The 136,690-nt window shown below is 55.0% G+C and overlaps 7 protein-coding genes across 14 annotated transcripts; 1 reads left to right on the top strand and 6 right to left on the bottom strand.

Annotated features, from left to right (window-relative positions):
- Positions 1-17,621: 17,621 nt before the first annotated feature.
- Positions 17,622-26,125, bottom strand: LIF (LIF interleukin 6 family cytokine). Its single transcript, XM_031443056.2, has 4 exons — positions 26,029-26,125; positions 23,632-23,752; positions 21,772-21,950; positions 17,622-21,109 (listed from the first exon to the last, which is right to left on the bottom strand). Exons 2-4 carry the CDS (start codon positions 23,648-23,650, stop codon positions 20,699-20,701), a joined length of 609 nt encoding a protein of 202 aa, XP_031298916.1. The 5' UTR covers positions 23,651-23,752; positions 26,029-26,125; the 3' UTR covers positions 17,622-20,698.
- A 12,262-nt stretch (positions 26,126-38,387) lies between these two features.
- On the bottom strand, positions 38,388-54,409 carry OSM (oncostatin M). Of its 4 annotated transcripts, XM_064481087.1 has the most exons (5): positions 53,528-53,665; positions 48,507-48,649; positions 44,574-48,330; positions 40,606-40,739; positions 38,388-39,973 (listed from the first exon to the last, which is right to left on the bottom strand). In XM_064481087.1, the coding sequence occupies exons 4-5, from the start codon at positions 40,636-40,638 to the stop codon at positions 39,431-39,433; spliced, it is 576 nt and encodes a 191-aa protein (XP_064337157.1). In that variant the 5' UTR covers positions 40,639-40,739; positions 44,574-48,330; positions 48,507-48,649; positions 53,528-53,665; the 3' UTR covers positions 38,388-39,430. The 4 variants fall into 4 exon arrangements, 3 of the variants coding, with proteins under 3 accessions (XP_064337157.1, XP_064337156.1, XP_010990587.3); XR_010378556.1 differs by lacking the exons at positions 38,388-39,973; positions 40,606-40,739 and having other exon boundaries at positions 45,995-46,681; positions 48,092-48,330; XM_064481086.1 differs by lacking the exons at positions 44,574-48,330; positions 48,507-48,649 and having other exon boundaries at positions 53,528-54,409.
- A 103-nt stretch (positions 54,410-54,512) lies between these two features.
- CASTOR1 (cytosolic arginine sensor for mTORC1 subunit 1) lies at positions 54,513-59,000 on the bottom strand. Its single transcript, XM_031443058.2, has 9 exons — positions 58,790-59,000; positions 58,133-58,203; positions 56,742-56,929; positions 56,525-56,657; positions 56,130-56,253; positions 55,637-55,750; positions 55,418-55,500; positions 55,235-55,329; positions 54,513-55,105 (listed from the first exon to the last, which is right to left on the bottom strand). Exons 1-9 carry the CDS (start codon positions 58,900-58,902, stop codon positions 55,037-55,039), a joined length of 990 nt encoding a protein of 329 aa, XP_031298918.1. The 5' UTR covers positions 58,903-59,000; the 3' UTR covers positions 54,513-55,036.
- A 2,381-nt stretch (positions 59,001-61,381) lies between these two features.
- On the bottom strand, positions 61,382-92,277 carry TBC1D10A (TBC1 domain family member 10A). The gene is made up of 9 exons (XM_010992284.3): positions 92,006-92,277; positions 72,349-72,448; positions 68,341-68,448; positions 64,823-64,929; positions 64,037-64,151; positions 63,884-63,949; positions 63,040-63,229; positions 62,768-62,922; positions 61,382-62,242 (listed from the first exon to the last, which is right to left on the bottom strand). Exons 1-9 carry the CDS (start codon positions 92,212-92,214, stop codon positions 61,757-61,759), a joined length of 1,536 nt encoding a protein of 511 aa, XP_010990586.1. The 5' UTR covers positions 92,215-92,277; the 3' UTR covers positions 61,382-61,756.
- Positions 92,278-96,609: 4,332 nt separating this feature from the next.
- Positions 96,610-114,788, bottom strand: SF3A1 (splicing factor 3a subunit 1). The gene is made up of 16 exons (XM_010992283.3): positions 114,648-114,788; positions 112,672-112,793; positions 108,407-108,614; positions 106,987-107,244; positions 104,489-104,563; positions 103,650-103,800; positions 103,111-103,304; positions 102,124-102,241; positions 101,686-101,871; positions 100,856-100,977; positions 100,507-100,752; positions 99,785-99,992; positions 99,146-99,300; positions 98,050-98,151; positions 97,863-97,934; positions 96,610-97,118 (listed from the first exon to the last, which is right to left on the bottom strand). Exons 1-16 carry the CDS (start codon positions 114,708-114,710, stop codon positions 97,017-97,019), a joined length of 2,382 nt encoding a protein of 793 aa, XP_010990585.1. The 5' UTR covers positions 114,711-114,788; the 3' UTR covers positions 96,610-97,016.
- Positions 114,789-114,859: 71 nt separating this feature from the next.
- On the top strand, positions 114,860-129,883 carry CCDC157 (coiled-coil domain containing 157). Of its 4 annotated transcripts, none has more exons than XM_031443061.2 (12): positions 114,860-115,050; positions 117,998-118,129; positions 119,377-119,635; positions 121,351-121,522; positions 122,306-122,948; positions 123,631-123,708; positions 124,077-124,267; positions 125,580-125,756; positions 125,911-126,079; positions 127,165-127,304; positions 127,750-127,838; positions 127,927-129,883. In XM_031443061.2, exons 3-12 carry the CDS (start codon positions 119,388-119,390, stop codon positions 128,171-128,173), a joined length of 2,154 nt encoding a protein of 717 aa, XP_031298921.2. In that variant the 5' UTR covers positions 114,860-115,050; positions 117,998-118,129; positions 119,377-119,387; the 3' UTR covers positions 128,174-129,883. The 4 variants fall into 4 exon arrangements, with proteins under 4 accessions (XP_031298921.2, XP_031298922.2, XP_031298923.2 ...); XM_031443062.2 differs by having other exon boundaries at positions 119,270-119,635; XM_031443063.2 differs by lacking the exon at positions 123,631-123,708.
- RNF215 (ring finger protein 215) lies at positions 129,880-135,375 on the bottom strand. 2 transcript variants are annotated; one of them, XM_064481085.1, is made up of 9 exons: positions 135,010-135,375; positions 134,630-134,788; positions 134,064-134,135; positions 133,898-133,983; positions 133,328-133,484; positions 131,326-131,445; positions 131,099-131,242; positions 130,796-130,898; positions 129,880-130,707 (listed from the first exon to the last, which is right to left on the bottom strand). In XM_064481085.1, the coding sequence occupies exons 1-9, from the start codon at positions 135,286-135,288 to the stop codon at positions 130,685-130,687; spliced, it is 1,143 nt and encodes a 380-aa protein (XP_064337155.1). In that variant the 5' UTR covers positions 135,289-135,375; the 3' UTR covers positions 129,880-130,684. The 2 variants fall into 2 exon arrangements, with proteins under 2 accessions (XP_064337155.1, XP_010990584.3); XM_010992282.3 differs by having other exon boundaries at positions 134,630-134,773.
- Positions 135,376-136,690: the final 1,315 nt, after the last annotated feature.

Genomic DNA, 136,690 nt, shown 5'->3' with positions numbered 1-136,690 from the left:
GGTCCGTCTGGTCCCAAGCAGCTGCTTTATCAGGGCCATGCAGACCTCGACAATCACCACTAGCCATCTGAAGCCAGGGTTCCCAGAGCTGGGCCTGCTGCCCTCGGGGAGATAAGGCCACCCTGGTCATGTGGCTCTAACCATCAGTGACCCAGCAGAAGCCGCCGCAGGGCCAATGGCCGGCTCCAAGGGAGGGCCCTCCAGCTTCCTCTGACCGCCTCTCCTGGGCTCCTCTGGGTGGGAAAGGCGGGAGGGAAGAGGCAGATCCAGACGAGGGAAACTGCAATCAGAAGGCTCCTTAGAACACTTCATAGAGCACTTCTCCCATTCTCAGCACAGGACGGAAACGTGGGTCCTCAGAGCCAGCCTGGGGTCCAGACCCCGGGCCACCATGTGCTGGCTCTGTGGCCCTGGCAGGGGACATCACCTCTCTGAGCCTCAGACCCCCCCATCTGTCCAATGAAAGCAGCAACACCATCTCTCCCTTTTGTGGCTCGTGGCTTGGTGTCCACCAGCCTGTGGAGGCCTCCCTCCGGGCCCTCCTCCCTTCCCTTCCCGCCCCCCACCCCGAGGCACCACCTTTGCGCTGCACCAGACACCAGTCCCTTGCCAGGCTGGGAACTGAGTCAGCCCTCGGTCCACCAGCATGCTGCAGGGGTGGACGGGCCCAGACAGCCAGGGGATTTTGTTCCCACTGCCCTCTGGCAGCCAGCAGCCAGCGTTTGGCAGGCCCGCCGGGGCTGGGTGAGAAAGAGGGAGGGGGGAGGGGAGCCCCCAATGGGAAGGCTCCGATTTTGCCAGCGAAGGCTTTTGTGCTCTGGAATGCCAGGCCAGGGCGGTCAGCTCTGCCAACAAGGAGACTGGCCTCCAACAATAATGTTTTTCCCTGGGTTTCCAGAAGGCATCAGCCGCTTTCTAATTCAAACCATCAGGAGGAGACTAACATGTGCTGAGTCTCAAAATGCCTGAGAAAGAACACGGCTCCCCATGCCAGACAAGAGCCGGCCTGGACGGGGCTGGGCCAAGGGGCCCCTGGATAGGAGACCGTGAGTGCCTCCTGAGGCCCCCTTGCGTCCAGCCCCAGCCCTCAGCTGGCACCTCCCCAGGGCGAGCTTGCTGTAGGTCCCTCCACCCACTTCCACGGGGCCCACCGTTGGCCAGAAACTGCACGGGTGTGGAGTGCTCACTGCAGCTGTTCCTGGAGTTCACACTGACTGAGCTGGTGCTGTAAGCCAGCAGTTATGTCACGTGCTTCCATTCACGATCTCTGGACCACCTACAGACTGAAGGAGGAGGCTCAGCCAGGTGAGGTCCCCCCTGCAGAAGTGAAGACTTCCAGCCCCGTGTCTGCCTCCAGGGCTCCCCTGCCAGTACCAGCACATAAAAGATGTAAGACTCACCACCTGACACCTACAAGCTTGGCTAGAATCGACAGTCAGATAATAACAAGTGATGGCCAAGATGTGGAGAAGTCAGAATCCCCACACGCTGCTGGTGGGGATGGAAAATGGTGCAGCCACTTTGGAAAACAGTCTGGCGTCTTCTCAAACAATTAAACATTGAGTTACCATATGAGCCAACAGTGCCGCTCCTGGGATCTACCCAAGAAAAATGAAAACATACATCCACACCAAGACTTGTACAGGACTGTTCATAGCAGCACTATTCATAATAGCCAAAATGTGGACAGAACCCAAAGGGAGAAAGCAAACATGATCTCTCCACACAATGGAATATTCTTCAGCCATACAAAGGCATGAAGGACCCACATGTGCTAAACATGAATGAGCCCTGAAAACATCCTGCTAAGTGAGAGAAGCCAGTCACAAAAGTCCACATATTGTATGATTCCATTCATACAAAATGTCTAGAATAGGGAAATCCACAGAGACAGAAAGCTTAGTATATGCTCAGGGGTGGGAGTCGGGGTTGGGGGAACATGTTGGGTGGGTGATAATAGTGAAAAGTCTAGGCTTTCTTTTTGAGGTTCTAAATTGGGCTGTGATGATGGTTGGATAACCTGTGAATCCACGAAAAACTATTTAAATGGGTGAATTGAATGGTGTGTTAATTCGATCTCAGTAAAGCTGTTTAAAAAAAGAAAAGATTTCATGTGCAGCCTTTAAGCAGCTCACAAGTGAGGGAGGGCAGAAAAGCCAACGATTTCATTCATGACACCAGAAAGTACAGGCCGGGGTGAGGGTAGTCCTCTGGCCCAGGACAGATGTTTCTTGAGTTGGTGTGAAAGTAACACATTTTCCACATGAGGCCATGCTGGTAGAATGCTCTGGGAAGAGAGGGGAACATCTCTCAGCCCAGGGAGCTGGGCAAAGAGAGAAGGCAATCCAGGGAGACTGCCTGGAGGAGGTGACACTGGGCTGTGTCCTGAAGAATGAGTGGGGCAAGAAAGTGAAGGGTGGAAAAAGATGTCACAGGTGGAGGTGGCAGAGGCACACCCAAAGCATGATCTGAGGGGTGGCAGTGGGGGAGAGGCTGAGAGAGGATTCCTGCCTGGCAGTCGAAAGAGCAGGGGACTCTTGTCTTCCCCTACCCAGCTGTGTTCCCTCAAGCAAGCGTCTGTCCCTCTCTCAGCCTGGATTTCAACCAAAACCCTCCTGCCTGTGGAGCTGTGAGTCTCCGAGGCTGAGATTGGAGTAAGAGAGGAAACCGATGATGGACGGGGAGGGCAGTTGTTGGGTGTCAGGGCCTGGAAACAGAGGGGCCAGGACCCTGTAGACATGAGCTTCCCAGCCTGATGAGTGGCTGCCCACAGGCCCCGACCTCCCCAGGAAACTCGGTGGCCTGAGAAGAAATCGAAACAGAAACACAGGTGTCTTTCCCTGGGCAGATTCCAAGAAAGAAAAGAAAGTGGCTTCTAAGGGAGAGAATGGGGGAGCTTTGAAGTGAGGAAGGAAACGGGCCTGGGGAGGAAGTGGAGGAGGAGGGGGTGTGAGAGAGGGGCAGGTGCCCTGAGTGCAGGTGAACCTAACTCCGGGAAGCGTCAAAGGGGCAACAGAAGTGCGTGACGACGATGCTTCCCACAGAGGGCGCCCCCCCTTCTCACCCCGACTCTCCCCCACCTGCTCACCCACACCGCGCTGGCTCTGGCATTTGTGCTCTTGAATCTGGAGCCAGAGGATCTGGGTTCAGCTTTCAGCCCTGCCATGTTTTGTTTTGTTTAATTGAAATATAGTTGATGAACAATATCGTATCAGTTTCAGGTGTACAACCCACTGATTCACAATTTTTTTAATGTATACTTCATTTATGGTTATTATAAACTATTGGCTATATTCCCAGTGTGTACAATATACCATTGTAACTTATTTGTTTTATACAATTATGTACCTCTTAATCCCTTACCCCTATCTGGTCCCTTACCCCTCCCCTCTCCCCACTGGTAACCACTAATTTGTTCTCTATATCTGTGAGTCTGTTTCACTTTATGTTCACTAGTTTGTTTTATCTTTGAGATTTCACATATAAGTGATACCATTCAGTATTTTTTTCCTCTGTCTGACTTATTTCAGTGAGCATAAAACCCTCCAAGACCATCCATGTTGTTGCAAATGGAAAGTTTTCATTCTTTTTTATGGCTGAGTAGTATTCCATCTTTATCCATTCATCTGTTGATGGACACTTAGGTTCCTGCCACATCTTAATTTCTCTGCCTCTTGGTTTGCTCCTCAGTAAAATGGGATCACCACTGCTCTGCCTCTTCTCTCAGCGAACAGGGAGACAGCCACATATATGAAAATGCCTGGCCCAGGATATTAACCTCTTACACTGTGCAGTGTTTTCTCCTTTCCAAAGCATCTACACATCTGTTACCGCCTCTGAGCATCATGGCACCAAGCAAAGAGGGCCAGGCTGTCCTTCTGCCCATTTGACAGGAGACAAAGCTAAGGCTCAGAGAATCTGTGTGACCAAGAACGTCAGGCAGCAGGAGGAGAACACGGGGACGCGGGGCTCCTCTGGCCCTACCTCTGCTGGCCCTCCTGGCTCCCGAGCAGGAGTGGTGAGATCCTTGTGCTTCTCCTCCAGGCAGGGGATCACCCCACGCCCCAGGTCAAGCTTTCTGATCACATAGAGGGGCCTGGAATAGCAAAGAGTCACAAATATTTGAAGATTCACCAATACTTGAAGGCATTCATGAGAGTTTCAGGGTCAGAACTAGGTCAAATGCTAGGAGGTTAGAGGAACACAGAGAAGAGGGATTTCAGCGCGTTGTGAAAAGGAACACTTTGAATACACTGAACTTATAGGTGAAACAGGCTGCCTGACAGGTAGTGAGCTCCTCGTCACTAGGGGTGCTTAAGGGCAGACATGACAATCAGCTGGTGGAGGTGGCTCAGAGGGTAGTGAATTCTGAGGGAGGTGAGCCTAGAGCCAGCTCCTCAACCTTGGCACGGCTGACATTCTTTGAGGTGGGGTTACCGTCTTTAGCACCTGTACAATTTTCAGCAACATCTCTGGCCTCCATCCTTAATGCCAGCAGCATCACCCTCCCCAACTTTTGCAACAATCAAAACTGTCTCCAGACATTGCCAAGTGTCCCCTGAGGCAAAGTCAGCCGCCAGTTCCTGCTTCCTGGTTGGGAACCACTGGCTTAGATGTCCCTCACTATCCCCTGAGCCCTGATTCCATCGCTCTCAACAAGGAACCACAAGAATCCCTGTCATTTTGTGAGCCCTTGTGGCCTGCATGGCTTTACAGGTTTTACCTGCGTCACCTCATTTAATGTCACAATCTGCCTTTGTCATCTCTCTGTCTTACCATTCCCCCCCTCAAGCTCCTCTGCCTGGTTTCTGCCACATCTTAATTTCTCTGCCTCTTGGTTTCCTCCTCAGTAAAATGGGATCACCACTGCTCTGCCTCTGCTCTCAGCGAACAGGGAGACAGCCACATATATGAAAATGCCTGGCCCAGGATATTAACTTTTACACTGTGCAGAGTTTTCTCCTTTCCAAAGCATCTACACATCTCCCTGGAGTCCCTCCCTGCCCCCATCTCATTCACACATCCCTTTTTATTATATTCCAGCTCCCCACTGCTCCCCTAAATAGCACCATATCTGAGTGCCTCACTTTCTGTCTCCCTGCTACACAGGGACACCTGGAGGGTGGCTGGGTCTTGCTCACCTCTGGGACCCCGCACGGTAGGGACTACAAACACACACACACGCACGCACGCACGCACGCACTGACGGAGTGAGGCTGAGAGGTCCGCTCAGCTCATCACTAAGCTGGCAGGTCAGTGGCGCTGCCTGCATCTGCAGCCTGAGCGACCCACCACCCTGTGCTGCTCGCAGGAGCCCCAAACACCCCCTCAGGAAGCCACCCACTGCCCTGCCACCCCACACCATGCACTGCACCTCTCACCCCGGCTCCTCCAGAGCACAGGTCTCTGACCCAGGCCGGCAGGTGTCCAGATAGGAAGAATAAGGGATGGGCCATGTGGGCAGGACCCTCCCTGCAGGAGGAGATGACCTGCACAGGGACAGTGACCACAGACATGTTCACCAAACCCTGGTCCCTGAGCAGGTCCCTTTCTTCAAAGCTGGAAGGAGGCCAGTCCGGGATATATGAGGGAAGCCCAGACAAGGCCTGGCTGAGGGATGGGCACGTCAGAGAGTACTCAGATTCAGTGGGGGTCAAGGCACGGGATGGCAAGAAGCCCACCGCCCAGTGTGCAGTCGGCCAGGTGACCTCTGCTAAGGCGCTCTGGGCCCTAGAGGTTTCCTTTGTAAAGTGGGGAGATTTGAACTATGTTGGTGGTTTGTGACCTTTGTGGGTGCTTTTATTTTTATTTGTTTTTAGCAAAAGAAGGCCCCTCCTCCAAGGAAGACTCTCACATGATATCCCAGTACATGAACCCTGAGCCCTGTCTTCTCAGCGTGCCCCACCCCCCCAAATAGCCCTGGGTCACCTCCCCACACGCCTCCCCAGGGCTCCTCAGGACCCAGTTTGACACCCACAGGGTTTTCTTTGAGGCCCTTGTAGCTCCAGTGGTCTGCAGGTCTATAACTGGCCCCATCAGATGGTGAAATGCAACCGAACGTAAAGCCTGGGGCGGGGGGACATGTATGTGGTGGCCCCTCAGGGTCCTGCAAGCCCCGGGGGATAGCTGTCACGGGGGTTATCCCTGAACACGCTGAGATGGAAAATTCTGGTCATGCAAGTATTCTATTTACTTCTGTGGGTCTCTGGATAAACAGGAATTCACAGTACCCAGCAAAGATAAACGTATGGAACTCATTACCCCAGAGAGGGTTACAGGACAAGGACGTGCGCACACCCAGGCAGGCCCCGCTGTGTTTGGATGACAGAGCCCAGAGTGGAGACACCCAGGTCTGGTCCCAGCCTGACAGCAGCAGCCACAGCCCCGGGAGAACAGCTGGCAGGAGGCTGTGGCTCTGAAGCGCTGCGTAAGCACTTTCTCATCCCTTTGAGGTTTGCTATACATTCTTCTCCTTTTTTTTTTTTTTTTTAAACTGATTCAGAAACTGAGGCTCCGAGAGGTAGAGTCACTTGTAAGTGGCTGAAGCCAGAGTTCTCAGCACCACTACCAGCGGCCTCCCAGACCGTCCTCTGAGTGGCCCCGAGCAAACCTGGGCTTGGGCTCCAGGCTGGAAACTGGGGGTGTTGGACTGGAGCTTGCCTTCCTATGTGGGCTGAGTGATCACTTGGGGCTGGGGATCGAGTGATAGAGGAATGAACAAAGACATGGCCCCTGCTACCTCAGAGGGCCAAGGGGCCACGGGTTTATTCTACCAGGCAGCTAGTGGGTAAGCGTTTGGAGAAGGGTTCATTGAGAAGGGGATGTCTGAGCCCACTGGGAGGCTGAGTAGCCAAAGGGCAGATGGAGGTGACAGGGAACAGCATTTCCCCCAGATGGAACAGCCTATGCCAAGGTGTAGAGGCATGAGGAAGGATCTCAAAGGATTCCTCCAGCTCTAACCATCTCGGTTACTGGTGGGTTGTTAAGAGATGAAGAGGGAAGAAGGTTAGGTATCTTGGGGAATGAATAAGAGTTTTTCTTCCAGAATGAGATTCTCAGGTTTTGGGGACCCTGGGGCTACACCTAGGTAACGTGTCTGGTAATTGTGAAAATCTCTGAGTCAGTTCTTACTGGAGCTCTTTATGAGTTGTATGGGTTTCCTGTGGTTGCTGTAACAAATTACCACAAACTGGCCAATTTAGAACAGTAGACATCTATTTCCCCACAGTTCTAGAGGTCAGAAGTCTAAAATCAAGGAGTTGGCAGGGCCACACTCCCTCTGAAGGCTCTGGGGGAGAATCCTCTTCCAGGTGGCTTGAAGAAGGCTCCAAGCACTCCTCAGCTTGGGGCTGCATCACGCCAACCTCTGTCTCCATCTTGACACAGCCTTCTCTGCCTTGTCACTGGATTTAGGGCTCACTTGGATAATCTAAGATGATCTCTTCTAGAGATCTTAGGTGCATCTACAAGAACTCTTCTTCCAGATAAGGCCATAGTGACATGTTCTGAAATTTGGATGTACCTTTTTGGGGAGCCACCATTCAACCCACTACAGGGGTCAAGGGAAGCAGGAATAAGCATGGTGTGTCCTGAGGACCACAAGCAGTTTGGCTTTTCTGGAGCATAAAGCAGGAAGTAATGGGGAATGAGGCTCATGGGTGGGCAGAGCACAGACTGAGGCTTTGGACTTGATCCCAAGGGGATTGGGGAGCCCCCAAGGGTTTAAATCAGAAGCTGCATTGGCCGATTGGTGTTTTAAAAAGATGACTCAGGCCCCAGCCTTGACTCAGGCCTGTCTCTGCAGGGACCCCTCCTAAGGATGCAACGTGCCCTGCACCCCGAGTTCAGCCCCAGTCCCTAGCTTGGCAGACGTGAGATGAAGCTGAGATTTGGGGCAGAAGGACCTGTGCCTGGTTGACTCCCCTCCCTCTTCCCTTCTGTTCAGGAAGCCCAGGTGATGCTAGAAGTCCAGGAGTGTGGAAGGGAAAAAGTCTGCAGACAGAATTCATGTGGGTTAGTCAGGCGGTGGCCTCTGGGAAAGATGCCTAACAGGAAGTGGGCAGATCAGCGTTTCCTAGGCCATGTCCACGGAAGGTAGTTCTGGAAGATCTGTGGCCGTGCTGCATGCTCCCCTCCCACCTGACTGTGCTAAAGGCTCTGAGAAGTCCTGCAACTTTTCAATCTTTTCAATTTTGTTTAACCCAGGGTTTCCCCAACTTTTTTTTTTGATGCAGAGTCCTTTCATTCTCTGAATGGCAGTGAACTTCCCCTGAGGGTGGAGAGAGTGGACTCCACTGTGGGCCACGCTAGTGCCGAGGAAGGCGCACCGGACCTGGGGCCAGAAGGCCTGGATAGCGCCGGCCCTTGCAGAGACACCCATCACTTCTCTGAGCCTCCACTTCCTCCTCGCTGCCTCCTTGTAGGCAGTTGTCTCCCATGTTACAGTGACCACGCGGCCTGCCTATAAAAGGGATCTCGGGTTTTCACCCCCCAGGGCTCCAGTCCCTGGCACAGAGCCAGGAACAGAATGAATATGTGAATGAAAGTCTAAAATGAGACCTGCCATTCCAATCAGATTATTATGAAATTAAATGAATGAATGCCTATGAGATGAGTTTTATATTAGTAAACTTTATAGCCCTCACCTGTGAGGAACTATTTTTTCATATACCCTGTAATCCAAGGGCCTTACCCCCCACCGACTTGCCACGTGCCTGAGATTCCAACATTAGTCACTCATTGGCCTTGGGGCACCAAAGACCCCAATTAAAGTGTAAATGTGTGACCCAGTGGTGGCTCCGCTGGGCCACCAGCACCCCTGGCCCGGCATCATATCATCATCGTTGGTAACTAGTTCATCACATTAATCCAGCAGAAAACTGGTCCAGACGGAAGAATTCAGGACCGGGAGGCTCCTCTGTGGAAAAGGGACAGAAAACAATATCACCGGGGGCCCAAGGGGTGCAGGGAGCATGGGTGGGGACACTACGCCAGGTCTGACTGACACACTCAGCCCCCTCAACCACTGCTCCCATCCAGACGGGGCTAGGCCAAGTTCCTCACCCCCCAGGCCATCCAGGTCCGGCACTTGGAGGAGGTTGGGCCAAGGCTGGGAGGGAGCCTCTGGCCCATTCTGCCCAGGGCTGCTGGCTGGCCCAGGGGGTCTGAGCTGCTGTCTGCAGGAAGCCCATGTACCCCAGCCCACCTGGTCCTCCAGCCTGGCCACTGGGGTCAGGCCAGCTCTGCCAGCGGTGGGCTCGGGACAGAACACTCCTGCGAACGGGCACAGGAAAACAGGAAGGGAGGTAGCTGCGGCCACGGTCAGGATTCGGGCCTCCCTCCACTCCCCGAGCCCCACCCCTACCCCACTAGGGGGCAGCCCCTCCTCTTCAGACCAGGTGAGGTGAAAGGCCCCTCTCTTAGGGGTCAGGGGCAAAGGGGTTTAAAATAAAACATTGCCTCTTGGCCAGAGCTGACCCTCTCGGGCCCTGAGCAGTCTGGGCAGGCCTGAGGAGGTAGCTGATGGGAAATCAAGGCTCCTCCTCCCTCAGGGTGTCCACTCAAATGTCCCCTCCCAGTCACCAGCTCTCCCCCGCATCCTTATAATTTTCTGACCCACTGACACCAGCTTGTGGACTACTTCATCTTCTCTCATCAACTTGAATTTGAAGCTACAGGAGAGCGGGGACCCATGTCCACTGGCATCTGGAACATAGTAGGCATTTAATGAATCTGGGTTTAACAAATGAAGTAAGAACTGGGCCCAGAGAGGGGGAAGGCCTTTGCCAAGGTCACTCGAAAGTCAGCAAAGGGCCAGGACTAGAACCCAGCCCCCCACCCCCCAAGGCCAAGGCTCTTTCTAATTTCTTCCAGGGTGCGTCCGCAGGGTAATTGAACGTGCCCACCTTCCTCTGCACATATCTCTCCTATCACTGCCCAGAAAGGGGGCTGTTATTCCTAGGACTCCAGACACACCCCACTGCCCCGAGGCAATCATTTCCCGACAGAGACCAGGGCTCAGCAAACTTTTTCTCTACAGGGTCAGATACTAACTGTTTTAGGTTTTGCATACCATTAAGGTCTCTGTCTCAGATACTGACTCTATTGTAGCAGATAAAGCAGCCCGAGACCATATATCAATGAATGGGTAAGGCTGTGTCCCAATAAATTTTATTTATAAAAGCAGGCAGCGGGCCGGATTAAGCAAATAAAAATACAGGACATCCAGTTAAATTTGAATTGCAATGTCCTGTATTTTACCTGCAGCGCTAGGCTGGTGGGCCACAGTGTGCCGACCCCGGCGGAGACTCTCGGTTGACGTGAACTTCAGAAGCGACAGGAAGCAGAGTGGTCACCGACTGCTTGCCACGTGGTGGCACTGGGCTGGGTGCCTTGAGTGTCCTCTCTCCTTTCGTCTTCCCAGCAGCCCTGGGAGGTAGGACGTGGGGTCCCCACTTCACATAAGAGGAAACGGAGACTCAGGGAAGGAAAGTAAGGAGCCCAGGTTCCCATAACTGGCGAGGGGCAGAGCCAGGGTCCAATCCCAGGGGAGTCTGGCCGAAAGCCTGTGATCTCCGAAACCAATTTCATTTTATGATGTGAAAACTGAGGCTCAGAGAGGTGACATGGCAGGTCCGGGAACACAGTAACAAGGAGTCCTGCCCAGAACCAGACAAAGGCTTCCTGGCTCCACATCCTCTGAGCTTTCCAGGGGCTGCCCAACCCTTCTGTGTGTGAACTTGCGTTACGGTGGATCTCTCAGATTACTTCCTGTGTGTGTACACGCACGAGCACACACAAACAAGGCCTGAAGCTGCGGGTCCAGTGGGAGGGGGTAGCCTCTTGTCTAGAGGCAGATGAGACGCTGAGAGATGATGAGTTGATTGACAGATTCGTTTTGACCAGGAATGAGCCTCCACATTGTCGACACCGGGGTCGATGATTCTTTTTGCAGGGGAGTGAGGGTGGGGGGGTGGGTAGGGGGGCTGTCCTGTGTGTTGTGGCATGTTTAGCGGCATCCATGACCCCTATCCACTAGATGCCAGTAAGGAGCACACCAACCAGTTCTGTGTGACAACAAGCAGGGTCTCCAGACACAGCCAAACGTCCTGGGGCAGGGGGAGGGTGGGTTGGGACGAAATCACCCCAGCTGAGAACTACTGATTCTGATTAACTGCAAGATTTGAACCTCCTCAAAGGCATCCTGGGGATCCTGTACTCATGCACCCTCTGCACCCTCCAGGAGCCATGAACCCTCCCAGGCCTTCAGCAAAAACATTCTGGGCATCCAGACCGGTGTGACTGGGAAATCCTAAAAAGCAGAAGAAAAGCTTTATCTTGGCCCAGCTCTGATAAAGCTATGAGTACAGAATGAAGCTACTCGATGCAGCCTGGGTCCTGGAAGCAAAGGAGAACGCCTGATGCCAGAGGTCCCGGCTCCTGTCTGTGCCCTGAGCTTGTTCCAAGACCCACTCTGGGCCTGTCCTCAGGGCCCCGTGCGGACTCTGGAGGGTGGTTAGGGGGTCTGTCTTCTCCGTGTTTCCTCATGCGCCGCCCAGCTCCATTCCCCCAACAGGTGTTTGGGGGCCAACTCCTGAGGGCCCCCTTGGAGGGAATGAAGTGGAGGGAATGGGGGGCCCAGGCTGCTGTTAGGGGAGACGGTTTGGAAAGGGGACCTGGGGTGCAGGAATCCTGCCACGTGGGTGGCTGACTTCTTTCCATCGGGCTGGTCTGGTGGAGAGAATGACCTCACCTGCTTGGAAGAGCCCTTGGTGGCTGCTTGGAGCTGGGGTCGGGGAGGGGTCCTGAGGGCCAGACAGAGAGGAGCTTGGGGGGCTGAGAACACCTCCCCCTGGCCTGGCAGCAGCCCAGCGTGGCTGCCTGTGGTCTGGCCCTGGAGCGGGGACAGACCTCCCCCAAGGCTGGCACCCGCTCAGCAGCCTCTTCCACAGAAAGTGAGAGGGGCTGACGTTGGGGCTGACCTCACGCCCGGCTCCCCCTCCTCCAGCACCTCCCTCGGGGGTTTACTGCTGCTGGGAAGCAGGACCTCCCGGGGGCTCCTGTGGGGAGGGGAGGTGCCCAGAGGGTGTGGCAGACTGAATTGAGCTGGGGGGTGGTTCTCGGGTCCCCAGCCAGGGCCAGGGTGGGAGTGGGTAAGACGGAAAGGCCTCCTTTCACCCCAATATCTCCTCTGCTGCCTCCAGGAGATCTGGGGATTCCCTTGGAGGGTCACCGTTGTGGGGGGCTTTCAAAAGTTCTAGAAATGAGTCAAGAACAGGTGGCCCCTGTGGGCAGGGGAGGAGGAGGCAGTGGGGACTGGGATGTTCAGATGCTCCCTGACCCGCCCACCCTATGTGCCCAGCCTTGCGGCATCTCCTTCTCTCAAAGGCCACAGGAGAGTCACGTGACAGACGAGGCCAGTAAGGCCCAGAGAGTGGAGTAAACTTGCCTGAACTCCTACAGCTGGAAAGGATTCAAACCTCAGGTGTCAGAGCCCTGGCCCTATAAGGAGTGCAGGTCAGCCCTTCCCAGACTCAAATGAACAGAATCCCCTGAGAATTAACACTGAAATGCAGATTGCAGTTGGGCCTGTCCAAAGCGCAGCCAAGATTCTGCATTTTTTAGCTCTTAGGGCTGTGGACATGTCTGGTCTATGTTCAATTCACTTTACATAGTTTAACATGGTTAAGTCCCTGGCACGGGCCTTCCGTACCTGGAAGCTATTATTTTTATTATCTGTGTGTAAAGTACCTACAACATGCTCTGTGCACAGTAAGTGCACAGTAAACTGCAGGTGATATTATCCTCATGAAACAGGCTCCTATAAAGGAAAAGCTTGGTGAATTCTAGAGCCCTAGGCAAACTTACAATTGAAACTAAAATGGACTTAGGACAGTCAGACTGAAGAAATCAAGGAAGACTTCATGGAAGAGGTGACATGTGAGCCTGGACTTGAAGGACCAGAAAGGATTTTTCAAGGAGCAAAGAGGAAGGGCAATCTAGACAAAGGGAAGAGCCAGAGCAAAGGTGCAGGGCAGTGAAACGATGGAACATTAAACAGACCACCAAGCCACGTGGCCAGAGGAAATGGGGCATCACCAGGGAGGCCAGGTGAGAAGGTAACGTTGGGCAGGGCCAGCTACGTGATTTGCAAAGTGAAAATGCAGGGCTCCTTAGAGGAGACAGATGGGTGTGTTAGTGTCCTCGGGCTGCTGTAACACATTCCCACAAACTGGGTGGCTCAAAACGACAGACGTTTATTCTCTCACGGCTCTGGAGGCTGGAAGTCCTAAATCAAGGGGTTGGCAAGCCTGAGCTCCCTCCGGAGGCTCCAGGGGAGGATCCTTCCCTGCCTCTTCCAGCTTCTGGGGGCCCCAGGCATCCCTTGGAGAGTGGCTGCATCCCTCCGATTTCTGCCTCTGCCTTCACGTGGCCCTCTTCTCTTCTTTCCTCTGTGTCTCTTATGAGGACACTTGTCCTTGGATTTAGGGCTCACTTGAACAATCCAAGCTGATCTTACCTCGAGATCCTTAACTAAATGACATCTGCAAAGATTCCTTTTCCAAATACAGACACCCTCACACAGGTTCCAGGGATTAGGACATGGACATCGGGGGTCGCTGTTCAACCCACTGTAGTGGGTGATGCAGGCGGCGCCCCTCTCCAAGACGGGGGAGCAGAGTAGGCAGGGGAGGATGCCAAGAGTTCTGCCCGTGGGCTACCTACGTCTGGCCTTTGCCTGAGACACACTCTTCTTCGAAGAACCGTCCTTCTGGGGAACTGAGAAGGTTCCAGCTGGCCCGGCCGGGGCCCGAGGGGCGGGGTCTTGGTGAGCAGGGCCAGGAGAAAGCCTGCTGACAGGTAGAGCCCTTCCCGGCTTTGATTCATTGACTGTCTGGGCAGGAGCTGGACCGAGCCCCTTGGAATTACAAAAATGCCTCACACACATTTTCCTCCCAGCCGGTGGTTTTGTTCTCAGCCAGAGGGGAAGGCCTGTCTGCTCAGCCCCCGTCCCCTCTCCAGTCTGCGGCTCCCTCTGCACACCGCCCACCTCTCCCCCCAGAGACACCCTCTCTTCACCACCCATCATTGAGGCTGGAGTGGGCAGGGCTCGACCACGTCTTCATAATTGAAATATTTGGCCCCTGAAGTGAGGCCAAGGCAGGGCGGTGCTTCCCCCAAGTCAAAGGGACAGATTCGAGCTGGGCTCTGCTTGGATGGGGGCGGGGCACCGGAAGTGTCCTGGACACTGAAGCCAGTGGCCAGCAAAAGGCTTTCTGCACCCAAGTGGCCCTGGAGCAAGGCAGGGACAGAAACTCAAGACCCCCAAATCCCTGCCTCTGTCACGATGCATGCTTCCCACCCCTCCCCTCATGCAACCCCTGGCGTCACTCCAGCCTCACAGAAGCTTCCAGGAGGGAAGAAGTCATCTGATGTTCATTTTGTAGGCATACTATATATCAATAAAAAGGTTTTTCAATATTCTGGGGCGGGGAGAACTTCTGAGGAATATTCAGTCCCTGCTGCACCCTCAGGACTCAGAAATCCACTCTTGGGTCAGGCCAAGGCCCCAGGTTGTGCCTGGGCTCCTGTAGAATTCCAGTCATTGGGCTGCATCAGATGCTGAGCACTGGCTTTTGCAAAGACTGCTGCAGAAAGAGCCCCTAGGAATTCACTGGCTGCAGGTAAGGCCCATCACATCACCCACCACCCTCATGGGTTTCAGGAGAGGAATCCCCTTCAAAACCCAATCCCAGGACAGGCTCTGTTTTCTCTGAGGCTCGAGAAAGATCCTCCTTTCTGACTAGGTCACATTTCCCTTTTTCCTTTGGCTACCAGGAATCCCAGAGCCATCTCTGAAGCTCCACCACGATAACCATGTGGACCCTTGTGATCTGAAGCATCTCTTTGCTTTCTCTCTCTGGTCTTGGTTTTCTCACTCTGTTTCTATCTTCTCCCATGTTAATTCTTTCTATTTTATCAGTGCTTTTATTCCATGCCTTCTGTCATAAGATGCTTTGCATGCTGTTTTAGAACAAAGAGGACTATAAGTAAGGAAATAAATACATACTGTATCCATTATGACATTAATTTTACTGCTGAAAGTGTGGTTGTTTAGCCTGAAGATGTAATTCCCCTTCTGCATGGTCTGAATATAGGACAGAGGTGACCAGAGAAATCCTCTTTCTTCTACCTCTAACCCCTGAGCTCCTGGGGTATAAAGCCTGGCTCATAGAGTCCTGACCCGGTGAGTGGACAGATGATGAAGATAGAGATGAGCAAATATAAAGACTCTGTCTCAACAAGCTGAGTGATGGATGTCAGGATAGTCCCTTAGCCTCCTGAAGCCACAGTTTCCTCATCTGTAAAATGGACTAGTAATCTAGTTCCACCTTCAGAATGGTTGGGAGGATCTCTTGAAGGGTGAGTAAATGCTTTGTAAACTATGAAGTGCAGGGCCATTGCAGAGCCTGTGGGGTACCTATCGACAGTCAGCCTCTTGGGAAGGGCAGTGGGGTGGGTCCCTCCTGTCCTGTTGACCTCCAGGGAGTCAGGATGAGTGAAGGCTCAGCTGGGTATCTGGGCTGCCCCTGCCTCCACCAACATCCCTGAGGTTGGGAGAACTCTCTGGGCTGGTCTCCTCTGGGCCTGGGGCTCAGGGTACTGTCAAAGGAGCAATCCACTGCAAGTCTGTCCACCCTGCTCCCTGCCTCCCACATCAGCCTGGACCCTCAGCCTTGGGCTCAGAGCTGACAGCTCCTCCCTTCTGTATTCACTGCAGGGAGGACCCCCTTCTCCTGCAGAGAGGGCACCAGGGTCTGAGACGCATTCTCGTTTCACCATCTCTACCAATGCCCAATTGACACCGCGTTTCTGTCTGCCTGCTCTTGGGTTCCGTTTGGCAGCCCCATGAACTAGATAGGACAGCATTCATCACCGATTCCCCTTGCAATTTCACAGATAAGAGAGCTGAGCTCACCCGGGAGGGTCACAGGACTGCACGTGGCAGGGCGGCGAGGACCCAGGCCTCAAGGGCACAGCCTTCCCAGCAGAGCAGGCGGCCTCCCTTCCTCTCATCCCCTGATTGCTTCACCTCTGACAGGATGGTGACCCCATGACAGTTAACCGTCCCTTGTTCTCTCGGGCCAGGACAGGGCAGAGCACAGAACACCTGCCTTCTCCTTGGGGGGACTGAGAACTCCCCAGACAGAGGCAAGGGAGGAAGCCGAGAGCTGGCCGCCCTGCCGGCCACCCCCTGCCCCTGCACCCCCGGGATGGCATTTGGGACCTGACATCCCTCATGCCTCTGCTTTGGTGTTTGCTTAGTTTTTCTCTGGTTTTCTAGTAAAGGCTTCTTTTCAAACGCTTCAACCTTGTCTCCCGAGAGAGAAGGAGATGTGGGGGACCCTGGGAGGCATGACCTGGGAGGGGATTCAGACAGCCCCCTCCCCCCGGAAGAACTTCAGGAGGGAAAGTCCGAAACAGCCGTGTGTCTGGGGGCTCCTGGAGGCTGCTGGCCTCCCCGCTCCCTCTCCTGCCCCGCCAGCCCCCCAGCAGCCGCCCGCTGGCCCTACGGCTCTTGTCCACTTACAGTTGGGGTCTTGATAGACCCAGGAGGAGAGAGAGGTGGAAGGAGGGCGGGGGGGGGCGACTTCTCAGGTTTTAACGTGCACTAAGATCACCTGGGATCTTATTAAAGGGCAGATTCCAATTTAGCAAGTCTGGGGTGGGGTAGGGGCCAGCGCCTGCCTTCCTGATCACCCCTTGGTGAGGCCAGTGTTGCTGTGAGTTAAGTCTGTTCTTTGCACAGAAAGCAGAGGACCTCGGCCCGAGCACCCCGAGTGACACTTTGGCTTGGCACCTCCTCTGCATTTTCCATCCACACAGCACCCCCCCACCCCCGCCATGTGCTCACTCGCTGTCACACTGGCCTGGGAGCTTCCAGAGGTATGAACTGTATCCTATTCACCTTTGGAACCCAATATGCCACCTGACGCTTAGAAACATTCACGAATTAGCAAGTAGGTGACTCTCAGAAGAACTGCCCACATCCCAAAAGAAAGCTCAGCTGGAAAGGGGGCAGACCCAAACCCCAGAGCAAAGCACAGGGGAGACACTTGAGGCTGCTCCAGAGCCCCTGCATCTGCGGACATCCAGTTCTATCTAACCTCTCCAGTTCCCCAAGGAAGGGGTCTCAGGAGGCCGGGAAGATGGTGGAGTGAAAGGGGGTCCCCAGGTGTGAGGCAGGACGAGGGACAGTGGTTTCTGCTGTGGGGGAGTCACTGAAGTCCAGAAGAGACCTGTGGAGGAGCCCTGGTTCTGGCCCCAACATGCTGCGTGATTCCGGACAGGACTCCTTGGTGGCACCACATGACCTGAAGCCCCACCCACCTCGTCCCGCCTGTGCCAACGTTCCGCCCACCCCACCCTTACCCACGCTGGCACCCTTGCCCAGCAGAAGTACCCCCTATTCCCAGCCGCCTTGGCTGGGCGCCGAGGACAGAGACGGTCCCCGACCCTCCAGCCCCATCTCCCCACATGAATCCAATCTGGAGAGATTGCCAAGAGCAGATTCTTTATTAATTTCTCTTTTTTTTTCTTTTAAAAAAAGTATTCCTTCAGTATAAAAAATAAATATTTTAAATATGACATTGAATAAATAAAAATAATCTATCAGTATGAAACATTCCCACAGGGTACATTCATCAAAGAGGAATTTGTCCCCCAAGGCCAAGTCCTTTCCAGTAGAAAGGAAGGAGGGAAACATGGAAGGATGTCGGAGCTAGCAGTGTGGATGGAGCAATGCCCAGGTACAGGGAGGGGGGCCAGGGGCTGGCTGGGGGCGATCGGAAAGTAAGAACATCTGTACCATCTGAAGGGAAATTAACTTCTCGCTTGATTCTGGCCTCCAACCCCACACGCTATGTCTGTCCTGGAGAGTCAGCCAAGCAGAGCTGGACTGCTTCTATCAGGGGAGACGTTCCCAAGGAGGGGACGAGGAAAGGGGGAGGGAGACAATGAGGAGGAGAGACAAATAAATAGTTGTGCTTTCTCGTTTAAAAATTTTTTAAATAAATTAAGTCCCCAATACTCCTCTTTCCATAAACTGCAAATGACTGTCCTAACCCCTCCTCTGGCTGGGGCTGTGACCCAGGATGCAGGTGTGGGTCAACACCAGCAGATGAAATAAAGGAGGAAGTGGACAGCTTCCTGCCCTGCAAAGCTTTTTCCACACAGAGGCTCCAGAATTCAGAGATGCTGTGCAAAGTGGGTGCCCATCTGCCTGGCTGGCTCTACAAAGAGCACTGAGCATGGGGGTGAGGGGCAGGTCCGGGGCTGTGCTGGGCCTGGGGGAGGAAACTCGCTTGGTCCCCAGGCCTCCGAGGCTGCCCAGGGTGGGGCTGGCACTGGGAGTCTGTGTTCATGGGATGATGAGATGATGAGAGACCAGCTGGCCCCAAACCTTCGGAGCCACGTTCACCGAAGGAGCAGAGCCATGAGGGGACAGCAGGCTGAGATCCTGGGCAAGGCTGAGTGTGACCCACATTAAGACAGTGTCAGAAAACATGTAACCATCATGATCTCCTCCACCACCCGCCACAAGTCTTGCCAATGCGATGGACAACTCCCACCTCCGGCCCCGGACCCCAGGCCTCAGGGCTGCCAGCCGCCTGCCCACCTGCTATCTGATGGACACACGTAAAGTGCTTAGAGAAGACAGAGCAGTGCAGAGTCGAGTGCAAAGTACCGTAATCGCGCTGGCTGAACTGCTAGGACCGCTGCCCGGTCAGGGTTTGAGAAGAAGCCAGACCCTGCTCTTAGCAGCGGCCCCGGCTCCAGGCCCTCCTCCCCTGCTCCCAGACTAGAGGGCGGTTCTCCATCAGCCTGGCCCCAGCACAAAGGGAAGGATCGGGTTCCCCGCCTGGGAGCCCAGACATGGGTGGGGGCGTAGGGGGAGGCGGGGCAGGAGGGACCACAGCTTCCTGGTCTGCATCCCAGGGCCTCCTTGTCCTCCTCTCTGGAGCAGGGCCTCCTCCCTGCACTGGTCCAGCCAGGCCCTCTCGCCCTCTGTGGGTGTTCCCGCTGTGCGCGAGCGCGCTGGGTGCTGGGTCAGGACTGTCCCAGGGCCCCTTGACTGCGAGTCTAGGGGCAGCGTGGGGACAAGGAAACAGCAGCAGGCCACCAGGGCTGCCTTGCCCCCTGCTCCTGGATGCCATCTCCACCACGAATGCCGCCTCTAATGGCCTGATTCCAGGGGGTGCCAGAGGACAGTGTTGAATGAGTCCCTTGGAACCAAGCAACATGGCAGCCCTGGGAAAAGCCCCCCAGCCCCTCCGGCCACTCTGCAAACCGACCCACCATGGTCTGATATCTCCAAAGCAAGTCGTCTGGGGTGGGGGATGGAGCCAGGTCCCCCACCCCCACCCAGACTGACCAGTTCTCTCAGATCTCGACCCTTCTTTGAGTTTCACCCATAAGGCTTATCCCTCTTGTAACATTTTCAACACCTTCGACTTCCAGACCAGGCCCTGCTAAGGCCTGGCCTGGGCTCCCATAGAAGGAGCTGCCTTATTATTTCTGTTGGGGAGGGAGCAGGGAAAGGGGAATTAACTTTGCTATTTAAAGCACCAATAACTTAATATAAATAGGGCATCAAAATAAATAGACAATCATTCTGGGTCAGACACACAGCACTCTTGGATCTCAGGCTTCCTGAGACCCTGACCTCAATTTCTGCTGTCCCCTTGCTCCAGGGACCAGAGATGGCCTCTGGTGCCCCTCAAGTACCTTTGTGTGACTTCACGGGGCCTCCATCGGATGTGAGCTGCCACTCTGAACTACCCCATCCACCCCTCCCCTACAGACCCTTGCCCATGAGGAAGACTTGAGGTTCTCTCAGAACCTTCTCACCTGACACTGCAACCCGCCTGCCTCCACATGCCCCGCCTGCAGGTCCAGCCACCAGACCCTGGCCTTCCTGGGCTGCAGGACAGACTGCAGGGAAGAGGAAGGAGAGCTTGTCAGGACTTTCGGGGTCTCTCTTCCTTCCCAGGCCTGAGGGTGGCCTCTCTGCCTCTCAAGAGCCTGAATGCCAGTGACCTCCTCCTGGAAACTTCCACCCGACAGTCCTAGGCCTGAGCACTCCAATCACACCCAAGACAAGGCAGCATCTCAAACCAGAGCTCCCTTTCTACCTTCCACTCACCATACTTTGTAGGCGCTAAGTATCCTCCAGGATCCTAGTCCCTCTGGGCTGCCTGAGTTCCAACCAGACCTTTTAAGGTCTAAGGGGCAGCGAAGGCACTGATGGTGGTCATTCGGCTGGGGGCCGAGCAAAGCTCCCCGACCCCTGCTGTCTCGCCCTGTGGTCAGGGTTGCCGTAGACAACTTGTGTTGTTTGCTCACGAAGACCCTGGCTGAGGGGACAAGTGAGGGCCGAAGTCCAGCCCAAAACCCTGGTGCCTCGCTGCCAGAAGGGGCGCCTTCCACTAGTGGGCGCCAGATACAGCTTCTGCCTCTGGGAGTGTGGGCTTGGCTTCATCACAGCCCACCCCAGAGGGGAGTAGACCCGCCAGGGACCCCTCGGGGTCTGCCCGCAGCCCCCACTTCGGTTTGGCCATGCTCTGGGTCCCGGCCACAGTTTGGGAGCCACCTAAGTCTAAGATCTCGGGTCACTGTGCACTCCGAGACCTCCCGTCTAGAAGGCCTGGGCCACCATGGCGATGACCTGCTTATACTTCCCCAGGAGCTGACAGCCCAGCTTCTTCTTCTGGAAGACGTCCTTGCCCGAGGTGTCGGGGCCGTAGGCCACGTCCACATGGGCCACGTGGTACTTGCTGCACAGGCGGCAGAGCACGTTGCTGAGGAGGCCACGCATGACGTCCGCGGTGGCGTTCAGCTTGCTGTGGAGGCTGAGCGCGTTGGGATTGAGAACCTTCTGGTCTCGTGTGATGTTGCCTAGGGAAGCGCCAAGGTAGGCGATGATTCGGTACAGCTCCACCAGCCGAGCCTTCTCTGTGCCGTTGGCGTGGAAGGGAGGGAAGTCGGTCACGTTGGGGCTGCACAGCTTGTCCAGGTTGTTGGGGAATGGCTCCCCCTGAGCCGTGTACTGAGGAGCAGAAGGGCAGAGGACAGGTGACGTGGGAGTCAGGGATGGGTGTTCCAGCCCCACCGCTAAGCCTCCAGGTCAGCTCTTGGGCCTTCGCCCCCAGCCCCATGTGAGGGCCCAACCACTTGCCCTGTAGGCATCTCAGGACTGTCTTGAGAGCCAGAAGTCATCGTGTGGGTAAATGCACTTGGTAAAGCATCAAGCCTCTACCAAGCAAGAAATTATCGAACTCATCAGGACCACACCGAGTCTCACCTCCAACACGTACACCACACACACTTGCCCTTTCACCCACCGTACTCGCCTTCTTCCTGGGTGGCTCTGCACCCCAGACACCCACAGCCCGCTGTCTCTCCCATCAGTACCTCCCCGTCCACCTCACTGCCTTCTCTGTCTCTCACTCCATGTGGTGAAGGGATCCCAAGACTAGAAGTGCAAGGCCCTTGCTTCTCTGGGCAACTCTGCCCCTATCTAGCCAGGCACCCTGGGAAAGCGGCCGAGGGTGGGAGGAAGCTGCAGGAGTCTGTGTGTAGTTGGACCAAGCCCCCTCCCTTCCCTTCCCTGACCAGCCCGACCAGCCCCGCCAGCCCAGGTCCCTGCAACAGACCCCAGCCCCTCCCTCCCTCCTTCCTCGGCATGCATCCTTTGGGGGGGTGACTTACGTAAAGAATAAAGAGGGCGTTGGCACTGCTGTTGAGCTGCAACAGCTGGTTCCTGATCTGGTTCATGAGGTTGCTGTGACATGGGTGGCGTGTGGCACAGGTGGCGTTAACAGGGGTGATGGGAAGGGGGCTTCCTGCCCCGTGTTTCCAGTGCAGAACCAGCAGCAGGGGCACGACTCCTGGGAACAGGTGGAAGGAACCATGAGCAGGGAGGTGAGGGAGCAAGCGATGGGGCTCAAGGGAGAGGGTGCACCTGTCTCCCGCCGGGCCACCAGTGTCCCCTCTCAGCCTCCAGCTCTCTTTTAGCCTGGCCTGACTGTTCCTTACTTCCACGAAGTCACTGCATCTGTTTCTCTGTCTCCCTCCCCAGATTTCTAATTATCTCTGCTTCTCTCCAACTTATCACTCCCAGCTCTCTCCTGAGAGGAGCAAGGTGGCAGGACATGAGCTCTTCCTACCGGATGGAAACAGGGTCCAGGGTGACACCGACCATCCATCCTGGTCTCTGGCTGGAAGGCACCACGTCCCAGGCCCAGCGAGTCTCAAGGAAAAGAGCTGCCCCTACCTTCCCACCTCCCAGTATAGTCCAGACTCTTAAGTGTCACTGCATGCTTCAGTCCTCTCAGAGTGGGCCCCCATGGGGACCGCGGGGGTCGGGGGTGTGTCTGCTGGCCCTTATCTCCCAAACCTGTCACATGATTTTGGCTCACTGGACCATCCTATCCTCCTCTGCCCATCTTTTCTGTGGTTCTTCTTCTCCAAAAGTGGCCACTCCCCTATCCAGGACCCTCAGCTCCACCCTAGTTCTGCAGTTCTGCCCCCTCACTCCCAGATCAGCCCCAGAGCTTCCTGCCCCCCAGCTCTGTGCCGCTCTTGCCTTGGTGCCCTCCCACTCCTACTAGTCTTTGCCCCAGGTCATGGGTTAGGACACACGAATCCTGGGGTCCCACAGGCCCCCAGAGCCTTCCGGAGGGAGAGGAAATGGTGCAACCAGGAAAGAAAAAAGGAAAAAGGTCGCACGCAGCCAGGTGGGCGGGGAGGAAAGAAAGTGAAAGGTGACAGGAGACCTGGGAGCTGTTGGGGCCTGTCCTGGATCACCCGTCCCCCCAGCTTCCCACTCCACCCCACCCCCACCATTCACTTTCCTGGTGACCCAGCAGCAAGGGCTGGGGTCGCGGACCTGTGAGGCTGGAGAACTGGTGAGGCAGGGGGAGGGGGAGGCGCGGGAGCCGATTCCTCTGCTGGGACAGAAGCAAGTTCACTTCTGGGTCCCTTGTGCTTCCCAGCATCCCCAGGCAGTGCTGAGGCCCCACGATGGCTGGGGGGGTTCCCCAAACCCCGGGCTCACCTAGCACAGACCACAGCTTTCCAGGCACTCGCATATGGAGGCGGCACCTGCTCCCGTCCCGCGCCGGAGTTTGCAAGCTTCTCAGCTGCCGGCACCGCTCCCAGGGAGCAGCCCGGGACGCGGTTGGAAAAGAGAAAGCAGAAAGACAGAAAGAAAGAAAGAAAGAAAGAAAGAGGGAGGGTGAATCCCGGAGAAAGCAGAGCTGGAAGAGCAGCATAGGAGAGCGGCAGGAGAGAGGAGGAGGAGAAGGAGGAAGGCTACGGCGCCGGGTCCTTTGCCCGCCAACCTGCGGGCCCCGGGGCAGGCTGGACGCGCGGTGCGGGGACCATGTGCCAGCGCTTGCTCCCGGCCGCCACCAGCGCCTCCGGCGGCCCGGCCGGCTGCTGCGCGGGCGCCCCAAGTGTCCGTGTGTCTGCAGCGGGTGGGTGTCCCGCTCGCGGTCGCCAAGTGCCCCAAGTTGCCGCTGCGCCCGCAGAGGGACGCGGAAGCCGGCGCGGGGCGGGTGGATTTACCTGCCGCCAAGACCTTCATTATGGGCTGGACTCCAGAGGGCCTTGGAGGAGACCTTAGATGCCGGCAGTTTTCAGAGGTTCATGCTCAAATGGGGAATTTGCCTGATTTATATACCGGAGCCTGTGTTGTAAGACAGAGAAACAGCTATATTTAGCAGGGATACCCCGTCCAGGAAGTTGTTTGGGTGCATCATAGGAAAATTATGAATGGAAGAAAGTGAGAGTGAAGGGGGGGGGCAGTGAGGGGGAAGGGTGGGGAAAGCAGGCTTTTCCCCTCTTCTAAGAAATTGATTGATAAAATTATAACGAACTCTTCGGCAAAACACCCTGCGGTTTTCCTGAGTGGCTTGCCCTGGGAGTCGTTTGAAGATGGGGAGGGGGAGGAGGGTCCCCAGGCAGAGTCATCGGGGGTCCCCGGGCAGTGCGTGCCCCAGATAGCCCTGACTCACCTGGGTTTGGGGAGGTGGCTTGAAACTAGGCAAGCAGATGGAGGCTGACACCTGTGGCCCCCTTGTCGGGGTTTTGGGGGGGGCAGTGGGGAGGAGGCAGGCTGGGGTTTGGCTGAGAAGGAGGCTCCAGGAAGAGGGGCTGGGGCCCCAGTGTGGACTTTAGACAGTAATAAAGCGAAACTGAACATAGGCCCTGGAAGCCACCGCAGAGGTGGCCTCCTCCCACCTGCCCGCTGCCACTGGGCAAAGTGGGGCTCCAAAGGGGACAGGTTGCCCAGCGTCCCCCCAGGTCAGGCTTCCTGACTGCCATCACCAAGCCTACATTGCTGACCACAGGTACCTGTGGGGCTGAGGAGGGAGCTGGGAAGATGGGGTGCAGGAATTGCATGACTCCCTTCTTTGGGGAGACTGGGGAGGAGCTTCTGGGAGGTGTTGTGTGTCTGGCATTTACTAAACTCTTTGCAACCCCAACTCCCCCATCAGAGGAGAGTGGTCCAGCATTTCCATTCTGAAAGGACATCTGAAGCAGAGACTTAGAAAGTCTTAGCCAATCAGACCTCAGGATGCAGAGGGATATCTGAGGAGAACAGAAATGGCTAGGAAGGACCTTGGGGCTCAGCCTCAGAGAATGATGACCCCCCTAAAGGTGCTTCTAGAGTCTCTTAGGCAGGATCACAAATTCTGGTGTCTCATGGCCAGGTAGATTCATAAACGAGTGAGGAGGGGCAGGAAGGAAGGGTGAGGACTAGGGCAAAATGAGCATAGCCACTCCTCCCCAGCTGAGAAAAAGAGGTGGGGGAGCGCTGGTCAGACACATATCTGGGGCCACACTGTCCCACAAGTTGTCAGGACACCCCCTGTCCCAGGAGATGTCTCATTGCCCTGGGACCCCACCACAGACCTCCCACCTGACCCTGACCAGAGAACAAGGCGGGGAGAGTTGGTTATCCAAGGCCAGGGAGCCCTGCAGCCTTCCCCTAGCCCCTAATTCCCTCTGCCCACCCCCTCAGCCATCCTCTAGTCCCCCAGCTCCCGCCTCTTGCCAGATCCCGGACCTGCCCAGCCATGCTTGTTGGTTCCTCCCTCTTCCTTCGTGCCAGGACGAGCCCTCCTGCCTGCTGCTGGCCCCCTCCCGCCATATGCGCCCTGCCCTCTCCAGGCTGCTTCCTTCACACTCTCCCAGCTGGGCCTGGGCTGTGGGCCGATAAAACTGCCCATCCCCGCGGGCACTTCCCAGCAGGGAGGAGGCCCGTGGAGCTCTCCCTGCCTTTCCTTCCTCCTCCCTGCCCGCCCTCAACACCTCGTATGTCTTCCTTGGAGGCCACAGAAGGCCCCAACTGGCACTGCTCCTCCCGCACAGTACACTTGCTGGGGGGGGGGGGGTCTGTGTACACCTCCAGGAGGCCCATCCACCCTAGTCTGTCTCTGGCAGCCCCATACCCCAAGACATCCCAGGTCACCTCCCTCTCCTCATAATCCCCCCACCCCCAGTCTCCCTGCAAAGGGCCTGACCACCTGCAGCACATGAACCTTGGATCAGCCTCCAGATCAACCCCCACATCTCCGGGACTCCTGTCATCTGACTCAGCCAGATTCTTCTGGTGTGGACCTCAGATCCCTTTGACCAGGGCCCCACTCAGGTCCCATCTCTGGGTCCCCTTGTTTTCCCGCTCAAGCATCTCCCTAGGTGCCCTGATTCCCCTGGAGCGCCAGCATGTCCCACTGCTCCCCTGCACTGTTTCTCCTCTGCATCCTTCTGAGTAACTTCCAGGGCCTTGCGCTGTCCTCTGATTGCCCAGAGCCCACATCAGCCCTATAAAACACCCCCAGACACCAAGTAACCTCAGCCCCACCCCACAGGAAACAGGAAGTGAGAGTAGAGTCTAGAAGGCACTGCACTCCCACCTGACTGGCCCCTCCCCTGCCTCAGTTTCCCCTCTCACGGTACCTGACTTGGTCCGTGCTCCCCAAGTGCTCTGGGCCCCTCGGCACCCCAGGCCCAGCCTCCCTCTCCTCTCCATGTCCAGGCACCACCTGCGCTGGGCCTCTCGGGGGAAGGCCGGGCAGGGTCTTGGAGCTGCGGGCCCGTGAGCTGCCTGCAACGTGGCCTCGGTCCCCGGGAATCGGCTGCCCAGGCCGCGCTCCAGACCAGCTTTGGTCTCCTGGAGTTTGTTTTCTTCCCTCCCTCTCTACGCTGCTGTGTGTGTGTGTGTGTTTTCCCTAGCTTCCTCACGGAAGGCATCCTCCCTTCTTGGCTGCCTGCTCCCGGGGTCGTGACCCCAGGCCCCACCCTGGAGTGGCAGCCCCAGCCCGGCCCCTTCCAGCTGTGACTTCATCCCTAGCCTGTCCTGCTCCTGCACACTGGGCCTGCTGGGGATTCGACCCGCCTCGGGGTGAGGGGGCTGGGCAAGGCCCACATGGGATCCCCCTCAGACTCCGCAGGGGGCTGCAAGGCCAGAGCCCGGGGGTGCTCCTCCAGGTGGCTATGCAGTCCACCTACCCATTGCCCCAGGGCCGGCCTGGGGCCTTCCCAGGGCCCCTCGGGGCTTTCTCTTCCTCTCAATTTGGTGCATGTGGCCATCCAGCCCCTCCTTTTCTACTGACTCTCACCCACCATCCACAAGGCTCTCTTAGAATGTCCTAGATGTTTTATTTTTCAGATGGGGAAACTGAGACTCAGCAAGGTGAAAGCACTTGCCCAGGGCTGCACAGATCGTTAACAAGAGAGTGGGGTCTGGACCCCCAGCCATCCTGCTCAAAGGCCACAGCAATGTCGGCAGCACCTCACACTGAGAGAGGATAGAGGGATGGTGAGCTGCACTCAGGCCGCTTCTTCCAGGAAGCCTCCCCTGCCTCCCACAGCCCAGGCTGGCTGGGTCTGGCCAGTCCTAAGTACTCTCCTTCCAAGTGGGAACAAGTCTCATTCCTCACCCTTTGAGGGCTTGGATGGGGTCTGACCCTCACTTGTACTCTCAACAGCACCTGGCTCAGCGTTACATCAGAGTAGATGCTAAGTATTTTTTAAAAGCATTTTGCAGATTCCAAAAACTGTCTGTGCCTTATCTCTCGTGAAGAGAAGGCATGCAGCCTGGTGGTTGGAAGCCTGGACTTCAGCCTTGGTCAGAGCCAGGTGAGAGGCTTAGCTCTGCCAGTTATGAGCTGGGTGACTTTGAGGAAGTGACCACCTCCTGGCCTCAGTTTTCTTGTCTCTAAAATGGGTATAATGGCAACTATGCTGCGGGTTTGCTGTGAGGGCTCAGGCTTAGCGCAGTTTTGGGCACCCAGCGAGCCGTCTACTCATCAGCACTGAGCCTCCTTACCACCTCCCTGTGAGGGAGAGATTCTTGTCATCATCTTACAGATGAGGACACGTGGGCGAACTTCAGGGCTGAAGGGTGAAAGCTGAGCAGGAGATGGACCTGCTCAGTCTCTCCTCGATAATGGAAGCCAAACACCCTTGAGCCTCGAACTTCAGGGGTGCCCCGGAATGATCAGACGGGTTGAGGGGGCTGGCACTGCAGTAGGCTCTCTCTCCCTATGTCCCACCCTGGCTCCTGAACACCCCCCACCCTGGCCTCAGGCCTGAGCTGAAGACAGTGGCTGACCCGGCCTCCCGCCCCCAGGAGCTGATTCACCCCCAAGCCCCATCTGAGAAGGAAGGAGACATAGCTCAGCTCAGAGGGGCTTGAATCACCAGCCGCCCCCTGGGGAGCCTCGGGAGGAGGGGGGTTGCGGGGGCGGGGGACAGCCCCCTGCCTGTCTGTCTGTCTCCTGGGCCCCGGGGCACTCAGGGGAGAGGGCAACGTGGCAGTGGCCATCGGCAGGGGGGTGGCAGGGAGGTACCCGCGCAGCCAGGCATCCTGTGTGGGCAGCCAGCAGCACTTACTCACCAGGTAAGCAGCTCTCTGGGCATTGGGGAATTCCCCAAGACCAGTGACCCAGAAACTGAGCACGCCGGGGCCACCCCCACTGCCCGGGCAACCCCCCTTACCATCTTTCTTCCCTGTGCCCAGCTGAGCTCTTAGTTCTCTGAAAACCCAGCCAGCAGCGGCTCTCAGCCATCAGCTCACACCCAGCTCCTTGCCTGGATGCTCCCACTTGGGAAGTGAGCACAGGGCAGTCAGATGAGCCCAGGGGAGGAAGGTGGGGGCCAGACAGTATAGCCCAGGACTAGAGCTGGTGAAGGGAGCCAGAGGAGACAGGAGAAGCCCTGGAGTTCCTGGCACAGCCCTGGCAATTGGGTACCCTGTCCCCAAAAGGCAAAAGCACCTCACTATTCAGCACGTGAGAAAGGCAAATGTAACGACACCTGCGGGGCCCCGCCTCCACCCTCTGTACCCTCTCATTACCTTCCTGTGGCCCCTGGCTTGGTTTTGCAAGTCCCCTTTGGGGCTAGGGTGGTGGTAGTGCCTGTGGGTAGGGGTGTGGCTTAGAGCCAGGCAAACCTGGGTTTGAGTCCTGCCCACACCATTTACCAGCTGTGTGACCTGGGGCAACTGGGTTCCTCTCTCTGAGCCTCAATCCTCCCACTGAAAGTTGGAATGCTGTTGTGCCAGGCTCATGGGACTGTCGTGAGGATGTTAAGTGGGAAACACAAAGTGCCTGCCACGTGGCCGTCCTAACCAGAGCTCAGGGTGGCCATGGAAGGGTCTCAAACCCCAGCCTGAATCAGGGTCTTGGGTTGGGCCTGGGTCTTGGGTTGGGCCTGGGTCCAGGAGTCAGGGCACCACCTGTGGTCTGAGCGTTAGGCCGAGGAGGGCTCTTAGTCCTCTCAGGACACAGAGCATGGCGAAGGTCCTGGGGGTCCAGGAAGCCTCTTAGAGCCTCTGCAGGGAAGTAAACATTACTTCCCACCTTGGGGCGCTGGAGACCCCAGCAGTCTTTGAGTCTCTTGAGGTCCAGGTTCTGCCTTTCCTACCCTCACCCCATCAAATCTCTGGCAGGGACCAGCTAGAGGGCCAAGCCAGAGCCAGAAGCCACTTCTGGTCTCCTGCCAACTGCCCCCAACATCACCCTGACACTTCCTGACTGGTTTCTGCGTCAGGAATCACCCGCCTAGAGGTGAATCAGAGTGACCGCATTTTTTCTTCAATTCTGATAGGAATTGCAAGGGAAACAGCAGCCCACAGAGCTCACATCAGTGTCAGCGTCAGAGGCCTGCCTCTGAGGCTCAGGCCAAGTTGCCTGGGGTCCGGTTTCACTCAGGTCTCTGCCCTCAGTGTCTCATGGGTTCCTTCCCTCCCTGACTGTTCATGCATTAGCCCTCAATGGATGTGGCATTTTTAGCCTCTGACCTCCCCTAGGCCCTCCCTGACTCTTGAAATCGCTTGAGACCACCTCAAGCAGATGCAGAGAGTGGTATTTTCACATGGCAGGTCTCAGCCTCTTATTGGGTCACGGATTCAATTTAGAAGGTTGCTGCCAGCACTTTCAAAAGAAAATGGAATGGCGAAGTCGCCAGGTATCTTGGAGTGAGGGCCAGCACCGCTCCTTGAAACCCTTTTTTCTGTTGTCACTACCTGTCTGCACTGGTTGCAAGGTGCAATGTGTTTCTAGCTATGGGTCATGATCAAGAATGTTTACAAATTGCTGGTATAGATGATGAAAGCCAGACCCGGGGGGGCAGAGGAATGACTTGCCCAAGGTCACTCAGCAGCTGCCAGCGTGGAGCTCCTGTCTGGTCCTCAGCCACCATCCCTTGCCGCCCAGGAGTGGGCAGGAGGTGCTGTGGGTAGGGTGGGGCTGGGCAGGTGTTCACGGTGGGGGACGGAGGCCTGGCATCACCTGGTGAGGGACAAAGGCCCTCCCAGGGCCCAGCCTCTCACCGACCAATCCCTTCCTCAGCCTCAGACCCCCGGGGCTCCCCGCCCAGCCCCTCCCTGCCTGGGTGGGGCCCAGGATAGTCTCCAGCTCTCCTCGCTCTGCCACCTGAGCCCTTCATCCTCACTGCGGGCAGCTGGAGGGGGAAGTGGCAGCGGTCCCCACTCCAGGGTAGCCCGCGGCCCGGAGGCCCAGCCTGTGTCTAGGAGCACCCCATTGGGGTCCCTGTGAGTCTGCTGGTTTCTCTGGGCCTGAGCAGGCATTCCCACCTGTGTGCATGTGTGGTGAGGGCCTTTGTGGGCCCGCACGTCTGTGCCAGGCTATGTCTGGCCCTGCGTGTGTGGTCGGGAGAGAACCAGAGCGTGCACGTCTCTGGCTGACTCTGGGAGCCCGGTGTGATTGCGTGAAGGTGTGTGTGACCATGTACGTGGATCCTGTACGAGCGTGTGTGAGTGTGCATGGCAGGGCGTCTCCGAGGGAGGCGTGACCCCGTGCATGTGTGTGTGTGTGTATGCGTGTACCCCTGAGTGTGTCTCCAACGATCCCTGCTGCTCAGTCTCCAGCCCCCGCCCCTGGGAACCATGTGGTGGCCTCACGTCACGGGGGCCACCGGCAGCTGGTTTCCTCCCTGCCCCGCCCCTGCGCCACCCCCCTGCCCTGGCCACCCTGACTCTTGGCTCAGGGACAAAGCTGATGTCAGAGCTGAGCTGACAGCTTCCTTCTCCCACTGGATTTTCCAAAAGAGAGAGACCACAGCTCGGCTCCTATTAAATAATCTCAGGCTGGTGGAGGGGGGAGGAGGATGTTTCACTCAATGATTTCCTGAACTCAGAGGCAATAAGCAGAACAGGAAGCAGCCCCACAGACCCACTCAGCTTGAAACCGGCCGGCCCTGAGGTGGGGCCCGGCCTCCCCTCCCTCAAGCCAAGCTCACTGGGGCCACCCTGACCCGACCCCAGAGATGATGTCAGGGAAGCAGCGAGGCCCTTTCCCCAAACGGTCCCTCTGCGCCTGCACCGACTGAGGAACTGTTCTGAGGATGGTGGGTGGGAGGTGATGTGAGCCCTGGCCTGGTGATAACATGGAAAGAGTAGAGGAGCCAGTCCCAGTGGCGGGGTGGGGGGGTGCAGAATGAGGCCCAGCTGAGACTGAACCCTCCACTTCTGCTTCTGGGGAAGAGGAGAAGAGGTGAGCTCCCTGAAGCCTGGGAGGGTCTGGACCAGGTAGGGGAGCAGCTCGAGGGGAGCCGGAGGAAGAGGGTCAGGCTTCCCCCGGCCCCCTCCAGGCAACCTGGGTATGACACCCAGTCCTGTACCCTTGGGCCACTCCAGCCTTGCTCCCCGCTCTTTATGGAGCACGTGCAAACCCCAGAGACCTCCACGTGCATCTCTCCCACCCATGGCCCCCAGAGCAAACCATTACACGGGGCTCGTGAGAGCCCCTATTCTCTCCGGTCCGAACCCTCATTCCCACAGGAACCATTTTAATCCTGGTTTTACAGACGTGGAAACTGAGGCTCAAAAAGCTAAACAATTTGCCTGAGGTCACACAGGGTGGGATGGAGCCATCTCTCCTCCCACTGCCCCCGCAGCCTCCCTCAAACTGGAGCCAGGAGGCCAAGGGTGGTCCAGGGCTCACTGGCAGCGGGGGGCCGGGGGTCCCCAGGATGAGTCGCCTGGGAGCCCCTCCTTCTGCCTGGGCCGGCTGCTTAGCTGCTTATCAGCCGCAGGACTCCATGACACAATCCCGCTCTGATCTCCTGCCCAGCCGGGCCTCCTCCACCCCCGCCCCACCCCTGGACCCCGTTTCCGCTTCCTCCCTTTCTGGGTGGGACCGTGCCTGCCCCAGGATCACAGTGGGCTGCCCGGAGAGCCGGAATCCCTGCAGACCCCTCAGTGGCTGTGCTCCCCCCTGAGTCCACTCTGGCCAGCAGGCCCGTGGTAGTGGACCCTCACAGAAGGAAGGTGTATAGTTATACACACTTAGGTTCCCCTCCAAGAACCCGTCTACCTCCCGAAACAATATTAGCCTGGAGGAACCTGAAGATCGTCCCGGCCTCCGCTGCCTCAGTGTCCCCACTTGTAAAGGGAAAAGGTTGGAAAGATGGGGCTTCAGGGGGCCAGAGGGGGCCAGGTTGGTGGTCTCTGCAATTAACCAGGCCTCAGGTACATTCCTAGCTCTGCCACTTACAAACTGTGGCCCTCAGACAGGTGACCTCATCGCTCAGACCTCAGTTCCAAGAGTGTGAGGTGGGACACAATGTTGTCAACCTGTGAGGTTAGCCATGCCCTATAGAAACCCCCCAGGCACTGAAGACAAGCCTGAGTTACTAATAATACGACTACCTTAACTGTTAACACTTCAGAGGGCAGCCCAGAGAGTGGAAGTGACTTTTCCAAGGCCACACAGCAAATTAGTGGCGCATCCTCAATAGCATGTGGGCTGCTTGCCTGGCTCAGGCTCTCGGACAAGGAGTCAGGAACCCTGGGTTTCAGCCCTGGTTGGATGTGAGGATTCCAGAAAGAAGCTTTTAGGAGTTCTCAGTTTCCCCATCTGTAAAACCGGCCTAGGGAAGGCCATCAGATTCAAAGGATCTGGAAAAGGCTCTTTGAGGCGTGGACTATGGGCTGGGGTGGTGGAGGACAGAGAAAGCGTCCCAGGCGCCCTGGACAGCTGGGCCCAGAGTAGAGGAGGGCCAGGTCCAGGGCTCACTGCCCGAAACCTCCAACACTCAGCCGCTCAACTCAGCTCCAAGCCGTGGGCTGCAGCGCCCCCCACTGCCCAGTGGGCAGCAGGCACCGGGGCTGAGACTGCCAGCCACCAGCACAGGCCGGCCAGACTGGGTCAGTGCCTCCCCTAGGGCTGAGCAGGGTGGGATTTGGGGATTGAGGAAGTGGGCAGGGATTGCTGGGGCTCGGAATGGAGGGTAGGCAGAGGCAACCGGCCAAGGCAAGGGAAGGAGGCACACTGAGGGGTCCTGGAGGGGCCTCTGCCCCGCCCAGCACCTGGGGTGGGGGCGGTGCCCTAAGGATCGGCCACAAGGGGGCGCCAAGGACCTCATGCAGTGGGCTTGCTTTGGGGTCTCCTGTGCCTCCAACCACCTGCTGATCTAGGAGGAGGGGGAGAGGGAGCAGGGAAACCCCTTCCCCTTCCCACCCATCACAGGCCCCAGGACCACCTAGTCCCCACCTAGAACAGGCCCTGGGGACAGTGTCCCCGCCCTCCCGGAAATCTCTCTCCCATCCTCAGGAACTGCTAACAGCAAGACTGGGGTCCAGCCCCTTCTCGGGTATTTATGCCAAGGTGCCCCCCCCCCCGATGCCAAGCTCTGTGATGACTTTGCTTATATTTTTCTTTCTCCCCACATAGCCCTGTGAGCTGGTGCCTACATAGTTAGGCCCATCTTACAGAGCGAGCAAAGCGCAGAGAGGTCGAGACCTATGCTGGGTCAAGGTCAAAGTCACCAGGGCCATGACCTTGACCAACCCCACACCCCAGAGCCTCCCATGAAGGACTTCACTGTAGCAAAGATTTCTTCTCTTCTCCCCAAAGCAGCAGCAGGCAAGGGCCACCCATGGCCAACCACAGCCCCTTCTTGGGGAACAGGGACCCTCTGCCTGCCAGGTATCCATCTGAGGGAAAGGTAGGCGGCCATGGGCTCAGACCCTCCACTGCTCCAGGGAAAGGGAACTTGAGGATCCCTTTGGAATCCAGGAATCAAGGCCTCTGGAGGGGCAACCCCTTTGGGATGACACAAAGCCAGGATTCCAGCCTCCGCATCCAGGGCTCTCTCCTCTGCCCTTTAACCCTCCCATGATCTTTAATCCCTCGGGTGTCCGCAAGACACTTTCACATCTGGTCTGCACTCTTTACCTCCACAGCCTTAGAGGGATATGCAGGGCACTTCTGACCATGCCCATCATGCAGAAGGGGAGCCCGAGGCCTGGAGAGACAAGGTGGCCACCAGATGCCCCAGACACACGAGGGAAGGGGTGATGTTTCCCTGTGCTGGGGATGAATTCGGGGAAGCCTACCGTGGTCTGCGCTGCACAGGACCTTTCAGTGTCTCTCAGGGTATTTGCTGAGTCTTCAGTGGGACACCATCGACGTGGGGCCAGGCCCCCTCTGCTTCTGTCTCCTGCTGAATCTTCTCTAGAGACGGCTCCTCACCCCGCCCCCGACTTGACTTCCTGTCCAGGGCCGGGTGGCCCTGAGACTCCCCCCACTTCCACCCCCCTACCCCCACTGAAGAGCTGGAGGCAACAGAGGCAGAGTAATCCAGGTTCCTGGCCAGAATGCACCTGACACAGGTGGGCCAGGGGCTTTGGGGTGGCCAAGGGGAGAACCAGGGGCTGGGGGTGGGGAGGGGGCGTCTGTGTGCCCGGCACCCCTGCCCTGTGCTGCGTGGCAAGGCTGCTGGGGCCTGACTCACGGCTGACTGGGCCGCACCCAGCCCGCCTGGGTGACCCAGGCCAGCATAAGGCGATGACTGGGCAGCCCTCCACATGACCGGCCAGGGTCGGCCTTAGGTGTTTTGACTCAGACCTGCCACAGCCCGTGTGCACCAGAGCCATGCCCCCTTGTCCCTGTCCCTAGAGGAGTCACAGGCCTGCAGCCACCCCCCTGGACAAGGGCCCCCAAGCCACCACCAGTACCCACCTCGCAACCCCGGAGCCACCTGACCTGTCTGGTCCCTGGTCCGCCCTCCTCCACCGGCTCCCTGGCCCCACCTGCCCAACCCCCTCCCTCAGAGAACTTGGCCCCTCCCTGAGCCAGCGGAGCCCAGCCCTTGGGGACGCCCCAGGAAGCAGGGAGTGAGGCTGACCGAGCCCAGGGCCTCCCACTCTGGCCGCGGACTGTGACCCTTTCCTCGGCGTGGAAAAGGGGTTCTGTGGGCACTGGGGGTCTCGGGCCTGGCGGGGAGGGTGGGGAGAAGCAGTGGGGGACAGGGACAAAGAGAGAAGAGCTGTGAAGAAAGAAAACCAACTAGGAAAAGGGAAAACGAGGGAGAGGAAGGAAGGAGAAATCTGCTGGTGCATCTGCTCTGGGACAGCAGCGCCGACAGGCCCCGCACTGTCCTGTCTCCCGGGAAGTCTCCCCGGCGGACTGGGAGGTGGGCCAAATTAAGTCAAACTATTGTGGAGAGCGGGATACTGAGACGCAGCCCAGAGGTCACACAGGCCGCGGGGCAGGGGTTGGAACTCATTTTGCTTAACTCTCAAGTACTTCCCCATCCCTTAAGAGAGAGGGAACAAGTCACATCAGCACTGGTGGGCAGTGAAGGCACTGAGGCCCCAGCTCTGCCACTCGCGAGCTGTGAACTTGTTTTGTAGACAGACAGTAAATGCCGGGACCCCACCCCTGCCTTTTTCCTGCAGTTTCCCTGCCCTCCAGACACCCGTCCTAGGTAAATTTCCATCCATGTGTGTTACATGTATTGACTGATGGGCTGTGATTGTCACCCTGAAAAATTTGAAAAAGAAAAGTAGATGAGGTCCCTGCATCTCCCTGAGCCTGTGCCATCTTGCCCGTGGCCCTTGGCCACTTTGTCCCTTCCTATGAGCCACTTCAGGGAGCGTATGCCATTCACAGGTTCCTAGGGCTTCACTGCCCCAGAGAAAACATTCCTGGTTGGGGATCAACTCATACTGTAGCACAAAATCCTTATTAAAACCCCTACCCCCCCGAGCCGTCACAGCAGATGGTCATGGGAACCCCGATCTCAAGGCAGTTGTCGCTGTAGGGGACGGGGGCGATCCAAGGTGACTCGGGGTGCAGACTCCAGAAATGACCCTCTGTGAGCTACCTGCAGTCCCATGGAAGCCCTGCCGCTCAGTCTGGATGGGGAGTCAAGGAGGAGGGGGCTGGGAGGTGGGAGGAGCCTGGAGGGGGAAACACAGGGATCAGGAGGTCAGGGTGCCTGAACGTGTTGGGGGCCAGCTGAGCACAGAGCAAATGCAGAGGAGAGCTGGCAAAGCTGGGTCTGAAAGCAGGGGCCTGGCCGGCTGCGATGAGGAGTTTGGAATTCACGCCACGGGCACTAGGACAGGAAGGAGGCATGGAGGTCTGTGAGCAGCAGGAGGCATGACAGTGAGATTTAGACGTGTTCAGGGAGCCAGGACCAGGCTGGTGGTGGAGAGAGGAGGAGGCACGTGCCGGAGACGGGGTGTTAGAGAAATCACAGGATCGATGGGGAGAGGAGAGGTTGGGAGACAAGAAGGGGGTGCACTGGGGTTCTGGGACTTCAGTGGGGGCAACTAGGAAGCAGAAAGATGAGGGCTTGGGGCTGAGTTTGGCCTTGAGGTGCCCGCAGGGCTCCCGGCAGATGTCCTGGCAGCTGGGACCAGGGTGGAGACGGCAGTTTGGGGGCACCTGCAGCTGTGGTCTTATCAGGAGATGGTGTGGAGGTGACAAGTCTTCACTGGAAGGACTCCCAAGACCCCCACCCCAGAGTCTAGGGCCCCCTGATCTGCTTCCTGCCGGGTGGGTGCAGCTCCAGTTCAAAGCCGGCCCTGGACACCTCTTCGGGGACTTATCCGTGGAGTGGGAGGTGGCCAGGGGGCCGGGGGAGGGGGGGGGAGCAAACACCCTGGGCTTCCCTGCTCTTCCTCCAGACACACCTCTGCGCTCTCTATGGGCAACGACGCACTGCTGCCGCAGCGCCAACCCCCTTCCCCTCCTGGAACATGAGGATGCCTGGCTCTCCTGTCTGCCCCCTCCCACCCACAGCTTCCCAGCAGCCCAGCCGGAGGAAATCCCCCCCCCCCACCCCTTCTGGGCCAGGGCAGAAAAGGGCGAGGCCAGGCTTCCTGCCCTGCTCCTCACTGAGCTCCTGCTGGGTGCCAAGCCCTGTGCTAGGTGCTGGGACAGAGCAGAGCAAAGCAAATGTGGTCCCCATCCTCGGTGGCTCTGGGCTAGTGAGGGAGGCGGCTGACAATGCAAATGATGCACCTGGTGAGCCCCCACCCCTACCCTGTCCCTACAAGTCAGTTTTGAAAAAACAACCAAGTTGCTGGACCCAGAACATGGACAGCGGGGAGGAAAACTGAAGATACACTAACCAAAAAGATGGAGCACAAAGGCTGGGAAGAGAACAGCACAGGCAGAGGCCTTGTGGTAGGAGGGTACCCTACCCTGGGCACATCGGATCCCCAAAGTGGCTGGTGTGGCAGGAGCCCGAAAGCAAGAGAGAGCCCAGTGGCGGGCAGCGGAGAGCTCTTACTAAATACTCAGTAAACAGCCTGGAATACATGGGGCGCTCCCTGGCTGGGAGTCAGAGACCTGGATTTCTAGCCCCAGCCCCGCACTAACTTGCTCTATGACCTTGAGCAAAATACTTCCCATCTCTGGGCCTTTTTGATAAATCGGTGATGCCCTCACTTGCTACACCCTGATCCTTGAATGCTCAAAGACTTTTCCTTAGCTGTTCCTGCCACCTAGAGGCTCCACCCCTTCTCCTGCGTGTCATTCAGGCTGCAGAGTGGATGTCACCTCTTCCAGGCCACCCCGACCACCCACATCGCCTGACTCTCGCTCTCTATTACCTCAGCCTGGTTTGCTTTTCCCGTGCTCAAGCTCGCCCTGCAATCTCAGATGCTCCTATTTCTTTTGCTTGTCTATCGTCTGTCCCCTCCCCTTGCCTGGTCGCTCTGTGCCCCCAAGGACTCGTGAAATCGTCAGCCAAGTTACAGACATTGAAAGGTGACAGGAGGATGCTCCCTCCCTGGCATCCAATGGGCCTGAATTCGAAATGTGTGCCCAGTAAATTTGCTCTGAGGACCTGGGCAGGTCAAACTCTCTGAGCCTCAGTCCTCTCATCTGCAAAGTGGGTCATATCTATTTCAGGGAGTCCCACACAGGACTCTCTTCCACCCCGAAGTTAAGTCCTGCTCCCACCATGACCCCTCATCCCAGGAAGTGGGGGTGACTGGGGACTGATCCAGGTCAAGTTCATCTACTTCTGTGAGCCCTTCCTTTGTAGCTGCTGCCTCAGCATGTCATCGGCCTGTAGGTGCCCCTCCCGAGGCGGGGCCCTGAGCATCAGTGGTGAGCCAGATGGAATCCCTGCCCACGCTGGGGCCCTTCAGGAAGCAGTTTCAAGCACACACCAGGCCATCAGGCCACGTATGAGGCAGGATCTGTTATTATCTTGTTCATTTCACACAACACACATCAGCACATTTACCCTCAGCCGCTCACCCACAAGGGCCAGAGTAACCCGCACGCCATCCTTCCTCCCTCCCCACTAGCTCCCAAAACTCAACATCCTTGGTCCCCAACTTCTCAAGGGAGACCCATTCAGAGACACCCCCACAGTCAGAACCCCCAGTTGAGTGGGGCATGCAACTTCTCTTCTCGGTTACAGCAAAGAACCCCAGCCCAAGCTTCAGTGGTTGATGCTGGTGGCCTTGCCACCTAGGGACTCCCCTCTCCAAGAGACCAGGCTCCCCCAAACTGTCTCCCACGAAGCAACAGAGACACAAGGGCTTTAGAAACCAGGCAAGTTTTAAATATATGTTGGCAAAATATTAACATTAAATACACATCATAAATAAGCCTTATAAATAGGAAAAACAGATAAAAACTAATAAAAATCTATAAATTAGTCATGTCCCTCCAAGGAACTGGCCCAGCAGCTTCTGGGACTCCCTCCCGGAGGGCAATGGTTTCAGCATGAGAAAATACCATAATGCACCACCAGGGGGAGCAGCCAGGACCCAGGATCCAGACTTCCAGGCACTAGGAGGTCTCCTGCAAAGAACTCAGTTTGTACCCAGTGTCCGTTTATATCACATGTCCCCATGTATGGAGAAAATTTGATATCTAACCTATGTCACAGAATCCCAGCAATTGACAGACAGAGATGGATTTACATGTCCCAACCCCCTGAATCACAAAGAGAAAGCTGAGGTCCAGAGAGGTAAAGTGGCCTCACTGAGGCTACACAGCAATTTAGGGGCCAACAAATTGGGGTCTGAGCCTCCTTCCTTGGAACCCCCAGATCAGTGCTCCTTCTGTGTCCTCTGCTCCCATCACAACTGTCTAAAGTGAGGTCACCCAGACACCCAGGTGTCTGGCCTGAGAGCAGTGATGAGGCAGAGGAGGCCAGCTCAGGCCCTGACCTCCCCCTCCGAACCAAGCCACTATGGAAAGGAGGAAGTCTGGGGGCAACAGCCCCACAAGTCATGAGAGGGACAATCCGGTCGGCCTCCGGGGAGCAGAGCAGGGGGGGCAGCCAGTCTGGCCATGAGTCAGCCTGTGTCATCAGACCCCTGAATCAATGGAAAGTTGGCCCCATGTGGACCTGACCCGGCCACCCCACCAGGGCTGGAGAACTCAGGGCTGGACAAGGCTCAGCAGCCTGACCCTGTCTACCCAGCCCAAAGGAGGCAGAGGGGCTACCCAGCCCCCACCCCTTAAAGTGCACTTCTGAGAGGTGGGGAACGGAGAGGAGCAGGTTGGGAGACCCCGGGCAGCACCATGCAGCAGAGTACCTGCTGACCTTTCACCTGGCAGGGGCGCCCCTGAGGCTACCGGGGCAGCTGGCCCCTGGGCATGAGTCTCTCATCCCTCCTGAAGGGTCGCATCCTGCGGGCCCCCCTCTGTAGAGCCCGGGGGGGCCTGTGTCTCCGGCTCCGACTCCGGCTCCGGCTATCCGCCCACTCCTTGAAGACCTGCCCCGCCGAGTGCATGAAGCGGTGGTAGCCGCGCAGGAACCTGCAGCCCTGCAGTTTGTGCTGAAAGGTGTCTGAGGAGGGGGTGGGCGGCAGTGTGGCCTCCGGGCCCGGCTGAGTGGGCTCAGCTGTCTCCACCTCCGAGGAGCCTCGAAGCAGCTGGGACATGCAATGGATGTTACTCCTGAAGCCGCGAATGTTCCGCCCCTGGTCCTGGGCTATGGTGAGATCCTGCTGTAAAGCAGTCAGTCTGTGCAGGACGTGGCCCAGCGTGGCGTTGAGGGTCCGCAAGAAGCCCCGCTGGCTGAGCCCCCGCAGGGTATCTTCGCTGGGAAAGGCTCCAGGGCTCTCCTTGCAGTGCTCCTTCAGTCCAGCCTGATCCAGGCCTTGGAAGTGGATCTAGGGGGAGAAGGACAATCGGGGAGATGAGTGCTGGAGCCCCCACCACACACACACACACACACACACACACACACACGCGTGCACACACACACACACACGTGTCTGCTCTGGTCAGCCTTGAAACGCTTGACCTCATGCACTCCCTATCCAATCCTCCCATTGTCCAGAGCCAGAAACTGAGGCCCCAGAAGGGAGAGGACTCCTGGGTCATGGCAGGCAGGGTCGGAGGGATACTGGGGGTTGGAGGGGGTGACCCCATGGTTGTGGCATGGGGCATTTCGGTGGGGAGGTGACGCGAACTCAGGAGGGCAGGGCTGTTTTGTTCACCACTACGTCCTGGTGCCTAGAACAAGGCGCATGGTAGGTGTGCAATGAGCACACTGGGCAAAGGGATAAATGACGTGATGGAGTTGGGGGGTCACATTCCAGGCCCACTGAGCTGGGGAAGCTGCCTTGTCTCCCAGGCATCTCAGGTTCAGGCCTGGAACGTTCAACATGGTCCTAAAGTAACATGGGGACTTGGTTTCCCCACCAGCCCCATATTGAATGGGGGATGGGCCTGGTTTTCTCCCGGGCTCGCTCCTGCCCTAACCCTCAGTTCTCTGAGACTCAGGGGCCTGAGCACTCACGTAGGGGTCCAGGAGTGTGCTGGTGTCCTGCATGAGGTCCGCCTGACTCTGGAGCTGCTGGAGGAGCTCATGGTACTTGCCCGAGCACTTGCCAGTGGCTGCCGTGCTCAGGAACAGGAGTCCGAGGACCAGACCTGGGGCAGAGAGGGGACATGTCACTTGATTTGGTGAGGAAGCCACAGGTGGGTGGCTTTCGGAGGGGAGGGTGCTCAAGAGGGCCTCAGAGGGTGCAGGCCGTGGTGCCCGGCAGGCCTGCCTGGGAGCACCTCCCGGGGCCACCACCACCTTTCCAGTGAGTCAGCGCCCAGCACCCAACACAGCAGCGGCAATTCACGGAGCAGGCCTTTGAGAAGAGGTGGTGGGGCCCGGCTGGAGCCAAGCCTGCCAACCACAGGGCAGCCCAGCTGGGGCTGCTCCCCTCCAGACCTCTGGGCTAAGGGATGGCCATTGCTGCAGGCCCCTGGGCCGCCCATGCAGGTGGGCTCTGGAGAGCTTTGCAGCCCAGGAGCAGCCTTGTGCCCTGAGCTATGTCTGCAGAACCAAGGGAGGCTGCCTTTCCACCCAGAGGTTCCGTCTGGAAAGGATGTGTGTGGCATCAAGTCCATGCCCCATTTTATTGACAGGAAAACCAAGGCACCGAAGGAGGAGGGCTTGCTCAGGTCACCTAATGCTGGCCTGTCCCCCGACTTCTCACGCCTCTCTCCTCTCCCCATAAGTGGCCACTTCTGTCAGGCCCACCAGGGATGCTGTGAGTCTGACCCTTCTGGGGGTCAGGCGCAGTCACCGCTTGCCGCCTCCCCCCACCACTCACCCACCGGGCACCGGCAGCCACGTGGTCGGAAGGGCCTGTGGCGCAATGGCCCGGAAGGCAGTGACACCACGTTCCCTTCCTAAGAACCATGGCCCCTTGGGGAAGACACCGCTGGGGAAGCCGTGGAGCTGGGCGCGCAAGCACAGTAACCACAAGGCACCCCTCTTTGCCTCCCCAGGTACCGGCTGCTGGGTTTGGGCAGGGCAGGGGTGAGCACAGCGCATGTGGGACTGGGGTGCCTGCAGGGATGTGTGTCTGGGGCTGTGTGAGGCTCGAGGGAAGAGCTGGCTACACACAGCCGTTGTGTCCCATCCACCGCAGGGGCCCCGGGCTGCACGTGGGGGTTCCCAGATTGGTGAGATTGAGGGCTCACGATGACATCACGTGGCTCTGTGTGCATGTCACCCTGTGGGTGTGGCTATGTGTGCTGTGTGATTGTGTGGGCTCCAGAACCCCCGGGCCCAGCTGACTGCATCCAACCATCCCAGAGCCGGCGAATCAGGGCAAGGAGGTCCCGCAACCCCTCCAGACATCACACCATGTTCCCACTCAACTTCTGTGGCTTCCTCCTCTGCCCCAGCACATCTCCTACCCCTTTCCTGCTTCCCTGGCTTCTCCCCAAGAGGATCCCCTTCCCTCACTCCCTTGCTCCCAGAGTGGACCCTTCATCACCTCCCCCTGGAAACCCTCCAGGGATACCCTTCTCCACTCTGTGAAGATGCTGTGTTCTCAGTGGACTCCTGTCTTTGCCTGACCCCCTGGCTCTCTCCCCTGCTCAGCATCCTTCTGCCTGGTGCCCGGCCTCCCCAGTTCCCAGAGGACAGAGGGCGGCCCTGCTCCCCATTGGTGCCTGTGAGCACAGCAAGCAGGTGCTGGTGGGAAGGAAGGAAGTACTTACTGAGCAGTGTCCTCTGCACAAGCTGTGGCCGCATGCTGGGTGACCGAGCTCGGGCCTGCGCCTGCTGGGGGTGATACCTCCCGGCTGGGAGCCCTGCGGGCTGGCAGCCACTTTATGCCCGCTGGGGCGATTGGCCAACACCTCGTGAGGTGGGTGGGGAGGGGGTGGGGGGAGGGCAGGCCTTCTGGGAACATGACCCCAAAAACCAAAGTTTCCACAGGCGGCCAATGGGCGCGGGTTGCGGTGGCATGCCTGCTCCTCCTCCTCTTTTCTTCGAATTCGTTCTTCGAGGTCAGCCCTACGCCCAAGGATGATGCAAACCGCAGCCTCAGCCTTCCTGGGCGAGCAGGGAGCAAGGGGTCCGTGCCTGCTGCAGGGGGCTGTGCCGGGATGGAGGGGAGAGTCCACCAGCTGGGCCCCCAGAGGTCCTGCTGCCCCGGCCTGGCCCAGGAGTCATTGGCCTCACAGGCCACTGTGGTTTGGGGCTGAGGGAGCGAGACATCTTCCTTCTTGAGTGCCCTTCCCGCCCTCCCGCCAGGGCTGTTGGGACATCTGTGAGCGGAAACCACCGGGCTCTGGGCACAGAGCCAGACCCAGGCTGGCAGCCCCAAGATTGTGGTCTGGCCCCAGGACCTGCATCCCCCATCAGGGCTCCCAGCCATCTCCTTTTCCCCATGAGGCAGCCTTCACATAACCAGCCTTCTCCATCCCTGGCCCATCGCCCACAGCTAGGCCCCCTCTCTACAGACAGGATCCTCTAAGGAGAACCAAGCACTTGGGGCAAGAGAAACAGGAGACCAGGGGTCAAGCCCACTGACATGCTGTGTGACCCAAAGCAAGTCGCTTAACCTCTCTGGACTTCAGAGGCCCCCACCTGTAAAATGAGGATTTGAAAAGCATTTCTCAGACACCTCACAGGGCTGCTGCCATCATGGACATAAAAGGCAGGAGCCCTTTGAAGGAAAAAGCAAAGATGAAAGTCTGATTCCACGTACTAGCTGTCGGGGGGCGGGGTGGGAGGCAGAGGAGATGGGGAAGCTGTGAGCTCAGAGGGGAAGCCAGAGAGGGGGAGTCGCCGCGGTGACGGTTGGGGACCAGGTTTCACTTTCTCTGAAAGATAGTGATCTTCGGTCGGTCCTCTGCTGCTCACAGACATCAGAATGAAGGGGCCCTGGAGACAGCGCCTCCCCAGCCAACCTGCTGCTTTCCGTAGGATAAACTGAGGCTCAGGAGAGGGCGGATGAGGAGGCGGAGGCCTGCATGCTGGGCCTGGCAGCCCCAGCACACCCCCCGAGACCTGGACGAGGGTCCTTGGCCTGCACCCTGAGGAGCTCGGGGTGTCAAAGGCTGAGGAGGCAGAGTGGGGCCCCTGGGGGCTGCCGGGGGGGGGGGGCTGAGCTGCTCTGGCCCTGTGGAGGCTCGACGAGTAAAGCCGATGCAGCCAGAAGGAGGACGCCAGCCCCGCTCCCGTCCATCCCCACCCCAGCACCCATCATCACCACCAAGGCCTTCTCACCCCATCTCCCCTCTGCTGTGCCCATATCACTCATGTATTTGATCAACAAACTTATTTGGCCCCGCTCTTTGCCAGCCACTCCCAGGTGCTGAGGATCTAGCAGTGGGCAAACCAGAGGCACCATCATGCCCGGGAGGCTTCTCCTCACCACCCGCCACCCTCCACCAGCATTGTGATCCTGGCAACCAGCATTGTGATCACAGCACCAGCGCCACCCTCAGGGCCCAGTTCTGGATTTTCCTGCTGAGAATGCCGCTTCTGCTCAATTCCTCATCTCGGTGCCCACCCCCGCAAGGCTGCTTCCTGGAGCCTGGGCCAGGCCGGGATCCTTCTTCATTTCACATCCCTGATCTCATCTAGCTACACTCCCAGGAGGAAGAGCGGCCGGGCAGGGATGCCTCGGCTCCTTTGATGAGGAGACAGAAGCTCAGAGAAGCTCGGAGCCGGGCTCCTGGCAGGAGAGCCCGGTCTGGCTGAGAGCTTTGCACCTCTCTCAGGAGCTCCCCTCCTCACTTGGGGGACAGCCCCATGCTTTCACCCCACAGTCCAGGGAGGCCTCATGATCTCCTTGGTTTAAAGAGGCCTCCAAGGCCCAGAGACATTAAGGTCGTCTTCCCCGAGGTTGCCCTTCTTAGGAACATTTAAGAGGAGCCAGGGCATCAAACAGGGGCTGTCAAATCTGAAAGACCTCACTCTGAGCATGTGGCTTTAAACGTGGGCTGCCATAACCAAATACCACAGACCTGGGGGCTTAAATGACAGGTGTTTTCTCACTGTTCTGGAGCAGAAGTTGACAACAAGGTGTTGGCAGGGTTGGTTTCATCCTGAGGCCTCTCTCCTTGGCTGATAGACGGCCACCTTCTCGCTGTCTCCTCGCACGGTCATTCCTCTGTGTGCATCTGTGTCCTAATCTCCTCTTCTTATAAGGACACCAGTCATATTGGACCGGGGCCCACCCAATGGCCTCATTTTACCTTAATCACCCCTTTCAAGGCTCTATCTCCAAATACAGTCACATTCTGAGGGGCAGGGGGTGGTGACTTCAACATATGAATTCAAGGGACACAATTCAGCCCATAACCGCTTGCAAGAGGAGGGAGGGCATGGTCAAGGGCTGCAGGGAGTGGGGTCACTAGGGGACAATCCGGAGCTGGGTGATGCGCAGGAGGACATGGAGTGGCCCAACAGGTGAGGAGGCCCGACAGCCCATCCGAGCAAAGCGTGAGGGAAGATGCGTCAGCGTTTCTGGTGAGGTCAGCGCCCAGTGACGTCCCTCTCGCCAGCAGGAAGAGCTTGCAACACGGCCCAGCCGGTATAAATAGGCTCCCGACCACAGCGCCCAGGCTGTCCCTTCTCGCTGGGCCACGTCAGCCAGGTCCGCGTGATCCAGAGGGGAAGAGAGGGCCAGCTTGGTTCCTCAGAACTACTGCTTCCTCGCCTTTCCGGCCCACCCTCTGGCTGGGGAGCCTTCCCCCTTTCAACTCAAGGGCAGGATTTGGTGCGGCCCAAGGGGCAGGTCAGCACCAGAGGCTGGAGGCCACTGGACCAGGTGGAGAGACCTGCAGAGTGAGACGGGAGACCAGATTCTGGTCTCAGTCTGCCTGAGGGCCCAGTGTTCTTGGCCCAGCCAGTCACACCCCCTTTCTGAGCCTCAGTTTCCCCTCTGTAGACCACAGAGCCACGACTTAACAATTAAGAGACCAACAATCCACTTTCAAATGGGCAATTGATGTGAATATACAGTTCTCCAAACCAGACACAAAGGGCCAATAAGTATATGAAAAGATGATCCATCTCATTAGCCAACTAGGAGACAGGGTTGGGGGGTAGAGCTCAGTGGTAAAGCGTGTGCTTAGCATGCACGAGGTCCTGGGTTCAATACCCAGTAGTGCCACTTAAAAACAAAAATAAAAACTAAAACTATGAGATCCCACTTTATACCCACCAGGGTGGCTATAATCAAAGACCGACAATAACAAGTGTTGGAGAGCACGTGGAGAAGTTGGAGGCCTTATACACTGCTGGTGGGAATGTAAAATGGTGCCGCCGCTTTGGAAAAAAGTATGTCTGTTCCTTAAATGGTGAATATAGAAAGGCCACACAACCAGCGATTCCATTCCCAGGTATAGGTCCAAGAGAACTGAAAACATACTCACGCAAAAGCTTGCATGCAAATGTTCACAGCAGCATTTATTCACAACAGCCAAAGCGTAGACGCAGCCCAAATGTCCATCAACAGGTAATGGGTTAAAACATGTGGTCTATCCATACAGTAGATTATTACTCAGCCATAAAAAGGAATGCGGTCCTGATACACGCTGCAACATGGATGAACCCCAAATCATTACGCTGCGTGAACGAAGCCAATCACAAAAGGCCACGTGGGATTCTGTGTGTATGAAATGTCCAGAATAGGTAAATCCATAGAGACAAAAAGTAGACTTGTGGTTGCCAGGGGGTGGGGGATCTGCGGATGAGTGGGGAGAACTTACAGGTATAGAGCTTGGGGGAGATGAAACTGTTTTTGAATTAGATGGCTGCACAGTCTTGTGAGTACACTAAAAAACATGCTACGCGTGGTAGGGCACATGCTTAGAATGTATGAGGTCCTGGGATCAATCCTCAGTGCCTCCATTAAAATTAATTAATTTTTAAAATTAAATTAAATTAAAAACTACTGAACGTTCCACTTTAATGCATTTGATGGTTTGTGAACTGTATCTCAATTTTTAATAACACAGTGGCAAACACCACCTTCCAGGATGGTCAGCGTAATGCAGTGGATGATGCTGGCCAGCGCCGGCCGCTGCAGCAGACAGCAGTGCACGTCTGCTTATGTCACAGGGTGGCTCTGAGGACAGTTGGGAAACACCATGTTACATAAACCCGGGGTGAGCAAGGAGCTACCAGGGCCCCCATAAGGTCAGCGAGGTCACCCTCGACGGGGGGATCCTGTGACTCAAAACCTACAGCAGCGTCCTTCCCGGGCCTGGTGTGTCCCCAGGGCTGGGACGTCATGCCCCCTTGCACCCAGTGGCTCCTCCAAATTGGGCAACTGATCCCCCTTCCAGGGGCCAGAACACCTATTCAGGGAAGTGCAGAGATGGAAAGAAACTCACGTCTGTGCAGGAACCTCTTACCATCTGCCCCACACCAGCTGTAGGCCCCAGACCAGGCCCCCCAGCAGGGACCCCCCAGGTCGAGGGGAAGGCCGGTGGGGGCTGATTGGTCTACTCTGACCAGCAGACGGGGATGTGGATGACCCCCGCCCCTGGGGCCGCCCTCTCTGAGCCCAGGGTCCCCTCTGTGAGATGCGGGGACAGGCCAGATGACGGGTCCCCTGGCGGCTCTAAGCACTGAGATGTCACGTAAAGAAAAGCAAACCTAAACATTCAATAGCATCAGGAAATCCAGGGGAGCCCTGACTTTTCTCATGATGACAACATTCCAATGCCTATTTTGAAACATCACATTCTTGCCAAAAAAGTTTTGGTGCCCCAGGCACATGCTGTCAGCCCGGTGGGCAGAATTGGGCACATTTCTGCAGCTCTTCTCTGCTCCCAGCCCGCTTCTGAGCTGTTCACAGGGGCTGGATCCCTGCATCCTCAAAACCACCTAATGAGGCAGAAGTCGTTTTCCCCACCCAGTAGATGAAACCAGTGGGGAGACAGGAGGTTAACTCCCGCGGGGGCGGCTGCCCTGGGTGAGGGCGCCACTGGGAGGGCTTAGGGGAGGAGGTCAGCATTTCTGCGGGTCTGGAAAAGACAACTCTGGTCTCACTGGCAGAAATGCAGAAAAGAGATGCTACAGATTCCACGTCCAGAGAACTCATGGGCTGATGTGCAGACAGGCCCTCCTGGGCCCCGTTTAAGAATGGCAGGCATGGCTGGAAGTTGAACAGAGAGGGAGGAGGGCAGGGAGGGATGGAGAAACTGAGCCACCCACAAGACAGCTCTGCAGCCACTGCAACGTCTCTAGAGGGCCTTGCACAGCACAGCCTGGTCCCAACATCTTGCTTAAAACACTCCCCTGGCTTCCTGTTGCCATTTGGTCAAGGCCAAAGTCATTATTACCACAGCCACCAGGCCCTGCCCACCTCCTCAGCCTCACCCAACAGCTCTCTAGCACGCTGCTTTCTCTGACCTTCCTCAGTCCCTCAGAGGAGCCAAGCTCTCACCCCAGGACCTTTGCCCATGCCAGACCCACTTCAGTCCACCTACTGAACTACCATCCAGATATCAAGGTTCAGTCTGAGCCTTACCTCTGCAGGGAAGTCCTCCCTGACTTTCCTCCAGGCTGGTCCCTGCCCCGCTGGCCCTCCCAGAGGACGATGTACCCCTCTTTGTACCATTCTTCAGAGTTGTAAACTTTTACAACTGTGGGGTTTTCTCCCCAGCCAGACAGTAAATTCCAAGAAGGTGTGCACTGTGGTTGTGGCTCCCCATTGCCTGTCTTCAGAGCACAGCAGACCCGGGAACGTAGTAGGTGCTCAACTAATCCCTAGTAAACAGATGGACACATGGTCATATAGACACAGCGATCTGTGGAAGCCCAAGGCTGCAGGACCCTGCACGCCCCCATCCCACATCTAGTGCACCTGCAGCCAGGCCTCTAAAGTGCAGGCCCTGCCCTCTCCTGGGCGCCCCTCCCCAAGGAAATCAAATCACATCACTTACAATAAACCAAGGCATGTGATCTTTTTTTAGGAAGCTTCAATTCTAAAGACGCTGACTTTTTCCTTTATGATGATTTTTCTAAAATGAATCCAAAATCTGTTCTTTCACTCACTGCAGATTTCAACACTTTCCTGGAAAACAAACTGAAAAAGAAAAAGCCAGGGCATTTCTCCTGCTTCCTTTAAAGAATTCACTTCAGAACAAATTCCACATAAGCCACACCTGGTAGCTTCACAGAAAGGGGCCAGATGTCACTGGAGGGGACACTCCTACACTTTGCAAAAAACTTTTCAGTCCCTCATTCAAGCCCTGTTTAATAAGTAACATGTTGTATGTGGGGGCACCAGGCTAGGTGTGAGCAATAAATCAGCAAGAAGGACAGGCTTACAGGTGAGTGAAATTACTATGAATGCCTTTTTAAATCTAGGCTGTAAACGGGGAATAAACACACAGGCCAATTTGCAGGAACACGAATGGACCTGGAGATCGTCATTCTATGTGAAGGAAGTCAGAAGGAGAAAGAAAAATACCATATGATATGTAGAATCTAAAAAAAAAAAAAAAAAAGACACACGTGAACTTATTTACAAAACAGAAACAGACTCTCAGACATAGAGAAAAAACTTGTGGTTACCAGAGGGGGAGAGGGGGTGGGAGAGAGAAATTAGGAGTTCAAGATTTGCAGATACTAACTATTATACATAAAACAGATAAACAAGTTGCTACTGTAGAGCACAGGGAACTACATTTAATATCTTGCAGTAACCTATAATGAAAAAGAATATGAAAAGAAATATATGTATGTGTATGTATGACTGAAACATTGTACTGTACACAAGAAATTGGTGCAACATTATAAACTAACTATATTTCAATAAAAAGGAATGCAAATTTTTTAAATTAATTAAATAAAAAAATATTAAAAAAAAAAAACACAGGCCAAAATCTAGCACATGGAGGAGCCCGGAAGACCCATTTGTCAGGCTGCCCATTTCTTGCCCCAGGAGACCCCTGTGGCCTGGCCTCATGGGCCCTCAGGGTCTAGCAATGCACCTGCGTCCTCAGAAGACCCAATCAGAATCCTTCCCAGGACTGATGTCTGACCCAGGAGACACGCCTCCCTCACGTGGCTGGGGTTTCTGAGCCAGGATGTCATTGGTATGGAAAGCCACCTTCCCCAACCCCACGGGGCAGGGGTGGGGTCCTGCTGAGCAGGCGAGGACAAGGCCGGTGCAGCTCGGGAGGCCGAGTGATTTCCCTGAGCCCCTGGGCCCTGCTTGAAGCCAGAGCCAAACACACAGGTGGCCCCAGCTACACAGGACCTGATGACAGCCCCTTTCCTGCTGGTTGAGCTGGCTTCCCAGCACTCGCTGCAGGGCATCCTTAGTCCTGCATAAGCATGAGGACGGGGACAGGAGGGCGGAGGACCTGGAGGGAGGAAGTAGGATGGGCCAAAGCCTGCTCTTGGCGTCAGCTGCAGCAAAAGCTCAGAAGCTTTGCTCAACAGAGAAGGCAGCTGGAGGAAGACAGAGGAACAGGCTGGGTCCCTGTGGGGCTGTCTACTAATTGGGACACAGAAGCAGGACTCACTTGAAGGGATGCCACTTGCCAGCCTGGAGGAAACGACCTGGGATGGGCGCTGGGAAGACTTGCTTTCTTCCTCCTCTTGCTCTTGGGGACACACCAAGGAAATGCTGAGCATTTATCTTGATATGAAAAAAGAAACAGCCTATGGCTCCAAGGGGAGAAAAGGCCATCAAATCCTGCTCTGTCCAAGGGCTGACTTGTGGCCATTCAATGGGTGATGGGGTGTGACCAGCTGGGGCCAGGTCACCCTGTCCACAAGATGTAAGGAACAGAAGGGGGACAGGATGGCATTGAACACAACTGCTGGGCATCCCCACAGTCAAGACAGCAGAGCTTAACAGGCAAAAGGTAGGAACAACCCAAATGTCCATACAATGGAATATTATGCAGCCATGAAAAGGAATGAAGTACTGATACATGCTCCCTCCTGGATGCACCTGAAAAACATTATGCTGAGTGAAAGAAGCTAGATGCCAAAAGTCACATGTTAGATCATTCCTCTTATATAAAATGTCCAGAATAGGGAAATCCATAGAGAGACTGCAGATTGGGGGTTGCCAGGGGCTGGGGAGGGAGATAAGAAGTGACAACTAATGGGTCTGAGGTTTCCTGTTGGGGTGACAAACATGTATTGGAACCAAATAGAGATGATGGTTGTACAACACTGTGAGTGGCTAAGTGCCACTGAGTTAGCTATTCACTTGAAAATGGTCAACTTTAGATTAGGCAGAGCAGGGGGCTGGAAAGGAAGGAGGGCGGAGACACACTAGGGTTGTGCTGGGGAAAATATGCTTCTGTGGCCAGAGGAGAGGCAGACCTAGGTGGGGAGACCCGTGGGGAGCCTGGGGCAGCCACACAAGTGAGGACCACTGTGGGCTGACTCAGGGTCCTCGGGTGCCGGGCTGTGGTGGGCACTGGGGTTGGGGGTGCTGGAGTAGATCTGTGTGTCACTGCAGGGAGCCCAGGCTGAGGGGTGTAGAGAACCAGGAGGGAGACCAGAGAGGCCAAGTTTGAGGTGGCCAGGGGCAGAGGGCAGAAGGCAAAAAGGTGGGGCTGGTGGGGGAGGGCAGCAGACTCCACCGCTCCCCTGGTAACTGCAGGGAGCCAGGCCTTCTGGCGTCAGGGAGAGGCAGGGAGGCCTGAGGGGAATGTGGGTCCACGGAAGGAAAATGGACAAGAGGGTACCCACAGGTACATGTGTGAAAATGAAAACAAAAAATGCAGACATGTGTGCCCACACCCGGACACAGAAAAACCGTCCCAGCCACACAGCAAAACAGGCCCACAGAAACACGTACCACAAGTGCTCAGACGTGCACACACCGGCACAGATGCACATGCCAGTCGCATACTAACAGGACACATGTAGAGACAGAGCCAAGCGCATACCTGATGTTTATAAGTAACTGGACAAACGTTCAGATACATACACATTCTAACCAAAACAGAGTTGCCTTTAGAGACGTCCACAAAGGCGAGCACACTGTGAGAGCACACACACCCGCACAGCCTGCCCACCCACGAGGTACCATGACCACCTCCCCCTCAGGAAGGAAACTCTGGGCACCCCCCCGGAACTCCAGCACCAGGGCCCACCAGGTAAGTGAGACACAAACCACTGCCATAGCCCAACCCGATCACCCAGCCCTGCCCAGCCAGCGTCAGCGAGGAGCTGGGCCTCATGTGCTGCCCAGGCACCCACTGCCACCAGTGGCAAACAGCTGGGATGGAGAGGGATCTTGCAAAACCATCCTGGTCCCTGTCCCTTCCCCCAGGGAACCTCCCCAGGCCCCTGGGGGCACTATTGACCTTCCTTTTGAATTCTGGTTCTGCCATGCCCAGCTGTGTGACCTTGGGTAAGTCACTTCACCTCTCTGTGTTCCGTTGCCCCTGTGTAAAAAGGGGATGAGAGGGTGTGTTGAATACATGAATCAATGGAGCTCACTCATCCCCTTTCCCCATGTAGGGAAGTGGTTCCCCTGGGCTCAGTCAGCCAGCTGCAGACTGCGCTGCCTCTCCTGTCTTCTGGTGGGTCCTATCAGGCCCGGTGGGGCACTTGGGCCAGGGAGAATATGGAGAGGGCAGGGGTTTATTCTCCCCTCCACACAGGACCAAGAAGCCAGCTTCAAAGCAACTTGGCCAGCAGAGGACCACATGGCCCTGCCTGGCAGGGGTGGGGACGAAGGCCTTAAACCCTGAATTTCTGCTCAAATTGTCCTCCAGGAGGGCTCAAGAGACCGCTTCCTCTGTACACACATGGAGATCAGAAAGGGTGGAAATGAGCCTTGGACTCTTCCCACCTGAGGTTTCCTCATCTCTGTCCCCACCCACCCAAGAGCTCCCCACTCGGATTCACATCCTCCCAGCAGACGCCAGATGGACGTCAGGCAGAGGGACTGTGGGCAGGACTCTCCTCAGGCACTGGCTGCATCTTTCTGGGAAAAAGGACTCAGGCTCTGCAGCCTGGAGCCTGGATCCTCGAACTCAGGAGTGGCTGTGCAGAGGCAGACAGGTGGATGGGGCTCCAGGTGTGCCAGCCAGCACCCCAATCTCAGTTATGAATAACCCAATCCAAGGTCGGGGCTGAGCAGATGGACTTCCTTTGCCCTAGAACTCTCTGGGACCTGGGTGGGATGAGGAGGTGGTCCTGCAAGCCCCTCAACCCCTGGCCTGGGACAGCTCCAGACTCATCTGTCTCACAGCACCTGAGCATCACTGTGGGAGGGGTCCAGGGCCATCTCCCCTTCTCAGAGAAGCTGTGTTCCCCAGGCATCTCCCAAACCCTGTGCCCTAACCCCAGGTAGGTACCGGCCTCCTGGCACACCCAGAGCACATCTCCCCATCCGTAATCTACAGAAGGCCGAGCTGCCCCAGAACCCTGATGCCCTGGGAGCTAACCCCCTCCCCCACACACTTGCACACATGTGGCAGAGACACAGGTGGGTGTGCTGGTCTCTGGGCCTGGGTCTGAGTCAGACCAGCCCACCTGTGTGGCCTGTGGCCTACAACCCAGGGCAGTCCACCCTCAAGAACTAACTGATGCCAAGTTAGGACCCAGTTTGACACACTTGGAAAGCCGGGATGACAGAAACCCCAAATCAGGTAGCGACTCACAAGCAGGCAGACAGACCCCCAAGAGTGGACGTGTGGCCAGGAGGTCTCTACCTGCAGGTCAGGCAGCCCCAAGAATTCTGGTTCTAAAGCCCCTATCTCAGTTTAGGACATCCCTCGAGCCAAGGTCCAGGATGGGCCCTCCAGGGAGAGAAGGGGGACTCCCCCGCCCCAAGACAAACTACAAATGCCCCCTTCCCAGCCTTCCCAGGGCCCAGGGGCACACAGGACCCTGAAGAAGCTGCCTTCTAGGTCTCAATACACTTGGGGAAACTGAGGCCATGAGGAAAGGGCTGGCCCAGGGTCGCTGACCGCTCACTCACCCAGCTGGCCTGTGCTCCTTGCTCCTTTGATCTGCAGTCCCCAGGTTCCCAGGGGCAGGGCGGGCGCACTGCCAGAGGCCTGGCCCCTCGCTGGCTTTTCTAGGGAGCCACCATGGCCTCTGAGTACGCCGAAGTCACACCCTTCTTCCCTTCCCAAGTGCGGGTGGGTCTGGGCTGAGAGCACCTGATAATCTCCCCAGAGCATCTGTGGGGCCCCGTCAGGCCACAGCGGAATCCCAGCTCACTGAGCGGGGAGGTGGCTTCTCTGCAACAGGAAACTCCAGGCCCAGATGCGCTGAGCCTCTGGCCCCAGCATGCAGCCACCGAGGGCAGAGCCGGCTCCAGGTGGCCTCCAGGGCCCTGTCCTGCCCTCCTGGCCAGAGGAAGCCCTGTATACAGACTCCCAGGTCCCCACTCCAGCTGACACCCTCCACCCCTGCTCCAGGAGAGCTCTGGTGGCAGGAACTGACTGATCTCCTATGAGGGACAGCCAGAACTCAGGCATGGCCCAACAGAAAGCAGGCAGCAGCCTGGAGGAAAGGTGCTCTGGGGCCCCCCTTGAAGGGGTCTCACAATAGGCCAGCCACAGCCAAGGTGGCAGGGAGGCCGGGGGACCCCCCAGGCAGGAGGGGCTGGGAGTCTCTGTCCCTGTTCGGAACCTTCTAGACCACTCAGAAGCGGTAAGGAATGAAGAAAGAGCCCGGATCCCAGAGCCAAGCTGCCCTGGACAGGAATCACGTGACCCTGGCTAAGTCACTCCACCTCCCTGGCTAAGTCACTCCACCACTCCAGCGAGAAGGTCCTTCATCTGGAGAATGGTGATGGTTCACCTATGTTCTGGAGGTGAGCCTGAGGGAGAAGAGGCCAGCCCAGGACTGAGCCAGCTACATGGGGAGAGTCCAGGACCTCAGGCACAGGGGCCCAAGGAGCAGCTGAGCAGCTGTGGCCGAGGCTCCTCTGACAACCCCAAGGACCACAGCCTAGCCTGCTCACTACAAGCTCTTTATTAACAAGTTGATTAAAAACAGTAGAGAGAGAGAGAGAGTGAGAGAGAGAGAAGAGGGAGAGAAAGAGAGAAAGATGTAAAAATACTTTTCTTGGAGGCTCCGGAAAGGGAAGGCACTGTCAGAATTCGCCTGGCCAGGGAAGGCAACCCAGCCAGAGGCAGAACGGAGATCAGGGCCCTGTCCAGGCAGCAGCCCTGCCGGCCTGGCCCAGGGTACTGATGGCAGAAAGCTCCAGCCCCAGGCAGGGAATGTGCAAATGCCGAGGCCCCGCAGGGAGTGATGGGTTAAGGGCTTCCTGGAGGAAGTCCCAAGCACCGTGTTCCCCTGCGTTGGGCAGACACGTGTCCACCTGAGGGCTGGTGCCTGTGCACAGCTTACATACACAGAGCAGAAGGAGGGGTCCCCCGGCAGGAACATCCCAGAGTTTAAGGAAATAGCTTAGAGAAGTCTCTGGAAGCCTGAGGGTGAGAGGAGAGCCTGGAGGCTGTTGTGCCCCTGGGACTCAGGAGCCCAGGCCCTCCTGCCGGCGTTGGAGGACCTCAATGACACTGTCGATGCCGTCCTCAGGCACCTGTGGGCAGGTAAGCGGAGGGAGGGGTCAGGGCCACCCAACTCCCTGGCTCAGCTGGACCACCTCCTGCCACCCCACCCCACTCTGGGCCTCAGTGCCCCTCCAGGAGCCCCAGCCCGCGGCACTCACCAGAGCGTGGTCGAAGTTGAAGGTACTGATGTAGTAGGCAGAGATGTCAGCTGCAGCCAGGGGTCCTGCGATCTGGGCCACAATCCCACACTCATCTGAAGGTTGAGAAGGGGTCCATATGGATCACCCCAATCCACCCCCAGGCCCTTCCCAAGCCCCCGACACACAAGGTGCGGCCCTCACCAAAGCCCAGGGGCTGTCCGCCAATGCGCACCATCCTCCACAGCTCCCCGGACGAGCTGGTCAGCAGCAGGTCACTGGGGAACCTGGGGAGGCAGGGGGGCGGTGGGCAGGGCACCCAGGGCAGGTCAGCCTAGAGACCTCAGAGTTTGACACTCTACCTCCTCCCTCCCTGGGGCTGGCTTAGGGTCTCTGGCCCACCTGGGGTCAGGGGTCACATACTTTTTCTGCGTCTCAGCGTCCATGACAATAGAGATGTAGCCCTCAATGAGGGAGAAGGCAAAGAAGGTGATGGAGCTGGATCCAGGACCACCAGAGGCTGCCTCCTTTGGGGCACTGGGGAGGGACAGGAGGCTCAGGCACTCTGCCCACTCCATCTCCTGCCAGTCGGCCTCTAGACATCTGGGAAGGGGCTGGTACAGGTGGCCTTGGGCAGGCTCTCCAGTCCCTGGGCCACTTTCCTCCCCTGTCCGAGAGCTCTGACCTCCTGATGGCGTGGGTAGCGGGTGGCTCTGCCCACACCACAGGGAAGGGCTCCAGTTGCAGCCTCAGACCTTGCCTGAACCTCAGTGAAGGGCACAGGTAGCACAAGCTGTCAGGAGCCCCAGAAACAGAACAGGGCAGAGTTGCAGAACCAAGGGATGGGTGGAAGGTGTTGGGTCAGAGCTCAGGGCATGATGCTGTGAGGACAGAGACAGGTGAAAACAAGGCCCACCTGTGTGAATAGAAGAGGACGTCGATAAGGGTGGTGGCGATGGCTGGCAGCGTCTCAGGGTCCAGAGTGAGGACACAGAAGCGGTTCTGTGGGCTCTGGATGGGATGCACCGTGGGGCTGGGCCCTGCTCAGGAGGGACCAGGCCGTGGCAGGTGAAAGGGCAACTGTGGGCTGGGGCGCCCCCTGGTGGCCAGCCAGAGAAGGGGGGTCTAGGCTGGGTGTATGGTCATGCTCTACAGGAATCTGCCTTGGTTTTCCTGGCCCCATCTCCCCATCTTGTGAAGGGGTCTATGTCAGCTGGTCTCCCCAAGCCCACAGACCCACCTGCACAAGGGAAGGGCCCAAGTGGGAAGAAGAGCCCCGCCCAGGCCTGGGTGTCAGAGTGTGGCCCTCACCATGCTGGGCACGGGGAAAGCCATTGCTGGAATCATCCCTGGCAACAGGCACAGGCTCCCCGCCCACCTCTCGGTAAATATCGAATTCCTGGGCCAGCGTGTGGATCACCACGGACAGGTCCTGCTCCCGCACCTGGGACAAAGGAGGTGGTACAACGCACAGGTCCCCAGGCACCCATGTCCACCTGCCCTGCACCAGCACCTGTGGGAAACTCACCAGGATGAAGTCTGTCTGGTAAGTGGACAGCATCAGCACAGACACGTGGTGCTCGGCTAGTGGTGCGATAACTGAGCGGGCAATCTTGGTGACCCCAGCAGCCTGCACTGCTGCACCGCTGTGGGATGACACATTCAGCACCAGCCACGTAGCCTCAGCCACTTGCAGGAACTCGGATGGGGGCAGCTCTGTGGGGCAGGGGGCACATGCCTGGTCAGGGCCTCCAGGGCTGGCCCCTGCCCTCAGTTTCCCTGTCTGTGACTTGGAGGGCTCTACCAAGGTAAGGTCAGGTCTGAAGCCTGGAGCTGTCTTCCTCCCCCAGGTTCTGCTCCTGAGACCTGCATGTATGCAAGGACTGAGAAGTGCTTCGGGTGTTGGTCTGTCAGGAATTGAAACTTCCCAGTTAAGATAGGATCTCCAAATTCAGACAGACCTGGGCTCAAATCCAGGCTTCACCATTTACTTTCTGTTGACCTGGGGCAAATGATTTTAATGTCTCTGAGCCTCAGTTTCCTCATCTGTAAAATGGGATGACTGAATGTACTTCAAGACAGTATTCTGTGGGTTAACAGAGGCCTTATACCATGCTGCACCACCAGGGGGCGCTAGGAGACCAGGTTGACTGGGGGATGTCCTTCCCCCTTAGGCAACCTAGACTTTTCTGCAGCACAAATAGAGAAACTAAGGCCCAAAGTGCTGCTGTGGGGGATGGACCAAGCCCCAGTTGGCTGGCCTGAGACTCCAGGCCTGTCAGAATGGGTCAAGAAGGCAGCAGTAAGGGCCAGGTGTCTGCTCCAGGGATCAGGGAGGGATCAGGCTGGCGTCCAGTCCAGAGCAGGGGCCACAGCCAGAGTAGTTGCTAATCTCCCAAGCACAGCTAGGAGGCCCCCAGGACCCTGCCCTGGGCTGGCTGCCTGCTCCTGCATTCCTTCCCCAACCCTCAAACTCCTGGAGTTCCCAGACCAGTGGTGGACAGGGTGACCCACACCAGGGAGAGAAGTCCAGGGTGAAATAATGCCGGGAGGGCAGTGAGGGGGAGGAATAGCCACAGGAACCTGAATCTTGCCCCAGAACTGCAACTGAGGCCCTGCTGCTGCCCTGAGGCTGCTGAATGCCTTTCTACACTGCCCCGTTTATAAAGCCCTCATGGGACCCTTGTAGATCAGAACCATAATATACCCATTTAACATAAGAGGAAACAGCTCAGAGAGGGGAAGTGACTTGCTCAAGGGCACACAGCCAGTGAGTAGTGGAAATGGATTGGAACCCAGATCCACCCACCTTCAAGCCTCCAGTTCTTGGAACCTTGCAGCCTAGCAATCGGTGAGAATCCCGCAAAGAGTGGACAGCGGCCTCCTTCCCCTACTCCCCTTCCCCAGCCCAGCCCCCACCTTTGAAGCCCTCCTCGTCCACCATGAGCGTGTAATCCTCAGGAGTCTCCGTTAGGCTGAAGAACTTGCACCTGGTTGGGGGGCAGGGGGCATCTTTAGCCTGCGTGGGGCGGAGGGGGCGGGTAGACACGCACCGGGCGCCTCCCTGCCCCTCAAGCCACAATTTTCGCCCCAGGACAGTGGGGTATGGACCCCATCTCCGGAACTGCGAACTGTTTCCCGCCTCCCCGAACTCCTCAGGAGCCCCCCACCCCTCTATTCCAGGAGAGAGGGGAGGCTCAGCCGCGGCAACAGTCCCGGGGCGTCGGGCCTTGGGCCCTTAGACTAGCCCCTCTGACCCGATGAGAGGCATCTGGAAAAAGCTCCCCGCAGTCGCCAGGAAGGAATGCCCCCATTTGACACCACTGGGAGTTAAGCATTGACCACCCCAGGCTGTTTGCGCCTTAACTGGCCCCGGGAGGGGGCCTCGCCGGGCCGGATAGGCGGCGGTCCCGGGGAGGGTAGGCCCGGGCCGGATGGCGGCCGGGGGTGGGGGTGGGCAGGGAGAGCTCTCCCCGCCTGGTCTCGCTGGTCCCGCGGCGGTCCTAATCTCCCAACCTTGTCCCGGAGCGACAGCGGAGCCCACCCCCATCTGTGCCCTCGAACCCGGGCTCGCACCGGCTTCGGCGGGGCAGGAAGAGCAGCTTGATGAGCGGGTGGGTGTAGAGCCAGAGACCGGGGCGGGCGAGGCTCAGCACCCGCACCCGGTGCTCTAGGATGTGCAGCTCCATAGCGGCCCGCGCGGAGCCGACCCCGCGGCCAACCAGACCCCGGCCGCGCCGGGGGCGGGTCGGTGGGGGCGGTGCTGAAGGTTTAAAGGAGCCGCGGCGCGGCGGAGTCCACGCTGCCAGCTACGCCCGCACTCTGACGGCCACGCCCTGCGGGCTGGGCGGCCTATCCAGGATGGCCACACCTCCTTCTAGCGCCGGAGCTTCACTCCGCTAGGTCCAGCCCGCCAAACTCCGCCCCTGCCAGCTCCGCCCCTTCAGTATTCACCCGCTGACCCCACCCCGTCGAGTCCTCCAAGCCCCGCCCATGTCGCGCCCCTTCTCCGGGCTCGCCCTTTCCGAGGGATGCCAGCGGCGCTGCGGTCAGGAGCAAGCATAGACTTGGGGTCCTTTCTGCCCTTCGGCCGCATATGGGCCTTATGATTAAGTTCACTGAGGTTAGGAGGGCTGCCTCAGGGGCTCGGCTGTGAGCAGAACACTGCCCCCAAATCCCTGGAACCTGGAGTGGTAGGGGTCCACTGCGCCGCCCAGGCGACCCAGTGGTTCTCTCCCAACTAAGTGTCCTGGCACCTTTCCCCTCCTTCCTCTCATGGCTCAGCATGGGGCAGGGCCACCAGAGCTGGCTGGGGAGGCGGTGACAAAAGCCCCCCAGCAAGGCCGCGCAGGATTAGAATTGATACATACCCCTCCATCTCTGTGAGCCCTGCAAGTGGGCTGACAAGGTGAAACCTAGCCTGGACTTAGTGGCCCCCACCTCTGTTCCTCTCACCAGACTTTCAGAGTAGAAGGCCCCCCACCAGAGTCAGAGATATGGAGGACCATAGCCACCTCCAAATAACATACTGCTTGATAGGGGGCTGAAAGTGGCCAGGCCTACCACTCAAGGCGCCTTAAGACTAAGTGCTTGGGCCAGGAATGTCCAAAGCTCAAACTTTGGGGCATCTGGCCATGCAACTGGGACCCACTGGATAGTCAGATCTCAGCAGAGTCTTAAGCCCTCAGCCATTAGCAGTACTTAGGTGTCCTGAGCATGTCTAAACTTGCTTCATGCCTAAAGAGGCCCCCAGCACTGGCAGGCACCCCAGATCTGAGGCTTGTTAGTGCCAGCTTGGGCTCATTTCAACATTAGGGCTGGGCTCTGCTCAGGCCTCTTCAGGTCCACAAAGACCCCAAGGCTGAGCAGGCATCAGCACACCTAGGCTGGCTGCATTGTAGGAGAGAGCATGCTCCCTTGTGGAACCTGAGCATCTTTAGGCCTCAGATCTGTGACCTTGAACCACACAGGTTAAAGCAGGCCTCAGGCCTGATTGCGACCCAGCAGGCCTGAGCAGGCCTCCTGCCTGCTTGGGAGCCTCCGCTGTGGGCGAGTGGATGCGGGACAGCACCTTACCTCCCCGGACTCTCTGGCTTGTTGTGTCCCAGGGAAACTGCAGCCACCACATCCTGGCTGTTCCTCTGGAGGGCCAGGGGGAGGGGACTGTCCTCGAAGGCTGATCCTCTCAGCTCGTTGATGGCAGGTGCAGATGGGGTAGGAAACCACAGGGGTGAGGGGCAGGAGGTGGGAAGTGGGTGGCTTGCCCTAATAGGTTCATGTGACCTATGACCTCCTAAGGCCTAAGCATCCCCAGCTGTACCCAGACAAGAAGTTCTAGGTAGGCTGAGGCCCTGCAATGCCAAAAAGCTCCCAGGGAGGCTCTGTTCCTCCCTACCCCCTCCCCGATGGCCCAGCCCAGCCTGCTGGCCTGCCAGGAACAACCGCTATTGTTTGACTGGAAAAGCTGCTTCCTCAGCAGAAGGGGGGCCTCTCCCAGGGACACCCTGTCCTCACCCCCACCAGTCATCAGGTTGTGACCACAGTGCCTGCCTGGGCCCTCAGTGGCAATCAGGTCACCTCAGTCAGGAGATGTAGCGAGGGGCTCTGGGTACAAATCTGGATCAGCTTCATCTTTGCCACTCAGCTCCTCTGTTTCCTCATATGTAAAATGGGGATAATAATAAAGTCTATCTGACCAGACACATGACACAACCAGCCCAGTCTGGCACATACTAAAACTCGGTAAATGGCAGGCAGCCTTTTGTCAAAGACCCAGGCTTCGCCCTGCACCCACCTGGCTCTGACGGAGGCCTGGGCTGATCATGTGAGGGCATTCATTGTCCCACACCCTTGGCACCAGTACCCACCAGAATGAGCACTCAGTACCTTACTGGGGTCCAAAGTGGCATCCAGGCCAGGCCTTAGAGGAGGAAGACCCTGAAAGGACCTCCTTAAGGAGCCCCTCCCCTTCAGTGATGGGTGGGAATAAGGCCTGGGGAGCAGGCCCTGCTCTACCCCAGCAGTAGTGACCCTCATCCATGGCAGATGGTGGACAAGAGGCTCTGGTCTGGGCTAGGGGCCAGGATGGGGGTGCTCTGTAGAGTGTGGAGAAGAGAAGCTGAGCACCAGGGGTGACACCACCTTCCCAGTCCCCAGCTGCACACCAGCTCTCTACACAAGCCTGTTTAATTTCTGTACAAAACCATGTTTCTATTTTATACAAAGAGCACCCCACCCTTTACCCCTCCCTCTCCCCTCACGTCAGTGCCCTCGTCCTGGGGAGCATCCCCCAGGAGGAGGGGGCTGAGTGAGGCCCCACCCATTGGCCCTCACTTCTGCCTGCCCCATCTGGGCTGGCCCAAGCTCCATTCTGGAGAAAATAAATAAGGAGCCTTAGGCAGAATCTGTGCTGGGCCAGCCAGACTCTCTGCCATGCAGGGGCCAGGCAGCTGGGCCCTCAGTGGGTGGGCAGGCCCTGAAGTGTCAGTCTGTGAACCGTGCAGGTGTGTGGAGACCCCAGCCCAGGAGCCTGGGCTGCCAGGGTTACAAGTAGGTGTCCTCACTCTCCTGGGATGTCAGGCTCTCCCGGGAGCGGTGGTGGGCTGAGTCCTGGGGGGCTGAGTCTTGGGGAGCTGAGTCCTGGTGGTCAGGGTCCTTTGGGGGCATATCCTGTGGGGGACGTGCATCTCCCGCAGCGGCCACCGCCTTGGCTTGACTCAGGGTTGGGGGCTCATCCAGCTGCCCACGCGCCTTCGCCTGCTTCTGCTGCTCCTTCTGCGCCTTCTGGATCTGCTTGGGTGGCTTGACCTTGCCTTTGGAGCCAGGGAGAGGGGCATCTGGGGGCAAGCGGATGGATGGTGAAGGTTGCAGCGTGGGCCAGGGGCACGGCTCTGCCTCCAGGATGGCCTTGGCACCGTGCAGCCTGGGCGGAGAGTGGCACTGCAGCTCACCCCGGGTCTCCTGCCAGCGCCGCAGCTGGATGAGGTGCTCGCGCTCAATCTGGCGCTCCGTCACTGGCAACTCTACCACCTGTGGGGACGGTGACAGGCAGGTGGGCACCAGGAAGAATCTTTCCCTTCTGCCTCCAGCCTGGGCCCCTGCTCTCCCTCAGCTCCCCGACCCTGGTCGCTAAAGGCTGACACAGAAAGGATGAGGGGTCTGGACCCTGTGGTGGTCACAAGATCCAGAGCTGAGTGCCAGGTGAGCCAGGCATGTGAGAGCCACTGCCTCAGAGGAGAAAGCTGCCCACAACTTACAAATCCATTTGCCTAATTATGTGTCACCTCATTACAGTCCCAGAGAGACAAAAATCCACAAAGGAAAGAAAAAAAGGAAAATAAAGCCAAGGCCATGGTTGCGGGGCTGGGGAGGAAGAGGAGGTGACGGGTTGCACCTACTTGTTCCTGGAAACCTAGGCCTCTCTGTGCCCCCTCTTCTCGTTCAGACAGAAGGATGAGGTCTGTCCATACTGGCCTGGGCTGCTGAGCACAAGTCTCCAAAGGGCCCTCCCATCTCCCCCTACCTCCTGGTGACGAGGGGAAATGGGAGCCGCACCTCCTGGACCAAGAAGGCCTCCTGCATGATCTTGGGGCTGAGGCTCCGCAGCTGCTCGATGGTCTCATACTGGCCCTGGCAGGCTTTGAGCTTCTCGGGGGAGCCCAGCGCGTGCTTCAGCAGCACCAAGCCCACCCGGAAGATGATCTTGACTCCTGCATATGGGAGCGAGCAGTGAGTGCAAGGGGGTCTTTGGAGAGTTTCTCAGGAAATAGAGGCCTTCTGTGGTCTGGACTAGGGGCAAGGGTGCTCCCCCAAGCCCAGCCCAGTACCTTCACAGAAGAACATGTCCCAGACACGCAGCACGGAGCTCCAGGGCAAGGTGCGGGCAAAGGCACACATGAACCACTCTGTCATGTAGAGCAGTGGGTCGATCTTCTGCTGGCTGAGATGCTTGTGGGCCACAGGTGACACTTTCTGCAGCAGCGAGAAGAGGATCTCCCCGTCCAGCTGGATGGCCTCCTGGTGGGGACAGCAAGGACACAGAGCGATGACCATGTGCCCACAGCTGCCAGGGCAGGATCCGTGTCCCGGCCCCCAGCCCTCAGTCGGCGAATGCTGCAGGTGCCAACCTCATGCTGGGTGCTAGGATACAAGGATGAGCAAACCAGACACAGCTGGTCTCCCTCCTGGAGTGTGAGGTGCAAAGGGGAAGACGGACATGAATCACAGAAGCAAAGAGGTGGCTGAGTGCCCAGAACACGGCCGGAACAGGAATGCTGGGTGAGCATTCAGGTGAGGTGAGGTCCCACCTGTCAGGGTCAAGAAAATCTCCCAAGGGGTGAAAGCTGAGGGAAAAGAAGAGTTCTCAGAGGAAGGAGAGGGGCAGAGGTTGAGGCCAAATCAGGGAGAAACTCGGTGCACTGGAGGACCCACGATCCTGCCCAACAGCCGCACAGCTGGAGGCAGAGATAGAGGAAGCGTGCAACCAGTGATGCTGGAGCCCAGGAGGCCTGACCTGGCAGGCCTTGGGACTTCAGTCTGAAAGCAACAGAAGGCTGGGAAGGATTTAAGAGGGGGCAGGAATGGCTCAGAGAGTAAGGCCTAGAGAGGCCCCAAAGTGCGTCCAGTCTGGGGCAGGTTCCAGGCCAGGGCCCAGGCCCAGCCAGCACTCACCAGTTTCTCACTGTAGTAGCCGGGCAAGTACTTCTCACAGATCTGCACCAGGCACCAGAAGGCTTGCTGTTGGCAAAAGAGATGTGAGGCCTTGCTGCTAGGTGCTCCCTGCTCGCCCACCCACTCGTCCACCCGCCCAGGGCCTGGTGGTACCTCCGCAGGCATGTGCATGAGCAGGACGGCAGCAATGGGTGCCTGGGCCTGGCAGTAGCCCTCCTCAGGTCGGTACAGCGTGTAGGCCTTCAGCACACGGAATAGGTCCTGCTGGCTGTAGAGGCCAAGCAGGGCAGGGATGACAGGTGTGACCCTGCCACCACTGCCCTCACCTGTGCCCCACCAGACCAGACCTGTCTTAGAAGCTGCACTTCCCTGGAGAGGGGATGTGACCTGATTGTGGTCACCAGGGGGTCAGTCTCCCACTGCAGCACATGGACTCTCACCTCCCCCACTTGACAGGTAGGGGAAAAGGCTCAAAGAGAAAGCAGGGGGCAAGGCCAGGGCAGGATGCCAAATACAGGGTTAGGATGTGTCAGGGCTGGAAGTGTGGGCCCCTCCCTCAGCAGCCATGGTCCCTCGGCCAGGCCAGCTTTGTTCCAGGTGCCTGTCTTGGTCTCCTGGCCTGGCCTGCCATATCTCTCCTCTCCCATGTATCCTCTGCCCACCCAACTCTCTCTTACCTTCTTTCTCCCCACCAGAACCTGTTTCCAGGCCAGGCAAGCCCCAGCACTCTGGGGAGTAAATGAGGAAGCTTCCCCAAAAGTAAAGAGGAGAAACGAAGAGGACTCCTCAGATTCAAACCACGGACGGGAAACTAACAGTGCAGTTTGGGGCCCCCAACTTCTGGGCCCCCAAAATACCCCCAAATTCATTTCACCTCCTCTGTCCCTCTGAGGGAAAGGCCAAGAGCCACCTCCAGCCCACAAGGCCCAGCCTGCTCACCCGTGGCCCCCCCGGGACACAAACATCTCGTGAAAAGGGAACTGCCGGTGCAGGTCACGCTCAATCACATCCAGCCACTTGGGGTCCCCAGGGGACATGTCCAGCTCCTAGAAGCAAGGTCAAGAGCATCTCTTAGAAGTTGGGGATGGCTGGGAGGACACAACTGTCCCAGCTATTGGAGGAGCTCCCACCACCAGGGACGATGTCCACCTGATCCCATCATGGGCTAGGCCTTCCTGAGGACAGGTCAGGAAGCTCAGGTAAGGAAGCCGAGGCAGGAGCAAAGAGACAAGCGGAGCAGGGGTCTGCAAACCCTGAGGGGTGATCCAGGCTCCAGGAAGACCCATGTGGGCGAGTGTCCATCATAGCTGTGGCTAGAAATAACCTCTAGGCACTGCATTCAGGACTCAAATACCTTATGTTACATCCTTAGATGGAAGACTACTGTCAAAGGAATGGCAACCCCATTTGTTAGCACCACTCTCAGCGGCACCCATGGATCTCACTGATTGTTCTCCTCAGCCCCCAAAAGACAGGTCCTGCCATTACACTGTTCACAGATGAGGAAACAGAGGGTCAAAGAAAAGTCAGTTGCCCAGTGTCTCGTGGTTAGAAAAGTGATGGAGCTGGGCCTGGAAGCCAGGTTGGCTCAGAGCTATCAATCCCAACTCCTCTGCTCCCCACTTCCCTGTACAAGTGGCGTCACCTATTCAGGAAGCAGGGTGTGTGTGATCTGCTGCACAGAGCACTGTGATGACATGTGTCAAACCAATAGACTCGGAACCATCGCTGGGTGCTGGGGTTTCAACAAAGTTCTACTCTTTTCTTTGAACTTCTGTGAGCATTTTACTATGAGTACCATTTATAAAAGCAAAGCTACTACACAAAGAAAAATCATTTCTTTGTCATTTGAAATGTTCTATATCTTGTCTTGCTTGGTAACATAGGTACGTATTATTTGTCCAAACTCACTGAACTGCATGCTTAGGATCTCTGCATTTTACTTTATGTAAATTCACACCCCAACTTTAATAAAAGAAAGAAAAAAAATCAATGAAAAGGAAACCTAGAGGGCTGAGCAGGGAAGCAGACAAAGGACACGCTGCCTGCCAGGCAGTGTGAGGGGAGGCCCCCAGGAGGAAGGCTGGGTCCTCAGCAAACACATCAGTGGGCGTAGCCCCTGGCCCTGGTCCTGCCCAGCAGGTGACTTCATACACACCCCTTGTGTCTCCTCCATTGGAGGTGTCCCAGTATTGAAATAAGGACCAGGGTGCCAGGTAACCTGACACGAGAGAGTAAGCTGACGGAGTGTTGGAGGCTGGAAGGTAGAGGGTGCTGGGCACCTCCACAGAGGGCCCGTGAGCAGGCACTAGAGGTGGGTGTGCAACCTCTAGGGCCCACACACCCTCAACACGGGCCCTGCGAGTGTCCAATGCGCCCTGCAGGTCAGGCCCAGGGCTGGATACTGTCCGAGCACAGTGCAGGTTTGCTTTTGTTGGAAAGGAGAGGAGAGTCCCACAGGTTCTCCTGAAGGGCCCAGTGAGGCAGGGACCCAAGAACCCAAAAAGTCAGGTCCTAGGATATGCTCGCCTGGTACCCCAGCAGTGCAGGGCACTCGGCCTCACAGGCGTGAGTGAGAAAGGAAAGGGTGCAGCTGAAGGGCCTGCGGGGAGAAAGTGTGCTGGGAATCGAAGGCCGGTGCAGGCTCTCTCCCAGAGAGCCCGAAAGTGCTGGTGCCACCATGAAGAGAAGCCGGAGAAGAAAACCTCGTAAGAAAAGGACTAGAAGGTCCTTCCCTGCCCAAGGAAGAAGGAAGTAGCAGCAAGTGCTGAGAAGAAGGAGCCACCAGGGGCTGCAGAACCTGCCCTGACAGCTGAGGCTGTGGTCAGCCGCCTGGGTCCACTAGGGAGCACTGGGACATGGACTGCTGCCACCATCTGCCCCATCACTGTAGCCTTGCCCCTGGGCTCTTGTGCCCACAGCAGGCAGAGGGAGCTTGTCATGCCTCCCCATGTCCTCCACCTCATCCACAGGCAAAGTCCTTACCAGTGTGTTCACAAACCACTGCTCTGGCCCCAAAGACTGCTTCCAGGGACCCACTACTCAGTTTCGGAGCATCTTGAAGGCCTTTCTTGGCAAATCTATCTTCTCCCACAAGCAACCTTCGAGACCCCACAGAGGTAGCCAGGTCTTCCCCGGATGCACCACTCTCCAGACATGTAGAGCACACAGCTCCGTGCTCTGGCTGCTCCCAGAGGATGTGCTCACATCTGCTAACTGTGGAACCAGGAGGCTGACTGGGCCACCCGGCGCTCGGTGCTCATGCCTGTGCTCTTGTAGCTGAGGGTAAGCCATGGGCTTAGGGTGAGGCTCCCATCCCTGAACCTCCCACTCTGCCCAAAACTCAGCCCACTGAAATGGAAGAGATGTAGCCACTGGGAGGAAGACTCTGGAGTCAAGACACCACGTGAGTGGGGCATGATATTAGTGCCCTGTGGGGCAGTCCAATCGCCCTGATTCAGGGCTACCCTCAGCCAGACACCACTAACCCCCTGTCCCCTAGGGCCAAGTGCTGCCAGCAAACAGCTCTCACCCCCTCCAAGTCAACAGCAGAAACTCTAGGCTGCCCTGCCTGCTCTTCTCAAGGAACGGGTTTGGCAGGACAGGAATGTTCACTGAAGCATGAAGTATGTCAACAAACAGCTAGTAGCTGGCAGTTCTGTCTCACTGCCTGTCACCAGTCCCAAGAGCCTGGGAGATACCCTGATGCCTGGGACCAAGTCTGGCAGGTGAGCCTGGGCAACCCCAGGGAAGCCAACTGGCTCCCCTAGTTCCCTAGAAGAACAGGCTGGAGGTGCTGCCCAGTCCAGGTGGGCCCCAAGAAGCCCCATGAATAGAGGGGTGTTCCTTACCCTGGCAACTGTGGGGTAGGGGACAGTACATGAGGGTGGGAAGGCATGGTTGCAGGGGGTATCCTCTCTGGCCCCTGACAGGTTTCTAAACTCTAAGGATACTGGTTTGGCTCTGCTACCCCTGGTGCTGGCAACCCCATAAGCAACACAGGTGAGCCATGCTTGGACAAGGCAGGAGAAAGAATAGAGGATAGGAGGCCAAGGGGTGCTAGGGTCCTGTGGCCCCACTGGGCAGGCCCCCAAAGGCCCGGAGCACAAGGCCCAGGGCAGTCAGGGAATGGTCTGAGTGTTCCCTCCCAACAACCAAGAGCTGAAGGGTGGCCTGCTAAATCCAAGAAAGCAAACCTGGTGGTTGTCAAGAGAAACAGCAGGAATAGGGGGTCCAAAATCTGTCCATCCCACTGAGGCCAGCTCAGGGCTGGAGCCTCAGAGGAGCAGAGCCCCCAGGAGTCACAGACTGGCCAGGCCTGGCGGCCGGGCTCTTGAGGGACGATCCCTCAATCACTCACACCACTGAGCTCTGGGTGAGCACACAGAGGATCACTGCCATGCAAAGGATATCAAGAGAGGACGGAGGGAGGGCAGGGTGAAGGAAGGGCAACTCACGTCAAACTTCCCAGGGTTCTGCTGCAGCTTCACCTTGCCCCCTGACAGGTATTGCCAAGCACGGCCCCGCAGAGAAGGTGGGATGCCCTTCTGGCACCGCAGACGGATCTGGAAGTCAAAAAGAGAGCTGTGCCCATGCAGCCACCTGGGCAGCTCCCCCAGAGGCTGTGTGCTAGCCCAGCCCTTCTGCTGGTGCACATCGGGCCTTCAGTGAGCACGTCAGCTAGAGCAGAAAAGGGGAGAAAAGAGGACTTCTCCTCCGTTGGTACAATGCAGATTCTATGACGAGGGGAGGAATATGACTGCAATTAGATACGCTGCCACCAGGTGATGGCAGAGTCCCCACGTTTCCTGGTCCAGTGATAATACAGGCATTCTTAAAGTCTACCACAGGGTTCTAAATCCCCATCACTATTTTCTGAATCAAAATGGAACCATACAAGTTAGAGGAGCCCCAAGGGATATCACCAGGGAGGGATGTGCACCATGTGGAGCACAACTCAGTCACAGGGAGAGTAGCTCACGAGGTGACCCAGAATGTGCCCAGAGACGTGGCCCAGGCACTTTCATGGGAGTATTTGTTTAAGCAGCTGTGTGGCAGGACACAGCCAGCCTAGAGAGGAAAGCTCTTAGGAGAACTCAGAAGGAAAATGGGAGCTGATCAGAATGGCTCCCTCTTTGTTGGGGCAAAGGCAGCTGGCCTGGGTGCAAGTCCTGATCCCAGCCGTTGCTAAAATGGCACAGGTCTTCCCCATCACTCACAGGCTGAGAGAGGTGAGGGAGGAAGTGTTTGGGGTAGCTCGTGACCCAGAACTAGCGCTCAATTCATTTGCTTACTGCCTTTATCAGAAAAAGGCTTCTGCAGCCAAAATCCAGTTTGGAAAACCATCGTGTCTTTTACAAATGGGGAAACTGAGGCATGGAGTGGGAAAATATTATGGTCACACTGTCAGGGACCCTGCCACCTCCCAGCTACACCACCTAGGCTAAAGGATTCAGCCCTGTGCACTTACCACTCCCCTGGCCTCTCGGAGCCAGACAGGAGGCCAGCTCCTCTGGGCTTGTGGGCAGATGAGGCTCTAAGGCAGCTGCCCTGATCATCCTCCTTGACCTCAAGGCCAAGGGTCCAGGAGGATGAGGACAAAGGTAGAGGCACCACTCCTATAGAATGGGGGTGGGGGATTGGCCAATGACACTCCCCTCGGCCCCTGCGCTAAGCAGCCTGGCCTGAGATGGAAATGGGAGCTCAGGGCAGTGGGAAGACAGCACCTGGATATGAGTCTGATTCCAGTGCTGACCTTGGCCAATCACTTCTCATCAACAGTAAGATAGGATAGTAACAACTAGGATTCTATTAGAAGGTGGCAGGGGGTGGGGTAGGGGGCAGAAACATGCTTAGCATGGGGCCTGACACAGTCTGTGTTCAACAAACGATGCTTTCCTCTCTCCGCCTCCAATCCCAGGAAGATGCCTGACATAGAAGCCCAGGGCCTCGGCTCATACCTAACCTCCCCTCACCTGGAAACCCCCTCACAGTCCCATTGGAAGCTCTCAGAGTAGGGAGCACAGAAAGCCCAGGCTTCCTGATGACCAGCACAAACAAGAAAACTTTCCAAGGGTCAGAGAGAGTCAAGAACCAGGAAGGAGACAGACAGACAGGCTGAAGTCAGTGGGGGTAGAGCAGCATGGCTGGTCATAGGAGCCAAGCTTGAGCTTCTGGGACTGCCTGCAAAGTAGGGAGAGGAAGGGAGAAGGGAGCTGCCCCAGACTCCAGGAACAGTTTCCTGCTGCTGTGGGGCAAGGGTCTCCTGAAGGAAGCCACTTGATCTGGGCAGGCTTTGGCAAAGGGATGCAGTATGGCCCAGAACCACAGGCCCTTTAGGCTCTGCTCCCCCAGGGCCGAGCTCAGCTCAAGCCAGCCCCCACATCATCCAGGCCCAGAACACTTGGCCTGCCCCAGAGGAGCCCAGGAATACCTTCAGCCCACTAAGTTCTCAAAGAGGCCCCACCCTCACCCAGGCCCAGGGCCAGGGAAGTGGGGATGGAGAGCCAGAAGGTCAGCCAGCCTTCCCTCTCTGGCCTCTGGTATCCTTCTCAGCACGCAGGTGCTGAAGATGGCAATCTCCTCCTTAGGGAGGAGGCACTGGTGGAGATCAGGAAGGATAAAGCAAGGGAAAGCGCTCAGCAAACAGAAAGCGCAAGGGATTATCATTCTCTGAGCCAAGGCCTTGGGAAAGGGGATCTCTGATGACAATTGAGTGAGGCCACACCCGGCCTGCAGAACTCCAGGGGGGCAGGGCCAAAGTTTGAGCAGAGCCCTACAAAGGAAGACAGCATTCTAGCCAGAGCCCTGCCTCCCTGGAGGGCCTGGCCCCCTCCTGGGGACTAGGATAAATGCAGTGGGTCTGGATCCACTTCCTGATGCAGGTACCGTCCTTCCTGTGCCACAACTTCCTGACTACTGGGAAAGCCCAAGCCTGCGCAGCAAGGCAGTAAGAGCTCCCAGGGCCAGTGAGGCAGGAGAGGAGCAGAGGGCTAGGTCCTCTGTGTAGGGTGGGGTGCAGCCTCCTGCGGTGACCCCTGCTGGGCAGGGGTAGCCCTTGGCCTCTAACCGCAGGGCCAGGGAAGCAAAGAGGAAGAGGAAGTGGTACTGGCTGCTCTGCTGAGAGGAGCTCCCCAAGGCTCCCCTCTGGAATCCCCATTTGCAAGGGAGGCTGGGGCAAGAAGGCGCTAGTCACCACAGCAGACAGTGGAAAGGGAGCCAAAGCTCAGGCTAAAAGCCCATGGGCGGAGGAAGCAGGGAAACAGATCCCAGAGTCAGGCAGGAAGCAGTTGAGAACAGCTGCCTTAAGAAAATATTTTTTAAGTGAAAGTTTTTCTAATAAACAAAAAACGAATGCCCCAAAGCCCACATAGAACAGCAAGAAAGAGCCCAGGGCACAGGGCTTTACAGTAGGAACCTCGATCAGGACTGTCATTCCCACTTGACCAGGAAAACTGAGGCTGAGAGGGTGAAGTGACTCACCCGAAGTTGCACAGCCAGCCGTGGGCACCAAGAGAGGAAGGCAGTGGGGCCGGGCCCAAGCCCTTATATGACCTTCAGTCCCGGGCTTTCTGCTAAGCCCTGCAGCCAGCTGGGCCAGCCTGAACTGGGCCAGCATGTCAGCGGACGACAGCAGGCCAGCGGGTTCACTGAGCACTAGGTACTTATGCAGAAAGACCCCAGCTGTGAGACTGTGGACAGGCCTCCTCTAGGCCAGGGAGTAAGTAGACACTGGACAAGAGTATCAGTGCACACACTGTGGTGAGTAAGGATGTTCTTACAGGATGACAGAGGTGATGCCTAAAGCAAGCCCACTAGAAAAGGACCATTGGGTATTTTCATTTTTATAAGACTATTAAATTGTGAGATTACTTTTCTTTCGTTTTGCTTTGGCCAGGAGGCAAGAGGGAACTCATCAAATTAATCCAGAGGCTGAAGAAGGCCCCTTATTGTGGTGGTGAAGAGTGCAGGCACCAAAGGCAGACTGCCTGGGTTCAAACCTTGATTCTGCAGTCGTCCTAAAGTGGGTAATACTGCCAGCAATCTCCCTGGGTGTTGTAAGGATTATCCAAGTCAAGTGCCCAGCACTCTGCAAATGTTCAACGCACATTAGCTATTATTAGTTTATAAAGTCCTCCCTGATAGGTGGTAAGCAGCAGTAAGGACTTCCCCCAGGAGAGCTGGAGGGAAGCTGCCCAAAGGGCTTTTGGCTAAGAGAGGTTTTAAAGTTTGTCTGCAGGACAAAGTTCTGTGTGGGTCTGAGGCCATCTGGGAGGACCGAGTGAAGCCTGGGCCTTGCCCTCCAGCCAGCTTCTGTTCCCATTTCTGAGATGGCAGATGGGGACACCTAAGGCAGCTGGCAGCTGGAGAAGCTCCTGCTCCTCCAAGCTGGTGCAGCTCATCCCTCTTCACTTCCTCCCCACGCTGTCCACTCCCAGCCGGAGGCCCCAGGCCAGGCCCCTCACCTTTTTGTGCTTCTTGGCCATCCATTTGTCCCAGTTGTTGAGCATGTCCAGCCACTTAGACTCCCTCTGCCTCAGCACCTCCAGCGGGACTTCCTCCAGCCTGTGGAGCAGAGGGCAGGGCCTGTCAGACGTGCCAAGAGAAGCAAAGGCCCTGGCCGAGGCCCTGGCCACCAGTCTGGTCGGTCTCCATTCCTCCCCCTGCTCCCCATCCCTGCCATTCCCTTCGGAGCTGCTAACTCATGAACGCCCTGACACAGATGCGAGGGAACACGGCCCCCTCCCTGGAAGCCATAGGTTGGAGAGATACCAAGTTCAAGTGCCCACTCCCCCAGTGTGTCAAGCGGCCAGGAGTCACCGTGCCCCTCTGGGGCAGAGGCCTGAGTGCCTGCATCTGTGCACCAAAGCAAAGTATTCCCATCCTGGGTCTGTCTCAACAAGTAAGCCTCTTCAGAGGTCTACGTGCAAGGTACAGAGCTGGACGAACAAACTAGTCAAACAAGTACAGAAATCACATGCTCACCTCTTCACTCCACCAAAACTAGTTACTCATAGTTTCCCCAATTACGCACTGGCCCTTTCCCACTTCTCAGCCTTTGCTGGAATAGTCTCTGCCTATCAAAATCCTAAACACGCTTCACAGCCCTAACAAATAGGCATCGAATACCACTTGTATTTATACATCTGCTAACTGAGGAGCTATCACTACTGGCATTGTTCTAGGGCCAGGGCGTCTGGGCCAGCTTCGGGGAAGCACAAGTGTGACTAGAACAAAGTCCCAGCCCTCACAACACTGACATTCTACAGAGCTCTGAATGTCCGCTAGAGCCAGTGAGGAACACACCTCAGCATGAAGACCCACCCCGGGTAGCCCCAAAGAGCTGAGGCAGGCTGGGGCAAGATATCTGGCTTAAAGGGCACTGCAAGTGAGCGAGCTTCCTCCAAGGAGTGAGTCCCTGGGAATTCACGAGTTCACATAACTAAGGGGCAAAGAGAAGAAGGAGACTAGCATTTGTAGGCTGTGTACTCTACATATGCTTCCTTATTTAGTCTACAGAGCAATACTGGTAAGAAAACAACAATGGAAAAAATAAATATATGTGTGCACCTCTCTACCCACACATGCACACTCTCTTCTTAAAATTATTTTTAAAATGGTGGAATATGGATCTTTAAAATTTCTTTTTGTGCCCTTTTTTTTTTTATTAAAAAAGTACTTGACATCATCGAGAAGTAAGATACTCGGGGAGGGCATATTGCTGAGAGTCAAACAGCAAATCAGTGGAAAAACCCAGACTCAGATCCAAGTTAAATCCTAGCCAAGTGCCTCCACTCAGTCCTGCTGACCTCCCAGAAAAGAGGGCAGGGTCAAGGCACTCGGGCAGCTGGGAGGAGGCTCTCAGGAACAGGACACGGTGGGGCTAGGGTTTGGCCCAGGCCTCGATTCTGATTCTTTTTCTGCCGGAAGGAAATGCACTGCGGTAACTTTTACTGGTTGGAAGAGCAGAGGGAGGGGCCCGAGCAGAGCAGAGGCCTCCAGACACAAAAGGGCAAGCCCTCTTCTTCAGTGTGTTTTATCTGGAGAACTGCACAGACCTGAGAGCAGCCTTACTGCTGAACAACCAAGGAGGGACAACAGCCTGGGGCAAACACGGCCCCCTCTACACACTGACATAGGCCACTGCCCTCTGGAACTGCTGCCTCTCTCACCACCTAGAGGCAGAACCAGGGCTCCAGGACACTGTTTCTTATCCTTGTCCATAGGAGAAAAGCAGAGACCACCTCTTTAGATAAGGTAATATACAAAGGAATGGATGCATGTGTCCAGGCAAACCCCAAACACACAGGGAGCAAAAAACAAAGGCCCAGCATCACAGGCTAGGTTGCCTCCCATCACCTACAAAGCACTCACTTACACAAGTCAGAGGATGAGCCTCCCAGCTAACCAAAAGAAAGAGGGTGCCCACACTGAGGCAGCAGGAAATCTCAGCAGTTATGGATGTGGATAATATCTGATCCAATCCTTGCATTGAGTAGATGAGAAAATGGAGGCCCATAATAGGACAAGACTTTCACCTGAGATTACCAGTTTCCAGACAATTCCCATCTGATTAAATACATGCTCATTTGATACCTCAACCCTCCAGTCAGTCTTTGTTGATAAGATCTGACATCAGGGCCTCAGAGATACCCATTCTTCCAACTACAAATATACAGGGGAACACATTCAAGTTCAGTGTTCTTTTAAATGATGCCAGATAACAACTTTGGCAGTTTCAAAGCCGCAGCATAAAACCTCAAACCGGAATTTCAAATGGGTACAGAGCAAACAACCATATTTCCTGGATTCTAAGACACTACTGATTTTAAATTACACTCTTGATTTGGCAAGATCTTTCCAGAAACAAAAAACCCACCACTACTTTACATGTGCACTGAAAGGTTCATACATGTCAACTGAAAGATCCATTCTGATTTTTAAAACCTTAAATTGGGACATTTTTGAGGAAATACAGTCATCTGAGTGACTTCTCCTCCAACAACAGAGTTTAACCCACCTGGAGAGGGTGGGAAGGAAGGCACGGGAGGTCTAGGTGCACCCAGCACTCAGCACTCCACATGCCCCTTAACTGCAGGTCATCTTCTGCTGACGTACAGGATGTGCTCCTGAAAAGCTGCAGGCGATCCCTTTTTTTTTTAAATCATAAGGTTCACACAGCATTCAGTCTAGTCGGTCAGGATCTCAGAAGGCATCTGATCAGACTGCTGTCTGATTCAGGAAACCCTTCTACAATAGTCCCTTTGCCCTCTCTGAACCTGTTTCCCTATTTGATTAGATGGCCTGCACTGTGAATTGACCCTCAAAGGATGCCCAGAAAGGAGCCATGAGATGAAGTTGGAGGCATGATGACACAGAGGCCCTGAGGTGGCTTCCTCCTAACAGTGGGGGGAAGAGCATGAGCAAGTTTCTAGTGACAGGGAAGTTGATCAAAGGGTCAGTTTAGGGGTCAAACTGCCCATGGGGAATGCTTCAGTTCTGAGAGTTTCACTCACCCTGTTAGAGAACCCCTCTTTCCACGGACTTACGGTCAATCATTCTACGACAAAGGAGGCAAGAATATACAATGGAGAAAAGACAGTCTCTTCAATAAGTGGTGTTGGGAAAACTGGACAGCTACATGTAGAAGAATGAAATTAGAACATTCTCTAACACTATATACAAAAATAAACTTAAAATGGATTAAAGACCTAAATGTAAAACCAGGTACTATAAAACTCCTAGAGGAAAACATAGGCAGAACACTCTTTGACATAAATCCTAGCAGTAATTTTTTGGATCTGTCTCCCAAAGTAAAGGAAATAAAAGCAAAAATAAACAAATGGGACCTAATTAAATTTAAAAGCTTTTGCATAGCAAAAGAAACCATCGACAAAACAAAAAGACAAACTATGAATGGGAGAAAATAATTCCAAATGATATGACTGATGAGGGATTAATATCCAACATATATAAACAGCTCATACAACTCAACATCAAAAAAACAAGCAACGCAATTAAAAAATGGGCAGAACTGAACAGATTTTTTTCCAAAAAAGACATACAGATGACTGACAAGAACATGAAAAGATACTCAGCAGTGCTAATCATTAGGGAAATGCACATCAAAACAACAAGATATCACCTCACACCTGTCAGGCTGTCATCAAAAGAACACAAATAACAAATGTTGGTGAGAATGCAGGAAAAAAAAGAACCCTCGTACACTGTAGATAAGAATGTAAATTGGTACAGCCACTATGGAAAACAGCATGGAGGTTTCTCAAAAAACTGAATATAGAACTACCACATGACCCTGCAATTCCACTCCTGGGTATATATCCAAAAAACACAAAAACACCAATTTCAAAAGTTACAGGCACCCCAGCGTTCACAGCAGTATTATTTACAGTTGCCAAGATATGGAAGCAACCTAAGTGTCCATCAACAGATGAATGGATAAAATGTTGTATGTATATGCAAAGGAATACTACTCAGCCATAAAAAAGAACGAAACTTTGCCATTAGCAGCAACGTGAATGGACTTGGAGGGCATTATGCTAAGTGAAATAAGTCAGACAGAGAAAGACAAATATTGTATGATATCACTTATATGTGGAATCTCAAAAATACAACAAACTAGTGACTATACCCCTCCCCCCAAAAAAAGCAGACTCACAGATATAGAAAACAAACTAGTGGGTACCAGGAGGGAAGGGCCAGACAGGGGTCAGGGAGTGAGCGGCACAAATTACTGGGTGGAAAAATAGGCTCAAGGATGTACTGTATAACACAGGGAACATAGCCAGTATTTTGTAATAACTGTAAATGGAAAGTAATCTTTAAAAATTTTTTAAATTAAAAAAAAAATATGGAGAAAAACTTAGGGAAACACATCTTACCAGGGTACCAGGTATTAGAGGAACATATAAAAAATGTCTAGTAGTTTGCAAGTGACTTTAAAATCAATACTAAAATTACTAAAGATTAACCCCGAAATATTTTAATGTGATTTATATTTTAATGTGAACATTCAAATGTATAAAGTTTTATTACTGTTTATTAGCATATTTTAAAATTTTAGACTGTAAGGTTATTTCAATCCATTGCATGTCAATAGCTGACTGGGTTTCTCCTGAAAAAAATAAAATCACATGTGTTTTTAATATCAAAACTAAAGAAATATTTTGAAAATTAAAAAAGAAAAGAAAAGAAAACCCTTCTTTGGCTAATGTGGCCTGAAGGAGTCTTTGTAACCAAAAGAGCCTAATGAAAACACTCTCCAGCGGCCCAGCCTCTGCTGGAACTCCTCCAGGGATGGGGTCTCATTATCTCCAGGAGAAGCCACTCTATTGCTGAAGTTTCTACTGTTAAAACTTTCTTCCCCATGTAATGCCAAAATTTTCCTGGTACCTTCTATCTATAATCTCAACTCCCTCTTCTAAGGCTGAACAATTCTCAGCCAGATCAATCTCATACCAAGCACACACATGCTTACCCCTTGTCACCCACCCATCCCTACCTGGAATGTCCTTTCTTCTTCCCTCTCCAAGTCACAGCAACACTTTCAGGGCCCAACATAACAATAAAACCCACTTCAACCATCACAGCAGAAATGGCAGTTACCATTTGTACATCATTTACTGCTTACCAACATCTTCCTAAATGCTTATATACATTATTCTCATGTACATTTTATAATACCCTACCCTAATATTCTCTCCATTTTCCAGAAGTAGAACCCACACTTAGTAAAGTGTCTTGCTTAAGGCCATGTTGCTGGACTCAAACCCAGGTCTGCCTCACCCCACAGCCCATGCTCTTGACCATGTACTACACTCCTCTGCCCTTAATGGTCAAGCCCTCAGCCTGCACACAGCCTCCATGCCTGCCCAGATCTCATCAGCTGTCCTCCAATCTGAAGACCTTCATCTTGACTTAGAACACCATTTCTCAAAGTTTCTAAACTGAGACCCACAGTAAGAAAAACATTTTATACTGAGAGTATACACACACACACACACAACCAAAATATATTTTATAAAACAATTTACTTACATCTACTGATGCACCTGATATTTTCAGTTCAATTGTTATATTATTCTATTCTATTTCTTCTTTTTTTTTTTAATGCTGGTCACAATGCCCTAAAATTGATTTCTGCACTAAATCCCTAATGAATCAAGACATGGTCTGAAACGAGCACTTCATTACAGCTTGCATCATATTGCTCAGCACTATCCCTTCCTAACTGGATTGGGTCTTGAACTTCTTTAACTCCCACCATGTACCTCACAGGTGTTCAACAGATGCCTGCCTGGTTTGCTCCATGACATACCTTTATTTGTATTGCATTCAGGGCTACAGGCCACTGTTGGCTACATCAATTTTATTTGTGCCCCTAGTAGCCCAGTGAGATCCTCACAGATTAATTACCATTTCCATTTGACCCATGAGAAACCTGACCCAATCAGAGAGACTACGACTTGGGCAGTTACAAAGCTATTAAGAGGCAAAACCAGGGCTTTCCTTTGCCACAGTGATTCATGTACTGCTTCTTGCTCCCCTGGGAAGGCTGTGAGGAAATTAGGCCGTTCTCCAGATGCCTCCGTGGGGCTCTATCTCTGGCTCCAAGGACAGGAGATAGTCTAACCCCCTCCTCCAGTGTTCTGACTGTTTCAGTGAGCGGCCTGACCATACCTAGCCATGCTCAGTGAGGCCAACATGCTGGATGGACAGAGCTCGCAAGCACATCCCCAGCTGGAGATGGCAAGCCTGGGCAAACGTGCTATTTGTCAGCCATTCCCTCCTGAGAGAAAGAGGCACAGAGGAGACAGAATGGGCAACCAGGGACTGACAGCCCAGATTCTGCGGGCTCTCACGCTGAGCTAGGCTAGCCGTGCTGTACCATGCCATAGCCCAAGGCAGCAGTGACACTCCACTGACCTCCATCTCTGCAGGCTCCTCAGCTTTCTCCCCAAACACAGAAGCTGAAGGCTTCCAAGTTCTCAGAGGGACAAGACGGTTCCCGAGTCTCTCTCATCTAGTCCTTCCAGACATGTACTTTCCACCCAAGCACACCTTAGCCCCGGTGGTTGGCAGACTCAGCCAGCTGTGGTGACTGCGCCCATGACCCCTTTTTCAAATGGTGGAAGATAAACTTTGGTCCCAAGGAACCAGTGTAACCCCCTCCTCCAAGCTTCACTCTTCAAACCAGCCCAAAGAGAAACACAACTCAAGCAGAAAGCCCAAGATCACAGACCTCAGGACTGACCTTCCTCATCTCAAGCATGAGGAAAGCCAGGGGGAGTGTGGCAGAGAGTAAGAAGAGTGGGGACTTGAAGCCAACCAAACTAGGTTTCCATTCCAGCTCCTCCACCTGGGAGACAGACCTCCCTAAGTCTCAACTTGTTCATCTTTAAGGGACCATTACATACACCTCATACTTTCTAGGCTTAAATGAAGAATAAATTTGTGTAAGGGCCCAGCCTGGTGGGTGGCCAGCTAATGGCAGCTTTTAGGCGACTTGTATTTACAGCTTACCTTGCACTTTCACATCCCTGTTCTCATCCAACTTGCAGCAGGGCAGGATTATCCCCATTTTACTCATGAAGCAATTGAGGCTTCAAGAGATTAAGCCAATTACTCAATGACACACAGACTGTAACTCCTGGCTTCTGATCCAGCTCTGCCACTTTGTGACTGCTCCACTCTCTGAGCTTCTGGTTTCCCACCTGCAACATGGGGGCAATGTCACCCCTTCAGAGGGCGGCAGTAAAGACCAACCATATGAGACAGTAAGAGCGGACACACTTGCAGCGATTGCTCTGTGCCAGCTCCGCCAAGCACTATATAGGCACACAATTCCCCAAGGAAGTAGCTTTCATTATCTCCACTTAACAGACAAAAAAACCTAAAGCTTAGCGCAGTTGAGGAATCTCTCCAAGGTTACACAGCCTAGAAGTAGAGGCTGCCAACTGAGCACTAAACTATCCAATAAATATAAAGTGACCCACATGTAACGGGGCCTCAAAGCCTGTTACATTCTCTTCCTTCTCCTTTACCACCCAATAAAGTAGGGAACCCCTACTCTCCGTGCTGAGATGGGCAAGAGTGAGCAAGATGAAAGTGTGGGAAATTGGGAAGTGGATGTGTAGAGACAGCACAGCCAATCACAGACCCAGGGACACCAAAGGCAGGGGAGCTACCCTCTCCCACCCAGAGCTGGAAAAAGAAATGAGGATAAACAAAAGGCTGACCTACTTTGCACACTGAAGCCACCTCTGTAGTTTATTAACCTAAGAGGTGGTAATGACTGAAAGTATAAATAGTTTTTATGCCAGCTCTATTAACAACTTATGATAGGAAACTGAAATGCAAGAGAGGGTAGGCTGGTGGTATACAAATGGCCAACGGTTATGGCTGGGAGGCCTGTGAGGTCACCCAGTGAGTCCATTCCCTCCCCAGACAGCCAGGGAAGCTCACAGACCAAAGGGTAAGTGATCTGCCCAAGGCCACACTGTGAGCCAGTGTGGAAAAGGAAGATGGTCTGCAGCAGCCTGGTGCTCCCTCCTTTGGCCTGGCAGCCCCAGGCTTGGAGGTAGAGCAGTGTCCAGGCTCCCTGTCCGGGTGAGAGAGAGTCTGGCTTGCTCCACTCCCCTCCTACTCCCAGTGCAAGTTAGTTCTGGTTCTGCCTCCCTTTCCCATAAGGAATTCCCTGGCTTTGCTCCTTCTAGCCCTGGGTCAGCACTCAGTGGTAAACAGGTTCCCTCCACCCTTCTCTGGCCTCAGTGCCCTGGGCCTCTGCCCAGCTCTCCACTCTGCTCAGCCCCACCCGCCTCGATGTCAGAGGTAAGAAATGGTTCCTTTAAGCACCAGCCTTGCTGGCTCCAAAAAGAGGGAATCCCTCTTCCCTCTCTGCCACCCAGCTAGGGAAAGGTACATATCACAACAGAAACCCCCAGGGCAGCGCTCCATGACAAATGAAGAGAGGAATGGAGACTATTCTCAACAGAAGACATCCCTTCCCCAAGCTCCCACCACTACCGGCAAAGTAGGGCTTAAAATTCCCCACCAGCAACTGGGTCCTAAGGTCAAAACTCACTGTGGCACCCTATGACTCATGTATGACCCCCTCACCTATCCTTACAAAACTGCTAGATTTTATTGATAGATCTTATCAAGTTAGTCTTCACTCATTGCTTATTTCTGCCAAGATTCCTTCAGGGCTCCCTACCGCCATCCTTGTCCACCAGAAACCTCAGGCCCTGGCTCTCAGGCTCTCCTATTGTCTCCACGCATCCCTCCCTCTTTTTTCCCCAGTCCTATCTCTAGACGGCCCTCTCTCTGAGCTGCCCTCCCCTTACCCGTCTCCCTACTCTAATTCAGTCCCGCTCATCTTCCGAGGCCTCATTCAGAATAACCTCCCATCTCTACAAAGCCTTTCCTAACCACTCCAGGGACAGAACACAATCAGAACATCATTATATTCCATACACATCTCTCTAGAGCTCTGTTCCAGGCCCTGAATCTACAAAGTTAATAAAATGTAGTCCCCGCCGTTGAGGAGGTCAATCTGGCAGAGGAGGTTGAGGAGGTCAATCTGGCAGAGGAGGCAGATGGGTGAGTAAATAACCAGCACACACAGAAGTGCTACCACAGAAGCACGTAGAAGGCGCTAGGAGACTGCAAGCCCCCAGGGTGGAAGTGAGGGTGTTTAGGGAAAGCTCTAAAGGGGAGCTGACTTTTGAGATGGTCTTTGAAGGGTGACAGGAAGCAGCCAGGATGAGAAAGGGGAAAGAGCACACCAGGTAGAAGACCCAGTATGCGAAAGCACAAGTTAATAGAAAAGGTCCTGGCTTGTCTGGAGAATGTGAACAGTCCAGGAGAGCAAGTCCAGCTTCTCCACCTGACTGTCCGCTCCACTGGGGCAACATTCCACAAGAAGGTGTGCTCCTGGAGGGCAGTGGCTCAGCCAGTCACACTCTCTGCAGTGTGTCCTGGCCCTAGAACAGAACCTGGTACCTAGCTGGTGTTCAATTAATGTGTGTTGACAGATTCATTAGCTTTGTGACCTCTGGCACTCTGAGTTTCAGTTTTCTCCGCGCTGAGATCCTCCACCTTGAGATCAGGTGGGAAAAGCACCAGGACAGGAAGTGCTTGATAAAAGGCACTCCCGCTCTGGCCTGATGCCAGCTCTGGATCTGCCTTGAAGCCCAGCACAGGGCTGAGCACAGATGTACTTGATGATGGCCTTTTACAACATTATAATTCTATATTCAATTAACGAACTGAATGTCTGTTACAACACTTACCAGGCACTTGCTATGGACCAGACATGGTTCTCAGCACTTAAATTATTTCATTTAATCCTGACAACAAGCCCATGAGATAGATACTCTAATTCTCTCCCTCTCCCTCTCCCTCTCTCTCTCTCTCTCACACACACACACACACACACACACACACACACACACACACCAACTTCTGCACATGAAGAAACAGGTTTTCAGCAAGCCAGTGACTCTCCAATGTCCAGAGCGAGCAGAGGACAGCTCTGGGAGGTGAATCCAGGCCCAGCTCTTCTCCTGCTCTGCCACTCAACTCCGGCACTGACTGTTGTCCACTGGGCTGGGAATGCACAAGCCTTGCTCCCAGGGAGCCTGGAGCTTAGTGGCTCAGAGCCACAAAATGTGTGATGCTTGCACTTTACTGCTCTGCCTCTGTAAAATGGAGATTATATGATAACTACATCTCACAGAGTTAAATGAGATGGTATTGGTGAAAGCCTGGTCCACCATGCAGGCTATCCTGTGAAATGGCATTACCATGTGACTATGCTGGGAGGATGGAGGGGGTCACCCGGAGGTAGGACAGGAAGCCCAGGATGAAAGCCTACCAGGAAAACTGAAGGAGGGTGGTGGTAATTATGAAGCAAACTCTAACTCCTTCCCCAAGTGACTGCCACTGCCCAAGAGAGCAGGCAGTGCTGTGGTTGCAGGCTGTGAACTAAATCTTTCAGGAGACGCACCTCACTTCTCACTTCCGCTTAATCTTCACAGGCCAAAGGAGAAGGAAGATCAGGCCCTCACACCAGGGCCCTCAGAGTCAGGGTCACTTGAGAGCTCTGTTCCAAATGACTCAGTGAGGAACTGACTGGGGGATTCCCAACCTGCCCTCACAGGTCAGAAAGCTCCAGACCACAGGTGGAGGAGGACTGTCTCCTGTCTTACCCTGAAGGCCCAAGGATGGGTAGACAGAGCACAGGAGGGGGCCTGGATTTTCACACGCAGGCTGCCTTTTCTCTCACCATTATGCCAAAGGCCTGAAGTGAACCTTACAGGATAATTCACACTCTTAATTCTAAGAGCCACCACATACCACGGAGCCCTTACTTTGGGACAGACACTGCCCTGGGAGCCTTACCAACATTACCTCCCTTAATCCTCATGACCATAACTGGCGTTGGCCCAGTCCCCTCTCCCAGTGCCACCACCTGGCCCATTTACAGACCCAGAGAGGTCACATGGTTAGAAAGTTACACAGCCAGGACTTGAAGCCACGTCTGCTGGTGTCTTGAACCCAGGCTCTCCCAAATCCAAATTTAAGATCTCCTTTTTTTGTGAAACTAAGATGGAGAGGGAAGGGAAAGATACAGTATCCTTCAAAAGTGGCAGTCTAGGAAGGATCACTTCTGGACACACAGCATCCAGGGCCCAGAGTGCACAGAGGAGGAACAAGAGTTCTCCATACTATGTTCCTGGGTCCGCTTATGCCCAGCTTCTCCTACCTTGTCTTGGGGCACGTAAGGGGCTGTGTGTGGAGACCTGGGACAGGAAGTGTGCCAGCCATTATAACAATTCAACAATAAAAACAACTTGAGAAGCCCACTGGGAAAAGTGTAGACACTTGGGGCTGAGCTGAAGTCCTAAGGCTGGGACAGGAAGAGGGAGGAGAGGCCACACAGCGGCAAGCAGCTTTGGTTAAGATGGAAAATTAGGAAGGAGGAGTCCTGGCTTCCAGGCACAATTCCATCGCTTGTTCAGTTTTGGTTTCCTTGTCTGTAAACAGAGCAAAATAAAACTTACCCTACTGACTTCCCATAGCTCCTGTAAGAGTTACTGCAAGGCAGTGAGAATGAAAGCACTTTGCAGACTAAAGAGCTAGACAAAAAGCATTCTTTGATTTGACTGCATTCCCAAAGACATGAGGGCCACTGGCCCGACAAACAAAGAGAGGTTCTCTCACAAAAGGAACAGAGCATGCTAGAAGCACTGGCCTCTCTGGGCTGTGCCATGACAACCCCTTGCACTTGGGTGGTACCTGATAAATAACTTCTCAAAGCCCTTTTCAAATACTCCAAGGTCAGTCTCAGATTGTTAGAAGCAGAAGAGCTCTTTAAAATTTTCCCATTAAAACTGCCTTAGTTTATACATAGGGGAAACTGAGGCTTAGAAAGGTTAAGCAACTTTCCCAAGGTCACACAGCTAGTTAGGGGCCCAGTGAGGCAGGACTCAGTCTACTGATCCTTGTTCAGCAGTCTTTGTTTACACATGCTTCAAACCCAGTTAGGATTTGATCCTCACAATCCTTTTATAACACAAGCCACACATTTATCTACTTGCCGAATATCTGACATCCTTGCTAGGCTCTAAGTCCTGGAGGCCAGGACCAAGTCTGTAACCCCAGAGCCTAGCACATGGCTGCACACATAGGATCTGCTGGATGAAAAGCAGGAAGCATTAGCCCCACGGTCAGGTGAGGGGACATGCTTAAGTCACATATAACAAGGGTCAGTGGTCGAGCCAGCACTGGCACCCTGATCCCTGCGTACAGAGCCCTTCCCCACACTAGCCTAAATCCATATATCCAGCCAGAATCATGCCTGAGAAACAGCTGGCTGTGCCCTGAAGGACTGAGGGGTTCACTCTCTCATAGGCACTGGAATTGCTTCCACGTGTCCCAACTCAGGCACCAGCTCCAGGAATAGAATAAAGACTCAAGGCGAGATCAAGTCAGCCCTCAGCTGCCATCTGCCTCCCCTTGATCAGCTTATGTGTGTAAAGCCCCAAACCTACCCTCCCTAGCTGCACACCACCCAAAGGTATGTTATCCATGCCCTCAGGCCTTACTCCTCTCTCCTCAAAGAGGACTTTGCCCTCCTTGCAGCCTTCCTTGCCATCCAATATGTTTATCGGGCAGACACCACAAGGCTCAGTTCCACTCACCCCACCCCCTCCCAAACAGGCCAGCTAACCAACCCGCTCTCCTACTGAAGAGAGACAAAGAACCCCTTGATGTGCCCTGGGCGTGCCAGTCATGCCAGGCACCTTGGGGAGCCCAGGGCTGTGACAAAGCAGAGTCAGCAGTGGCCCACTGTCTGCTTCAGAGGAAGGCCACAGCTGGCCTTCTTTCCCTGTGGCCAGAAGACCCCAGGATAAGTTCTGTGAGAGGCTAGCTAGGCTGCTTCAGTTTGTCCAGAACTTTTCCAACTCCCCATCAGTCCACACAGCCAGTCAGGCACCAAGGCCTACTGATTTGCTGGCCTCTTCATCCTCATAGCTCCACAACTCTTCCAGGCCTCTCTACAGCCCTTTTGGGCTGTCCCAAACTCTCCCAACCGGCCTCACTGCCTGTGGTCCAGCTCCTCTTTATGCCATCGTCCACGCCAGCACCCGACTGAAGGAACACAAGAAGCCTCAGTCTGACATTCAAAGCTAGGCAGCCTGCCCCACCTACTCTCCCACCCTCCCCTTGCTTCACATCATCCTCCCGCCTTCTGTTCCTGTCACCTCTGCTCATGGCACACCATATTTCTCATACAGCTGGCTTTTTGGAGGACTTTGCACACACATCCCCTCTCATATAAGAGAATGCCCTTCCTTGCTCCTTCTGAGGCCTGGATCAAATACCACTTCTTTTTTCTGGGCTCCTATAGGTGGAGCTGGCTGCTTCTTCCTATACATTCCCAGAGCAACCGCACACCTCCATTATAGCCTTTACTGCTCAACAATGTAATGATTTCTTTGTGCTACTATTTTCCAACCAGTCTGTGAACACCTTGAGGACAACAAGACACAGATGTCTTGATCAACTCTATATCCCTTGTCCCAGTCATAGGGGCTGGTAGAGTAGGTGCTCAGCTCACTGCTAAGACAGATAAACTGGTGAGAGTAAACCTTGGTTTCTCTCCCAGGCTCCTGAGTCTGCTGCCTACTTCCCTATCTGAAGAGCGGCAAAGAGGTAAGCTGTGCCACTCTCTGAGGAACTGGACAGAGAATAGAATGGAGTAGGGAGGGGTGGGAAGGAGAAGGAAAAGAGAAAGATGAAATAAGGAAAGCCAAAGTTGGCAGCTGCCCTGAAGTCCTGGATAGGGAAATTGTAAGCAGGTGAAGCATCGGGAGAGTTGGCTTGCCAGTGGATCAGCCAGGACAGTTTTCTCCCTGCCAGGCAGGGTCCCTGGGGCCAGGAAAGCAGCAGATTTGCCAGGGCAGACAACGCAGCTAAAGGAGGCCTCCTCCCCTTCAGGTGTGCTACCAGCAGGATAAAGAGAGTTATCAGCTAGGACACTGACAATGGGTGAGTGATGGCTGGGTTCTGCTTTGGCGGGGAATGCAACCTGGCCTGGAGGTTCAACTGGCTCAGAGTGAGGAAGAGAATGGGCAGTCCATGTAGCTGCAGTATCAATGAGCTGAGAATCAGAAGATCTGGAATCCCTCCCTACTCTGGCTCCACTGTTAACTAACTGCAAGGCTTCTCCAAGCCTCAGATTTCTCATCTGTACGGGGTACATAATCCCTGCCTTACTCACAAAAGAAACACTCTTCCAAAAGGCACCAAGTGGCCAGCAAAGTCAAATAGCCATTATGCAATATTTTGGGGTCAAGAGCAACGCAGTGTGGACTCTGGCCTATGGGAGGGCTAGAGCAGGCCTGACCTGGCCATGCTTCCAGAGCCTCCCCAAGAATCTTCCTCACTGGGTCTTTCTCTGGCTTGGCTGGCCATGGACTTTGACTGTACTGAGAGACCTGCCTTGCCCTCCACACTGGGATGGGGAAGTAGCCAGGTTCTTGCTACCTCCTGCTCTGGGTGTGGGGGCCTCAGGGACTGGTGAGAACCTGGCACCCTGCCTGCTGCCACCTTAGCAAGGCTTAGTCACTGGATTCAGTGTTGAGAAACAGGTTCTAGTCCCAGTTCTGCCACTGACCAGTTGGCAAACCTTGGGCACTTTCTTCTTAGATCTTCAGCATACTCATCCACAAAATGGGACAGCCAACACTCTCAGGGGAAAGTGAGGGTTCACCATGGATTATGGGTCACTCCTGCCCACAGGGGATGGACCCTCACTGATGTTCATCATCACAGACAGAGATGGAAAGTAGAAAATGAAGACAGGACCCCTAGCTACTACAGTCTCTATGGGGAAGAAGAAAATTCATTGAGCGTCTACTGAGTTGTCAGGCTCTCTTCAAACATCAGCTCATTTAAACCTACAACCCTGCAAAGTCAGTATTAACATAACAATTTCACAGTGAGAAACTGAGGCTCAGAAAGATGAAACAACATGTCCAAGGTCACAAAGACAACCAGACTCCAGAGCGTATGTGAGGAGGAAGGAAGATAGAACACCTTCTTTCCCCCACCTCAGTGTAAATAGATTGGGAGACTGGAACAGAGGCAGGCCTCACCAGCTCCCTGAAGGTCCTGTTTCAGACCCAGATGCTGGAGGACAAAACATCAAGCAAGTCCCATCATGTTATCTCTTTCCCACAGCTTAGGATTTCCTAGCAGGCGGACACACAGGCACCTTCCCAGGGTGGCAGCAGTGTGTCGGCCCGCTCCTTCACCAAGTCAAGTCTTGTCTGAGGCCCTAGAACACCCACAGGGCAACCAAACCAGACTTCCCTTTGAAGCTGGAGGAAGAGAAGGAGGAGAAAAAATGAAGGACCTGTGGTCCAGAGTCATAGCCCAGGGCCCCACATGTGCAGTTGCCTCCTTCCAGATGGGCCACCCAGGGACCACTCCACTGCCAGCTCCATACTTTCCTAGGAACTGCAATAGCTCAAGAAAAGAGGATGCTCTGAACTTGTAAACTGGAGAAGATGGCGGAAAAGCAGAGATGCAGGCCCTGGCCTGCCAGGAGGGCCCTGGCCCAACAAAAACTGGCACAGACCAAACTACAGGGATGTCAATCAAGCCAGTTCTACAACTTTTCCAAAGTCATAGGGCTTGCCATAGCTGGCTAGGAGTAGTGGAGGGCCCAGGGGACAGGGAAACTGAATCAGCAGAAGACAATACTGCTGTTCCAGATGTTTCTCCCTGGGCCCAGTTCAGATCCCTCTCCCCCCTAACAGGAAGCCAACTCCCATGGGATACCAGAGAGCATAGCCCCTTACTTCATCTGGCCAGCAGCACTGAGCAGACTGAAGCTGGGTGGGAAACTCCAGCTTCAGAAGGCCAGCCCTGGCAATCACCTAGGAAAAGAAGAGGGAGGTCGGGGACACCACCCCTCTCAGACCATCTCCCTCAGGCCAGAGACCTGGTATCCAATTGATATCCTTCTTTCCCTTCCTGACCGCGCCCTCTATGCTGCAGAAGGGACCTCTCAAACAGGGCTGCTCTTCCTAGCCCAGTGATAGAAATGGTAACATTACTCCTCCCACCCTTCCCTGCTTGAGGATACTTCTTTCTCCTCTTCTGGTCCTTCCTGGTCTTCAACAACCAGCTCAGTCGACAGTCAAGCCAAAAGAATCTAACGCTGCCAGCACTCCTGTCTGTGCCCACACCACAGAGCCCTTCAGCGGCTGGCTGCTTTCTTGCCTCTGGGTTCAGTTCCTGGCTCTGTTCCTAACTGACTGAGGAGGCAAAGTTAACCAACTCTCTCAGTCCTCAGTTTACCTATTGGTATGAGAATGGCTATCTCTACAGTCACTTTCAGCTTCCTGACTTGAAATGCCTGTCAGTAAATGTCATTCAGTGAATAAATATTAATTGAGCATTTATTTCTCTGCAGGCCTAAGGGAAAGGTGAATTTGCCTGGCCCCAGCTCTGAAGCTGATCAGTCTAATGAAGTGGTAATGACAACACACCCTTACCCTTGCTGGGCCATTCCTGTTAGCCTCCTACACTGCTGGGGGAGTCAAAAATGCTGAGCTTGCTTACAAGGGAAGGTGCTAAGAACCTTCTGATCTACCTGTCCAGCGCTTGATTTTCCACTGGGGTGATAGGCCATATTATTGGATAGTGAATGCAGTGGAAACTGTCCTGACTTGGGAGTCAGAAACCCTGGGTTCAGGTCCTGGTGCTGTCACTAATATGCTATGTGATCTTAAGCAAGTTACTCTCCTCTCTGGGCCTCAGTTTCCTCATCTGTATGATAAGTTAGGGCTAAGCTGATCAATCTCTTATGATCCCTCTCAGCTCAAGTAGTCTATGATTTTATGATCTCATGCCAGACACCTAGCAGTCACCTGAGCCAGGTAGCTTCTGATCTGCTTTCTTCCCCATCCCCCCCAGCCCCTGGCAATTGCCAAAAATGATTGTCTCAAGACAACCTTTGGCCTAGGATGGCTGAAGTGGACCTTTAATCTGGGTTCAGAGTCCCTGACATCTCCACTGCAGCCATCAGTGCTAATGTTTCACTTCTCTGGGATAGCACATGGATTCCTAGCCCTCAACCACGAGACAGGGTTCAAGGCGGTCACCCTGAAACTTCCCATAACTTCCCCTCTTATGGCCTTGGGCAGGGACTTACTTTTGACTTTTTTGAACCACAATATAAACTAAACACAGAACAGCCAAGCTTTCAGACACCAGAGATTTTGTATTGGCCAACAAGGTCAAGAAAGTAAGGCAGGGAGAAAGGAAGAGACCTGGAACCCACCTCAGCCCCAGCCCTACAGATACCAATGATGCAGAGGGTGTCTGCAAAGCCTGGGTTTACGGTTGGAGGGTGGGGAATACAGATGTCTGGCTGCCTGGCCGGGGACTACAGCCAAAGGGAGGTGCTCCCACTGGGGCCTCTCTCCACAAATACCAGAGGTACGCCCTCATTTTCTTCTCAGTTTTCAGACCCTTAGAAGGAAAAGAAAGGAAACTAACATTTTTCTGGGCTACTACGTGAGCCTGGCACTATGCTAGGCACCTTTGAATACATGATCTCATTTAATCACCACAGTAATCTCTTGAGAATAGGTGCTACTATTGCCCTTAACAGTGAGCAAACAGGCTCAGAGATCCAGGATCTTGCCCAAGGTCACAAAGCCAGCAAGTGTGACTTCTTCCTAAATCTGGCCTTTTCCCACTATATATCACACTGCTCTGTACTCTGAGATCTGGTTAACTGCCTGATAAACATGTAGTAGGAATTCTTATCTCTTAGAATTCACCAGCAAATCTGAGCTCTTCCTTCTAAGCACCCACAAATGCAACTGGGAACTTCTTTCCAATTTTTCAAGACCTCATCCCTCCAAGGGCCCTGATCTCTGGTGTCTGCTGCTCAATTCAAAAGTATACCCTAAGTCCCCTTTGGGTTCTCACAAGCTAATCCCTGGGGAACTGTGACAAAGCTTCAAGTCAGGGTGAGGGATGAGAATAAGGGGTGCTGAGTCCTGGACTGGACTAGGCTTAGCCTGCTGTGAGCCAGCGGGAAGAGGCTGGAGGAGACAGATCCAATGGGTAAAAGAGAACTCTTCTTAAGAGAGGGATCTGCATTTCTCCAGAGGAGGAAGCCTGGTGAATATGAGGCTTTGGGACTGGGGAAAATCCGGGAAGTGAACTTCATAGGGCTGCCTATGTGGAGTGGAGATCTTACAGATGCTCAAAGGTCTTTCATAAGTCATAAGAGAGGATGAAGGAGCCTTAGGCAGTCACAACTGGTTGGAGGAGAGGAAGGACCCTCTGGAGCAGGGTTATGGCCGAGTCCTGTGGGCTCCCCCAGGTGATTGTGTGGGGCTCTCTGTTGAAGGGGAGGCTTGTCAGTTCTGTGCAGAACACTGGTCTCATGTGACAGGACAGCTGGGATGGGAGTAAGGTCTGGAGTCTATCTTTCCTAAGTGGATCACAAATCTATACAATAGATCTGTGAAACCTGGGCTCAGGGAGTTCTGTGGGGGCAGAATGTGGCAGCTCAGTTTACCCTGCTTAGAGAGAAGGTGCTGCTACACTGCCTCACATTTCTCTGCCTGCCAGCTGGGTGCCTGGGTGTGGGGGCTCTGGGTGTGCTCTGAGCAGGGACCCTGCTGTCTCCTTGCCTGCCCCCACCCCAGTCTGTGTTTGGGGAGGAGGTGCGTGTTTCCACATCACACAGAAACAGCCGACAGTCTGTCCTGGAGATGAGGTACCATCATCCTGCAGGTACTAGGAAGGGGGAGTGTCTGCCCACCTGTTGCTAGTGACAGGGAGAAATATGCCTCTGAGGGAGGGGGGGGGCACTCTCTGACCCTTCCATGAGGGGAAGGGAATGTCTGTCCCAAGGTGAGACTCCTAGTCTGGGAGGAAGCTGACCAATGTCAGTCCACCCAGAGGTCTGTGTGTCTTCAGATGTCCTGGAGTGGGGTGGGGGCAGGGCAGTCTGTCCCTCTGAAGTCTGCCTAAGGTGTCCCCCTGGTGTGAGGGTAGTGGGGTGCTGAGACAAGGGCGTCCGTGGGCCTTGTAGGGGGCGGGGTATGGAGAATGCCAGCCTGTTGGGGGAGGGGCGGCCGCCTGTGAGCCTGTCGGCGGTGGGGTGGCAAAGTCAATCAGCCATAAAGCGGGGGTGGCAGCGGTGGGGCTGGGACAGGTGTCTGTCGTTCTGTCCGTCGTTGTGAGGAGAGCACTGTGGGCCCTTCCTGGGGGCGGGTCAGTTTGTCTGCGGGGGTGGGGGCAGCAGGAGGTGGGGTTGGCCGGTCAGTCTCCGGGTCGGAAGTAGGCTCGTGGTTGAGGGGCGGCTAAGTCTGCCTCCGGGAGAGGTGGGGGTGAGGCAAGAGAGATAAGGGATCGGTTGTTTCAGGTTGGAAGGGAGACATGTCGGTCCTTCCTGAAGGCGGCTCTGGCCGCGTCGAGGCCCTCCCGCGGGTCCCGCGCCCGGCCCCGATCCCCGGGCCCGGCCCCTGGCCCCGAGCCCTGAGCTCCTGCTTTACTCACGCGCCCTCGGCGCCCTGAGAGCCCACGATGAAGCCGAATTTGTCGATGCGGCGCTCGGCGAAGCCGTTGGCCTCTGAGTCGGAGCCTAGAGAACTGAGCTCGTCCGCGGCTGCGGCGTCGGGGCCCGGGGCCAGGTTCTCCCGGGTCCCCGACAGGCTCCCCCCGGCTGCAGGCGCGCGAGGCCCATTCTCTCCGCGGCTCTTCGCCATCCCGGCCGCACCCGCCGCCTCAGCTTCAGCGGCCACCTCAGCCACCTCAGCCGCCCGGCCGCCGCGGACGCCGCCGACGCCCCGCCCACGCGCCGCGCTCATTGGCCGCTGCAAATCCGGAGGCGGGGCCCTAGACCCTCTGGGCGCTTCCCCCCTCCCCACGCCCAATGGGCGCCGCGGACCCCAGGGCCCGCCCACCTCCCCCTGGCCGGCGCCAACCGGCCCGACGTGAGGGGGCGGGGCAGCCGTCATCCGAAGCCCTACCCCCGCGGGCTGCCAATCAAGAGCGCTCACCTGAAAGAGCTCCCCCGGCCTTTCCGGGTTAGCCTGGGCGGGGCCCCCTCACCTGCTGCGCCGCTCAGGCAGAGGCCGAGGGCGGCCGCTGGGAATCCCGCACCTGCCTCCGGAGGCCCCTGTTCCTCGCGAGACCCCAGGGACGTGGGTGGGGCTTGTTTCACCCATTCATTTATGAGGAGTTCTGAGGAGATCCAGGATAGGTTCTGGGACTCGCCAAGGGACACTCAGCAGCTTAAATACCCAGGCTGAGCTAGAAATTGAGCAGCGTCTTCCGCTGCTCACTGCTTCTAGGGCTTTAAATTAGGGAGACCTAATTAGTAAGAATAATGACCTACGTCTATCGAGCCACTCACTGCCCCAAGTTTTACCTACTTTCTCTTGTAATTTTTATTTTTCCAACAGCTTTATTGAGATATAATTAACATACCATTAAAATCACCCATTTAAAGTGTGTAATTCAATGGCTTTAAGCATATTTACTGAGTTGTTGCAATCATCACCGTCATCTAATTTTAGAACATTTTCATCAACCCCAAAAGAAATTCCTATCCATTAGCCATCAGTCACTCCCCATCCTTCCTCCTCCAGTCCCTGGCAACCAGTAATCTGCTTTCTGTCTCCATAGTTTTGCCTTTTCTAGACATGTCATATAAATAGAATCATACAATATGTGACCTTTGCATCTGGCTTTTCACCTGGCATGTTTTCAAGGTTCATCCATGTTGTGGCATGTATCAGTGCTTCATTCCTTTTTAGGGCCAAAAACTATTCCATTGTATGGACATACATTTTGTTTATCCATTCATCTGTGGATGGACATCTGGGCTGTTTCCATCTTTTGGTGATTGTGAGTAGTGCTGCTATGAACATTCCGATAGAAGCTTTTGTGTAGACATTCTCTTCATTTCTCTTGGGTAGATGGCTAGGAGTGGGAATTGCTGGGTCATATGTTAACTCTTTAATCTTTTCACGGACTGGCAAGCTGCTTTCCAAATTGATCACACTATCCCTTGTAATATTTTAGCAAGGAGGTAGATACTATTATTAGTCCCATTTTAGAGTTAAGGAAACTGAGGTGCAGGCAAGTGATGTCAGCTAGCTATCTGAAGCCCCAGAACTAGTTTGTTGCAGACCCAGGCAGTGAACCTAGTTCTTACCAACAGCTACTACTGGGGGAGGCATGGGCCAATTGTATCTATGTAGACTTAGCTCCCAGCAGCCTACTTCTGACCCCAGGGATTACTGAATCTTAAGAGTCATGATGATAGCTCCTCACTTATGTCCAGTACTTTATGGCTTGTAAGTCACAAACTGTAAGCCAGCAAGACAGGCGCAGAGAGGGGAAGGGACTATAAGAGGCAGGCCTGAACTGCAGGGCATGGGCCAGATGGCTAAGGGGCCCAAAGCAGCCCCAAGGAGAGTCTGAAGCCTTGAGTGATTTCACCAGCCGTTTCCTTGATGCCTTGTGGCCCAGACATTCTTGAAGACTTCACTGTGCAGTCTTTACATTCCATAGGCTTCTGGTTTTCCATAAACAGGGCAGTAGCAGACATGGGAGTGGACATGGCTATTTTGATCTTAAAATCTCAGTCTAGGAGGATGTATTCCACCTCTCCAGTAGCTCCAGACAGAGTGGTGGGCTCTTAGTCCCAGGTCCCAGGATGGGCAGAGTAGGCCTTGCAAAGGGGTGTAGGCCTATCCCAGGGAAGGGAGAAAGAGGAGCCAGACATACCTGGAAGAGATGTGAAGCCCCAAGCCTGGCAAAGTATCCACAACGGTTTGACTCTAATTCTGGTTCTAGGCTCATATCCCAAACACGTTCAGCTCTGTGAGGCACATGTACAGTGACCTTCACTCCAGGGTAACTGGGGTAGGGGTAGGGGGCAGGTTAGAAGCATCAGCGTGTCCTTCTTTGGGAGACTGGATAGATGTTGACCTCAAGTTAAGGCCATGATGCTCCAGCTTCTACTTTTCTTACATAAGACCAGCCAGAATTCAAATCTCTGCTGTCACTATGTGACCTTGAGCTAATCATTTCTCTCTGAGCCCATTTCCTTATCTGCAAAATGGAAATAATGAAAAAAATACCTCCGTGGAGGAGTTGTTCTGAGACACTGAGTGTGATAGTATGTGCAAAGCATTTGGCACATGGAGATACCCAGGAAATGGTAGCCAGGAGTGGTGGCATTTGTAGTTTGCAAAGCACTGGCAAATTCATTATTGTCTTCAGTGTCTCCCACCACAGCTTGTGACTGCAGCAGGGGACCAAATCTAACCAGTGGCACATGGCTTGGAAAACTTTGCTTCATGGTTGTGCCCCTCAATAACTGATGTTCTCATGCAAAATGGCTTAATTTCTCAGGAACTATTTCCTCTTCTGAAAAATAGGAATACCAATAATTATTTATTTACTGAAGTCAGTGAGCTGTCTCTGAAGCCTCCAGCACACAGCAGAAATTCAGTAAACATTCGGTTCCTTATTTCAAACTCCAGAGCTCTTTAATTGACTTGACGTTACAGCGGTGAACTCCTTGGGGCAGAGGTGGGGGCAGAAGGCCTTCCAAGACTGAGCGAGCCAGGACAGATGCTCATTCAGGAGCTCCGGGAAGCTGGGTTCAGGCCCCAGAGGGTGGCTCAAAGGACCCATTCACTCCCATTCTACCCAGCAGCATTCCAGCCTCCAGTCACAACCTCAGTCACGGTGGGCCTGTGGGATCTGACGATTTGTAGAGTGCCTGACACTTTGTCCTGAACCCCCATCTCGAGCCAATCCCAGGAAGAAAGGAGAGCTTGGAGTGTGGGACGCCCCCAGCTCTATTGACCCCCTCCCCTCCTGGAACAAGACTCAAGTGGTGTTCAGGGAGATTCTGGGTGTTGGCCATGAAGAAACAACTAGCAGTGGGCTTACTTCAGGCACCCAAACCACGAAGCCAACTTCAGGGAGCCAATTTCAGCCCTGGCCCCTGGGGGAAACTTTCAGCTACCAGATGGGAAGCAAATGGCAAAGTGAGGAATAATATCCTCCTTATCAAGTTAAAATGTGAAGGGTCCAGTGGTCTGTAAGAAAGCCACATAACTGGCACCGCAGAAGGGCCACTTAAGCACTAGGTCTGGAGTTGAAAGCTTCGAGCTCGGCCGGGGGATGGAGGGGATGGTGGGGATGGTGACTAGAAAACTGTGACCTTGGGAATGGCCTCCCTGGCCAGGGAGATGACCTCATGGGGAAGCTAGGAGGATGAAATGGAAGGATTGCAAAGGAAAGGAACTGGGAACGCTCAGGGGATAAACACAGGTGAGATCTTCAGAATGAAATCAGCTTTGGGTTTAAAATCTGGAAACAGTTTATCAACAGGCTCTCACCTTCCTTCCTCTGAATACCCACAGCAGAACCTACCTCCCTGTGATAGCACAACTCCAAAAATAACAGCCTGCCCTGGCCCTTACTGCGGGGCAAGGACTTTGACATACATTTTGCATACATTCTCTTTTTATCTTCTTACTGTGTGACTATGGGCATGTGATTCAGCTTCTCTGCACCTCAGTTTACTCAAGTGTCGAACAGGAATATTCACATCAGGATAACATGAGTTAAAATTGATAAAGTACTTAAAACAATAAAGAGTAAACTGGTTAAATTTTATAGTCCTTAAAATAGTTCATGGCCTTGCCACAATGAAGTATTTTTAAAATAAGTATTTAAAAAAAATCTCATCACATACTTGCACTGACTCGAGATAAGCCACCCGCCCAAGGTCACTCATCAGATGAGTGATTCCCAGCTTACAGGAAACCACTACCCTCTAGTCTCATCTGCACGCTGCCCACTGACTCAGCAACCGCATCCCACCCGACCACCCTCTCCTGCGGTCCTGGCACGCTGAAGGCGTTTGGCTAAACGTATGGTGCTATGCCTTTGGAGGACCTGTATGTTTTAAAAAGGAAACAAATACATCAAAGAGTCATAGAAGATTCAATAGAGTCAAGAATTTAGTTAAACCCAGCCTTCCTCAGAGCAGAAGAGGAACCACAAGGCACTGTGCCATACTCCTAGGTCTGGACAGGGCACAGGTGGCCAAGAGACAAGTCTCATAACACTGATTCATGAGAAGGGTCGAAGAGGTTTATTAGCCCATGGCAAGGTACAAAATGATTAATGACGATAACAACAATCTATCAGCCAAGCATCACTGGACACTATGACAATACCCCACAGGACATCCCTGGGTTCACATTTCCTAAGGGGCTGCCTCAAGAAACGAATCCCCTCAAATCAAGACCAGAACACAAAGGGATCCAGCGACCACTGGGAAGGAGAGTGGCTGAGAAAGCCCTCTCTTATCAATGTGGGGAGGGTTGGGGGGAACTCTGCAGGACCATCTGAATTTCCAAACTTAGTAAGAGGAAAACAAATGTGCAAGGCAGGGTCTCCTGGGTCTGGGACAAGGGGCAGGGGACAGGAGAGGCAAAACGGCACTGGCTGGGACATGACAGCAGGTTTCTCTCTTCTACTTCTTCCTCCCGCCTCTCTCCTTGAGGGCCAGGTGGATGACGGCACCATTGGCCATGTTGTAGTAAGCCAGTGAGTTGGAATCCTTGATGAAAATGCCCTGGAAAACATAGAGAGAGCCTCAGTCTGGGGCAACGACCTTGAGTACACTGAGCAGCCTCACAGGCGAAGAGAGGGGCTTGAAGGAAGGAAGGCAGGGCAGGAAAGGGAGTGGCGCAGGGCGGGAGTGAAGGTTTCTGGTTCCTCTCAGAATTCTTTGCTTTTCCTTCCTCTCTACTAAGCCATGCTCTTTCCCTTTGTCAAGACCCCAAGAAGTTGGCCCTGACCAACCCCATGGAATTCTGACTCTCAAATCACAAGAACTTTAGTGGTCAACTAGTCCAACAACCTCATTTCACAGAGGAGAGAACTGAAGACCAGCATGGGGATTTGTCAAAGTCCAAAGAGGGAGAACACAGCAGCCCTGTGTGACCTGGCAGGCACCAGGTGAGTTGAACATCACCTCTGTGTCCCTGCATGACGCCAGGCTACCTGAGACCACACTGACTGGGATGGCTCCACCACTGGGCCAGAAACCTGCCAGAACACTCTCAAGTTTTGTCCCTAGACCTCCAACCCAGCCACTGAGGTATGTGGACCCCACACAAGACTGTGCTGTGACCCCACCAGAGCCTCACCCTGTCGGGCTACACTGCCCCAGCACTCCCAGCCAGCATCACTTCTAGGATGGACTCAGAGGGCCACACCCAGGTGTCTCCATACTCCTTTGACAGCACAAGGGATTTAGCTTCTGGGACAACAGAGGCATTAGGACCCAACAGGCAGGACCAGACACCCAACTCACCTCGTACTGCAGCTTCTGTTTCCCTGCTGGCATGCCTGTGGCTTCATGAATCTTCACCTTGATGACAGAGACCTATGGGACACCAAGAAGAGATCAGTCACTGCCTTGCTAAGGTCAGCTGAAGGAAGCTTCCCCTGACTCCTTGGTTCCCCTGCACCTGATGCCAGTTGATGGCAGCAACTCATACCTGGTCGGTGAGCGGGAGGGTGAAGACAAGCACCTGTCCATTCAGTTTCCATTCCGTCTTGTCCTGCATGTTGGGCACTTGGACTTTGATGGACACTGGACCCTGCGAAACAGAAGGTGGCCATTATGCCTGGGGAGCCCTGAGACAATCAGAAACTAAGCTCTCCTAGTCCTGGGCCAGTCTAGACAATGTCAGCAGTCCATCAGGGCTCCTGGACGCTGGCCTGATTCACTACTCACACCACTTATGATGCAGAACAAATCACTTCCTCCTTTCAAGAACTGGTTTCTCTTATTTAAAACAATCCTTATCTTGCCTCATGGTGAGTCTGGAGCTGAACAAGTGACATGAAAATGCTCTGCAAGCCCCAAGAAGCACCAAAGAGGGAAAGACTATGAACTGCAAGGTCAGAAGACCTGGGTACCCAACTCAGCTTCCCTGCCAACTATGTCTCTCTGAACCTCAATGCCACGTCTGTAAAGTGGTGATCACGATGCTGGACCATACCGTTGTGACCATTAAACAGACAAGTACCTGTAAAATGCGTGGCTCTAACCTGGCACTCAAGTAGGTGCTCTAGAAATAAAACTACCATCAAAAAGAAAAAAAGAAAAAAGATTTGGTCAAATGCATTGGGGGAATAGGGCTGGGCTGTTTCCGCATCCTCATTAGAGCCTAATGGCTTTCCCGGGCACTGACAGTGCCAAGGTTCCCACCTCCCCTTATTTCCAATATCCCAACAGGATCCCCACAACACATGGGTCTCCTCCGGGCTGGTGGGGAAGGCCAGAAAGAAATTGAGAACTGCACCCAGGATATTCTCCAGTGTCCAGGGCCCCTTTGACACCTGCTGCCTGTGCAGCTGGGTCTCCGTGCTGGCCTCTACAACAGCTCATACCAGCTGTCTACTCCTCCGACTGCTCACCCCACATCTAGTGCGTGCTCAGAAGCCCTCACAAGCCTCCAACAGGTGACCTAGGCCTCAAAAGCCAAAACTGTGGCAGAATAGGGCGGGCCAGGGATTGTGACACTGGGGCAGGACTGAACACCCCATCTAGACACTCCAGGCTGTGAGCAGCACTCTGGGATCACACACCTTATTTCTGCGGAGGAACTCTTCCTCAGGCATGAGGCTGTCCTCAGTCTTCAGTTTCTTGGAGGCAGGCTCATCTTCCATGGGAGGTGGAGGGTGGACAGGTGGCATTGGGGCTGGAGCTGGGACCGGAGCCACAGGTGGAGCGGGCACAAAGGCTGCCAGGACAGGAATAAGCAGCTGTGTGAGTGGGGGGAAGGGGTTCAGGACTCAGGGTTGGGGGAGAGAGAAGGCAGATTGCAAGGGCTTCCCATTTCTCCCAGTCAGAGGTGTGTAGGACCACTCCTTGCTGAGTCTGGCAGCCAGCAAGTTCTCTGGCAAGGGGACTTGGGAGGCTGCCCAGACTGGGTAGCAGGAAACTGGAAGAGGAGCAGGACTGATGGATGGAGTGGGTGTCAGCCAACAGCAAGGATCGTCAGACCTCTGCCTGTCCGGGCCTGACCCCTCTAGGTGCAGAGACCCCAGCTCTGCCCTATCAGCCTGAGCCACAGGAGCCCTAAACCCCCAGCTCCCAGTTCAGGGATCTCCTTTGGGATGGACCCCCAGCTGGGAACAGCTGGCACTACCATCAGCCACTGCTCTTCTAACAGCTCTTGGTCTGTAGTTCTGACCCAGTGGCTTGGAAAACCACAAGACACTGACCTGTTGGCACGATCATGGGTGGTGGGCGGGGTGCCATGATAGGAGGGGCCGAGGGAGGCATGGGCACTACGTTGATCCTGGGTGCGTGGATGATGGGCGGCATGGGGGCAATCACCGAGCCAGGGGGCAGTCGGACCACTGAAGCCATTGGGGGCCGGGGCATGACAGGTACCGCAGACACAACTGTGGTACGGACGGGAGGCGGCATCTGCAGGGGAGGGGGATCCACAGGTCACAGGAAGTCAAGGCTGCACTCTAAGGGCACACACAGCTGGCTATCGGCCACCTGCAGCCTTTGAGGCCTGGGGCTGAGAGCGTGGCCTCACACCGGGCTCTGACAGGAACTACGCCAAGAGGGGCCCAGAGCGACACTCCCACTTGGGACTCAACCAGCTGTTCATGGCAGACACTGAGCAAGCCACTAAAGAGAATGACCTCGACTTAGCCTCTGGGAGTCAGGCCAGCAATCCTCGAAGCACAATTAAGCCCTCCAGCCCTTCTCTGACCCAAGCCTGCTTCTCATATTTACCACTTGCCTCCTCCCAACAGACGGAACATCAGGCTGGAGGTTCCCACTTCTAATTAAAAGTTATTCTTTTTCTCTCGACTTAACCTACTCAGCATTTGGGCCCTCTGTAAGACAGGTGCCCTTTGCAGCCAATAGTGTCCAACCCCAAGAACCCAGCTCTAAAAGACGAGTCACAAGGTGGCTGCTGGCTAACCGCGGGTGGCCGGGGCACCGAGGTAATGGGTGGAGCCGAGCTGGGGATGTTGGTGGCCGAAGATGGAGGTGGTGGCTGCTGGGGGATTTCATTGGGCTTGCTGGGGCCGATCTTCTCTTTGGTATCATCTTCCGGCACCAAGCCCTTAGCCTTGTGGATGGCTTCAATCTGCTCCTGAAGGGTGATATTGGCCTGGGCAGCCTGCTGGGTCCGGGCCATGCTGCCAGAGTGGCCATCCCAGGTCACCTGCACGGGAAAGCAAAGCCACAGCTTGTCAGGATTCCTGGAACTGAGCCCAGGTGTGGGAGTCTGACAGTAGGGAAGGCACTAAGATCCATCTAAGCCGCACCTTTTCCTCTGGCTTCTGGATCTCCTCCTCGCCAATCTTCTTACCAATGGCCGTTTCCTCTACACCAAAGATGTCAGTACGCCGCTCGGCCAGCTGTTTCAAGCTGCTCTCAATATCCAGACCTGGATATAGTCACAGAATAGAGGGAGGGGACAGAAAGGAAAACTAAACCAGGTACCCTTCTGACAACACAGCAGCTCTACTGGTGCAGCGGAGAGGCTGCTCCCATGGGACAAGGCTGTCTCAGGGTCCCATCGCAGCATGTCTGCCCTCCGAGCCTAGGGAAGGCTGCCCAATCAGCACTAAGCCTGTAAACCAGGGCTTGTCCAACCCCTTGACTTACGAAAGGCAACTGAGAGAACAGGGTCACACGAGTGGCAAGTAGCAGAGTGAGGACTGAAGCCTGGTGTCCTGCCTCTGGGACAGTCCCCTCCCTCCCTGTTGTGCTGCTTCTCACATAATCAAGGGACCATCATGTCTCATTTCAAGGTACTCAGCGTACTCCAGCCATCAGAGCCTTCATTCTATGACAGCCCCAAGAATGAGCAGCCCTCCCAGCTATAGTCAGATCTTGCTCTAGAATGCCAGTGGGCACATGCCATCAACAACAGGCGCCTACTTTTGGAAGAATCCTACGGAGATTCCTTCCAGAAAACACAGTTCTTTTGTAGCTTCATAGCGTACCTATCCTCAAAAGCTTTTGCTGACTTCAATTGTTACTTTCTATTTTTGATTAAAGCAAGCTGACTATAGCTTAGAGATTCCCATGGCCAAAGTGAGTTACGGCTGAGTCAGAAAAAGGTGGACCCAGCAGGGAACCCCCACCTCACCTGGTGCATACACCTCATCGTCACTCTGCTTCTCACGGATGGAGCGATCTCGCTGCTCCAGCCAACGGGGGTCAAGAAGCCCAATGCGCATGTGTTCTTGCATTTTGCTGGCAGGGATCTTCTCCCCAGTGATGGGGGACACAAGGTATTCATCTGGAGCTGGGGCTGGAGGCAGGGGCTTGGAAGCTAAAAGGCAACACAGATGCTTGAGAACACTGGATGCCCGCCTGGGTTAAGAGAATGCAGTTTCATCTGTGCACCATCTATTCAGTGCCACACTGTACCTGGCACTGTGCAAGGCACCAGAGCACCAGAAGTGACTAAGTTTCATTCCCCACCACAAAGTGTATGAGAGGGGCTATCAATGCCTTTATGACAAGCCACCTCCAGCCCTTCTAGAAATGGAGAGAAACACGGAGGCAGGAAAGCAGAATCTACCTTTGGGGTCATAGTCTTTCCGGACAATGACCTGGTCTGGAGTTGGGGGCAGAGGTGGCGGCATGGGTGTCTCTGGGGGTGGGGGCACTTTCTGCCCTTCTTCCTCATCATCTGAACCCTGAAAAGCAAAGCAGTGGCACGACTCAGGGGGACCAGGAAGCCACCTCCCTGAAGCTGAGCCCTGGCAGCTCTCAGGGTGGCAAGGAGCCTAGGCCCCTGCCAGCCAGCATCCATGTGCTAAGCCTCCCAGGGCAGCTGAGGCCAGCCGGCTGCTGGCCAAGCTGCTTCCTCTCAGCATGAATGGGAGCACTGGGGGCCGTGGTGCTAACACTCCGCCCAAGCATTTCCAGCAGCTGGCACCAGGCAGTCCCAGGAGGCCAAGGGCACTTAACATGCTGGGGAGGGGCACGGGGGGCAAGTCAGCGCTCAGTGGTAGCCGCTCAAGGAGCAATACTGGGAGGGAGAGAAAAAGTCAATTCCCACAGACACAGGGGCCTTTCTTCTCAGGCTGCACACAAATTCTTTCCAAGGGGAGGAAAGCAGCTTGGCTCTGGAGACTCTGGCTCAAAGGGAACAGAGGCAGCCGAAAGGAAGCACAGGCTACACTTAGAAAAGCTCTGGGAATTGCTGATCATTTTGGGCCTAAGCTCAAAAGCATCCAAGCACGGGGTGTAGAGGGTCCCCTAACTGAGAGCCAGCCTGGGGGCGGTAGGGAGCAGGGCCTTTGGGCAAAGGAGGGAGGTCACAGAACAGGGCCAGCACAGCTTTCAGACCCTTGATTGTGAATGAATCTTTGTTGCCCAAGCTGGAAAGATGCTCTTTGCTGCCTGGACTTGTGCAGCTGCTCAACCAGGATGCCTTATTCAGGACCTACGCTTCCTTTTGAGGTTCACAAGGGACCTGGGCCTCTGATTCTGGAGGTGAGCACCCCCATCTCCTTGGGTTCCAGGGGGAAAAGTCACTCCGCAGGCCCTCCCAGGAACATACCTCATCCATGTCTTGCACTTGGGTATCCTGGTCCAGCTGGGAAGGAGGCTCCTCTGCCTTCTCCTGTTTCTCGTCCTCCTCATCAGACTCGACCTCCATCTCGACTTCCTCACTCTCCCCAAACTTCTCATAGCGCTCCTGAATGAGGATTCGGGCCCCTAGTTCCTCCGGAGTGGTGGGAGGAGGGAAGTTCCCTGGCAAAGGGTAAGCCAGTGTCAAAGGGAGGCCTCCAGAGACGGTCTTGATCAAAGGCCATCTATCTGCCCTCTCTACACTGTCAGCTCTCTGAGGGTTGTCTGACTTCTCTCCTATCTCCAGAGGCCCACTCAGGGTCTGGCACATTAAATATTTGTTGAGTTGGGTTTAACTGGGGCAATGTGGTAGAAATCAAGTCTCTTGGAAGCAGAGATGAATGATACTGATGGAACCCTGAGGGACTCCGCTGCTCCCTGGGGACAGCTGTACAAGAGCTCTCAGGACGGCTCCAAGCTTCTGGCTCCCCAACTGGAGTCACAGATCCACCTTCCTCACAGACCCACCTTGCTCATTGGGTTGGAAGTCCACCGTTTCCACCACCACAAAATCATGCCAGTCAATCTGAGCATAGGCTACTCGCTCCTTCTCCTTCTCCTCTTCTTCCTTCTTCCTCTCACGCTCCTGAAACTTGGCCCACTCCACCCGGTAACACACCTGAAGGGAGGGGAAAACAGCAGTGCTGAGCTGACTCAGGGTCTGCTCCTGATGAAGCTATCATCTCCAGGCCTTCACCAAAGCCAGCATCTCCTTCAGAACAGGAGGCTGCTCTGCCCACAAGGGGAACTTCCTGGAGCAAACTGTGGTATTTGTATCTGGTTTCAGTCAGGCCCAGAGTTTGGACAGGATGAAAATCTGAAATGCCAGAGAACTTCTGTCTGGGCCCCAAGGGCAGCTGCTTGTTATAACCTCAAAGCTTTCTGCTTGAGTTGGCGAGGGGTGAGCACCTCCCTCCCAGGAAGTCTGTGTGACAACCAAGTGCCCACAAAAGCAGCAGCAGTCCGAGAGCCTGCAAAACAGAAGTCTTCAAGCAACCATCCAGAACTGCCACACCAATGTGCCTTCTCTCCTTGACTCTAAAAACCTGGGGCTTCAAAAGGCAGTTATCACCCTTTCAAAAGCTGGCTTCTTAGTAAGGGAAGAAAAGAGGAGACTGAGAGAAGCGGAGAGCAAAGCAGAAAGTTGGGGAGCAGAGAATCTAGGTTTCTTTGGCCTTTGTAGCCTGCCGGCCTTTCTTCCCACCACTACTGTGCCTGGAGCATAACAAGGTACTGACTCAGACATTACTTCCAAACACACAACAGAACTTGCACCACAGCAAGTGATAATAAGAAATTCAATTTACCTGGTCCAAAACTTCCCGGGGGTTCTCTGCTTCTTTCTTCAGCTTGGTAAATAAGCCTTTGGGTGGAATCAAGATCTGAAACACAGAACAGTTAAAGCAACCATCAATGCAGCACAACACAGGACAAAGAAATGGCCTTCCTGGGCCTGTGGAAAAGGCACAGGAGAAAGGATAGCAAGGGATTTTGGGACCCAGTCCCAGCTCCACTTGGACTTTGGGCAAGTTACTTAACCTCTGTAACTTGGTCTCCTTCTACAAAATGGTGACACCACCACAAAAACTTGGCACTGTTAACTAAAAAAGTTGCAAAGATTAGCAGGAAAGTATGCAAAACCACTACCAGCTCACCCAACACAGTCAGCATGCAACGAACGCTCTCAGGGGGCAGATTGGCCCCTACCCTCCCCTGCATGCCACCAGACCCCCTGATGACTTTATTGAAGACAGGCCCCATTTCCCTAGATTTCCATCCCCTGCTTCCTCTTTAGCATTTCCTCCACAGTATGTATCTCCATCTGACATACACTGACATTATACTTGCTTGTTGCCCCCTTGCTAGACCAGTCTCCACAAAGACAAGAGATTTCTGTCCTTGGATCACTAACAGTCTCTAACACTCAAAGCATATTTGCTGAGAATGAACGCTGGCTTTTTTCAAAACAGTTAGTCTTTCCAACTGCCCCAACAGTAGCTACTGTCACTGGGAAAGCAGCTCAGCTCCACTCCATCCTCTCTGTACCTCTTCCCCCAGAATCCACCTGCCCCTAGAGTTCCCATGGCTAGAGACAGACACCAGTGCCCTCAGAACAGAGTCCTAAATGTCAATACCCAAGTTTCTGAGGAAGAAGGCATAGGAAAATTAACAGACTATAAAGGGATCTGGGACCTCCAGTGTGGTTGGGCCTCATCCAGTCAGCTGAAGGCCTGAAAAGAAACAAGAACAACAACAAAAAAACCTGACCTCTTCACAGGAAGAGAGGATTCTCCAGCCTGGTCTTTGGACTTAAAACTATTAATGCTGGCTCTCCCTTGGATCTCCAGTCTCCTGGCCCAGCCTGCAGTTTGGACTTGCCAGCCTCCATATTGTGTGAGCCAATTACTTAAAATAAATCACTTCTGTGTGTGTGTGACACACACACACACAATCCCCCACTGGTTTTCTGGAGGATCCTGACCAATATAAGAGGGAAATTGGGGGTTAAAACACACACACACACACACACACACACACACACACACACACACACACACACACACGGAATCTGGGGAACCTTTAACCCTGGAAGCAGGCCACAAGGGAGATTAACCCAGGGCTCACTTAAAAATTACTGTGTAATTACAGTAACCCTTGGGCCTTGAATGAGTGTTATTTTAGCTACTGTCTTAGCTTCTGGACTTGGTCCTTTTCTAAACACAAACATTTCTGTAATTCTTTCTAGTTACATCCTTAGAGTGAACGAAGTTAAGAAGAAATCATTACATAACCTTTCAAGTCAAATCTTTAACATACTGCCTCTAGATATCAAAAACAGATGTGCAGACCATGCCACAAAAAAGGGAAGACAACCTCCACCATGTGTGTAGCAAGAAAAATGTGCCACAGGCAAATCTATACCAGCTTATTTGGCAATAAATCAGTGATCTGATTATTTTAAATACCACTACTGACTTGTCCGGAATCTTGATTGCAACAGTGTAGCATGGTAATTAAGATCTTAGGGTCTGGAATTAAAATGCCAGAACTCAAGTCCCAGCTCTGCAACCTCCTAGCTATGTGACCTTGGTCAAGTTAACTTCTCTGTGCCTCAGTTTCCTCTTCTGCAAAATGAATATAATAAGAGTGGCTACCTTATGGACTACTAAGGATTAAATGAGAAGATTCTATATAAGTACTGGCTATACTTACTCATGTTAAATATTTTCCCAATATCTATTTAAATAATATTTGTAACTCAAGATACTTTTTAGAGTGAAAAACAGTATAGGTTTTAGAGTCAAACGCTGGTTTAAATCTCAGTACTGCTACTTATTAGCTGAGAGACTATGACTAAGTACTTCATCTCTCTGAGCTTGTTTCTGCTTTTGAGACAGGGAGGAAAGCACTTACCTTACAGACTCCTGTGAGGACTATTACATTAGGTAATCAGGAGGCAATTATTAAGGCCTCCTTCTCAGGCCCTGATCCAGGCAACTGAAAGTTTAAACGTCCTCCTAAGCAGCTAGCACCACTGGGCCTTGTCATACAGCAGGCACTCACCTAATGGCAGTTACCAATTATGTGTTTCCTTTTCCTTTAGAAATAGCAGTCTATGTTGCATTTAACAGGAAAACTGAATAGAAATCAAGACTTTATACTGAATTGGGATTTTTAACATCTGCCTGAGGGACCCACACAGGAGTGGTTGTCCTTGCAGACAGTGAGTGGAGAGAGTGCTGATGGTAAGATGCCTCCCTTCCCCGGCCAGGCCCAGCACCCAGCCCCTGCCCTGCCCAGGCACCTTGGTGTACTGTTCCACCAGCTTCGTGAAGTAGTTGAAGAGGCTGTGTTGCGGGCGAAGGAAGTCAAACTGGTAGTTGCGCTGCTCTTTCTGCATCAGCTGGGTCAGAAACTGGCGGCCATTCCTGGCCACAAACTGAGCCGTCAGCTTCACCACATCCAGGTCAAAGGCTGAGATGGAGGGGGGGTCTGCGATGAACTCAAACTCAGGAGGGGGCTCTTTGGGCACGATGGTCTCTTGGATCACCTGGGCTTGGACCTAAGATGCAAGGGGAATGTGAGGCAAGAGACACAAAGTGGACTGGTTCCAGAGGAGGGGCGAGAATACACCCCCAGCAGGATGGCACGGACCTCTATGCTTCTGTTAATCACGCGCATGCTGCCGGCACATGGTGTGAGAGACTCCTAATTCACAAGAGCACCAATTTCTTGGCCAACTGAGGCCTCAACTCCCTGACTGGCTTTTTGAGTGAGATCCATGCCCCTCTGTATCTCTGCTGCTGCCCTGAAACCTGAGGATCAAAACCAGGCGGCAAAAGATTCAATAGGAACACAGCTTATTAAACCCCACCCAAGGGAGATGGAGGATGTAGTAAGCCCTACACATGTGCAGAGGACCCCACCAGAAAGGAGACTTCCCCATCTGTTACCTCATCTGGCCTCCAAACGAACCACAAGGTGGACAGAACAACTACTGTGAATTATTTTTATAGATGAGAAAACTGAGGTCGCCTGAGGCCCCAAGAGTAGTAAATTGTAACACATGGTCTCAGAACCTACTTCAACCTTTATATCCCACTATAAAACCAAGGGTAGCCTTTGCCACCATGGTCCAGGAGTGAAGCAGAGAAGGGACCAGTCCAAGTTTACACAGGAGGCAAAATGTGTGGGCCCTTCCTGTCCTCAGGGACAGCCTTAATCGTCCCTAGTGCTAAGGAGGTATTAGGGCAGGCCAGACAGAGGGGCCTGGGAAGGTGAGACGGGAGAGATGGCACAAGAACAGGTCCACATGCCACACTGTGGCACTGCCCTCATACCACGGTCAAGGTAAAGAGTAGAGGCTGAGAGCATGGACTTCAGGGTCCTGACTCTGTGGGTAATCACACTTCCCGAGCCTTAGATTCCTCATCTGTAACATGGTCATTTTGCTGGCCTCCTCACGCAGCTCCTATGAGGCACCAATGAGACAAGGCTCCCAAAGCACTGAGCATAGAGCTTGACAAGCAGCATTCAGCAAATGCCAAGTGTCAGCAATACTTTGCTGTCTGAGCTTCAGTGTCTCCCTCTGTAAGGTGGGGATAAACACCTCATGTCTCTCCATAGGTGGCTGTGAGGCTTAGACAGCAGAGTTCATTATCTCCCCCCTCCCTGTCCTGGCCACTCTCAGTCCTGGGGAAGTGAGGGGAGGGGCTGGCTCCAACCTTCTGGGGCAGCTGCTGCTGGGTGGCTTGCTGCTGCTGCTGCATGACCTTAGGGATGGCGGCCGAGGGCTCCTGAGCCTTCCCCTCCTTGAACTCGCTGACCTTGTGGCGGTAGTAAGCATGGTAAGGGTCGTTGGGGTTCAGGAAGTTGAACTTGGGGTTGTTGATTTCATTCTGTCGTATCCTAGCTTCAAATTCAGGTCCGTTCCTAGAAAGGAGAAAAAAGAGAAGCATTAACACTACAACCCTTGCAACTGCTTAGACCAGAACACAGCCCACCCAATCCCCATTCTTGCCACCACCCATCACTCAAACCAGCCTATCCCTCAACACAGCAGAGGTCCACCTCGAGACTCCTGGCGTCAGTGGCCAGTGCCACCTGCCTCTTGCGGTCTATCCAGGCCTCCTCCGTCACTCCTGCAGCTACTCTGCCAGTCTTGCTATTTTCAAGACAATCTGGACTACTGCTTTTTCCTTTCAATGAAATTTATTTACTTAAAAAAAAAGTACTTAAGTGGGGAGGGTATAGCTCAAGCAGTAAAGCATATGCTTAGCATACACAGGGTCCTGGGTTTAATCCCCAGTACCTCGTATAAAAATAAATAAATAAGTAAACCTAATTACCACCCCCGACAAAATGTACTTAAGAAGGAAGGCATATATTACTACTTAAAGTAAAAATCAGCATGGCTGTACTAACAAAACAGTCATACAATTCAATACAGTGAAAACAAAGTAATATTGTTAAAAGTTTAGCTTGAAGTTTGCTGATACTGAAGCCAGTTCTTAGTTAAAAAGCAGGATGACTGAGTGCTGGAGACATGTTAAAAGATATCCTAGCACCAAACTGAAACAGTCCCTTGGGCAGCAAGAAGGATTGAAAAGAAAAAAAAAAAAAGAAAATGTAGACAAAGTGATTTAATGCCTTGTCTATGTACTAGCTAAAATCACCTCATTTACTACTGGGTGAGGCTCATACAGGAAACACTGCTCCCCAAGGACCCAGACTCATGCTGCTGTGTAAGGCACATTCAGGGAAGCAGTAACATCAGCAAGGAAGTCTCCCATCTCTCTCTGTATCTGGGACAATTTCCCACATACAGCCAATGTCCCCAATTTGCATGTCTTTAAACCCTCAAAATAATGAAAAATGTCCCTCTCATCATGTGTAGGGAATCCTGATTTTTAGAGTCCCAACAGTAATATTTCAAGGTGTCACATGTACACAACACCTGTATCTGTCAGGAAGTGCACTAACCTTAAAGACACACGATTCGGACTCGTTCTAGTTTTGGGTTCAGTACCAACTTACCAAGCTATAAAACTTCTCTTAAACTTGCTTTCCCATGTGTAAAATCAAGCTAACACCACCTTCTCTCTAGACTTTGAATAACTGAGATCAAATTAGTTAAGAAGATGTCAAAGTCTTTTTGAATCATACAGTGGCCTGCAAACCAAGGGGCTATTACTCCTATGAAGGCTAGAAGGGGCTGTCCTGTAAACACGAGAGACGATCTGGGTATCAGATGTCCGTGGGGCTTCCATCACTCCTCCCACCAGAGCCCTGCACTCAGAGGTGCCCCAGATACACCAAGGGATGGCTCCAGAGGCTGGCAACAGCCAAGTCATTCCACTCTTTTCAGATTTTCATACTGTGGCCCCGTCAGTTGAAGAGAGGGCAGGAGATAGGAGAGGTGCAGGTAATGCTGTGCCCCAGTTTAGCCACCACAGCCCCTCTGCAAGTCCTGGTCACGCTCTGCAGTGTGATAAACACCATGAGGTTCAATGTGACAGCATATTAGTCTAACTGGAACCTCATGCTTGAGGAAGAAGCATTCTTCCCCCTCCTTAAATAACGCAAACCACACACGAGGAGGAGGGTGAACACACACTTAAATACTGCAACTAGGCCACCACACAAAGGGCTGCTAGAAAAGGGGGCTCTGGTTGTCTCCTCTACCACCGCCTCCTATGCCATAACCTCACCACATCTGGGAATAATCTGAAAGACAAAACGACAAGAAGGCAGGCATGTTCATTCCAAGCTACTCTGTTGCTTTAAGTTAGCTTAATATGAATTTTAGACTTATATTCTCTAACACATGGAATACATTTCATCAGAAAAAGACATGATTCTGACTCAACCCAGCTGGTGGGACTTTTTAAGGGTAATTTCCACTTCAGTTTCTTGGCAGGAAAATGCAGGGATAGGAAGACTAAACCTACTGAAAAAAAAAAAAAAAAAAACTTTTGGAAAACCACACTGCGTATTTACTGTATGCTCCACCACCTGATACCTGGGAACCCAACAAAAGTAAAGCAGAGGGTCCTGTATGCTTGCTTTAACCCAGAGTGACATGCTGCTCTGTCCCTTCATTGCAATGTAAACAAAAGCAAGGCCACAGATTTTAGAAATGCCTAAAAGGCAATCATCAAAAATAAACCTAGGGATATGGATATAATATATAGATTTAGTATTAAGGAAAGTTGGACAGACTTTTATTTCTGTGGCTAGCACAAAATTATGGGAAAGTAACTTGGCAAAATGTTTAGGAAATCTTTAAAAATGCTCTTTTAGCCAGTAATGTGGCACATAGAATTTTCTCCTAAGGAAACAATCGACAAGGGAAAGAAAATGCTCAGACTTCCCCACAGCTTCATTTGCCAAACTGAAATGTTAGAAACACTCTCAAAGGGAAATACAGAGGAGTCGGCCAAGTCAAGGAAGGCCTGTCACCTCAACATGCTGCATCCGCTCCAGAGAGGACCACGCAGCAACAGACCATGGAGCAACACAGGAAAATGCTTACAACACAGTACAAAAGGAAAAAGCAGGATGTGAAAGTATCTCTGCTAGTATTACAAGGACCTGAAAAAGGATGCCAAGAGCCAGAAGGAAACAGGAAAGAGTGAAAACAGCTGGTAGAAACTGGTCGTGAGATTGTGGTGATTCTTATTCTAACATCCTTTCCCTATTTTCTGTTTTCAAAATATCAGGGGAAGAGAAGAATGAGTGCTGCTATGAGAAAATAAACTTATCATAAACACAACACCTGCTGCCCTAAATCTGACATGGCCTGGGGGAAGGGTATATCTCAAGTGGTAGAGCGCATGCTCAGCACCCAAGAGGTCCTAGGTTCAATACCCAGTACCTCCTCCAAGCGGAAATCAATGAAGAAACCTAATTACCTCTCCCTCATAAAACAAACAATACAAGCCAATCAGACATGGCCTGATAATGTTCAATGAAGCACAGAGCCATTTATCCCAATACCCAAGTTAATCAAAGCCTTTGAAATGTGACAAGATCAGTCTGCATGGAACCTGATACAGTGAAAGACATCACTCAGAGTAACCTCTTTCTATGCTTCACTTCATAGGGAGGTTGGGAAGGGAAGGACCCATTAAAAGTTGTATTGTGATGGGGATGCTGCCTTAGGCTAAAGGTGAGGCCCCCTGGAGAGCATGAGTCCTCAGGGCCAGCTACTGCTTCTGTGCAAGGAGCTGTCCAGTATGTTAAGAGAAGTCAGAAATCCAGATTTACTGTGCAATCTCATCTCTAAACAGTGGCAACTAATTCAAAAGTTAAAAAAAAAAATACATTGCTGAGAACAAACAAAAGATCTGTAGGCTGGTTGTGGCCGGCTGGCTGCCAAAGGAATACTTGAAATGTCCTAAACTAGGGGATGTGTTGACCTTTGGAGTCAAGTGGTCATCAAGACGAGTCCATTAGAAAAAGTGTGTATAAGTATGATGGGGAGGGACAAGAGGAAATCAAACTGATTTTTATGTCATCTGAACTAATACCTACATGATGTACCTGTATTTCATTCAGTCCCATTACCTCACTCCTGCCTCACAAAAACTGAGGTGGCATGTTATTCCATTTTGCAGATGGGTCAAAGGAATGCTGTCCTTGTACAATGAGAATGATCAACTCCCTTTTTTGTCTTCTTCAGGCCAGCAGCTCAGACACAGACATGCATTACCCATGACAAAGCAGCTTACCAGGCACTGACTCAGGCCCGTTGTGGAAGCACAGGTTGCTGGTGACTCTGGAGCTGAGTGGGACTTGTACTCTGCCACTGCCATTCTATGTCACAGACGCCAGTTCTGCCCACTGTCTGCCTCAGACCACATTGTGGTTTTAGATAAGTTAACAGGCCTAACTCGACAATGCCACTCTAAAATCCCAGGTAATACTCTTGTACGGATTCAGCTCTTTGGACAAAATCCACCCACACAAGTAAGAGTAGCTATGTTACCTGGCCACAAAGCTGGCAGTCTTGTCAACGATATTCCTGACCTCTGGAGGAGGGTAAATAATCCCCACCACTGGTTTAGAAGGGGTAGAATCCTCCTTTGAAGATGCTTCTTCTTCTGTGGGCTGAGAAAACAGGAAAAAGAAGGTCATGAAGTGCCTGTTTTGGCGCTGGATCCCCATCGTTAAAACTCCTCTAGTGTATTATTGAGAATACAGACTCTCTCCCATAGACTCTCCTTGAGTTCGGAACCTCTGCTCCAGAAGCATGGTTCTCTTAACTACTCTGTGCTTGCATGGGACTCTCCCAAAGAACCAGTGAAGAGTAGCTGCCCTGGCTCCTCCCAGCTAGACGGTCTCAGTTCTCAATGACACTGGGAATCTGCATTTTTACTAAGTGCTCAGGTGATTCAGATACAAGGAGAAATCTGACCATATTCTGAGAAACCATGTTCCAGAATCCAGAAGGCCATGTGTGTTTCCCCCCACCCAAGGATGTACCTGATATGGGATATTTAACAACTGTTTGCTAAATAAAGAAATGGAAAACTCCTTGCTGGCCACTCCTGCTGTGAATGCCCTTTCCCTCTGTAACCATACCATAGTACCAATGTTCAAATGTTTTGTGACACTACACTGGAATACTCAACATTAATTGTCCCTTCAGTTCCAATATTCTTTCCTCACCAGCTTCTTTCAGTAAACAAAGGGTCAAGTATTTCATTTCAGAAAAACAAAGCTTCTCCCCTGCTCTCATGTTTCTTTCTGCTACTGCCTTCTCTCCTTCTTCCTCTGGTAGCTAAACACCCTGAGCTCTCTCAGTCTTGCTGTTCCACTTCCTCACCCGGCATTAGGTCCCATTTGGTCCCCATCCATTTCAAGTGCTCTTGACAAAAGCCAACAACCACAGCCTATAGCCAACTCCAGTGATTATCTGGCCATGTGACCAGTGACCACCCCTTCACAAAACTCTCAACTCCCAGGTCCTATTCTTACCCGTCCTTCCTTTTTCACCATTTCATTCAAGTTTCTCTCCTGGCTCCTGTTTCACCTCCTACCCTATAGTGTTAGGGGTCCCCAAAATTCGGTTCTTTGTTTTCTCAAGTGACTGGGAAAACACCAATGATACATAGGTACTTGCAGTGGTCAGCATACAGTATATGCTCAATAAGTGTTTGCTGAATGAATTCATCCTTCTAAACGCCATTTCCCTCTCACTTCTGGGGCTTCACCTACCTTAAACTCCCCTCTACCCCATTAAAGCAATGTTGATTAAAATTTCTGTCTCCTTTGTACTTGACACTCCTACTACAGGGCATAACACACAGTAATTACTCATGCACGTTTTAGCTGAGATCTTTCTAAGGGCTGGCTGGAACTGTATCATTTACTGTGTTTGAGATAATAAACATTTATTGAGTATTCACTTCTGTCTCCCCACTAGTCTGTGAGTTCCCTAAAGCAGGAGTTGTGCTTCATTTATTCCAGTAACATCGTAGCCTGGCATGGTGTCTGGGCAGAAAGCAGATGCTGACAATTAACGTTCAAAGATGAACCGTGCAGGCCGGGAAATTAGGGATTCCTGGGTAAAGGCTGGAGGGCCGGTAGGCCCGACTACCACAGAAAACCGGTGGATGCACCTGATCAGTGCTTCTCAAACTTTAATGAATCGCCTTGGGATCTTAGTGAAATGCAGACTGTGATTCAGAAAGACTAGGGTGGAAACTCAGCATTTCTAATAAGCTCCCGGGTGATGCTGCTGCTCTACTGGTCCGCGAACCACACTTTGAGAACCACTGTTCTAGCAAGCGGTTTCGCTACCAGAAGGCCGGCGGGAAGCGCGCTGCCTCCTGGGAGTTGGAGTCCCTCCAAGCCTCCCAAGACGCCGCTTCTTCCTGCCCAAGTGAGGAACGCCCGCGCCGGAGGGGAGGGCCCAGGCCTAGACTCGAGCTGCCGGTCGAGGGGCGGAGGTCACGGTACCTGTTTGGGCTCGGTGGCCGCGGGCGGTGGCGGAGGCACCGCCTGCACGGGTCCGGCCGGCATAACTGCGACGCTCAGGGCTGCCAGTCCGCCTCGATGTAAGTGAGCAGTGCGGCGTCAAAGTGGTGTCCCCTGACGGACGGTACGACAAGCCCGCAAGATGGCGGCGGCCGAGCGAGTCGCCGACGGGGCGAGGCTGACGCACTTCCGGGACCACCCCTTCTCCGTGACGTCAATTCCTGCCCCTCCCTCGCGGGAGCCAATGGCGCGAGACGCCGTTGCCATGGCAGCGGCCCGGGAGCCCGGCTAAGGTTTGCTGGGTATCCCAGGAGCGGCAGGCTCGCCGGGGGCAGCTCCATGAGCCGACCATACACGGGGGCTGAGGCTGCCACGCCGGAGACTGGTGAGACGTTCTACATCTACATCTACATCTACGTCCCCCCCGCCGCCCTTGCACGCCCTGGACCCCGATCTTTCACCAAACAATTCCTCTCTCCCTCCGACCCCCGCCTTTCAGGGCTCCCGCGCCCTCCCATTGGCCTCTCACTTTGGCCAAAGCCCCGTCTCTCTATTTCCCCAGCCCCCTCTTTTGCTTCAGGCGCGCCTCAACACCCCCTTCCAAATCTCAGTCCCTGATTCCCGTTGGTCCCTTTCTCCGTTTGCCTGCCTTTCTAGGTTCCATTCCTGCCTTCCATAGTCCCGCCCTCAAACCCAAAGAACCCGCTCAAATCAAGGCTTCTTTAGGCTCCACCCCTCACGCCCGCGGGTTGGACCCTGCGGACCACTTACCTCGCTTCCCACCCTCCCCTCCCCCTGCACACATCGATTCCCGCCCTTTTCGCTTCCTTTCCTGAGATCCTCTGGTTCCTTCCCCCTCTTTCCCCTCCCTCCCAACTCCAGAACGCGGGCTGGCTCTGAACCCTTGGGGAGTGATGGTAAAAGAGGCCCTTCCCAGTCTCCTGCCCTGCTCTCTTCCTCACAAACACACCATAGCTTGTTTATGTCATTGTTATTATTAATGTTGAATTATAATGATACCTAGGATTTATTGAAGATGTATCATGATCCAGACCCCGTGCCAAATACTACATGCATTACATCTTTTATTTCTTATAGCAACTTATTTACAGATAAGGACAGTGAGTTTCACATCCTCAGTTCACATGGTGGTGTGGGAATCCAAAGCCAGGCCATTCTTACTCCTCTACTAGTGCAGTTCCTTACTCCTCTGTCTTCCTGGGAGTCCTTCATTGTCACCAGGGATCTAAGCAATTAGCAGTTCTGAGTCAGAGACTGACACTGCCATATAGATGGTTTTAGAGTTTCCAAAGTGTTTTCATGGGTACACTGGCCAGGAGGTAGGCATAACCTTTATCCCTCCTACCCCAGGAGGGGTAGGGACCTAGGGCTTAAGCGAGGGAAGAGGCTTGAATGTTGAATGGAAGCGGAGGAAAGGCTCCTTCACTTCTCTGCGAGTCAAAAGTCCACCTTGGGCTTGAGGGACCTAAGAGAGGCAGAGTTAGCTGCTACTCCTCCCTCAGAGTAGTGATGGCTTAATTAGCAACATCATCAGATACAAACTATGTACAGAATAGACAAACAACAGGGTCCTACTGTGTAGCACAGGGAACTATATTCAATGGCTTGTAGTAACCTGTAATGAAAAATAATGTGTGTATATGTATATATATGTGTGTGTGCGTATATATATATGTGTGTGTGTGTGTGTGTGTATATATATATATATTTATATATGAATCACTATGCTGTACCCCAGAAACTAATACAGCATTGTAAATCAACTATTCTTCAATTTTTTTAAATGGGAAAAAAATGAAAATAAATTAGTGCCATCACTTGTGTGATCTCAGGAACAGTGCAGGGCTGAAACAGCTTCAGGCTAAGGGTTCCACTCGAGACGCAGGAATTACGAAGAAAGCCCATGTCAAATGCTCCTTCACTTGACACATACCTACGTGATTCTCAAGCCATGCTTATATCTGCAAATCCCCACTGTTGAGAAGAAACGACATAGGGTAACCTCAGATATTTTTCAATGTTGGGTTTTCTGCCTGGATATTCTTGATGCTTTGGTATTTGCTGCTGCTTATCAGAATATGACAGGAGCTGGTATCTCGGGTGGCCCCAGATGGCAGCTGTGGTTCTTGGAGGGTGAACAGGTCAGTGTTCCTTTGTCTTCATAAGCTAGCTCCTGAGTTCCACGTGCTTTGCCACTGGAAAACCCTCCTCCCAGAGTGGGATTTCTTGCTTGCTTTATTTCCTTCCTCCCATTCCAGGAAGGAAACCCAGAATGTCTCAGTCAGTTTTTTCTAATTGTTTCTGCCTCATTCCTTGGGGTAATATGTCATGGGTGGCAACATGAGAGGCCATCACTGGGGCAATACATGTACATGGGATATGGGAGCACGCGCGCGCGCGTGTGTGTGTGTGTGTGTGAGTGTTGTGGGGCAGATCCTCATCGCCCCTCCTGTGGGTAGAACAGCAGAGCTGACACACTCAAGATTTGCTCCTTGCAGAGATCCTCAGACATAGATGGTGGCTCCCGGTGCACAGGGTTCCGTGTGCCCTTTTCTGTCCCTATTCTTGATATGGTACCCAGCCTGTAGTAGGGCTCAGTCACCATTTGCTTTATGAACACAGAATCTGACCCTCTACACCTGCACTGTCCAATACAGTAGCCACCAGCCCATGTGGTGCTGTCTTTGAAAATGGTGGCTGGTCCAAACAGAGATGAGCTGTAAGTGTCAAATAGACACTGGATTTTGAGACTTTAAAGAAGACTATAAAAAAAAAATCTTAATAATTTTATATTGGTTTCATATGGAAGTGATTACATTTTCGGTATATTAGATTAAATAATATATATTATCAAAATTAATTTACTTGTTTGTTTTCGCTTCATTAAATGTGGCAAGTTGAAAACTTTACATCCCATTTGTGGCCTGCATTATATTTCGTGTGGATATTGCTGCTCTAGAAGTAGCATGGTCTGAAGACAGAGCTGAGATGTTGGACTCAAGAATCACAGCTCCCTGAGTGACACCAGCTTAGCCCCCTAACTTTCCAGAGCCTCCATTTCTTCATGTGTATAAAGGAGGCGGATTCGGGAAGGGGCACACAGGAGGTCCTGTAGTCAGAGCCAGCACTGCTGAAGCACCCCCTCTGGGCTCAGGCTCAAGGCAGGAAACCCCACCTGCCCTTGCCTTCACCCCATCCTCCAGCCTGAAACAGCCCCCACCACTTCCGGGACAGCCTGCTCCCTGCCCTTCACCTCCTAGGAAGCCCTCCCTGAATGCCTGCTCACTCACTGTCCCTTCACCCATTCCCAGGGACTGAAGAGCTGGACACAGGAAGCCAGGTACCTGGATGAGCCTCTAACCCTGAGCCCCAGAGCCCACAGGCAAATCTGAGAGCTGGGCCCACTCAGACGTCCACCTCCACCGGGAGGCACCTGTGCAGAGGTGAGGCCAGGGCCCAGTCCTCTGGGAGGCCGGAGAGGCTGGCTCACCCTCAGGAACCACCCCTGGGTGTCTCTGAACTTCCCTGCACCTGTGAGCACAGGCTGGCCCTCAGGTGCCTGGGCCCAGGTGGCCGGGTCATACCACATTGAACTCCAAAAACAGTCTGTGTGCTCACAGGGAGACAGATTCCCAGCTGCAAATAACTACTCAAACAATGATTCATTGCCAGCATGGTGTGTGCTGGGAGGGAGACCAGGATGCTCTGAGGATGTGTAACAGGGGACCTCACTGGCCCGGGGTCCTGAAGGGGGCGTCTTATCTAGACAGAGTGTGGGGAGAAGGTGCATTCTGGGCAGTGAGACACATGAGGTGGGGGGGGCCTTACAGGGCCAGAGCCAGGGAAGTGTCCAGTCTTTGTGCTGGAGAAAGCCACTCAAGGGCTCTCAGCGGGGCAGTGAGTTGCCTCTTTATATCATCGCCTGGCTGCCTCATACAAAATGGATGAGGTGGTGCTGGGCAGAGGGGGAGGATGACCCCCGGGGGCTGTGGCAGGTCTGGGGAGATGTGTGGTGTTGATGGACGGAGGTGGTGGGTTCTCAGTACATTCTGGATGTAGAATTGGCAGCACAGGGTGCTTGGATATGGGAAGGGGAGTCGAGGAAGTGCTCAGGTGCACTCCGCGGGGAGTCCCATTTTCTGAGATGAGGGAGGTGGGAGGTGGAAATAGGTTGAAGGACTGGAGGTTTCCCAGGCCCCTCCTGTGATGCGGAGAGACAGGTGTGGCCCAGATCTCTACAGCAAAAGTGGATCAGATTGGAGTGGGCAGGCCCATGGCCCCAGTGGAAGCTGCTGCCGTGGTCCAGGCGGGAGACGACAGTGGCCTGGGGTGGTCCAGCACTCCCATCATGTTGTAGCGCCAGCTCTCTTTTCCTGCCAGTTTCCTGTCCAATGGTTTGCTCAGGGAGGGATGGATAGCAGGTACCTCCTCATTCACAGATGTATCCATCCAGCATTTAGCAGGGGCCTGCCGCACACAGGTCCTTGGAGGGCCTTGGGAACTGATGGGATTGGCAATGGGTGACCAGGGGAGGGTGGGTCACCCACAACCAGGTCCTGAACAGACTTCTCCCTGGGGTCTAGGTTGGATTTCAGCCTAGGAGCAACTGGGCAGATCGGTGTTTTCAGAAGCTTCCTCCAGCAGCAGCCACGTGGCTCTGGATAACAGGGATCCTCTCCACCCTCCCCAGGAGCCACAAGGATGGCGCACCTGCTGGGCAGCCAAGCCTGCATAGACAGCCTGCGCAGGGACCTTACCGACCTGCAGGGTGCCATTGTGGACGTGTTCTCACGCGCCGGGCCTGTGCGCTTCCCCTCCTGGAAGTTCCCCGACCGCGTGGCCTGTGACCTGGACATGGTGGCCCTGCTAGAGCACTATGACCATGTGCCGGGTGACCCCGAGTTCACGCAGCTGTCCCATGCTGTTCTGCTGGAGCTGGTCATCGACAGGTAAGGGCTGTGACCAGACCAGTCATCTCAGGATGCTGACCCCGCCCCTTAAACCAGCAGCAGCCTCAGCCTCAGGATCTCATCCAGCCACTGGGGAAGGAGGTGCCACTGTGTGACACTGGTAACAACAGTCACCTTTGACTGAGTACCTGTCAGAAGCAGGGTTGGCTCAGGGACCTCACAGTGATCTCATCCTGTGTCACCTAGTGATTCCATGTGTCCTATCCTGTCTACCTGCAGGGAGTTGCCCACCACCTTGTTAGTCTCTGTGGCACCTTAGGTCTGATGGCTGCTTCTCTAGCAGCTGCAGCTGCCTGCTTAGGGTTTCTGTGTGTCAGGGACACTCCAGCTGCTGCTCAGAGTTTCCATCCCAGCTCTTTTTCCTGGAGTCTTGTGGGCTGTGCTGTCCTTTCTGTGTGTCATGGGGCCAGACATGGGATGTGCTTTTCCAAATCCTGGCCCTGCTGGGAGAAGGCCAATGGACTCCCTTGCAGCCTGAACACTTCTGCACCATCACGAACATTGACATGGTCATCAGCCTCCCCTGCCTGGGTACCGCAGCCCAGGCTCTCTGTGCTCCAAACCTTACACTGTAACGAAGTCACGGGATCCCAACAGGCAAGGACCCCAGCAGTTTGGGGGTGACCTGCCTGGTGCCAGAGAAGCCAGGGTAACCACTTAAGAGGCCTGGAGGAGCCCTCAGTGTGAAAGCACCACTTGGAACCTGTGAGGGGTTGGACACTCCTGCCTTCCACATGCCGTGCCCACCCCTTCCTGGACTGGCCGAGCCGCCCTCATCGTTCAAGGCCCAGTTTACCCATCCCCCTTCTGTGAAGCTGGTGCTGACATGTCTTCTCACCCCTCACCTGCCCCTTCTGTCAAGACCACGCTCCACCCTCCGAGTGCTGCTCAGCACTGTGGCACTCACTGTTGCCCCCGTTCACAGAGGAGGACACCTTGGCCCAGAGGGGCCAGGGCCTGCAGGCGGCTGGCACCTCCTTCCCCAGGCCCTCTCTGCCCAAGGCCCTGGTGGGTTTGGGATGCACCCCCAGCACCTGCAATAAGTTAAGGTCACTTACCTGCCTGGTAGGTTTTGTAAACACAGTGCCTTTTCTTTTAAAGCCTGGTTCCCATTGCAAATAACCAACTTCTCCTTAAAGTTAGCACCGGTTCTAACTTTGAACTCCAGGTGGAAGATGGAGACCTAGCTCTCTCAGTCCAGTCTCCATGGTCACAGAAGCAACTCACCTTGCTGGAGGAGCCCATGACTGGAATCAGGACATTGCAGGGAACCGCTGCCCTATACAATCAGCCTGAGGCTTTGTGCAACCCCCTCTCCTCCCAAGGTCTCAACTCTGTCCTCTGTGAGGTGAAGGCTCTGAGCCATGTGATGTAAGGCAGCCACTCACCCAGCACTTTCCGGGCACTCAGGATATAACTGAGGCAAGGCCCAGCCTCCCAGAGCATCTTTGTCCAGCAAGGAGCACCTAGGCAGAAGTGTTGCCCCCCTGGAGGGCCAGAAGAGGCCCCAAGCTTAGCCTTCAGGGAGGGCTTCCTGGAGGAAGTGGCTCTTAGGTTGGGCAGAGCTTATCCTGAGATGCTCCGAGTCCCTGATACCTGAGCCAGTCCCCAGAGCCGAGGGCTGCTGGTGGTGTGGCGTCAGGGCACAGTGGCGCCGGGCCCTACCCCAGCTGACCCTGCCATCTCCACCACAGGCTCCTGCTGCTGCTTCAGAGCTGTGCAAGCTACTTGGAGAACTTGAGCTTGGAGCAGACGGTGCCCCCGGCCCGGGCTGTGGGGCCCTGCATGTCCGTGGGGCTCACGGTGCAGCGCTTCTGGAACAGCCTGCTAAGGCTGGGCATGCTCAACCAGCAGGCAGCCCCACTGGTAGGTCGACCACCCTCCTCCCCCAGCTTTGGACACCTTCACACCAGTCCACCCTGCCCCAGCTCCCCACACGCCACACATGACAGTGTCCATCGCTGCCTCCACTCCAGAGCCTCCCACTCAAGGACCACACGGCATGGCAGTTAGCAACGCAGGCCCAGGGGTCATGTTTGGGCCACCTGGCTCTGCTGTTTACACTGTGGGACTCTGGAAAAATCCTACCTACTCTGAACCTCAGTTTGTTCATCTGTACACTGCAGGTGATCACAGTCCCTACCTCTCAAGGCATTGCTGGGTAATATTTATAGCAGCCCCATTTGTTACAGGTTATCCCATCACACACACACACACACACACACACACACACACACACACACACACAGACACACACACACACACACACACACAGACACAGACACACACACACAGACACACACACACCCTGGGAAGGACCGCCGTCACCGCAATGGGAAGGAAACCAAAACTGAGAGTGGCTTCAGCGAAACAAAGGAAACAAGTCCCCTGAGCAACGCCCAGTAAGCGGCAGCTGTGTCTGCCACCATTAGCCTCCCAGTGCCGTGCGTGTAACCGCACTGAGCCTGGGCCTGCCGAGCTGAGGCAGTGGAGAGGAGGAGCCTGGCTCTCTCACTCAGCTGGCATCAGCTGCCGTCTAAGGGCCTGAGCATGCAGAGCAGTTGTCACAGAAATCCCTGCAGGGCGAGCTACTTCTGTGACCATGGCCCATCTCCCTCACCTGCTTTCCCTTTCTTCTCCTGACCACAGAAAAGGGCAAACCAAGGGGAGACCTCCACCTCCAAGCCCACAGCCAAGGGCGAGCCAGACAGGAGCCCGGAATCTGTGACTGCCAAGCTCATCAAAGCCTCCCCAAAGCCAGGCTCGCCCCAGACCTGCCAAGAGCTGGACAGCACCCCCGTCAGAGTCTCCCTGCAGTGTCCAGCCAGGACGGCCGAGAGAACCAGAAGCGTCCAGTCCCAGACTGTGGAGACAGCCCTGGTGCCCTGTGATGCCTGCACTAGCGTCCAGGGCAGCCTGCGGGAGGTGGGCAAGGTGGTCATCAGCCTGTGTCAGAGCCAGAACTTGCCCTCGTCCTTAGGCCAGTTCCAGCACCTGGTTCAGGACAGCATGGGCCTCAGGCCACTGCCAGCCGCCACCGTGGGCCACTGGGCGGCAGAGCAGAGCAAAGACCTGACGCGCCTTGGCAAGCACGTGGGGGCCCTCACGCAGCTTGTTGGGCCCCTCAGGGCCCAGCTGGAGGAGGCTGAGGGGCAGAAGGACAGACTGAGGAAGCAGGTGGGTGAGCTGGAGCAGGCCCTGCAGCAGGAGCAGGGGGCGCGGCGGCGGCAGGCGGACGAGGCCGAGCAGCGCCTGGCCGAGTGGGAACGCGACCGGAAGCAGCTGCTCGCAGGTCAGTGCCCGAGCCTGGCTGCCCCCCAGCAGCAAGAGCCCCGATGGGGCTGCGGGTGCCTGCAGTGGGTGTGGAAGAAACCTGGGCTGGGAGTGGGCAGGAGACGCAGGGAAGGGAAGGGCAGGGAAGGGAAGGGGGGGCTTTTACCAAGCCAGTGACACCAGGCTAGCTGGGGAGTGCAGGAGCCGGTGTAGAACAGAAGTCTGCGCTGTCCCAGCAGAGGGGTGAGGGAGCCGAGGGATTCATTCACTCATTGCTGTCAGTCACTGAAGGGGACTCCTGGGGGAGTTCATTCCCCAGCATCTCCAGCCCGCAGGGCACCTCTTTGGGTTCAGCAAAAGCCATCAGGCAAATAGATGCAGCTGTGACACCGGAAGCGGCCCAGCTGCTGCTGAGGTTGTGAGGCCTGAGGGAGTTGGGCAAGTCACTGCCCTTCCTGAGCTTCCCTTCACCTCCAGGGAGGACACCAAGGCCCAGAGAGGTGTAGAGATGTGCCAGCCAGCCAGTAGGGAAGCAGGGTGGGCCGGGGCCCAGGCCTCCTGGCACCTTCCTTGAGGTCCTACCACCAGCCCGGGAGCCCTCCACATAGCCAGGGCTGCCACCACTCTGCAGGGTGCACGGCATAGAAGCCGCCCGCCAGGCCCAGCAGAGCCTCTGAGGGCCTCTCTCTTGGCTGCCATAGAAACAAGTGACCTCAAGACGAAGGTGGCCAGCCTGGAGGGGGAGCTGAAGCAGCAGCAGGAGTCCACACGGGCCGTGGGTGAGGAGTCCCGCCATGGAGCCCCATACCACGCGCTCTGTGCTTGGTGGTGCGGCTGGACCAGCACCGTCCATCTCTGTCTCCTGGGCTTCAGGGGCAAAGATAAAGCGATGCACAGAGGAGGGTGGGCCTGACCGGCCACACAGTTGGGTGATGGAGCTGGTGCCACCTCCCCTCAGCCAGCGCCTTCTGTTTTCAGAACCCACCTCAGGTGGGGTTCAGAGCCCCGTTTTGTGGCCGAGGACACTGAGGTCCAGAGACGTGCTCTGGCCCCTCCCCCCGGGGCATGTCCTGGGACAGAGGCAGCGCAGGGACTCGCACCCAGAGCTCCCCGCTCTGCTCCTTCCCACACCCACTCAATCATGCAGAAACAAAGGCCCAGCAGCTGCAAGAGGAGGCCGAGCACAGGGCAGAGGCCGAGCGGCAGGTGCAGCAGCTGGAGGAGCAGGTGCAGCTGCTGGCCGGACGGCTGGATGGGGCTAGCCAGCAGATCCGCTGGGCCAGCACAGAGCTGGACAAGGAGAAGGCCCGTGTTGACAGCATGGTCCGCCACCAGGAGGTGAGGCTGGGGGCCTCATCAGCGCCCTGCGCTCCTGCAAGACAGCTGCAGGGAGAGAGGGCTCCGCTGGCAGGAGTGGGGTTTTCTGTGTGGGCCCCTGCTCCCCAACACACACCCCAGTTCCTGTTTGACTCATGTTTACCAAGGGTCTGAGCCATCCCCTGAGCCAGGCTCCCAGGGGAACGGTGACCCAGGGACAGATGTGGCCAAATGAGGCCTCGCTCTGGAGGAGCCTACCTGTTCAGGAGAAGGCCCGGTGCCACCGCAGCCCTCCTGCAGGTGGCTAAGGGGCGGAGAGCATGCTGCAGGGGTTTAGGGAGGGATGGTCACATCAGCTTGTGGGAATCCAGAATGGCTTCTAGGTGGAGGTTGCCTTTGAGCTGGATGCCATTGGCTGGTGATTAGTGCATCAGCCAGAAGAAGGATAGGGAGGCCAGAGGGTGACGGGGGCCTGAGGCACAGGATACGGCTGTGCCCAGTGGGGCCTTGCAGGAGTCCCCAGGGAAGGAGCTGAGGAAACAGATGACCCGTCAGCTAGAGGTGGTGGGAGGTCTGGGAGCTGATCTGGCTGGGCCCATTTTCAGAGGCTTGGTGGGGAGCCAGGACCCCAGGCCCAAGTCTCCAGGGCCAGGCATGGCCCAGGATGAGAGAGCCTTTCACCCACAGCGAGCGCTTTTCTCAGTGTCCTGCAAACAGGCACTGTCAGCCGAGCATCAGGTGTCTGCTGTGAGCCAGGCACCGGGCTTTAGTCGCTGCAGCCCTCTCATTCTTACTCCCTGCCATGGCAGGAGGAGGTAGATACTCTTGTCACCCCATTTTACAGGTGAGGAAACTGAGGCTCGGTGAGGTTAAGAAAATTGCCCAAGACTGCACAGCCAGCCAGGGGTGGAGCCAGGCCTCAGAACAGACCAGGGCTGCTTCTTTTCACTTTGTGCACTCAGTGGGTGTCAGGAAATGTGGGTTCCAAGTGACAGGCTGATCGGACACTGGAGACCTAAGGAGAAGAATTCCTCTCTGAGTGACAACTGTGGCTGGAAAGAAGTGGGGGTGAGGCCAATAGTTGGCCAATTGCTTTGCAAGAGGGTGGGCTCTGCAAGCTGGGGGACTTGGCCTTGCCAGGGTTGGGGTCTGCTTCCATTTTCCCTCTGCCCCTCCCACTGCACATGTGCACAGCCTCCCCTGTACATGGACAGATGCAGCATAATGTGGGGTGGGCTTGAAGGGTTTAAGGCACGGTAGCCTCCTTTGTCCCACATGGCTGGGCCTAGCCCCGTAGGTCTCACGACCTCCCTGCCCGCCTGTCCTGGCTCAGTCCCTGCAGGCCAAGCAGCGAGCCCTGCTACAGCAGCTGGACAGCCTGGACCAGGAGCGTGAGGAGCTGCGAGGCAGTCTGGACGAGGCCGAGGCCCGGCGGGTCCACGTGGAGGAGCAGCTGCAGAGTGTGCAGAGCGAGAGGGAGCAGGGGCAGTGCCAGCTCCGGGCCCAGCAGGTGGGAGCGGGCAGAGGGAGGGGAACCCTTTCTCCAGAGGAACCTCCCACCAGCTGAGCACCTGCAAGCCTGTCCCGTGTCCAGGGAGTGGAGGTGACAGGGTGTCCCCAGGGCAGCTGGGAGCCGTTCCTCAGCCCTGCGCCTCCCACCCCAGGAGCTGCTGCAGAGCCTGCAGCGGGAGAAGCAAGGCCTGGAGCAGGCGACCACAGACCTGCGGCTGACCATCTCGGAGCTGGAGCGGGAGCTCATGGAGCTGAGGGAGCGGGAGCGCCTGCTGGTGGCCTTTCCAGACCTGCACCGGCCTGCTGAGGCCCAAATTCAAAGTAGGGGCCCGGGGCTGGTGCACAGGGCACACTGGGGTCTGGGCGGCACACTGGGGTCTGGGCAGGACCCTGGGGTCTGCAACTCCCCAGACTGCAGCAAGGGTGATGGAGTGGGGGTCCAGCAGTGCAGCCCCTACAGAGCCCCCACGACACGCAGGTGCTTCATGTGTTCTCCACTGCTGTGTGTGGATGCGGACACAGAGGCCAGGGGTGAGGTGACTGTTCAGGGTCACAGAGCCAAATCCAGATGCAGGTCTGGCTGCCTCTTTAGCCTGCGCTCTTCACCGCGTCACATGCCAGCCCTCGCTCGGCTTCTGTGTCCCCAGTCCTGGCATCTCCCCAGACCACACTGTGGGGCCAGCTCTGAGGGCACAGCCCCAACTGTCCAGTGTTCTGGACACCATGGCAGCGGAGTGCTAGGGACCCCATCTCAGCGGAGGACTGGACACCAGGCAGCCTGGGCTCTTGTCCCAACCCTCTAGCTCCTAAAGCTCTGGGGGTAAATCCATGTGCAGGGCTGTCAGGATGACCTGCTGTGACATAGCTGGTCACAATAAGTCATCACTTCTGAGCACTAGGCCCTTGCATTGCTGTCAACCACCCCTTGTCACAAACCAGGAAACCGAGAACCAGAGTAGGCAGCAACTTGCCTGGGTTCACAGAACAGGGGGAAGCACCTCTCTCCCAGCAGTGAGACAGAACATCCGTGCTGAATTCCTGGAAACTCACACCCAAGAGCCAACTGTGACTTTGGACAAGTCACTGTCTGGCCCTCCAAAAATAGGCAGCCTTGGAAGAAATTCACTTTCTTACCTATTTGCTAAATCTTCAGTGAGCTCCAGGTCCTACCCAGCTTTCAAATTCTGTCGGGCTGTGGTCACCTCCTAGCCAGTGGGGGTAGGGAGGGGGCCAAGGCCTCAGGAAAAGGAAGATGAGGTGGGGGGCCCAGTGTGCTGAGCCTGGCCCCCTCCCCTGTGCCTGCAGGGCCACCAACCCCCGCCGGCATGCCTGCCCTGAGGTCCTGTCCCATTGGGCACAAGAGGCAGACCTGAGGGGGTGAGGTGCCAGATAGTATGTCCCCATAGGCTCTGGTGATGTCACGGACGACATGGAGAGGCAGGTGCAGGCCAATGACATCCGGATCCGGGTCCTGCAGGAGGAGAATGGACGGCTCCAGTCGATGCTGTCCAAGATTCGGGAGGTGGCCCAGCAGGGGGGCCTCAAGGTGGGCAGCAGGGCTCCCCTACCTGAGAAGGGCCAGCCCCTGGGGACCTGGAGGAGGCCCCCGACCCAGCAGGCTCTTCTGGGACCCTGCCACCAGCCCAGCTCATTGCAGTCGGGCTGTCAGCGCAGGTGACCTCAGGCCGTGCTGTTGTGAAACATCTTCCACGTTTAAAGAAGGTGTTAGGATATTATGGTGCCTTCTAGCTCCAAATGTTCCCTTCTAGCCCTTTTAATCTTTATTTCAAGTGCAACCAGGAGCCCTGTCAGAAAGCAAACCTTCCCACACTTACCACAGCTGAGGACAGGCCCTGGAAGGCTTCCCAAACCCTGCTCCTCAGAGGAAGAGGCTGCAACTCTAGGTTCAGGCCCTCCCACCCGCGCCCATGACACCCTCTCTGTACAGCGGGGAGGGGCTCCTAGACATCTGAGCTTGGTTTTCTTTGCAGCTGATCCCGCAGGACCAGCTCTGGGCCTCTCCCAGCAGAGGACTCCAGAGAGCAGCAACCCCAGCCCAGGCCCAGAGAGCATCCCCAGGGTAAATGGGGCTTTGTCAGCAGGGTGGGGCACGTGGGAGGGGCTTGTCCCCCTTGCTCAAGGGATTTTGCCATCTGATCCTCCCTCAGGCCCCTGGGCAGGCGGCACCCGCCTAACAGCAGGACAGCCAGTACGCACAGGACCCTGCCAGGCCAGCCCCGGGCCTCCCCACAACAGCCCTGCAGTCGGCCCAGCAGGTCCTCCCCAGAGGATGTAACTCACTCCATCAACTGCGCCCAGAACCCCATCCGGGCCTTGGCCAGGCTGAGGAGGAGACTGTCACCAGGCCAGGGCCAGGCCAGCCCTGCACACCAGTCACAGGAGCGGCCCACATAGCCTGCAGTGGGGTGGGGGTGGAGGGCAAGTGGCTGGCAACCCACCTGATTTAATAAAGCCTGGGCCATCTGCCCACAGCGACCTTGGCCTCACATCACTGGCTGAGGCGGGCAGAGTCCCCTCCCCGTCTTGAGTCTGGGGGTCATCAGCCAACAGAGGCCTGGCACACTATGTACCCTCAGTAAATGGGAGCTTCCTGCCTCCCTCCTGATGGGGCAGTGGGAGAAGAGGGCACACCGAGGGCAGAAAGAAGCTTCTAGCACCTGGGCCACATGAAAGTCAGTCTTTTGATCCCCATAGCAAAGGCCAAGGGGTAACACGGACCCAGTGATCCCCACCACCGAAGAGCAGGGTCAGGGTGAGAGGGACGCAGGTTAAGGAAAGCAGCCACCAGGGTAGGCCTGGTGAGGACATCTGAGGCAAGGATGGAGTCAGAGGCTGGGGTTCTTGCTCAAGCTCAAGGAGGTAGGCAGGCAGGCAGGGGCCACCCAGCCGTGAACCTGGGGATGGGGACGTTAAGGACCCAAGAAAGTCAAGCCTTCCTTTCACTGAGGAACACCTCACCTTCCAGAAGGTGAGTCACAAAGGGTTTCTCTAAATCTAGGAGGCCAGATCCCTGGGAGGCAAGGCAAGGCTTCACCCCACCAGAGTGGGACAGGCCTTCGCAGATCTGTACCTTGTGGCCGGTGTACTGATGCTACCAGCCACCAGGCCCGTGGTGGCCCAGTCTTCCTCCTGAAGCCTCCAGGGAGGCTGAGGGAGCCCTGACCACTTCATCTGTGAAGGATAGGTACTAAGACGTTACAGAGGACTGGTGGGGGTCGGGGTAGGGGGTGCTCTTGGCTTTCTGTGACGGTTTTCCCTGGTCAGGAAGCCAGCAAGTAGAGCGCCTCAGTTTACAGAGAAAGGTCAAGAGGGGCTGTGTGTGCAGCTGACGGGCACGGCCCAACTACTGCTCCTGTGCAGCCCGGGGGCTCGCTGAGGGGGTCTGGGATGTCTGGACCGGGCCCCTCTTGGATGAGCACCAGCCCTCAGGTGGGCTCCAAGGCAGGGGACCTGGGCCCAAGTGCAGGGGGAGGACTCGTCACAGCCCAGCTCCTCTCTGCATCCATTTCATAGCTCACAGGTCTGTAGGTCAGAAGTCCAGGCCGTGTGGCTGGGTTCTCTGCTCAGAGCCTTAGAAGGCGGAAGTCAGAGCATCTGCCAGGTTGCATTCCTCTCACAGGGGACTGGGGAAGAAGCCAGGCTCATCCTGACTGTTGGCAGAATTCCGGTTTTTGCAGCTGCAGAACTAAGGTCATTTCCTTGCTGGCCACTGTCAGCCAGGGCCACTCTTGGCTCTTAGAGGCTGTCTGCCTCCCTTGCCACGTGGCCCCCTCCATCTTCAAGTCAGCAACAGAGAATTTCTCATGAACTGAATCCCCTCCATGCTTAAAATTTCTGACTTCCTCTTCTTTCACCAGCTGGAGCAAACTCGGTTTTTGATGGGCTCATGTGGTTAGGTCAGGCCCACTTGGATACTTTCCCCATATTAAGGTCAGCTGTGCCCTATAACATAACCTAGTCACTGGAGTAAAACCCACCCGAGTCCCAGTTCCAGGACTACACAAGGCTGGGGGACTCAGGGATTACAGAATCTACCTCACACAGGCAGTAGACCCCAAGGTGACTTGTTTCTCTTAAAGCATCCACACAAATTTTACATCTTATGTTAAAATATATCCATGTTTATTTTACTATTAAACTTTCCCTAGCCTATACCTAAAAAAGGATGCCCCTGGAAGATGTACCACATTTATCCTGTGGCTTCAAGTATCCTGGTCAGCAACCTGTAGCCCCTCTGAGAAGCCCAGGACTAGATGGTTTCTAAGGCCTCTGGGCCCAGGCGGGCCCAGGAAGGGAGCCCGGCTGGACAGGCTGTGGGACCTCCGGCTCCCAGTGCCCAAGGACCGAGGGCAGCAGGCAGTGGGAGGGCCTCTAGGGTTAGTATCATAGCCTTGACCAAGATGTGTTCCGAAAGATGGTCAGGCTAGGGCACCCCCAAGGCCAGGAGGCTCCTCCCCCAGCCCACCCCCCAATAAATAAGCACGAAACCTGGCCCCTGCAGCCTCAGCTCCCAAGGACACCCTGACAGACCAGGGAGCTCCCAGAGCCCTGGGAACAGCTGCACTGCCCACAGCCTCTTCCCTAGACCCCTGCCCGGGGGCCTGGGAGCTGTCTGAAGAGGACCACACAGACACCCCAGGATGGCAAAGAAGGGCCCCAAAGCAGCCTCTCTTCCTGCCGGGTCCAGGCCCTGCATCCGCAGCCTGGGCGCCATGGCCCCTCCTTCCCAGTGAGGATGTGGTGGGGTGCCACGTCCCTTAGCGGAGGCAGCCTCTGTTCCTCCTCCCGCCCGCCCGCAGGGCTTTCTGTCCTTCCCCTCTGCTGTCCTGTTCAAGGCACCCAGGTTGAGGGCCAGGGTGCAGGCAGGGGGTCCCTTTCCCACGGGCAGAGACCCAGCCCCGGCAGCTAGTCATCTGAGTAGTGGTTCCCTGCAGGAGAGGAGGAAAAATAACAGGGAGGGAGGTGTCAGGTGAGGACCATGTGGCACCAGCCCAGGGTCCCATGCTTGGTGCTCACCAAGGACGTTGAATTTGCACAGTGGGCAGGTCTGCTGGAGCATCAGCCAGGGATCCACACAGTCTCGGTGAAACTCATGCTTACAGGGCAGCACCCGGAGCCACTGTGGGGTTTGGGGGGAGGGCTCAGGCCTCCGAGTGGGGGTGCCTGGCCCTGTGCCCTTCATCTGAGCTGGGGAACTGAAACCCCTGTGGCCTGCCCCCACCCCCATTCTGCTCTGATAGGGCTGGGAGAAGGCCTGGTCAGGGTGGTTCCCAGGTGTCTTGGGGGCAGGGTGTGGGGGCCTCTGCCCAGGGTACTAACCTGCTTGTTGCAGAAGTAGTCCAGGCACACGGCGCAGGTGTCGGCCCCAGGCTCCAGGTGGCCCTGCGCCGCCCTGCCCAGCCGGCAACGCCGGGTCTTGAGGGATGCCAGCCTCCGCACCACCCGGCGCTTGAGCAGGTCCACCTGTGTGGGGAGGGCAGGCACAGTTCCTAAGGGCTGGGGGCACTGGACTCCCAAGGGCTGGGGGCACCAGGGCTGGCTCCCACCTGGCCTCCGGGTTCCCGTTGGCTCTGCCGGGACGCCTGCCGCTGAGCCTGGACCACGAGGCCTGTGCACAGGAGCATGGCCACTAGCAGGATGGCATTCCACAGCTGCTGCAAAGGCTTCTGGAGAAGGGGAACAGGGTGTCAGGGACATGGGGGCTGCCCCAACCTCTTTCCCCAATAAATCCACCTGGAGGACCAGGCAGGTGAGGTCCATGGGCACCGTGACCCTGGCGGCTCCTGGCCTCCTCTTCTGAAGCCACTGTCCCTCCCCGAGCCCTTCCTCGCCCCCCCTGCATCCCCCCACCACTCCATGCACTCCCAGGGGCTGCCCCAGCTGTGAGAGACAACTCACCCCCGTGCCCAGGCCAGGCCTCTCCTGGGCAACAAACCTGGTGCTTGTGCACTCAGGGAAGCATCTATCTGGCTGCCTCACAGACACCCCAGCCCAGGTCCCTGCACCTTCCTACCCCCATGTCTCCTGGTCTGCTTTCTTGGCAGCCGTCACCCCCCACCCCCATCCAGGCCAAGCATTCAGACGCCCTCTGACGGGACACCTGTCCTCAGGCCTGGTGCCTGGCTCCCTAGGGCTCTCGTGTGCCCCTCCTCCCCATCCCACTGCTGCTCTTCAGATCCCCTGCCACGGCCTCACCCGCCCATTTCCCACCCATAACCACAGGGATCTCACCTGCAATCCTGATCACCCAGCACCCCGGCGTGACCCTTCCCTGTGATGCTCCTCTCCCTTCCCCGACAACCCCCCTCAGGAGGAAAGCCAAACTCTTCTACCAGCCCACCCTCAAGGCCCTTGATCTCCCCTGCCACCCCCAGCATCCCATACCCCCTGCCACACCCGCCCCACATCCGTGCCTTTCCACACCGGTCCTGGTTTTGGGAACTAACTCGATTCTTCCTCGCTCTTTCCATTGGCTTTTGCCTTTAGACACCTCTTGCTCTGGAAGTTCTCCCCAACCACCACCGCTGGGCAGATGCTCCCTCAGGCTCCGCTGCCACCCTCCTCACACCTCCTTTGCCCTCAGTGGTCCTCAAGCTCCCGTTGGTGGGAGACAACCACATCTGATAGGCCCCTGGGGGGGCCTCAGGGTTCCTGGGGACCACACGGACCCTGAACTTAACTCCCACCACGAGCAGTGCAGCGGGCCAGGCTGGGGCTCCTCCATAGCAGCCTGGGAAACGACCCGGCAAAGTGAGCAAGATCCAGCCACTCAGCACAGGCATGAGGGCCTAATTGTTATGACTAATAAATGCATTTGTTTAAAAGCTTTCTGTCACCATGTTCTTCCCCAGCCAATGCTCAAGTTCAGCTACCATCACGTGGGGGGAGGAGAGGAGAAATGACTTGATGTCAAAAGAGGCTATCACCCTGGGCAGGCGGGTACTGCTAATGTCACAAGATGTTGCTATTGCTCAGGGCAGAGGCACTCTGGGGACCCTAGTTCCCTGCTCTATCCTACCCTCTCCCACTGGTTTCTGTGTCCCCATCTCCCCTTCCTTCATGGTGGGATGGTGGCGCCTGCTCAGGAGGCCCCTGGGCTGAGCTCAGGTGCCTTCACCATGCCCTGGGGAACCTGTGCCCACCAGCAGCTCTCAGTGATCACCCTAGCAGAGTGACAGTGTCTCTGGCCTATCTCCTCCCCAGATGCAGCCCCATGAGCCCAGGGCTGGAGATTAGGGAAAAAACAGGGTAAGTGAGTGAACAGGAGAGCTGTGAAAGCCAAGTAAGGAGTTTGAACTTCATTCTGCAGACAACGGGGAGCCAAAGAAGGCTTCGGAGCAGGAGAGTGACATGACAACAGCAGCAGCTGACACTGACTGTGCGTGACCCTGGGTCAGGGTCCACACTGAGCCCCACCAGGTCCCTGAACACTCACAGTTGCCCTGGGAGGTACAAGAGGTCACTCTCGTCCCCAGGGCAGGAAGAGGCCACAGGCATGTGTGTGCCCCACTCCCGCCCCCACCCCAGCTCCTCTTCCTAGGCACCCACCTGCTCCTGGGCCCGACTGCCTCCCAGGCACACCAAGTCTTGCCATCCTCCGTAGCCATCCTTGGAGAGGCCACAGGTGGTCCACAGGGTCAGCTTCCACTCAATGTTGGCAGACAGGGACTCTCCACTGGTGATCTCAGCTGTGGCCTGGGTCCTCCTGGGAAGGAAAGCCAGAGGGGCCAGATGGAAGGGCTCTTGGGAGGGGAGGCCCAGATCCACCCAACACCCCTGCCTTGTGGGAAAAGGACACCTGTATCACCCCGCAGCCCTTCTGCTTTGGCCCCAGGCCTTTCCTGGCTATTGGTTTTTCCAGTTTTCCTAACAGCCAGGCCAAGGAGCCCGAAAGCACAGGGAAGAGCCTGTCAATCAAGAATCTGGCTTCCCCTTCATTGGAGCCAATCACCTCTACTCACTCCAGGCCCCGGCACCTCCTTCTAGTCTCCTCACCCATTTTTCAGGTAGGCCAAGAGGCTTCAGTCTTAAAACTAACAGGAATGACCCTGGTACCAAGACCCTTGAGCCCATGGCAAAGCCAGGGACCTTAGCACCCAAGTCCAAATCCCAACTCACTGCAGCAGGGCCTCCAACAGCTTGGTGACGTTGGAAGAATAATGGAGGACAATCACTGGCCTGAGAAGAAGCTGGGAGATGTCCAGCTGTAAGGGGACATGGAGGTCAGCCAGCCCTGGTCGACCATTCCCCAGCCTTCATGCCCCCAGAGCCAGATCCGGTTTACCTCTCGGACCACGTTGTGGTTCAGGATGAGGAGGAGCAGGGCAGAGGCTCCCAGGAAGAGCGCCCTCCGCATCTGCAGGACAGAGGCAGAGGCTAGCACCCACCCTGCCCACACACCCGTCTCACACTCTGTGGCCACAGTTGTTTTTAGCTCCTGGCTCTGCAATGAGCATTTCCTCTGGACAGACTAGTTATAAGCTCCTTGAGGTGAAAGGCAGAAACCTTTGTTCCTCCCACCTTGCTCCCCTACCCTGAGATGCTCTGTGGGACCCAAACAATACTGTACAGCCTTCTCTGGCCTAAGCAGGGCAGGCCGGCCCCCTGAACCCCAGCAGGAACTCCTCATCAGATACTCTCAGAGTCTGGTGGAGCTTCCTGACAGTCTCTGGCCTCCTCCCACCACTCTGCTGCCAACACACTGACTTGATTCTACAAACTGGGGTCCCTTGACCCACCCAGGCCCAGGGCTTCTCTAGAAGCTCCTGAGGGGCCCACCTGGCAGTCTGGCTCTAGCAATTGTCTTGAAAACCCTTCCTCCAGCCCACTTTCCACCTACAACCCCTGCACCTGCTGGACCAGGGCCTTGGGATAGGCCTGTGGGCCGCTGCCCTGACTCTCCTGGTGAATCTGGGCTGCCTGCTCCTTGCCCACGTATGCCACTGCAATCCAGCCTTCTACGGGCACCTCCTGCTCGGCATCCACGGTGTCCACCTGTGGGGTGAGGGGCTGTAGGTAGTGGGAGGAGAGGGGATCAGGCACACAGAGGGGATGCAAGGCCAGGGTTTGGAGGGGAGGGCATCTTATCTCAGGTGTTGGAAGTCGGAATGCTGGGGGCCTGAGAGCCTGCGGAGGGGGCGCTGGGCTGCCAGGGCTTGGCCCAGGATGAAGGCGGGATCCGGGTGAGGATCTACGGTGGGGCGGGGGCCAAATGGCTCAGCAGCGCTCACCAGCAGCAGGCGGCCGCCCAGCGGGGGCGCCCGGTCGGCCTCGGGGCCGATTCTGACGCCCTCCAGCACCAGAGCGTCCTGCCGCGGCAGCCTCACGTCCACCCGCACGGCGCGGGCCCCGCCCCGCCCCGCCCCGGCCGCGGGCTCGCTGCCGTCCGCCGCGGCTCCGGGCCCCGCCAGGCCCAGCCAGAGTGGCAGCAGGGGCAGCAGCAGCAGCAGTGGCGACGGCGGCGGAGGCGGAGGCGGCGACCTCGGCACGGGGCGAGCGGCGGGGCCCATGGCCGGACCCGGCGAGCAGACGACACAGGGGCGCCGGGGGTCCCGGTCGCCGGGGGGGAATGGAGGGAGCGAGGCCGCAGCCGGACGGGGCGGGGCACCGGGGGGCGGAGGCGGGGCTGTGGCCGGACGGGGCGGGGCGCCGGGAGGCGGAGTGGGCTCTCGGCGGCTCCCGCGCTCAGACCGGGTCGCGCGCGCCCCCTGGTGGCCGCGGAGAGCGCCGGCTCCGGCGGTCAGGAGGCTGGAGCCCGGCGGAGCCCAGGTCGTCCGGCCCAGGTGTGAAGTCAAGAGAGGAGGCGCTGCCAGATTGCGGCGTTGTCAGACGGCGGAGACCGGAGGAGGGGAGACCGACGGAGATGGTTGGAAGATAGCTGGCTACTTGGGGAGGAGGAGGCACCCTAGAAGGGCAGCCACGAAGAACGTCTGGGGGTCTGGAGGCTGGCCTTTGTTCTGTAGCGGCCCGATGGTCACACGATTGGGCCAAGTCGCACCGCACTTCTTCCTTGGGCCTCCATTTCTCCACGAGACAGCGAACCAGAGACTGGGTGGGGAGTGGGGAGATTGAAGCAAAGGTCCTGGAGGGGTAGAGAGAGGGGCCAGGGATGCCCGGCTAGCACAGCTCCTCAGTGGGGCCCAGAGGCTGGGTGTTCAGGCAAATCACTTTCCTGGGCTGTGAAATGGGCACGAATACGACCAGCACTGCCTCACCAGTAGCAAGTCATCGCCGATGCCCACCGGAATGCGAAAGTTCCACGGACTGTCCTAAAACTTGTCCTTTTCTCCCAGAGTTGCCGCTGCTGGGAGCTGGCTTAGTCTGAAAACTGGGCTTTTTAAAAACTGTATCGTGACAAAAGGGCAAAGGCCAGAGGAGCCATGACACTTTTTTCCCCAATATTATATTATGAAAATTTTCAGCCGTGCAGAAAAACTGAAAGAATTTTACAGGGAACACCTGTATAACCACCGATGTTGAATCGTCAGGATGCTCCCGAGGAATAACACGAAGACAATATGATATCAGACCCACAAGTCAGACAAACGGAGCATCAAACGGAGAAGCTGGAAACTGACCCGCACACATGAGCACGGCTCCATCAGAGGAAGCGCTGCCTTTGACGGGAGGGGAGGAGTTGGTATGATGGGCTTTTTGATAACTTGTGCTAAGAGAACGGATTAACTACAAGGAAAAGAAATGAAATTCTTGGACGCCTACTGCACACCACACACACACAAATCAGTCCCATGTGGATTAAAGACAAATATGAAAAGTAATACTCTAAACATTTTTAGGACAAAAAATAAGGGAATATCATGATTCAAAATCAGGAGAGATTTTTTTCTTCTCCCAGTTTTGTGGAGATGTAATTGACACACAGCACGGTATATGTTTAAGGGCTACAGCATC

Source organism: Camelus dromedarius, chromosome 31 (assembly GCF_036321535.1).
Source record: "Camelus dromedarius isolate mCamDro1 chromosome 31, mCamDro1.pat, whole genome shotgun sequence".
Lineage (NCBI taxonomy): Eukaryota > Metazoa > Chordata > Mammalia > Artiodactyla > Camelidae > Camelus > Camelus dromedarius.
Note: the sequence above shows the minus strand (reverse complement) of the source record. Positions and strands in the feature narration are given on the sequence as shown.

What these genes read in the sequence shown, in the direction of transcription:
- LIF (XM_031443056.2), bottom strand. An exon ending in ACGCCCTCTTTATTCTTTAC is followed by an intron (nt 21,110 to 21,771) that starts GTAAGTCACCCC and finishes TCTGCTCCTCAG; the next exon opens with TACACGGCTCAGGGGGAGCC.
- OSM (XM_064481086.1), bottom strand. Translation starts at nt 53,732, where the DNA reads ATGCTCTGGGGAGATTATCAGGTGCTCTCAGCCCAGACCCACCCGCAC. An exon ending in AAGGAGCACAGGCCAGCTGG is followed by an intron (nt 40,740 to 53,527) that starts GTGAGTGAGCGG and finishes TCTCTGCCCCAG; the next exon opens with GTCTGGTCCTCGGACTCCTG. An exon ending in GCACACTCCTGGACCCCTAC is followed by an intron (nt 39,974 to 40,605) that starts GTGAGTGCTCAG and finishes TTCTCCCCCTAG; the next exon opens with ATCCACTTCCAAGGCCTGGA.
- CASTOR1 (XM_031443058.2), bottom strand. Translation starts at nt 58,902, where the DNA reads ATGGAGCTGCACATCCTAGAGCACCGGGTGCGGGTGCTGAGCCTCGCC. An exon ending in ACCAGACAGACTTCATCCTG is followed by an intron (nt 56,658 to 56,741) that starts GTGAGTTTCCCA and finishes CCTTTGTCCCAG; the next exon opens with GTGCGGGAGCAGGACCTGTC. An exon ending in GACGCTGAGACGCAGAAAAA is followed by an intron (nt 55,501 to 55,636) that starts GTATGTGACCCC and finishes CTGCCTCCCCAG; the next exon opens with GTTCCCCAGTGACCTGCTGC.
- TBC1D10A (XM_010992284.3), bottom strand. Translation starts at nt 92,214, where the DNA reads ATGGCGAAGAGCCGCGGAGAGAATGGGCCTCGCGCGCCTGCAGCCGGG. An exon ending in TCTCAGGGCGCCGAGGGCGC is followed by an intron (nt 72,449 to 92,005) that starts GTGAGTAAAGCA and finishes TCTGCTCCACAG; the next exon opens with GCTGGAGGAAGTCCCGCTGG. An exon ending in AGGCCTTCTTGGTCCAGGAG is followed by an intron (nt 62,243 to 62,767) that starts GTGCGGCTCCCA and finishes CCGTCCCCACAG; the next exon opens with GTGGTAGAGTTGCCAGTGAC.
- SF3A1 (XM_010992283.3), bottom strand. Translation starts at nt 114,710, where the DNA reads ATGCCGGCCGGACCCGTGCAGGCGGTGCCTCCGCCACCGCCCGCGGCC. An exon ending in CGGCCACCGAGCCCAAACAG is followed by an intron (nt 112,794 to 114,647) that starts GTACCGTGACCT and finishes CTGTTTTCTCAG; the next exon opens with CCCACAGAAGAAGAAGCATC. An exon ending in CCCTCCCGCTCACCGACCAG is followed by an intron (nt 97,935 to 98,049) that starts GTATGAGTTGCT and finishes GGTGTCCCATAG; the next exon opens with GTCTCTGTCATCAAGGTGAA.
- CCDC157 (XM_031443061.2), top strand. Translation starts at nt 119,388, where the DNA reads ATGGCGCACCTGCTGGGCAGCCAAGCCTGCATAGACAGCCTGCGCAGG. An exon ending in CTGGAGCTGGTCATCGACAG is followed by an intron (nt 119,636 to 121,350) that starts GTAAGGGCTGTG and finishes TCTCCACCACAG; the next exon opens with GCTCCTGCTGCTGCTTCAGA. An exon ending in CCCAGCAGGGGGGCCTCAAG is followed by an intron (nt 127,305 to 127,749) that starts GTGGGCAGCAGG and finishes TTTTCTTTGCAG; the next exon opens with CTGATCCCGCAGGACCAGCT.
- RNF215 (XM_064481085.1), bottom strand. Translation starts at nt 135,288, where the DNA reads ATGGGCCCCGCCGCTCGCCCCGTGCCGAGGTCGCCGCCTCCGCCTCCG. An exon ending in TGGGCGGCCGCCTGCTGCTG is followed by an intron (nt 134,789 to 135,009) that starts GTGAGCGCTGCT and finishes CACTACCTACAG; the next exon opens with CCCCTCACCCCACAGGTGGA. An exon ending in ACTACTTCTGCAACAAGCAG is followed by an intron (nt 130,899 to 131,098) that starts GTTAGTACCCTG and finishes CAAACCCCACAG; the next exon opens with TGGCTCCGGGTGCTGCCCTG.